The sequence below is a fragment of the Pituophis catenifer genome, unplaced genomic scaffold, assembly GCF_029215685.1.
Source record: "Pituophis catenifer annectens isolate HBS135680 unplaced genomic scaffold, rPitCat1.0.hap2 SCAF_1, whole genome shotgun sequence".
NCBI lineage: Eukaryota > Metazoa > Chordata > Lepidosauria > Squamata > Colubridae > Pituophis > Pituophis catenifer.
In genome coordinates this window covers 339,447,973-339,592,151 of record NW_027256881.1, presented here as the reverse complement: position 1 = coordinate 339,592,151, position 144,179 = coordinate 339,447,973, and the positions used below count along the sequence as shown (strand labels likewise).

Below are 144,179 nucleotides of genomic sequence, written 5' to 3'. Positions count from 1 at the left end.
CATTTGTTGGGGATGGGGGAAGAGCTGACCATGGGAAAATATGCTCCCCATTTATTATTATTATTATAGGAGAGAAAATTGAGTTCCTTCCTAGAGAACAAAGCTAGGGTGCCTCTCCGTTCCTAGAAAGCTGACTTCATTTCTCATAGGTGGAGATTTCTTGGAGAGTTGGGTAATGATACCGTAATAATAAAATTAAAATAAAAAAATAAGAAGAAAAGGTAGATAATTGATGTGGCAATAAAGGGGGGGGGGATAGCAATAGCATTTAGACTTATACTGATTGTCTTCGACTTACAAGTTTGTTTAATGACCATTCAAATTGACGTTGGCACTGAAAAAAAGTGACTTATGACCGTTTTTCACACATCCATCGCAGCATCCCCATGATCACGTGATCAAAATTCAGACACTTGGCAACCGATTCGTATTTATGACGGTTGCGGTGTCCCGGAGTCATACGATCACTTTTTCTGACCTTCGGACAAGCAACGCCAATGGGGAAACCATGTTCTAGTGGTGGAATTCAGACAGTTCTATCAGGTTCGGGCAAAACAGTAGCGGCAGCAGGAGGCTCCGCCCACCTGCCCAGACGTCATCACGTCCCATTTTTGATGCTTTGCACATGAGCGCGTGCTCACAATTGCGGTTCGGTAGCAAAGGTAAGTGAATACCACCCCTGCCATATTCACTTAACAACCATGTTTCTAACTTAAGAACTGCAGTCTTTCACTTAACAACTGTGGCAAGAAAGCAGGGGTGAAATCTAAAATTTGTTACTACCGGTTCTGTGGGCTTGGTGGGGGAGGGGTAATGTGACTGGGTGGGCGTGGCCATTTTTTTTTTTTTACTTTTAAAACCATTTTTTCTACAAAATGTAAAAAATGCTTTCAAAAGGCTCTGACGATCCCAGCTGAGTTGCCTGATCGATAGAGACTTTTTTTCTTTTAAATGCCTCTGAGGATCCCAGCTGAGTTGCCTGATTGTTAGAGGCATTTAAAAGAAAAAAAGTCTCTGCCGATCAGGCAACTCAGCTTGGATCATCAGAGGCATTTAAAAGAAAAAAAGAGTTTTTTTTCTTTTAAAAGCCTTTGATGATCCCGGCTGAGCCACGCGATCATCAGAGGCTTTTTTTTTTTACTTTTAAAAGCATTTTTTCGGCCAAAGAGGTTGTAGAAAAAATGCTTTTAAAAGTAAAAAAAAAGCCTCTGATGATTGTGCGGCTCAGCTGGGCATGGGGGGGGGGCAGGGATTTTTCCTACCGGTTCTCTGAACCACTCGCCTCCATCGCTACTGGATCGGGCGATCCGGTCCGAACCAGGAGCATTTCACCCCTGCAAGAAAGGTTGTAAATTGGGGCAAAATTCACTTAACAAAAGTCTTATTTAGCAGCAGGAATTTTGGGCTCAATTGTCGTCATAAGTCAAGGACTATTTGTGTACCACTCCATAGTGCTTCACAGCCCCTCTCTAAGCGGTTTACAGAGTCAGCCTCTTGCCCCCAACAATCTGGGTCCTCGTTTTATCGACCTCGGAAGGATGGAAGGCTGAGTCAGCCTTGAGCCGGTGAGAATCGAACTCCTGGCAGTGAGCAGTGGGTTAGCCTGCAATACTGCATTCTAACCCCTGTGCTCCTGGATGTTAGAATACAAATCAAAAGAATGGAGAAGATCACCAAGTTATCAAGATCTGAAAATTGAAACTGAAAGATTATGGTGTAAACCAGCCATGGTAGTCCCAGCGGTTATCGGAACTGAGTGCCTTACTAAAATACCTTGATGACTTTGGGTGCAATCCCAAAACATCTGGAGCGCCACTTGAGCTCCATCAGCATTGACAAAATCACCATCAGTCAATTGCAAAAGGCAGCTTGTCTTGGAACAGCTGACATCCTCCGACGATACCTTGAATACCATGAAATATCAACATCTGCCTACTCTACGTCCTCGGGAAGGACTCGCTAGGTGGATAAAAATGCCAACGCCAATCTAAACATCTGGCTGACTGTGCGACGAACCGTAATCATAATCTTGAAACGGCACTTAGAAAATCTGCTGGTCGACAAAATTCCCATCTGTCCATTGCAAAAGGCCAAACTGCTTAGATCTGCAGATATACTACCTGACACATGATGACATCTTAAATTCTTGGGAAGAACTTGACGCGTATGAAGGCCAACTTCAGCTAAAGAACCAGCAGCGGTGATTTCGCATTGGTGTGTATACAGGTAGTCCTCGTCTCACAAACGGTTCATTTAGCGACCAAAGTTGACAAATTGACTCATGTTTATGATGGTTACAGTGGTCCTGGGGTCATGTGGTCCCCTTCCGACAAGCAAAGTCAATGGGGAAACCAGATTCACTTAACATAACTGTGTTACTAATATAAAAACTGCAGCAGTTCAGTTAACGAATGTGACAGTCATAAAATGGGGCAAAACTCACTTCACAAATTTCTCACTTGGCAACATAAATTTTGGGCTCAATTGTAGTCGTTAAATCAAGGATTACCTGCATAAAAATTAGTGGTAGGCCATTATTGCTAATATCTATGGCTTTATGATGTCCAACCGAGCCCTGGTTATAAGCTTAAATTGGTTTAAGTTGCTTAAATCAGTTAAATCAGTAGGAACCTATATAATGCTATGTAGTTCTCCCAAAAGGCATTTTTTCAAAAGGCAACTGTTTTTCCCTGAAGATGTTTCACGTCTCATCCAAGAATCCCAAAGGTGCTTTTTTTCAAGAGGCAACTGGACTTTCTGGTTTTTCTTTGAAGACGTTTCGCTTCTCATCCAAGAAGCTTCTTCAGCTCTGATCTTCTCGGATGAGAAGCGAAACGTCTTCAAAGAAAAAGCATTACCTGGATATCTGAGAATCTCCATAGACTCTCATCCAAGAAGCTTCTTCGGTTCTGACTTAATGGTGGAGGATGGAAGGATTTATATTCCTTGCAGTCATCTGGTCGTTAGCTCTCTCTCTAAGAGTCATTGAAGCCACTTGGAGGTTCATCTGTGCTCTCAGGGCAGTGGTGTGTTCCTACCAGTTCGACCCGGTTCGCGCGAACTGGTAGCACCGGCAGTGGGAACCTCCACCTACCTGCCCAGACGTCATCAAATACAATCTGCGCATGTGCAGAAGTGGTGCGCGAGCGAGCAAACCGGTAGCAAAGGTAAGTGAAACCCAACCCCGCCTCAAGGTCACTTGAATAGTGCAAATGGGTGTGGAGCAGTGGTGAAATGCACTTATCTTCGCTACAGGTTCAGGAGTGTGAGCGCGCGCGCCTCTTCTGTGCATACACAGAGGGTCAAAAATGGGACATAATGCCGTCCTGGCAGGTGGGCGGTGGTGCTTGTGCGAACCGGCGGTGCTACCGGTTCGCACAAGCCGGATGGATCCAGCCGGATTTCACCGCTGGTGTGGAGCCTTCTTGGAACCGCTGAAAGGACTGTATTGTAAACAGGAGAGGGGTGGTGTTGAGAGAGGGCTGTTCAATCTTAACATAATCCTAACATTTTCCAAACCATAATCTCCATAGACATAATGCTATGTAGGTATCCATAAGCAAAGGAACGAAAGGGAGGGAGTGGGGAGTGTTTGCAAAATCTGGGATGCCCCCCCCAAAAAAAAATCCAAATTCTCTCTTTTCTATTCAGAAGACAGTCCTGGATGTGAGAACCATTGTGGGACATCTCCAGTTGTGTTCTTGGAAATTGAATCCATGCAGATCTAAATGTGTATTTACTCGATAGCTTTGGGGTGCCGTTTTTTTCTTCCTCCGTGCATTGCAGTTGTTTATTCAGTCTTGTATCCATGATTTCCCCCTTTATCTAATCTCTAACGCTATGAATCCACATCTCTTTTAAGCCAAATCCAACCTCATGCATGAAAATGGCCGGATTTTCCACACCCCCCCCCTTAAATGCACGACTTGTACGTTCCAGGTTAAATCTTCATCCGGTATTCTAGTTTAATAATAATAATAATAAAAAATCTCACTTGGCATCAAGTAAATGTCCAGCCATGCCAGCCTGCATTTTCAGCAGCTTTCTACCTCCTCAATCCTTCCCCTCCCCTCCCTGGCAAGTTTTAAATGTTTAATTAAAAGCTGGAATATCTGATAATAACCTTCTCGAGGTTTATTTAAAAATTACGTCTATTCTGAAGAGCTTTAGAAAGGGATGTAAAACCGACGGGCCACAATTGAGGGATTAGAAAACCAAAAAAAAATATGTTTTTTTTAAAAAACTTGCATGGGGAAAAGCGGAGAAAATCTCGTCTGGGTGGATAAAAGAGGCATTGAATCGGAGGGATAGAGCCCACGTCGGGACGGGCGAGAAAAGGTTTGGGAGAGGTTACCGAGATGAAAATTACCTTTAATAAAAAAGAGAGGGGGAAAACAGCTACCCAGAATGATTAAAAAAAAAATAGAGATGAAATAGGAGAACTGTGGAAAGCTGTTCAATTTTCGGTGGATTATTTTCTGGAGGGGTGAGGATGAACTGTCTTATTCAGAAATTTACTTTTAACTATAATCTTTTTCTCTATTTCCACTCTCTTCCAGACCAGGAGAGATTTACCCATGAAATAAAGGCTGATTAGACGCTAATGACAGTTGTGTTTGCGGAATCGATGGTGTGAGAAAATACATATCTTTTGTCCCTGAATGTTGGCTAACTTCACATCACTGATGATCTAAGATATCCATTGACTCTGATTTGCTGCAAGCTTTGTGGCAGTAGTACAGGTAGTCCTCAACTTACAACCATTCAAAGTAACAATGGCACTTTAAAAAAGGGATTTTAAAGTGGTCTTCGCATGAGTGCTGCAGCATCCCCGGGGCCCTGTGATAAAAATTCAGAGCCCTTTGCATGTATTTACGATCGTTGCAGCATCCCAAGGAGTAAGAAGAGATTTCCTGACAGAACAATTAATAAGTGGAACAACTTGCTTCCAGAATTTGTGGGTTCTGCTCCAACACTGAAGGTTTTTAAGAAGAGATTGGACAACCATTTTTCTGGAAGGGTATAGGACAGGGGTCTCCAACCTTGGCAACTTTAAGCTTGGAGGACTTCAACTCCCAGGATTCCCCAGCCAGCAAAGCTGGGAATTCTGGGAGTTGAAGCAGGGGTGGGTTCTAATTTTTTTTATTACTGGTTCTGTGGGCGTGGCTTATTTTGTGGGTGTGGCTTGGAGGTCATGTGACTAGGTGGGCGTGGCTAGCTGGTCAGAGACATTTCTGGAAGGTCCTCGCACTTACGACAAGTCCTTGCACTTACGACCAGTCCTCGCATTTACGACCCAACTCATTTGTTTGCCTTTAACACTGATGAGCTGTAGGACGGCCCTTTGAAGCCCCGCGGCAAGAGTTTAAACAGTTTTTTTCCCTCTAGTCATCAGCTGGGACTCAGGAGGCAGCAATAGATTGGGGGTGGGACCAAATAAAAGGTAAGAATAGGGTGGGGGGGTGGGAGGGCGGGGGTGGGAGAACCGGTTCGGTGACGTCATATCGTCACCACTACCGGATCGGCCGAACCGGACCTAACCGGGAGGAACCCACCACTGAGTTGAAGTCTGCCAGGCTTAAAGTTGTCAAAGTTGGAGACCCCTGGTATAGGGTTTCCTGCTTGAGCAGGGGGTTAGACTAGAAGACCTCCACGGTCCCTTCCAACTCACTTTTGGGGCTTTTGTTTGTTTTGTTTTGTTTTGTTTTTATTGAATTTATATACCGCCCTACTCCCGAAGGACTCAGGGCGGTGAACAGCCATAGAATAAAACATATAAACACAAAATTTAAAATAAAATAAAACGAATTAAATAATTTGGCTGAACAAATTTAAAACCCCAATAATTTAAAAACAAATTTAAAATTTCCATTTAAAAAGGGGAAAGACTCAGGTCAGGCCAGCTTGATGAGATAAGAAAGTCTTGAGCGCACGACGGAAGGTACGCAGATCCGGGATCCTCCGTATCTCCAAAGGTCCTCTTTTGGGACCTTTGGAAGAGCTGAAGGATCAGGTTGAGGACAGATCCCATGGAGCTAATCTAAGTGGTCACTAAGGATCAACAACGTCCACTTGATGGCTCCTTATCATCTTTAATCTAAAAAAAGATAATAGCCCAATTATGAAGCCTATATTTTTTTTTTCATGGTCCAAAAAGAGAGCTATTATATACTCGTGGGCCTATCTCTGGTTATGCAAAATAAGTTCCATTAACCTGTCCTGGTATCTGCTAATGGATATGGGCAAGAAGGGGAATTATATCCAGTATACCTTTTGGAATACCTGTGTCCCACTGCCTGCCCCGTATCTGTTCTAATTGCCTTCAGCAAAGCTTAAATTAACCTACTTCCTATTTTTTGAAAAAGTTTTGTCTCCCTTACCTTAATCTTATCTGCCACCAGGAAGGCATAAAGTGAGGGAAAGGGATAGGGGAAAAAAAAATAAAGGGGGGGGGAGGGAATTATTATATAACTTCAAACATTGATGCTATATTTAGGATTGCGGTTGAGAAATTTGGCACCTGAATTAACTCACTTCCTGGGTTTTTAATTCTCTGTTTTTAATCGGACCGAGAGAGAGGCAGGCAGGCAGACAATTATTTTAAATATGTTTTGTTCTAGAGTTCACGGGAGTCTATATTCCCCCTTAAAAAAAAAAATAGAGGTAAAGAAAGAGATAGAAGGAAAATTGCACAGTCTGCCAGAGAATTTACTATATTGTGGGATTTTTGGTGCTCTCTGAAATAGGATACTAGAATTTCTCAAGGAAGGGAAATAACTATGGAAAACACAACTCCTGTTTTTGTGTGTGTGTGTGTGTGTGTGTGTGTGTGTGTGTGTACGTACACCAACACCGGCCTTATGCACATCTAGAAATGCACCCCCATCCTTTGCTCCTATCTACCTGGGAACACGCATCCACTCCGGAGAATTTAGCATAAATGTCATTTTTTTGTTCAGGCCCCCTGTGTGTTTTTCACTTTATTTACTGCTTCCTGCTTGATACGTTTGCCCAGAAAACACCAGGTGAACCTGGCAGCTATTCAGGAAAGATAATTGTGCAAAGCCCAGAAAAGAGTTAACCGTTTCCATTCAGGGGAAATGGACTTTCTTAATTTTTAACTGACCAAGGAGGTCCATGCCATCAATAACAGTAACGGAGTTGGAATGGACTTCGGAGGTCATCTAGTCCAACCCCCTGCTCAGGCAGGAAACCTGTACTAGGGATTCGAACTGCTGAACTGCCCACCTTTCCGATCGACAAGCTCTGCGTCTTAGCCACTGAGCCACCTAGTCAGCATGAAACAGGTTTAAAAAAAAAACTGTGCAGGGTTGTGGGATTGTGAGACCGGAGGAAGGAAAAAGAAAATGGAGAACACATCTGGAGGTGTACGGGGAGTCCTCGACTTACGACCGCAACTGAGCCCCAAATTGCTAAGTGAAACATTTGCTAAGTGAGTTTGCCCCCTTGTATGACCTTTCCTGCCACAGTTGTTAAGTGGATCACTGTGGTTGTTAAATGAAATGGTTGTTAAGTGAATCTGGCTTCCCCGTTGACTCTGCTTGTCAGAAGGTCGCAAAAGAGGATCGCTTGAGCCACAGTGCACTGCAACAGTCGTAAATGCAAGTCCGTTGCCAAGCATTTGAATTTTGATCACACGACCACGGATGCTGCAACGGCTGTTAAGTGTGTAAAATGGTCAGAAGTCACTTTTTTCAGTGCTGTTAAAACTCTGAACGGTCACTAAATGACCTCTGTAAGTCAAGGACTACCTGTATTTCTATCCATGTTGGAGTAGAAGGATAGCCCTGCCTTCTCCAATCTGGCGCCAATCTGGTGGGTTCCGCCCGGTTCCGCCGAGCCGGTAGCGGTGACGATATGATGTCACCGAACCGCTTCTTCCCCCCCACCCCCTGCTCCCACCTCATTATTCTTACCGTTTATTTGGTCCCATCCCCAATCTATTGCTGCCTCCTGAGTCCCAGCTGATCAGCTAGAAGGAAAAAAACTGTTTAAACTCTTGCCGCGGGGCTTCAAAGGGCCGCCCTACAGCTGTTAAAAGGCAGTGTGGTGGTAGACCAATGCTTCCAAAAACAAATGTGTAGACCGGTGCCTGCAAAAATAAATGGGTAGACCAGTACAGCTCTGCAAGCAGTTAAAAGCCTGGCAGACCAGTACCTCTGCTAAATCCTAAAGAATTGTCACATGACCATCAAGCCACGCCCACAAAATAAGCCACACCCACAGAATCGGTAGTAAAAAAATTTAGAACCCACCCCTGTCTGGCGCCCTTCACCTGGGGAATTCTGGAAGCTGCACCTTGAATTAGTCTGGAGATTTAAAGGCTGGAGAATCTACAGAAAGTTCATCAGAAGGAATCATTAATGAAGGGATTGAATATAGGTAGTCCTCCACTTACAACCGTTCATTTAGTGTCCATTAGACGCTACAACGGCGCTGAAAGGAAGTGACTTGCGACCGATCCTCACACTTGGGACCACTGCAGCATCCTCAGAATCATGTGATTCAAAATTCAGGAACTTGGTAATTGGCATGTAATGTGATGACCCAGGGCACGGCACAGAGGTAACATAGGCAGCTGGCAGTTCAAACCAGCTCTAAATTTCCCCAAATGCTCCCATGTTTCTGGCAAGTCCCAGAGCAAAGTGATGACACACAAACACACACAACCTCAAGCAGCCTCTGGCTGGAAATAGTCCAGCCCAATGCTGTGAGCACCACGGCTGCAAAGCAAGAAATCCAGCACGGCAAGTTGAGGAGTCCAGGAAGCAAAAGAGCAAGCAAGTAATCCAGAAATCCAGAAAGAATGCAAGGAATCCAGGAAAGTTCAAACGTCGGCACTCAACACTCCATGAATTCAGTTTGTTCCTGACAAATGCCCCTCCCCACAGCGTCTCCTTAAGTCTCAGTCCCCAGGTGTGCCTTGTGAAGAGGGGCAGGGCGCTCTCCTCCTGAGTAGTCGGGTCAAGGGTGGGTTCTACTTAACTTTACTACCGGTTCGCAGCACAGAAGCATTTTGATGACGTTGGGGTCGATGGGCAGAGCCTCCCGCCGGTTTTACTACCGGTTCTATAGAACCGGTGCAAACCGGGGGCAATCCATCACTGAATCGGGTCAGTCTGTGCTGTTCTCACCTTCTCTCCACTCTCCGTGCTCGAGGATCAGGAGGGTGTGGTCCTTGCTCATCACCTGAGCTCTGTCTTTCATGTTCACTGCTTAGCTTCTCTTAGTCATCCTGTCCCCCTTCCTCCCTGCCTACAAGCCGTCCCAATCCTGAAAGGCCCTGGCCTGACTGGGCCTGCTCTTCCCCATTTTCCAACAAAGCCACCTTCTCAATCTCCATCAGCTCTACTTCCAGCTCATTTTCTTCTGCAGATTCAGGCTCCGACGGGGGCATGACATGTAGTTACTCCAGCTGCAGTATCCTGGGAACATCTGATAGTCATTTTTGGCCTTCCTAGTTATCTTCCGACAAGCAAAGTCCATGGGGGAAGCTGGATTCGTTTAATAATCAGGCGATACACTGCATCATTTTGCAGCAACTTTTGCAACATCATTTCGCAACAACAACTGCAATGATTCGCTTAACAACCGTGGCAAAAAAGGTCGCAAAATCAGGTGCGACTTAACAAGCATCTTTCTTAGCAATGGTTCCAATTGCAGCGATAAATGGAGGATTACCTCTAACCGAATGGATAATAATCGACACAGAAGGAGTTAGATAACCGTAAGGAGTTTTATATAATAAATAACTTCCATTGGAGACCCACGTAAATTCACTCCCTGACTGGAAATCCTCACTTTGCTTCAGGTGCAACCTAAAATTGTTACAAACATCTTTTTAAGTGTCTGGAGAAAAGGCTGCGGTAAATTTACAAAGAACAAAACTAATTGGCTCGGCTTGTCCGTGGTAAAATTTAAATACACACTAATCATGTCCGATTTTGCATGTGCGCATGTAAATTAGTATATTCGGGATTTTGTTTTCCAAGCATACTGCTCCCACCATGGTTTTGGTCCCTGAATCTTTTAAGCATCTAGTAATTCCACTGTCCAGCTCACTAAAAATTATATTGAATAACGGTTCCCCAGAGTCCCACATGATGTGTTTTATCCAGAGAACCCTGAAATAATGAGAAAACAGGAACACTTTTTCCATTTCTTTCTGCCATAACAGCAGCGTCAACTTTGTGCTGCACGTAAAAAGGGAGTGGATCGTTGATTACGTAGTCACAGCAACCATCTTGATTTTTTTTTTTTTTTTGACCCTCTGTGGTATTTTGGGGACATTTTTAACGATCAGCTTCTCCCGTTATTTGGCATCTTTGCAGGTGTTGTAAGCAGGGGTGGGCTTCAAAAATTTTAGCAAGGGGTTCTCTGCCCGGTTGCTGGGTGGGTGTGGCCATAGTGGGCATGGCCTAGTCGGGCTCCTGCACCAAGGAGGGGGGAGTACATTTTTGCCCTCCCTGGGCTCCGGAGGCTTTTCTCCAGCTTCCAGGAGGGTGAAAATGGCCTCCACAGACTCCGGAGGCCCTCTGGAGGCTGGAAACAGGCCCCATTTCCAGCCTTCCTGAACTTCCAGTAGGCCCGTTTTTCACCGTCCCCGAGCCTCCGCGTACGCCTTGCACTTACCTGCATCCAAAACAGGCCGCATGGGGACTCCTGAGAGGGGTGGGGCGGGGTGGGTGGGGCCAGCCAGGAGTGGGATTTGGGGGTTCTCCGAACTGCACAGAATCTTAGCTAGAGGTTCTCCCGAACCCCCGCGAACCCCCAGCAGCCTACCCCTGGTTGTAAGTAACATAATAGATACCCCAGGGAGAGGATGGGGAATATCACAAGAAGGCTTCAGATTATTACATCTTGAGAAATGGTCTGTCTGGGGTGCTAAAAAACACATACACGGCTAATGTGGAGCACTACATGAATATTTTGATTTGAAAAAGGGTTAGTGGATTGAGACAGGGTGCTTCAAACTCAGTGCCATAGAATCCGGGGGCTTTACAAGACAACGAGAATACAAGGTTGTCCTTGACTTACAACAATTCATTTACTGACCATTCGAAGTTACCACGGAGCTGAAAAAAGGGAGTTTAGGAACATTGTTCACACTTATGACCGTTGCAGCATCCTCCTGGTCATGACGATTGGCAACTGGCTTAAATTTATGAGAGTTGCAGTGTCTGGGATCATGTGATTCCCCTTTTTGCGACCTTCTGACAAGCAATGTGAATGGGGAAGCCAGATTCACTTTAGAACTGTGTTAAATGAATCAACTGCAGTGATTCATTTAACAACTGTGGCCAGAAAGGTGGTAAAATGGAGCAAAACTCACTTTGCTTAGCAACAGAAATTTTGGGCTCGGTTCTGGTTGTAAGTTGAGGACTAGCTGTAAAAAAGAAAATCCAAAATTTTAATATTAATCCCCTGCATACATCAACCACAAGAAGCATCTGGCCTATTTTTAACTGATGTTTGTCTTGTGCTTTTAATAGGCTGTACACCGCCCTGAGTCCTTCAGGAGAAGGGCGGTATAGAAATAAAATTATTCTTATTCTTATTCTCTTATTCTATTCTGGTGCCCGTATTTTCACTAGAGCGGCCTTGTTCAACCTTAGTAACTTTAAGGCATCTGGACTTCAACTCCCAGAATTCCCCAGTTAGCCAGCTGGCTGAGGAATTCTGGGAACTGAAGTCCAGTTATCTTATATTCACCAAGGCTAAACTGGCGGCCCACAGGCCAGATGCGTCATATGCAGGCCACGCCCACCCCAGCTCCACGAAGAGAAATAACATCGCGAAATGTCACGTGATGGCAACGTGACGCCGTGAGTTTGACACCCGTGTCCTAGAACTTTGCCTCTTGATCAGAGTTCTGAACAAATGTTTTAACTTGCTGTTTCCAGTCTGGGAATGTCTGAAAACCCACAGTTGAGGATAGGGTTAGGGTTATATGAAGGGTTAAAAAAAGCCACATTATGGTAGTTCCTTAATTGGGGTACTCAAGGAACTCTCAAGAACACTTCCTTCTGACACTGAAGATGTTACCTATGAAACGTCTGTAAGAAAAACAACCAAGCTCAGAGAGCACCAAGGGTCCTGCAATTGATCCCTGAGTTACAAATACAGGTGGTCATAAGTCCTCAACTTACGTCCACAGTTGAACCCAAAATTTCTGTTGCTAAGTGAGACATTTGTTAAGTGAATTTTGCCCCCTTTTATGACCTTTCTTGCCACAGTTGTTAAGTGAATCGCTGCAGGTGTTAAGTTAGTAACACGGTTGCTAAATGAATCTGGCATCCCCATTAGGTTTAGGTTTAGGTTTATTTGATTTGTGTACCGCCCAACTCCCGAAGGACTCAGGGCGGTGAACAGCCAACAATAAAATACATAGATACAAAAAATTTAAAAACCAGAAAAAATCAAATTAAATCATTTTGGCCCAGACAGATTAAAACACCCCAATAATTTAAAAAACAGATTAAAATTTAGATATTTAAAAAAGGGAAGAGATTAGGCCAAGCCCGCCTGATGGAATAAAAAGGTCTTCACAGCGCGGCGGAAGGTGCGCAGATCCGGGATCCTCTGTATCTCCGGGGGGAGCTCATTCCAGATAGTAGGTGCCCCCACAGAGAAGGCTCTCCCCCTAGGGGCCGCCAGTCGACACTGTTTGGCTGACGGCACCCGGAGGAGTCCCTCTCTATGAGAGCGTACTGGCCGGTGGGAGGCTATTGGTGGTAGTAGGCGGTCCCGTAGATAACCAGGTCCTAAGCCATGGAGCGCTTTAAAGGTGGTAACCAAAACCTTGAAGCGCACCCGGAAGACCACCGGGAGCCAGTGCAACTCGCGCAGGAGAGGTGTTACATGGGAGCGCCATGTCGCTCCCATTACCACCCGCGCGGCCGCACTCTGCGCCAGTTGGAGCCTCCGGGTGCTCCTCAAGGGGAGCCCCATGTAGAGAGCGTTGCAATAGTCCAGGCGGGAGGTGACGAGGGCATGAGTGACCGTGCGTAACGAGTCCCGATCCAGAAAGGGACGCAACTGGCGAATCAGGCGAACCTGATGAAAAATCCTCCCGGTCACGGCCGTCAAGTGCTCTTCTAAAGACAGCCGTGAATCCAGGAGGACACCCAAGTTGCGAGCCCTCTCCGTGGGGGCCAATGATTCGCCCCCAATAGTCAGTGATGGCGTCAACTGACTATATCGGGACGTCGGAAACCACAGCCACTCGGTCTTGGATGGGTTGAGCCTGAGCCTGTTCCTTCCCATCCAGATCCGTACGGCCTCCAGGCACCGGGACATCACTTCAAAGGCATCGTTGGGGTGATCCGGGGTGGAGATGTACAGCTGGGTGTCGTCAGCGTACTGATGGTACTCCACCCCGAAACCACGGATGATCTCGCCCAGCGGCTTCACATAAATGTTGAACAGGAGAGGCGAGAGGACCGACCCTTGCGGCACCCCACATATGACTTTGCTTATCAGGTTGCAGAAACTGATCATGTGACCCCAGGACACGGCAACCGTCATTAATATGAGTCAGTTGCTACGCATCTGAATTTTGATGACGTGACCCATGGGGATGCTGCAACGATTGTGAGTGTGAAAAACGGTCATAAGTCACTTTTTTCAGTGCCATTGTAACTTCGAACGGTCGTTAAATGAACTGTTGCAAGTTGAGGACTACTTGTATATTCTTCTATTGACTGTTAGTATCTTCATAGTTATCATCTCCATTTGGTGCCACACCGCTCTGCTGCCAAGATTGATGCCCCAAATGTTATTTCAGTATATCGTGCTGATTTTTACCGCTGTTCTTCTATCTTCTTCTGGTTTTTATCAAGAATCACCCAAACCCCCTCTGGAGATAGACGGGTGGATAGACACCTTCTAAATCCACCAATAAGCATATATCTTTTGTGGGAAAGGATGTCATTTACTGTGTGACTCCAAAATATCTCTGGTAAATTCTGTCACCAGTCCCAATCTGCTCTGTGTGATCCATCAGTCATCCGCAAACCTACAGACAGGTGTGAGGATGGAAGTTGTTTAGCTTGGATTGGAGTGTCATATTTTTTAACAGCGAGGCAAAACAAAACTCGATAATGCTCTCCGTTCAATCGTGTCCGACTTTTTGGCGGGATCTCTCCACATTTTCCCCTCTTGCAAAACGAAGTCAATTGCTTGAAATCAGCGCTTTCCTGAATTGTTCAAATCAGTATTCCAGTGGCAGGTGGGTTCTTTCAAGGTATTAAGAGACATTTATAAGAGAGGTCTAACCAGAAATGCACAGATTTAAGAGAACGACCGGCAAAATCCCTCCTACTTAGGAGAAAAGGTTGCCAAACAAAAATGTATATACTGTGGCAGACAGAGGTAACAATTTCAGGGGACATTTTTTGTCAATTCAATTTTAATTTAATTTAATTTAATTTATCGCATTTCTATGCCACCCAACTCCCAAGGGACTCTCCCAAGTTTGATAAAAATCAAGTTCATGAGGTTTACAGGGAGGAAGGGAGAGAGAGAGAGAGAGAGAGAGAATAGCAAAAAAGAAAAACCAAGGAAAACGGATCCATTTGCTTACCAAAATCTATGCATTTGGGTTTTTTTTGTTTGTGAGTGTGTGTGAGAGAGAGAAAGAGTACAATAAATTAATAAATAAAAGCCTAAATAGCAAGAGAGAAACCAAGGAAAATACCTGCTTGCCTAACTCTGCCCAATATTTACACATTTATTTGTGTGTCTGTATGTAAGATGACAGATGATAGATGTTGGTGGGAGTGCAGATAGATAGATAGATAGATAGATAGATAGATAGATAGATAGATAGATAGATAGATAGATAGATAGATAGATAGATAGATAGATATAGGCAGGCAGGTAGGTAGATATAGATGATAGATAGATAGATAGAGATAGACAGACTATAGATAGATAGATGATAGATATAAAGATAGACTATAGATAGATAATAGATAGATAGATAGATAGATAGATAGATAGATAGATAGATAGATAGATAGATAGAGATGTAGGTAGGTAGGTAGGTAGATATAGATGGATGGATAGGTATAGAGGATAGATAGATAGATGGATGGATGGATGGATGGTAAATAGGTAGATGATAGATAGATATAGGCAGGCAGGCAGGTAGGTAGGTAGATATAGATGATGGATGGATGGATGTATATAGAGGATGGATGGATGAATGGATAGATAGGTAGGTAGGTGGGTGGGTAGGTAGGTAGGTAGGTAGGTAGATATAGATCATAGATGGATGGATGGATGTTTATAGAGGATGGATGGATGGATCGATCGATCGATAGATAGATAGATCTCGCTTATTTGCAAAAAGCCCCCCTTCATAATGCGTGGCGGGCGGGCGACCGAGGGAGCGGATGCCTCGCCGGCTCCTATTTACAGCTTCTTCGTGGAGCTCTCGAGAGCCAGAGAGGCCTTCAGGAAAATCAATCGAGCGCCTGAGTACATTAGGAAGTTGCAAAGTACTCATAGCGCAAACGGCTCCCATCTATCGAGTGTGTGGGGGGAAAAAAACCCGGGAAGCGAGCGCTGAGGAAGACAATCACTCTTTCTTATGGGCTGAGCGTCTGGAAAAGCCTTCGCTTCTCGTTCCTCGGGGGGCCAGTCAGCATTTCCGGCGTCAGCAAAATAATCAGAATTATAGCGGTGAGCAGCCGCGATGTGTAATTCAGGCAAGGCATGAGGTGCCGGGCGTTGCAAACTACCTTTTTTTCCCCCCTCACTTCTCCACCAGATCAGGAATATCTGGGATTCCCCCACGGAGGAAAAGGCCCCGTGACTGAGGCCGGAGCGAACATCAAACGGTCACGCGCTAATCAATACCGACAAGTTTTCTTTTTGATGTGGAATAAGTAGATGCATTTCCAAGGTGGAAAACAAAGAGGGCAGAATCCCCCAGATGTCGGGAGAAAGAGACACTGTTGGCTCGCTCCAGTTCTCTTAAAAGGAGGAATGGCTTTTGAATTCTTCTGTCCCTCCCGCTTTAATGAAGGATCCCTGGATTTCCTTTCCTTAGATTATAACAGAATAAACAGAGATCGTCATCATCATCATCATCATTTTATTTCTATACCGCCCTTCTCCCGAAGGACTCAAGGCGGTGTACAGCCTATGAAAAGCACAAGACAAACATCAATTAAAATAATTTAAAATTATTAAATAATTCGGCTCAATTTAAAACCCCAGAAATTTAAAACACCCAATTTAAAATTATTATGTTGATAGCCCGGCCTGGCGGAACAACAGGGTCTTGAGTGCACAGCGAAATACCCGCAGGTCGGAGATACCCAGAGGTCATAATCATAATCATAAGTTTATTTGTCAAGCATATATAAAATAACAGGTAACAGAACATAATTTGAATACATGAAAAGAGCAAGTAAAAAGGAATATTTTTACTTGCTCTTTACTTACCAAGAGCCTTGGTGGCGCACCAGGCTAAAGTGCTGTTAAGTAGCACCAGCTGCCTGCAATTGCTGCAAGTTCAAATCTCACCAGGCTCAAGGTTGACTCAGCCTTCCATCCTTTCGAGGTAGGTAAAATGAGGACCCGGATTGTGGGGGCTGACTTTGTATAAAAAAGAACACCTGCTTAGTAGGGCCGAAAGCCCTACTAAGCAGGTATATACAAAAGTATGAAGGCTATTGCTTAACTCATTGTAAGCAGCCCTGAGTCTCCGGAGAAGGGGCGGCATATAAATCAAACCAATAAATAAATAAATAAAATATTAGGACAGGGAAGCTGGTGCACTTATGCATGCCCCTTACAGACCTCTTAGGAATGGGGTGAGGTCAACAGTAGACAATCTAAGGTTAAAGTTTTTGGGGTTTGGGGAAGAAATGACAGAGTCAGGTAGTGCATTCCAGGCATTGACCACTCTATTGCTGAAGTTGTATTTTCTGCATCGAGTTTGGAGCGGTTTGCCTTGAGTTTGTATCTATTATTATTTGCTGGTGTATTGTTGTGGTTTGTTTTTTTTTTAATTTGATTTATATGCCGCCCTTCTTCAGAGACTCAGGGCGGCTTACAATGTGTTAAGCAATAGCCTTCATACTTTGGTATATTTATACAAAGTCAGCTTATTGCCCCCACAAACTGGGTCCTCATTTAACCTACCTTAGAAAGGATGGAAGGCTGAGTCAACCTTGAGCCTGGGGAGATTCAAACTAGCAGTAATTGCAGGCAGCTGTGTTAATAACAGGGTGCTTTAGACCACTGTACTACCAAGGCTCTGGTTGAAGCTGAAGTAATCATTGACAGGAAGGACATTGTGGCAGATAATTTGATGTACTATGCTTAGGTCAGACTGAAATCGGCGTAGTTGTAAGTTGTCTAAGCCCAAAATTTGGAGTCTGGTGGCATAAGGTATTTTATTGCGGTTAGAGGAATGGAGGACTCTTCTCATAAAATATCTCTGGACTCTCTCGATGTGTATTTATGTCCGATATGCAGTGTGGGTTCCAGACAGGTGAGCTGTATTCAAGAATTGGTCTAGCAAATGTCTTGTATGCTCTAGTTAGTAGTACAACATTACCAGAGAAGAAGCTACGCAAGATTAGGTTAACTCCCTGATTCCATTACCACAGTAAGAGACTATCATGTTTACCAGTCTCATCGTGAAATCTGTAGAGGAGGTGATGTTACTATCTTCTACAAAAAATCCCTACATCTAAAAAATATTCAAGTTATGCAGGAGCTTGCTCTTCCTGAGACCATCATCTGCGATCTGTCCTTAAATACCATATTTCGGATTCTTACTATGTTACAGAGCCCCAGATTACGACATCGAACATGCGAATAAATTAACTTCACTACTAACGTGGGCAGCCTCCTGCCCACACCCTATAATCTTTCTTGGTGACCTTAACTTACCGCTTATTAATTGGATCCTAAATGAATGTACAACTGAACCTATACATGCAACCCTGTACAATACTGTAACTAATCTGGGACTTGATCAACTAATAACTAACTGCATTAGACTCAACAACTGCCTTGATCTCATCTTCTGCAACAGTTTAAACTCAATTTATGGATTACCAAATAAAAGAACCATTCTCCAACAGTGACCACAGCATGATTGACTTTTGTCTCAACTTACGCCTTCACAAAAATCATCATCATGTTGGGATTCCGAGTTATAACTTTAAAAAAGCCAACTACGAACTCATAGACAATGAACTCTCATCTCTTGATTGGCAAATTCTATTCACTGGCTGTAATATTGCTGACGACCATTACAACATTTTCTTGTGCGATGTCAAAAGAATCATTAAACTTTATGTACCACTAATATCCCCCAAAACCAGAAAAAATAAGCTACCAAGAATAATTCATTCCATTCCATTCCATTCCATTCCATTCCATTCCATTCCATTCTATTCTATTCTATTCTATTCTATTCTATTCTATTCTATTCTATTTATTTTCTATTCTATTTATTTTCTATTCTATTCTATTCTATTCTATCCTAATTCCATTCCTATTCCTATTCCTACTGCCCATTGCACTCATCAAAGGAAATGGCTAATAAGGGCCCAATCCTGCAACCAAACCTTCAGCTCTGAAGCCGTTCCTTACGCTGCACCGCTCCTTCTTCTTCACGACTTACGGATTCAAGCACAGTTGTCTCCTGCTCCTGCCTCTTGACACATCAACATCTCTCTCATCCCCTTACTTCCTGATTTTCCTTCTCCCCCCCCCCCGCCCCCCCACCCCACCATCCTTAATGCATCAGGACCGTTCATTCTGCTCCCGTAACTGTAAAATTGATTTTTTTTTTCCTTGCCACGAGGCCTTTGTCGTTTGCTACCAAACACGCTCCAAAGCTTCCGACGTAGGCCATTTTTAATTAGTTTCTCTTCTTCCTTTCCAGAGCAGGTCCCAAACAGAAGCCGGCGAAAGTGAGAAACTGCAAAACAAAAAAAAAACCCAACTCCGAAAAACAACAACAGGCATTGGCAAAGGAAATCTGCAAAGTGGGGGGGGGGGAGGGAGGGAGTGAAGTGTTAGATATGATTAGCTATAATAGAAGGATTTGTAGCCAAACAAGGCAAACAAGAGACATGAGAACTGGAGCAATTAATGACCTGAAAGCTTGAGCGCTTCTGTAGCAAATGAGGCATTGAGGGGGACGTTTGGATGGTGCCAAGAAAGGAGATCATTTCTTAAGGGAAATCTGTCGAGGGCGGACTGCCAATTCTGCAGAACAGCCGATGTCAAGGAGGCCGAGCCACCTTGCTTTCTCTCCGTCGCTCTCCGCTCGGTGAATTATTAGTACCGCTTTATAAAACCTTAGTAAGACGAACACCTGGAATGCAGCCCTTAGGGCTACAATTGAGCCCAACATTTCTGTTGCTGAGCGAGACATTTGTTAAACGAGTTTTGCCCCATTTTACGACCTTTCTTGCCTTAGTGGTTAAGTGGCTCACCGCAGCTGATAAGTTAGTAACTCGGTTGTTAAGTGAATCTAGCTTCTCCATTGACTTCATAAATACGAACCGGTTTCCAAGCATCTGAATTTTGATCCCATGATCATGGGGATGCTGCAAAGGTCGTAACTGTGAAAAACGGTCCAAAGTCACTTTTCTCAGTGCCGTTGTAACTTTGAACAGTCACTAAATGAACTGTTGTAAGTCGAGACCTATCTGTAATGCATCCACTTTTGGTCACCACAATACAAAAAAGATGTTGAGACTTTGGGAAAAGTGCACAGGAGAGCAACTAAGATGATTAAAAGGCCTGGAGACTAAAACACATGAAGAACGGATGCAGGAATTGGGTATGGCCAGTCTAGAGAAAAGAAGGACTAGGGGGGACATGTTAGCAGTATTCCAGTATTTGAGGGGCTGCCGCAAAGAAGAGGGGTTCAATTTATTTTCCAAAGCATCAGAGGACAGGACGACAGAGAAGCAACAGTTGGAAACTATTCAAGGAAAGAAGCAACCTGGAATTAAGGAGAAACTTCCTAACAGTGAGAAAAATTAACCAGTGGAACAGCTTGCCACCAGACGTGGTGGATGCTCCATCAACTGGAGGCTTTTATGAAAAGACTGGGCAGCCACCTGTCTGAAATGATATAGGGCAAGGGTGAAATCCAGCAGGTTCTAACAGGTTCTGGAGAACCGGTAGCGGAAATTTTGAGTAGTTCAGAAAAGCGGCAAATGCCACCTCAGGCTGGCCCCAGAGTGGGGTGGGAATGGAGATTTTGCAATATCCTTCCCCCAGGAGGGGAAGGAATGGAGATTTTGCAGTATCCTTTCCCTGGAGTGGGGTGGGAATGGAGATTTTGCAATATCCTTCCCCTGCCACGCCCACCAAGCCATGCCCACAGAACCGGTAGGGAAAAATTTTGGATTTCACCCGATACAGGGTCTCCTGCTTGAGCAAGAGGTTGGACTAGAAGACCTCCAAGGGCCCTTCCAGCTCTATTCTGAATTGAATTGAATTAGGATGAAACTGTCAGTTGTCTTGGAGGGGTCCCCTTCATCTTGGAAAACAATAGATGAAGCTGTCATCCACAGGTATTATTCTTCCAGGTGAGTGTTTCTCAACCTTGCAACTTTAAGACATGCGGACGTCAATTCTTTGCTTTGCTAGCTGGGGAATTCTGGGAATTGAAGTCCACAGGTCTTAAAAGTTGCCAAGCTTGAGAAATGCTGCTATAGATGACCTCATCTTATCCATTTTCCATCTCAGCAGTTTTCCGGCAATCAAATTCAGGGATCAATCGCGTACCGAGATCAAAATTTCCTGTCATTTTTTTCCCCTCTGCTGACCAGTTTTTTGTTCATTTTGATGAAAGCGTGTTGACTTCAGGAATGTATTTTTCAAGGAGGAGAAAAATTGAGAGAGATTCTCTTGGTAAAATATCGTGAGCAGCGGTTTGGTGAGCACTGATTTTTCAACCACTAAGTGACATTTTTAGGAAAAAACTGAGGAAAACATTTTTCCAGAAAATCCACTTTGAGAAGTTATTGGCACTTTCTTTTTTCCTGGAAAAATCCAAAGAAATCGCTGAAATGGGTAGAATATTTCCAAAATTTGTAACCATTTGTAATCTTCCAGCCGGCTACCGACAAGCAAGATCAGTGGGGGAAACTGGATTTGCTTAATGACGTGGTTCACTTAACAACTTCAGGGATTCGCCTAACTATGGCAAAACAGGTTGCAAAATGGGGCGCAACGCATTTAACAGCTGCCTTGCTTAGCAACAGGAATTTTGGGCTCGATTGTGGTTGTAAATCAAGAACCACCTGTAGAGTGGAAACAAACAATAAACAAAAAAACCCGCCATACAACATTTAGGAAGCTACCAAATATATCGAGTGACAACTGAACACAATAATTAAAAGAATTATACCAGATAATTGCCAATCTAGTATGAGAAAGGGGGGGGGATTTGCAAAAAAAACACCTCAGGAAAAAAAGCAAACTGCAAAGCAAACCAGAGGCACTTGGTGAAAAAGTTACAGTAGATAAAATAGTATCAAAATAAATAAAATAAAATAAAAACTTAGCCGCCCTGAGTGAGATAGGAGACATATAAATTTAATACATAAATCCAGGGATAAAATCCAGCAGGTTCTGATGGGTTCTGAGTAGTTCTTCAAACTACTCAAAATTTCCGCTACCAGTTCTCTGAACTGCTCAAAATTTCCGTTACCGGTTCTCCGAACTGCTCAAAATTTCCACTACCGGTTCTCTGAACTGCTCAAAATTTCTGCTACCACTTCTCCGAACTGCTCAAAATTTCCGTTACCGGTTCTCCAAACTGCTCAAAATTTCCACTACCGGTTCACTGAACTGCTCAAAATTTCCGCTACCAGTTCTCCGAACTGCTCAAAATTTCTGTTACCGGTTCTCCGAACTGCTCAAAATTTCCACTACCGGTTCTCTGAACTGCTCAAAATTTCCACTACCAGTTCTCCGAACTGCTCAAAATTTCCGCTACCAGTTTTCCGAACTGCTTAAAATTTCCGCTACCGGTTCTCTGAACTGCTCAAAATTTCCACTACTGGTTCTCCGAACTATTCAAAATTTCTGCTACTGGTTCTCCGAACTGCTCAAAATTTCCACTACCGGTTCTCCAAACTGCTCAAAATTTCCACTACCGGTTTTCCGAACTGCTCAAAATTTCCACTACCGGTTTTCCAAACTGCTTAAAATTTCCACTACCGGTTCTCTGAACTGTTCAAAATTTCCGCTACTGATTCTCGGAACTGTTCAAAATTTCCGCTACTGATTCTTGGAACTGTTCAAAATTTCCGCTACCGGTTCTCCAGAACTTGTCAGAACCTGCTGGATTTCACCCCTGTTTCAACTCCCATTGTTGGGTGGGGAATTCTGATTGAGAAACACTGATTTCATTCATTCTAAAACAGCTTTCCAGGAGGGTTTAATTCAATTTTAGTAGAAATAGCAAGGAAGCAAAAGCATCACCAAGGCTGTTGTCCAAAGAAATGACTCCTTCAAAACAGTATCCAAAGTGCTAGCGGTCCATTCCCACCCCCACCCCCCAAAATAATCTTTATACTCCCATCTCAATGCTGGTCTGTGACCGTAATAAAAATTGATTGAGCTTGAAAGGAGGGCAGGTTTTGAAATTGTACCTAAGGTAAAATATCTTGGAGTTCAGGTTGCAGAATCAAACATGAAATTGTTTCAAAATAATTATGAGGTGTTGTGGCGAGAGGTTCAGAAGGATATGGAGACTTGGAAAAAGCTGCAACTGTCTCTACTTGGAAGAATAGCAGCAGTTAAGATGAACATTTTGCCAAGATTTCTGTTTTTGTTTCAAATGATTCCGGTGCTTAAAAGTGATAAACAACTGAAAGTCTGGCAGTCTGGTGTGAATAAGTTTGTCTGGAACGAGAAGAAGCCGAGAGTGAAATTGAAAATTATGCAAGATGTTCCAGAAAGAGGAGGTCTTAAACTCCCAAACCTACAGTTATATTATGATGCAGCAGCTTTAACTTTAACAAGTGATTGGTTTGGAAGTAAAAAGACTGGAATATTGAAAGCAGAAAGTTTTGACCTTGAATTTGGATGGCATGCCTACTTATTCTACGATGACAAAGTTGATAAAGTATTTAAAAGTCATATACTTAGAGACTCTTTGATGAGAGTTTGGAAGAAGCACCGACTCAAATGGGATTACAAAATACCGCTATGGCTGGATCTTGGTCATACTTTGTGGAATACAAATATAATGTCACTCGGGGGGTTTTTATACAAAGAGGTTCTTTTTACAGATGCGGGCAGATGGCAGCTGAAGACATTACAGACACTGTTGGATGAAGGGCTTAATCTAACTTGGTTACAATATAATCAATTACAACTGAGATGGAAAGAGGACCAAAAAACTGGTATTATGTTGCATGAGGAAGAATTGGTTAGACATATAAGAGAGAAAGGTCCAATGCATATTAAAAGGCTTTATAATGTTTTGCTAGAAAGAGATTCAGAAACTGAATTAGTTAAAGACTGTATGATTAAGTGGGCACAGAATTTTGAAGAACCAGTGATGCTGGAAACATGGGAAAAAATTTGGGTTCAGAATGTTAAATTTACACAGTCGCAAAACCTGAGAGAAAATTTTTATAAAATGTTTTATAGATGGCATTTAGATCCCAAAAAGTTGTCATGTATGTACCCTAATGTTCAGCCAAAATGTTGGAGATGTGAATGTTTAGATGCCACGTATTATCATGTTTGGTGGACCTGTAGGAAAGTTAAGGCTTTTTGGATAAAAATTTGGTGGGTCATGCAGAATGTTTTGAGGAAAAAAATTCAATTTTCTCCACAGTTGTTTTTATTGGGTATAGTTAAGGGTTTTACACGGGGTGAGATAAAACTGATATTGTATATGATAACAGCAGCAAGATTGTTGATAGGTAAATATTGGAAGAATGAAGCTTTACCCACTATCGAGGAATGGACTTTGAAGATGGCCAGTTTTGCTGAGATGGCGAAGATTTCAGCATATTTAAAAGACTGTTCACAAGAGACTTATGAATGGGAATGGAAAAGGTGGATAGAATATGTTCAGAACAAATACCAAACTAGAAAGTATCAAATAGCTTTTATTTGAAAATAATGTATTAGAAATATTTTAATGTATTAGAAATATTTTAATGTAAAGAGATAAAGAGGAAAAATTATACAGGGGGAGGGATGGGTTTAAGCTTGTTTATTAGTGTTATTAGTTATGAGTATATAATAGGGAAGCCTGGGGGGGGAGGGTTAGGGAGGGTTAGGGAGGGTTTGGGGAGGGAGGTGGGGGGGTGAAAAAAAGGGGTGAAAATCTAATTGTAAAACTTTTGCAATAAAAAAAAAAATTGATTGATTTACTACTTCCATCCTGTATTTACCTACTTCTGAGTAAACGCCATTGAACTCAGGATTTACAACCGAGACAACTCGGCAACGAATTTGCGCTGCTAATCTAACAAATGAGTTTGCAGTAATTATTCCAATTATTTCACGTTGTAGACTTAATTTACAGATAGGGGAAAAAATCAAAGTTGACTGTTTGTTAAGATCCAACTGAACCTTTCTGCTCAGACAGGCACTTTTTAAAAAAAAAAAAAGTTGATTCTGTTTTTGTCATTAAAAAAAAAACATTGTATTTGATCACACCACGTCCACTCACCTCTGTTAAGGTCATTAATTTAAATTGCTCGCAATAATTTCTTAACCTCTGTTTAATTGCCTCGTAGAACAGGGATGTTAATTTTGCTACAAAAATAAGCGGCTTCCTTCTTTCTCAATGCATGGATATTCCTCCCCCTACAGGCGACAGCGGGTTAATGCACCTTTTAAAGCCAAATGCAGAATTTAACTGTTATCAAAAAAATATTAACAACGAAAAAGCTGGAATAAAAGGATTAAAATCTAGTCTTCTGCTCATTTCTTTAATAGCCCCCAGGAGGTTTTGAAACCTGCACAGGAGTTCAACAGTGGGTAAACTCTTCCCCCCAAAATTTGGCCTACAATCCCAAAACAGTGGGAATACCAATGTTTTTCAAATGCTGGGATCCTATATACAGGTGGTTCTCGACTTATGACTTATGACCACGACTCTTTCCGCCATGACCTGAAGACATGGTTTTTCCACCAAATTGCTTGATCTGTTGGGCGTTTTTATTTTACTTTTAATTATGGGAGATCTTAACTGGATCATTTTAGTATCTTTTTTCTCATATTACTGTTTTAATCTTTGTAAGCTGCCCCGAGTCCTTTGGGAGAAGGGCGGCATATAAGTATGAAAAATAAATAAATAAATAAATAAATAAATAAATAAATAAATAAATAAATAAATAAATAAATAAATAAATAATAAATAAAATTTCTATTGCTAAGTGAGACATTTGTTAAGTGAGTTTTGCCCCATTTTACAACCTTTCCTGCCACATTTGTTAAGTGAATCATTGGTTGTTAAGTGAATCTGACCTCCCCATTGACTTTGCTTGTCAGAAGGACGCAAAAGGGAATCACATGACTCCGGGACACTGAAACCATCATAAATATGAATCGGTTGCCAAGTATCTGAGTTTTGATCAGTTTGACCCACCTCAATACCAGAAGGACGATGAGGAAGTAGGAAAAAAGTGCAGAGATCAACAATGGAGATGCTCGGATGTTTGGAGGCTAAATCCTATGAAGACGGATGGAAGGAACTGGGTTTAGCACAGAGTTTCTCAGCCTTGGAAACTTGAAAATGCATGGACTTCAATTCCCAGAATTCCCCAGCCAGCAAGGGAGACATGGTAGTCTTCTAATCCTCGAAAGGTGTCCTAGGGCTGAAGATGTGGATTTATTCTCTATGGTACCCACAGATAGGACACACAAACCAACAGGTGGAAGCTTTAAAAAGAGACACGCAAAATCAAAATAAGAAGGAAATTTCCTGACCACCAGAGTATGATGTTTTGTCACTGGAAGCTTTTAATCAAATAGGTTCACCCTCTCTTCTTTGAAGCAGCTGCTCCTTAAATATTGCAACGCTCCTGTCATATCACACCTAGTCCTTCTCTTCGTTAAACTAGATATAACCAACTTCTGCAATATGAAGAATGATTGCAGGAGTTGGGTATGTCTAGTTTAATGAAAAGAAGGACTAGGGGTGATATGATAGCAGTGCTCCAATATAGCTTCCTAACAAACAGGAAGCAGCAGGTGAGGCTAAGCAGAATCACATCAGATACCTGTACAGGTAGCTGCACAGCCCCCCCCCCGGAAGGCTGTGTGCTCTCTCCGCTTCTCTCTATATACTAATGACTGCATCTCTAACGATCCATCTGTTAAACTATGAAGTTCACAGATGACACAACAGTCATTGGTCTCATTCGAGACAATGATGAATCCGCATACAGACGGGAGGTTGAACAACTAACCTCGTGGTGCGATTGGGACTATCTGGAACTGAACACACTGAAAACCGTAGAAATGGTGGTAGACTTTAGGAGAAACCCTTCCATACTTCCACCTCTCACAAAACTAGACAACACAGTATCAACAGTAGAGACCTTCAAATTTCTAGGTTCTACCATATTGCAAGATCTAAGATGGACACCTAGCATCAAAAACATCATCAAAAAAGCACAACAAAGAATATTCTTTCTGCGCCAACTCAGGAAGCTCAAACTGCCCAAGGAGCTGCTGATCCAGTTCTACAGAGGAATTATTGAGTCTGTCATCTGCATCTCTATAACTGTCTGGTTTGGTTCTGCAACCCAACAAGACAGACACAGACTTCAGAGGATAATTAGAACTGCAGAAAAAACAATGGCTACAAGCCTGCCTTCCATTGAGGACCTGTATACTGCACGAGTCAAAAAGAGGGCTGTGAAAATATTCTCACATCCTGGACATAAACTGTTTCAACTCCTACCCTCAAAACGATGCTTTAGAGCACTGCACACCAGAACAACTAGACACAAGAACATTTTTTCCCAAACGCCATCACTCTGCTAAACAAATAATTCCCTCAACCCTGTCAAACTATTTACTAAGTCTGCACTACTATTAATCTTCTCATCGTTCCTATCACCCATCTCCTCCCACTTATGACTGTATGACTGTAACTGTTGCTTGTATCCTTATGATTTATATTGATTGTTTCCTAGTATGACTTTTAAATGTTTTTAATTGGTTTGTCATTGTTTTTTAATTACGGGGCCAAATTTATATATATCTTTTTAATAGTATTTTAATGTTTGTAGTCTATGTTTTTATTTGGCTGTACACCGCCCTGAGTCCTCAGGGAGAAGGGCAGTATATAAATTTGATATAAAATAAATAAATAAATAAATTTGATTGTTTATTTGTACCCTATGACTATCATTAAGCGTTGTACCTTATGATTCTTGACGAACTTATCTTTTCTTTTATGCACACTGAGAGCATATGCACCAAGACAAATTCCTTGTGTGTCCAATCACACTTGGCCAATAAAATTTTATTCTATATCCAAAGGGCTCCCACAAAGAAGAGAGAGTCAAGCTATTCTCCAAAGCACCTGAAGGCAGGACAAGAAAAACCAGATGGAAACTTATCAAGGAGAAACCAACCTAGAACTAAGGAGAAGTTTCCTGACAGTGAGAACAATTAATCGGTGGAACGACTTCCCTCTAGAAGTTGTGGGTGCCCCATGACTGGAGGTTTTTAAGAAGAGCTTGGACAGTCCTTTGTCTGAACTGGAATAGGGTCTCCTGCCTGAGCAGGGGGTTGGACTAGAAGACTTCCAGAGTTCCTTCCAAGTCTGTTATTCTGTTAAATTGTCTGGGAATTCCAAAGGTGGTTTTTTTGGGTGGGGGAAGCACCTTTGGGACAATCATGACCTGGAACACTGAGAATCTCCATAGTCAATTGTCCTGGGAAGTAACAAGAACTCCACCCTGATCAAGTAGCTGGATTAGAAGACTTCCAATATCCTTTCCCATCTAATCGCAAAGGCAACTGGACTTCCTTGGTTTTTTTCCTTGAAAACATTTCACTTCTCATCCAAAGAAGCTTATTCAGTTCAGTTCGGTTTCCCCAAGAAAGTCCAGTTGCCTTTTGAGCAGCATCTTTGGGACAAACAGGACAACTGATGGATGATTGAGAATCTCCATAGCCATTTCCAACCTAATAATTCTATGTATTTTACTGCCACAGTTATAGAGTGACCATCTCTTTTCAAAGTGCAAGGAAATATTAAGAGGTAGCAAGCAAAATAACACAAGGCAGAAGATTTGGGGAGGGGGGAGGAATCTAATTTAATTTGCAAAGGGATACCAGAGACATCCTCGTTTTTGTCTTCGTGTCCTTTCTCCAGAAGACATTGCCTTAAAATTAAATATTGTCCGGCTTTTTGGTTTTGGACTGTTTTCACAACAGTAGTCATTTAAACTTTCGTGCACTGTGACTTTGTAAATTGTCTGGGGTTTTTTCTTCCCCTTGTCTGTCGACAGGCTGGACAGCCTAAAGTTATTCAATTTATTCCCTGATTCTAGCCATCAGCTTCAATCCACACCCTTCAGATCTAAGATCATTGTAGTCTGTAGATCGCACAACTTGATCTACCTTTCCATGATGAAATTTGAAAACCGTGTCGCTAGCATATGTTCCCAAAAATAAAGGTTTCTTGAAAAAATACGGCGGTAGAAAAACCTGCCTTTCTGATGCTGGAAAAAGATACTTTCCTATACAAGTAGGTTCGAGTATGTTTTTTTGCAATTCTTCGCTGTAATTGTTGTTGTGATGCCAAGAAAATTAAACAGTGTGTCTCCACTTCCTCCATTCGTTCTACTCTTCAATTGTCTGCGTCCTTGTTCAGATACAGGTAGTCCTCAGGTTAACAGTAGCAATTGCTAAGCAACATGGTCGTAAAGTAGAACACCACATAACCCACACCATTTACCAATGTTCTGGCAGTCTCCGTTGCCATCATTAAGCGAGGGCCTCACATCACCACAAGTTCTGACTTCCTGCTGGCTTCCCCATGAACTAGAAGCTAAAACAATTTCTGGAACTGGGTATGTCTACTTTAATGAAAAGAAGGACTAAGGCTGACATGATAGCAGTCTTCCAACATTTGATGAACTGTCACAAAGAAGGGCTCAACCCATTTTCAAAAGCAACTGAGGGCAGAACAAAGAAGCAATGGGTGGAAATTAACCAAGGAGAGAAGCAACCTGGAACTAAGGAGAAATTTCCTGACAGAAAAATTAATCAGTAGAACAGCTTGCCTCCACAAGTTGTGGATGTTCCAACAATGGGAAGTTTTAAAGAAGAGATTGGATGACCATTTGTCCGAAATGGTATAGGGTTTCCTGTCTGAGCAGAGGATTGGACTAGAAGACCTCCAAGGTCCCTTCCAGCTATGTTATTCCATTAATTGCAAGTTCAAACAGTTGCTGGACAAATGGAATAAGCTGAGGACTTCCTGTTATCTGATCATCCGAAGTTTACCACAACGCCATTCACAATATTTCTCAATTTTTTGCAAATCCTCCTCACTTCTACCCATCCATCCATCCATCCATCCATCCATTGTCTACAGATGTCTATATATTTCAAATGAGAATTCCCACGATGGAACCCTGCCAAAATATATCAGAAATTCTCAAGAGGTTTTGGCCTTGATGTGGAGAAATATGGCTGGAGCTTTGCAGGGTCTTTCTCTCCCTGCCAAAGAAAATTAAACCAAAAGTCTCTCGGGTTTCAATCTACACACCCATCTTCCCTCTCTATAAATAGAGTCGATCTTTTGGAAGTTTGCCATGTGTAAATAAAGCGACTTGTTGCATAGGATTGTTTCCAAATGCACTTACCAGAATATGTTCAAAGAATTGGCAGCTGGGTTTATTGAGACAACTCAACTCAAAGTTCACTTCCCCTTCGAGCGCCAACTTCTCTTTTTAAGATTTTTAAAAAAAATCAGTTAAAAATTGGTGGGGAGGGGGTCAGGGGGCCATCTGGAAAGAAAGGATCGCTTGTACATGAATGTTTCTACATGGGCTTTAAAATTATTTTTCCTCCCTGCCATATAAGCTAAACTATAAACCAAAAGTCCTGTATGAGATCAACAGTCTTGGCAAGGGTCTCCTTTTAATATGATTCATTATTTAAAGATCTTGGATTTCAGAGAAACGTCTTGGTTTGATAGAGAAAAATTTCCCCAGGGAATAAAATACCAAGTTATTGCCACTTGCAAATGGTTAGGGTATGGAAAATTTGAGAAAGCCGTTTTCCAGACTAAGGGGGAAAAAATTCATTTAATGGAAGGTGAATGTATCCAAAAAATACCCCTATCAAAAGCATCTCGGAATGGTTCGCTACATTTTGGAAAATAAACCAAAAAAGTAAATGGAGAAAAGATAACACAAAATGTGTATATTCATTCAGAATAATGTATAACAGTTAAGCAAGACTGGGGAAATTAGGTACAAAGCCACTGTAACTTTAGGCAAAATTACAAAGAAAGGTGTTTGTGTTTAGGAAAATTATCCCCCGAAAGGTATTCATGCTAATATTAATTTTGGGGTCTGTTCACAATATATTTTTCTCTTATTTTTTTTCATATTTTCAATTATGTGTTCCATGGTATGATTAATACTCCTGTAGGTGTGGGTATTTCTTCTTTTAATTAGTTTCATAAAATATATTAAGAAAGAACCTTTTTAAAGAAAAAAAACATCAAATTAACATGGAGTTGGTTGGCCTCACGTTTGAGTGGAAAAATGAGAAACCAAGTAAAACCCAGATTGACTAATTCACTCGTCTCTGCTGCTCCTTTTGTGGTACAGCAATGGACATGCTGACAGGTAAATCAAAGATGGATTTTTTGCAGGCAAAATTTGGTAGTGTTGTGGCCCGTCAGCGGCCTGTGCGGATTGTAGCTGACTCTGACAGCGAGGAGGCTGGTGTGGTGTTGCTCCAGCAGCCTGTGCAGCTGGCACTCGAGTCGGACAATGAGGAGGCTGGAGAAGATGTGGTGCCAGAGGCAGGGATTCAGCCAGGGCCTTCAGAACCTCCAGAAGCTCCTTTAAGTGAAGAGGATGAAGAGGAGGAGCCTCTTCTCGATGTATAGGCGTGCAGAGCGGCCAAAAGGCAAGAGTGGCTCCTCAGGAGGAGGTCTCCTTGAGAGTAAGGCTTGGGGCTAATTGGCCACTCCCTTAGCCTATTTAAGGAGGAATGCCAACTGAAGCAATTTGTAGGGAACAACTTTAGTTCATTCTACTTAGCATCTGGATTCTCTGCAAATTGCTTCTGGGCTTTCTGCCAACCTTAGTAAGATTGTGATTACTTTATTTTTGGTTTCTTGTAGGCTGTTAAGAAAGTTTATTAACAGCCTTTGTTTTGAAAAAGACTGAGTTATTTTAGTAAATTAAGTTTTGTACAAACTTTGTGTGTGCTGTATTCTTTGGGGTCCGTAGCTGGGGCAGAACAGGTAGTCATTCAAAAGAAGGAGTAATTGGAGGTTTAGTGGAACCTAAAATTTGCAGAAGTACAAAAAAAAATCTTTGAAATGGGAGGGGGGAAACTGGAAAGCATAAACTTTAACAAAATAATCTGAAAAGGAGTACAGAAGTCCTCGATTTACAACCAAAACTGAGCCCAAAACTTCTTTTGATAAGCGAGTCAGTTGTTAGGTGAATTTTTGACCCGTTTTACAACCTTTCTTGCCACAGTTGTTGAGTCAATCACTGCAGTTGTGGAGTTAGTAACACTGTTGTAAAGTGAATCTGCCTTCCCTATTGACTTTGCCTGTCGGAAGGTCGCAAAAGGGGATCTCGTGACTCTCAAGACACTGGAACCAGTGGTGGGATTCAGACAGTTCGCACCTATTCGGGAGAACCAGTTGTTAACTTTCCAAACAGTTCAGAGAACCGGTTGTTAGAAGAAATCTTATTTTGGTTTTTTTTCCCACTTTACAGGACTAATCCTGTAAGGAAGGCAAGAAGGAAACATTCTGGTGTTGTTTCTAGCCTAATCTTTATTGCCCTGCTTACAGAAACTGCCTCTCTGGTTAACCCTTATTACATTGTAACAGCTAAGGCGAAGTGCCCATCGATGTGAGTGACGTTGAGTTGGCAAAGCCCACATGGTCACATGACCACCAAGTCACACCTACCCAGCTGGTCATGAGGGCAGAGAACCGGTTGTTAAATTATTTGAATCCCACCACTGACTGGAACCGTTATAAATATAAAATTAGGTGCCAAGCATCCAAATTTTGAGCATGTGACCATGGGGATGCTGCAATGGTCATAAGTATGAAAAAGGGACATAACTTTTTTTCAGTGATGTAACTTTGAAAGGTCACTAAATGAACTGTTGTAAGTCGAGGACTAGCTGTACACGTAGTCTTAAGCGACAACCAATTGTTTATTGACTATTTAAAGTTACAGCAATGCTGCAAAAAATATTACTTATCACTGGTCCTCACACTTACAACCATTGAAGCATCACCATATTTACAAATTCAGAGGTCTGGCAACAGACAAGTATTTGCCAGGGTCCCAGGGTCACGTGATCGCTTTTTGTGACCTTCCCAGCTGGTTTCCCACAAGCAAAGTCGATGGGGGACTCTGCAGTCACTTAACAATGACAGTGATTCGCTTAACAATTGCAGCAAAAGAGGCAACCAGATTACTGCAAGGAATATAAATCCTTCCGTCCTCCACCATTCAATCAGAACTGAAGAAGCTTTTTGGATGAGAAGCGAAACGTCTTCAAGGAAAAAACAAAGTCCAGTTGCCTTTGGAAAAAGCACCTGTGGGACTCACTTAACAACTGCCTCGGTGAGCAGTGGAAATTCTGGTCTCAATTGTAGTCACAAGTCGAGGACTACCTGTAAAATTACAAGAGTTGCTGTCAAATCTAGAAACAAACTGAAACTTGACACAGAAGGGAATACAGGTTGTCCTCGACTTACAACACTTCATTTAGTGACTGTTCAAAGTTACAACGCCACTGAAAAAAAGTGACTTATGACCGTTTTTCACTCTTATGACCGTTGCAGCATCCCCGTGCTCATGCGCTTTACATTCGGATGCTTGACAGCTGACTCATATGTATGACGGCTGCAGTGTAATGGGATCGTGTGATCCCCTTTTGCGACCTTCTGACAAGCGAAGTCAATAGGAAAGCCAGATTCACTTAACGACGGTGTTACTAATTTAACAACTGCAGCGTTTCACTTAACCAATATGGCAAGAAACGTCGTTACACGGTGGCAAAAGTCATTTAACACATTTCTCATTGAGCAACATTTTGGACTCAGTTGTGGTCGTAAGTCGAGGACTACCTGTATGATCAAAACAGATATGGTTGACGGTCGGGGAAAATACAGATGGAGTAAAATATTTTTCTGGGGAAAAAAAAGAATCTTTAGTATTCAAATGAAGCCCTGGGTCCCAAAACTAGCATTGTAGGCAAAGGCAGAGTTAAGCAGAAAGTGATGCTGTCTCCTTGCTTGCTAATCACACAGCTTTCAGACCCTGCATTTGGAGGCTCTCGGTTGCTGAGATTTGCATATCCTACCTGGAGAGGTAGGAGTGGGGGCTACTGATTCCCAACCCCAGGACCAGTGCCTGAGGCTGCACCTAATTGGCCCAGTTTAATCTTCTATATTCAGAGGCACTGACAAGGTCTCGTCTGCCAGGATTTAAACCTCAAAGCAGCCATATTAAAGATACATGGGAGACGAGGCTTTGTCCTAAGCGAGATCAAGGCTGCAAAATTTATAAGAACGTCGGGAGAGGTATTTATGGGTGCTTATGAAGGGGTAAAGGTACTAGCAAGGGAGCAGGTCTGCCTTAAGTCAAAAGCGTAAGGCTCAGCGCCTCCTTTTCTAAACTGATGGCTGCCAAGCTGTTAAGATGCAGCGTCCTGCCTCCTAGTTGTGTGTTGGAGAGAGATGGGAGTTGTAGTCCTGTATGGGAAGCATCAGCTCGGGAGAGGAAGCAGAACTCCGCTGGCATGGCATCAGTGGTGGGTTTCAGGTATTCTTACTACCGATTCGTCGCCCGGTACTAAATAGGCTAAATAGGATGGCATTATGCCAGGGCGGGTAGGCGCAGTCTGAACTGGCTGAATACGATCTCTGCATGGAATGGTATACCAAGCGCTAAACCTGAAAACTATAGGTAATCCTTGCCTTACAACAGCTGATTTTATTTATTCAATTTATATCCCGCCCTTCTCCTAGTGGACTCAGGGCGGTGCACAGCCAGAACTAAAACACATACCAATACAAAATTTAAAAATTATTAAAAGAATTATATAACTGTGACCCAAAAATTTAAAACATTAAAAACTAAAACCCATTTGACAATTTAAAAAGCTGAAACAGACTAAAAAAAAGGGGGGGGGGATTTCACGCCAGCCCTGCTTGATGGAAAAGAAAAGTTTTTAGGGCATGGCGAAAAACCCGGAGATCCGATATCCTCCGGGGGCAAATCGTTCCAGAGGGCAGGAGCTGCCACAGATAAGGCCCTCCCCCTGGGGGTTGCCAGCCGACATTGCCTGGCCGACGGCACCATGAGGAGTCCCTCTCTGTGGGAGCGTACTGGTCGGTGGGAGGATATCGGCGGCAGAAGGCGGTCCCGCAAATACCCAGGTCCCATGCCATGGAGCGCTTTAAAGGTGGTAACCAACACCTTGAAGCGCACCCGGAAGACCACTGGAAGCCAATGCAGCTCACGCAGGAGAGGTGTCACATGGGAGCGCCCCCTCGCTCCCATAATCCCCTGCGTGGCCGCATTCTGCACCAGTTGGAGCCTCCAGGTGCTCCTCAAGGGGAGCCCCATGTAGAGAGCATTGCAGTAGTCCAAGCGGGAAGTGACGAGCGCCTGAGTGACTGTGTGTAAGGAGTCCCGATGATTTAATAACCATTCGAAGTTACAACAGCACTGAAAAAAGTGACTTATGACCGTTTTTCACATTTACGACCGTTGCAGCATCCCCATGGTCACGGGATCAAAATTCAGACCCTTGTCAACTGAATTTATGACGGTCGCAGTGTCCTGGGGTCACGGGGTCACCTTTGGCAAGCTTCTGACAAGCAAAGTCAATGGGGAAGCCAGGTCCACAGTAACTGTGTTACTGACTTAACAACTGCAGTGATTCACTTAACAACCGTGGCAAGAAAGATCACAAAACGAGGCAAAACTCACTTGACAAATATCTCACTTAGCAACATAAACGGTGGGCTCAATTGTAGTCGTAAGTCGAAGATTCCCTATATAGCAGCAAGATAGATTTTGCCTAAGTAGTCTTGGACTTACGACCGCAATTGGGACCAGAACTTTGATCTCTAAGCGATGCTGTTGTTAAGTGAACCGTGCCCGATTTGGTGACCATTTTTATCAGTTGAAGTAAATCCAACTTCCTCCATTGACTTTGTTGTAGGAAGCCCCTGGGGAAATGTGTTGAGTGTTGATCCGGTGACTGTAGGATGCAGCAACTCTCGTAAGTTACAGTACATGATGGTTACCAAGTGCCCGAATTCTCATTGGGTGACCATGTGGATGCTCCGATGGTTGTAAGTGCAAGGACCTTGCTGAGAGGGATCTTGGAGTCTTAGCTGGCGATTGCTTAAACGTGAGCTAGTAGTGTGCGGCGGCAGCCAAAAAAGCTAATACAATCCTTGGTTGTATAAACAGCGGCATAGAATCAAAACCACGTGAAGTATTAGTACCGCTTTATAAAGCCTTAATAAAGTGAAGCCTGGAATACTGCATTGGTCACCACATTAGTAAAAAACGATGTTGAGACTTTGGAAAAAGTGCAAAGAAGAGCAAGTAAGGTAGAATAGAATAGAATAGAACAGAATAGAATAGAATAGAATAGAATAGAATAGAATAGAATAGAATAGAATAGAATAGAATAGAATAGAATAGAATAGAATAACAGAGTTGGAAGGGACCTTGGAGGTCTTCTAGTCCAACCCCCTGCCCAGGCAGGAAACCCTACACCACTTCAGACAAATGGTTATCCAACATCTTCTTAAAAACTTCCAGTGTTGGAGCATTCACAACTTCTGGGGGCAAGTTGTTCTACTGATTAATTGTTCTAACCGTCAGGAAATTTCTCCTTAGTTCTAAGTTGCTTCTCTCCTTGATTAATTTCCACCCATTGCTTCTTGTCTTGCATTCAGGTGCTTTGGAGAACAGCTTGACTCCCTCTTCTTTGTGGCAGCCCCTGAGATATTGGAAGACTGCTATCATGTCTCCCCTAGTCCTTCTTTTCATTAAACTAGACATACCCAGTTCCTGCAACCGTTCTTCATATGTTTTAGCCTCAGTCCCCTAATCATCTTTGTTGCTCTTCTCTGCACTCTTTCTAGAGTCTCAACATCTTTTGAGACTCTAGAAAGAGTCGTGACGACCAAAACTGAATGCAGTATTCCAAGTGTGGCCTTACCAAGGCATTATAAAGTGGTATCAGCACTTCACATGATCTTGATTCTAACCCTCTGATGATTAAAGGCCTGGAGAATAAAACATATGAAAAACGGCTGCAGGAATTGGATATGGCCAGTCTGGAGAAAAGAAGGAGTAGTCACCAGAGGGACATGATAGTAGTATTCCAGTATTTGAGAGGCTCCAAAGCACCAGAAGGCAGGACAAGAAACAATGGATGGAAACTAATCAAGGAGAGAAGCAACCTGGAATTAAGGAGAAACTTCCTAACAGTGAGGACAATCAACCAGTGCCTTCAGAAATCATGGGTGCTGCATCACTGGAGGTTTTTAAGAAGACAGTCACTTGTCTGAAATGGTATAGGATCTCCTGCTTGAGTGGGGTGGGGGTGGACTATAAGACCTCCAAGGTCCCTTCCAGCTCTATTCTGATTCTGACCAGTTGTAAGTTACCTTTGCCGTCATAAATTCGAACGGTCGCTAAACCAATGGTCGTAAGTCGAGGACTCCTGCTAGACTCCTGCAAAAAGCTCCTCATTTAAAAAAAAAAGAAAAAAAAGAACAGGGAGTGACAGGCCAGGTATACTTAAGTCTTCGGGGAGAAAAAATGCTTTCGCCAGAGACTCAGTGCTGCGCATTTGGTTCTGCCCACGCACACCTGCCCCCCCCCCCACCTTTATATATGCGCCCTACATAAAATCTGCCCTGTGGTCAGAAAATGAAGTTGAAGAAATGCTGACAAAGGATCTGAGGTCTCAAAATGACAACACACTTATGCCTGGGAAATGTTAACAAGGTTTCCTTAAACAGCAAGCTTAGGCTGGGTAGAGAAAAAAAAATAATGCCCCCTCTTAAATAATAGCAGTTTGGGTGAATGTCAACTAGAAAAAGCCCAAGGCGCTGTTTATACCGCAGAATCTGTTTTTAAGATGAAAAGGTGGAGGGACAGCTTGTATTTGTCTGCAAGAGTTCAGTATCCCATCACCCTGGATATAAGAAGCAGGAAACATAATTTCAGGAATATGGGAAAGCTTCCCTTCGCCAGGTGGCATCAGGACCTACACCTGCCCTACCTGGAGATGCCAGTTTTGAACTTGGAAAGTTTTGCGTGGAAAGTTTCGACCTTGTGGCCTGTCACTATGCTATTGTTAAACTAAGATTCTAGTCCTCATGGTTTTGCTAGTACAAGCAAGTCCGATTTTGGGAAAAAACCACAAGATTCTTATCAGAACTCCAGATGGATTTGCAGTCGACCAACCAATCGCAATCAACTAGGAACAAGGGAGACAGTTTGGCCTAGTGGTTAAGGTACTGGCCTAGTAACTAGGAGATGGTGAGTTCTAGTCCTACCTTAGGTATGAAAACTGGTTGGGTGACTTTGGGCCAGTCAGTCTCTCTCTCAGACTAACCCAATCCAATACACAGGGTTGGTGTTCTAGGGAAAATAGGTGGAGGAAGGAGGATTTAGGTATATTTGCCTCCTTATTTATAAAATGTAATAAAGGCAGAATAAAGATGTGATAAATAAATAACAAATAAATAAATTACATCTGTGTAGAATAACAGAGTTGGAAGGGACCTTGGAGGTCTTCTAGTCCAACCCCCTTGCTCAAGCAGGAAACCCTATCCTCAATGCTCTGTCTCCGGCCCAGTGCTCTTCAACATCTTCATAAATGACCCAGATGAGGGGATTGAAGGGACATTCATCAAATTTGCAGATGACACAAGCTCAGGGAAATTGCAAAGACTTTGGAAGATAGACTTAAGGTTCAGAAGGATTTTGACAGACTTTAGCACTGGGCCCTTTTCAATTAAATGGGATGGGATGGGATGGGATGGGATGGGATGGGATGGGATGGGAAGAGAAGAGAAGAGAAGAGAAGAGAAGAGAAGAGAAGAGAAGAGAAGAGAAGAGAACTTTATTGTCATTTTTTTTTACTGTGAGTACACTGGCCCACTTTAAAAATGAAATTCTGTTGCCTGCTCTCAAGAGAAAGTCTACCCAAACACATACATAACGCACATTTACACATGCTATATACATACATAAGTACCTATCTGCACATACATATACATATATGCATACCTGCACCATACATACATACATACTAGTGGTGAAATCCAAACTACCGGTTCTGCGGGCATAGCTTGGTGGGAATGGTGTGGCTTGGTGGGCGTGGTTTGGTGGGCGGAGAAGGATACTGCAAAATCTCCATTTCCTCCCCACTCCAGGGGAAGGATACTGCAAAATCCCCATTCCCTCCCCACTCCTGGGGGGAAGGATACTGCAAAATCTCCCTTCCCACCCCACTCTGGGGCCAGCCAGAGGTGGTATTTGCCAGATCTCCGAACTGCTCAAAATTTCCGCTACCGGTTCTCCAGAACCTGTCAGAACCTGCTGGAATTCACCCCGATACATACCTGCAACAAACACACACACACACATACACATATATTGTAAATCACTGTCCATTTTGAATACGTAGTGGAAAGAGAAAACTTGAGAGTTCACAAGGTTGATGCTGTATGGCACAGACCAGATGTTCTGCTTCGGATACCCCGAAGCTTTCCTCCCAGAAGGTAACAAGGAGAGGAGAGTTGCAGTTCAGTCGTGAGAAAAGTTAAGGTCCTACATTTAGGTAGGAAAACCCAAATGCACAGTTATAGAATAGGTGGTACCTGGTTCAACAGCAGTAACCGTGAGAAGGAACTAAGTGTCCTAAAGAGCAACCACTTAAGTACCGTATGAGCCAACATTGTGCCGCAGCTGCCAAAAAAACCAGTGCAGTCCTAGGCTGTTACACATGAATCAAGAACATGTGATAGTACCACTCTATAGGTAGTCCTCAATTTACAGCCGTGATGGAGTCTCCCCATTAGGGCCATAAATCATGCTGACAAAAAGACTACATTTTGTCCTCCCTTGGCCCAGGTGTCAACACTCGAACTCAAAGCCTGCTTTCTGCCATTCTGCCATCTTCGTATCTCACTCCTGAGCTGGCCCTAATTTTGAAGTGTGTGTTTGTTAGAGGAAGGAATAAGGCTACTGAAGGATGTCATTGTCTCTACGTACGGCAAAACAGTGGGGTATGACCTCCCTCTCATTTCTCCAAGGTATCACACCATGTTGTCGTGCGGGGGGCCTTCTGACCTCTGCTCTCCCAGTTTCAGGAGAGGTGCATGTCCTTCCGGCCTGAACTGCGTGTTCCTCGCTCAAAAGATTGGCAGAAAACAAGGCCATTTCCCACAAGGGCGCACCCGGAAATGCATTCTTCGCTCCCGGTGGCAGGCGTAACATGTCAGTTCTCATTTGCACTTGTCAAACAACCGGTAAATCTGGGAAGAGTGTTTATGTATGTGTGTGTGTGTGTGTGTGTGTGTGTGCGTGCGTGTGTGTGTGTGTGTGTGTTTGGATGTGTGTGTAGGGGGGATTAGATGGGAGAGAATAAGGAGACCACAAAATAAATCACTTTGAAATTGGCTTCAATTCACTATGCTTATTGCCTTTGGATCCCAAATGTAGACACCCCGCCCAAAAATATGCCAGTTTTAGAGGGTGAAATTAGGAAGGAGAAGAAGGAGACAGGAAGGAAGGAAGGAAGGAAGGAAGGAAGGAAGGAAGGAAGGAAGGAAGGAAGGAAGGAAGCTAATCAAGGAGATATGCAACCTGGAATTAAGGAGAAACATCCTAACAATGAGAACAATTAACCAGTAGAACAGCTTTCCCTCCAGACATGATTCCATATTACAGACTAGACAGCTACCTGTCTGAAACAGTATAGGGTTTCCTGCTTGAGCAGGGAGTTGGACTAGGTCCCTTCCAGCATTATTCTGATTGAAGAAAGAAAAGAAAGAAAGAAAAGGAGAAAGGAGAGGGAAGGGGAGGAGAGAAGAGGAGGAAGGAAGAAAGGGAGGCAGGGAGGGAAGGAAGGAAGGAAGGAAGGAAGGAAGGAAGGAAGGAAGGAAGGAAGGAAGGAGGAAGGAAGGAAGGAAGGAAGAGGAAAGAGGAAGAATGAAAGAGGAAGGAGGGAAGGAAGGGGGGGTCAGGTGGATGGATGGATGGCTATGAGCTTCCCTTCTTTCTGCCTTGTCAGTATGGCGTCTGCTGTCACTCACACCCCTCCAAATTCTCCTTCAAGTTGTCATAGCAAGACTGGTGGGGATTATGCTAACTTAGTGTCCAGAATTGATTCAAGTGGAACGCATGTTTGACTAGCGGAACCGCTGGTGTGAGCGAGAAGCGTTGAGACCTACAATTTTCCCACCTTCTGGAAACAATTCGGCATTGTTTGGCGCAAGGCTTGGTGATCTCTGTCCTGCAGCTGTGAATGACAAGCACTCGGAGGCCGGGGCGCAGCTCTTTTGAATTTCTAAGACCCTTTCAGGAAGTCCCTACGGCCTCGTTCGCCCATTGTCTTCTCCTCTCCCTTTTGACTCCCTCTCACCCATTTTTTCGGCCCTCTTTATCCAAATTTCAAGCTTTTCAATACTTAATGTACTTTGCCTCGGCTTCTTTCACCAGCCAGAATTTCCACGCAAGGCTCCACTGTTGGCAGGCAGTTCCCCCCCCCCCCCGTCAACTTTCTTTCCAAACAAACAAAAAAAATAGAAACCGCCAGAAAAATTACTTTATTGGCACTCCATTGACAATGGACATTTCTACCGAGGATGTGTTTTTTTCAACGAGTGGCTGGAAAAAAACAACAACCCACATTTGAGATCTGGAGAGCTTGAGTTACCAATGAAAGGCCAAACCCGTTGGGGAGGAAGGCACCCCTGGAGGTGATGGGGCATCCCGCTTTCAGAAAGGCAGTGTTGTGTTGATCTAAAGCACAGTCTGTGTTGTAATCATTGGGGGAGAGGGAGAGAATAACTTTCCAAAGGATGATCTTTTTGGTACAATTTTTCCCAGGACAAGTTATTTTGAGCCTTGCAAAAAAAATAAAAAAATAAATCATTGTTATTAGAATTCCCTGATCCACACACTGTTAAGATTCCATTAAGCTACATTTAATTCCATAATTCTGAAACAATAATATAAAAATGGCTGGCCGCAGCCTGATTTGTGGATTTTTAAAAAATCTTTCCCAGCTAGCCTATAGACCTGGGATCCCCAGTTAGTCTCCCATCTTCCAGTCAAATTCCATTTCGCTCTTTGGAGATTTGCTCAGGTTAGCTTTGTATCGGATTTCTATTGAAATGATGACGAAAAACATTCCCTCGAGTTAAATTCAACTCACAGATACCTCCCTGTTATTTCACTGCAACAATGTGAAAACGGTTCACTGTTTGCTTTCTTGCAAATAGGATGCAGGTAGTCCCTGAGTTATGACCAGAATTGAGTCCAAAATTTCTGTTGTTAAGCAAGACAGTAGTTAAGAGGGTTTTGCCCCATTTTACGACCTTTCTTGTCACAGTTGTCAAGAGAATCGTTGCAGTTTTTAACTTAGTAACACGGTTGTTAAGTGAATCAGTCTTTCCCGTTAACTTTGCTTGTCAGAAAGTTGCAAAAAGGGATCCTGACATGACCCCGAGACATAGCAACCGTCACAAATATGAGCCAGTTGTTGAGCGTCTGAATTTTGATCATGTGACCATGGAGATGCCACAATGGTCATTAATGTGAAAAAATGATCTTAAGTCACTTTTCTCAGTGCTATTGTAGCTTTGAATTGGTCACTAAACAAGCTGTTGTAAGTCAAGGACTACCTGTATTGCTATCTTCTTTCCAGCTTAACCAACAACCCTAAGATTTCTTAATGGTGTCCCAGTCGTCTATTATCAAAATCTGACTCTGATTAACTTATGATCTATCAAATGCATTTTACAACAGGATGCCCTTATTGATGGACTATCAGGGGAAAGTCCCAGCCTGGAAACCCTCCAAATTCAGCAGCTCACCATCTTCAAAAATTAAAACAGATTCTCTCTTGCCCCCCCCACTTCATGACATCTCTTCTTTCCAGGCAATCTAGAGCAGTGTTTCTCAACCTGAGCAACATGAAAATATGTGGACTTCAACTCCCAGAATTCCCCAGCTAACATTCCTCAAATTCGTCCACCAGCAGAATTCTGGGAGTTGGAGTCCAGACACCTTCAGGTTCTTGAGGTTTAGAGACTGTAGAGATTCTCAGTCAACCAGGTCATGGTGCTCCCAAAGGTGCTTTTTCAGGAGGCCACTGGACTTTCTTGTTTTCTCTTTGAAGATGTTTCGCTTCTCATCCAAGAAGCTTCTTCAGCTCTGTCAGGATCCTTCCATTCCCCACTACCCTGTCAGAACTGAAGAAGCTTCTTGAATGAGAAGCGAAACATCTTCAAAGAGAAAACAAGACAGTCCAGTTGCCTCCTGAAAAAGCACCTTTGGGACAACTGGTTTAGAGAAGGAACATTTTTTTACTACAAATGTTTTCATAGCTAAAAGAAAGAAGATAAAGTGCTTTTCTGTACGGTACTTAGAAATGTGAGTACTGGGATCTTGTTTTAATATTTTGGGTGGGAGAAGATAGAGGTTTGCTTTGTATATATAAAGTCCCAGTGTAATCTAGAAGTTTACATTCAGCTTTTGGAGAGCTACGACCGTCAGTGTCATAAGGACTAAATGAGATCAATCCAAGATGTGATTTGGCACAAAGCAGATCCCTTCCTAGTTTAATGTTTAATTAAAGAAGGCAAATCCTCTCCTTCATTCTTTCCTTCCTACCCCATCTGATTAATTTCAGTGGCATTATTTCATATGCATACACCCATTCCTTTAAAAAAAAAAAAAATTAGGATCGTGCTACAGGTCACAGAAGGGATCTTTTAATCAGATTTCTCCATTTATGTATTTTTTTAAAATCATAGATTTTGCTATGGAAAGTTTTAAGTTTAGAAAGTACAGAAGAAAGGCACAGAAAGCATATGATGAAGGGGGCAACAACTGGAAAGCAGAGGTGTCTCCAAGGTGTGGCTAAAAAAAAAGTCAAGATGTCGGTTGTTGCGGTGCATTTGAAGTCCCATTTAGTTTTTATATCTGATACACACATACGACACATATAAAAATCAGTTGACATGATGATTTTTGTTCGCACTGCTATAGCCCTCAATGTTCGCACTGCTGTAGCCTTCATTTTTTGACCACCCGCTCAGGACACTCTGCTTAATTTTCACTTTTTGGGAGAAAATATCCCTAAAATAGTGTGTGTTATACCGGTTTCAGATGCTTTATTAATACAGGTAGTTTCAGATGTTGTGGGTGCTTCATCACTGGAGGTTTTTAAGAAGACACTGGACAGTCACTTGTCTGAAATGGTATAGGACAGTGATGGTTAACCTTTTTGCCGTTGCGTGCCAGAAGCGGGGGGAGTGCGGGGGGGGGACCGTGTGTGTGCCCACACCCATAATTCAATCCCCCTGCACCCTGCCCCCCCTGCGCATGCACGTGTGACACACACACACACACGTCCCTCATTTTGGGCCTAACAGGCCTCCCTGATGCCTCCGGAGGCCAGAAATGGCCCATTTCCTGACTTCCGATGGAACCAGAAGGCCCGTTTTTTGCCCTCCCCAGGCTCCAGAAGCTTTTTTGGAGCGTGGGGAAGGTAAAAATGGCCTCCCCTCCCCCCCCGGAGGCCCTCTGGAGACCAAAAACTCCCTCCCAGAGCCTCCATGTAAGCCCTGGCATCCAAAACAGGCCATGTGGAGACTCCTGGGAGGGGAGGGGCAGCCAAAAATCAGCTGGCCGGCACACACATGTACGCTGGAGCTGAACTAGAGCAACGGCTCGTGTGCCCGCAGATATGGCTCCTTGTGCCACCTGTGGCACACATGCCATAGGTTCGCCATCACGGGTATAGGATCTCCTCTTTGAGCAGAGAGTTGGACTAGAAGACCTCCAAGGTCCTTTCCAGCTCTATTCAGATTCTGATTCTGATTCTTAGTCCTCGACTTACAACAGTTCATTTAGTGACCATTCAAAATTACAGCGGCAGTGAAAAAAGTGACTTACAACCATTTTTCACCCTCAAAACCATTGCAGCATCCTCATGGTTATCAAAATTCAGATGCTTGGCAACTGACTCATATTTATGATGGTTGCAGTATCCCGTGGTCAAGGGATTCACTTTGATGACTTTCTGACAAGCAAAGTCAATGGGGAACACCAGATTCATTTAACCACCACGTAACTCACCTAACAGTTCATTGCAATTGTGGCAAGAAAGGTTGTAAAATTGAGGCAAAACTCACTTAACAAATGTCTCACTCAGCAACAGAAATTTTGGGCTCAATTGTAGTCATATGTTGAGGACTACCTGTAATATGGAATCAGTTTCTTCGGTTCCATAATAGAAAACTTGCTTTTCTGGAATTATATGGTGTCTTCTGCTCAAGCAGGGATTGGACTAAGAAACCTCCAAGGTGCCTTCCAACTTTGTTATTCTGTTATTCTATTCCACCGATGCACCCTGAACTGACATTTTGATAGAACCATCCACCCCAAATCCAAAATTTTTTCCCCAGAAAGGTGAGAGTGGCATAAATACCCAAGTGCCAAGGGGACCAATGTCCTCCTTTAATCTCCAAAAAAAAAAAGAGAGAGAGAAAAACAAGTCAGTCTCCAGTTTTCCAGCAGCCAGCTTTCCGCTCGCTATCATGTTTTCTGCAAATATAGAGCTTATAAATATATGAATTTATCAGCTGGGAAAATCCATTCTTTTACCTGGAGCAAAATGCTAACAAGGAGCCTTCTCAGCTGCAGCTGACAATTCAAAAGGGCCTTGAATCACACATGAGACAACTCACTTTCAGTTAGGAAGAGTGAGTGAGCGAGAGAGAAAGTCGAGCACCCAGAAGAGGGGATGTTGACAGAAAGAGGGGATCTTGGTAGATGGATCCACCGTCGGGATCTCTGCTCTCTGAGTAGCTCCGAGCAAGGCCAGCTTTCTTACAGGGCTGCCATTTGGAGAAGAATGATGCTTTGGGCAATTTAGACTGAATGAAACCCACCAGGAAATGAGAGACAATGTGAGAGCTGTGTTTAAGGCACATTATTTTACCGTAAACAAAACAAACTAAATTATTTATTATTTTATTATTTATTTTATTATTCATATTTCTATGCCGCCCACTCTCCGAGGACTCTGGGTGGCTTACATCAAAGACAGTATACTAAATAGCATATTGCCCCCAACAATATGGGTCCTCATTTTACCACCTCGGAAGGATGGAAGGCTGAGTTAACCTTGAGCCGGTGAGATTTGATCCGCTGATCTAGCAGTCAGCTGAAGTAGCTGCAGTACAGCACTCTAACCACTGCGCCACCTCAGCTCATTACGGGGAGGGGTCGCTATAATTCCAGAGGGGTCAAATGTTGTGGTCCAAAAACCACAAGGATGACCAGATTAGGATTCTGCCTGGCTTTTTTAGGGGCTTGATTTTTTTTTAACCACTGATTGCGGACACCCCTGCCCTGTTTGAGATATATAGAATAGAATAAAATAACAGAGTTGGAAGGGGCCTTGGAGGTCTTCTAGTCCAACCCCCTGCCCAGGCAGGAAACCCTACACCACTTCAGACAAATGGTTATCCAACATCTTCTTAAAAACTTCCCGTGTTGGAGCATTCACAACTTCTGGGGGCAAGTTGTTCCACGGATTAATTGTTCTAACTGTCAGGAAATTTCTCCTTACTTCTAAATTGCTTCTCTCCTTGATTAGTTTCCACCCATTGCTTCTGGTCCTGCCCTCAGGTGCTTTGGAGAGTAGTTTGACTCCCTCTTCTTTGTGGCAGCCCCTGAGATATTGGTAGACTGCTATCATGTCTGTTGTGGCTCCGTTATCTGAGCCTGTGTCATCGGCAGGAGAGGACTCCGAGAGTGAAGGAGAGGAGTTGGCAAGGCCTCCCCTCTCCCCAGGACCCTCCTCTCTGACAATGTCTTCGGTGTCCGCCAAAGGGCAAGAGATAGGGCCGGGGCCAAGCACGTCCATGCAGCCACAGATGGACAGTGATGAGGGTAATGAGTCTTGGCTGGATCCACGCCAGCGTCGCAGAGATAAGCGCGCGCAACAGAAGAAAAGGCGTGCCCGAGATTAGGCTGAGTCACTGGACCACACCACACAGGATATAAAAGGGAGCGTGGTGGCCAGTCAAACCTTGTGACGAACAAAGCTGAAAGCTTCCACGCCATTCTGCATTGCCGGACTTTTTGCTATAGACTTTGCTGGATTATCTCTGGACTTGATTGACTCTGTAATTATTGAGCTGCTTCTTTTGATGTACCAGGAGTGGGGAGAAGTTATCTCTCCTCTTCGTAAATAATAAACTTTTGGCAGGCAGCCACTAGGTTGTTGCCAAGTTCCGTTATCATAAGGAAAAGAATTTTGCCGGCTGGTTTGGTCTTTAACTCTTGAACATCTGTTGGTGTGTATGCATGTGGTTGGGGACAGAACAATGTCTCCCCTAGTCCTTCTCTTTATTAAACTAGACATACCCAGTTCCTACAACTGTTCTTCATATGTTTTAGCCTCCAGTCCTCTATCTGGAGTCCCCTCTATCTGGAGTCCCCTATATCATTGCAATCAAAACCTGGGATGGAGAGTATGCCTCCGAACTGACTATTATTTTAAAAACCTGGATTTTTAAAGCTACTAAAACTACACCAAATATCTCTTCCTTTTTTTTATAGGCAAACACACACATACACACACAGGTATATAGAGACACTGAGGAGGGCAATCATTTCTTCTCAGCCCTAGAAACGTTCATAACTAGAGGTAGTCCTCACTTAACAGCCAGTCATTTTATGACCATTTCAAGTTATGATGGGTCACAGAACAGGTGCTTCATGGCTTGTAAAGCACATTATAATTTGTTGTGCCACCCACACCAGTAATGTGACCAAATTTTGGTCAGATCAGTTTCATGATCTGTTGTGGCATTCTGGGGACATGTGATTTCAATTCACAATATTTTCTGGCACTTTTTTCCAGTTTACAGCAAAAAATGCCCCATTCAAATCAATGGGTTCGCTTAACAACCTGAGTTCACTTAATGACTGTGACATTTGCTTTAATGACTGCTGTGAAAAGGGCTAGAAATTTCTTTTCGGTCACAAGGATGCTTTATGTCCGAAATGACTTATGACCATAATTCAGGGCTTCGTAAGTCGAGAACTACACTGTAACATGCCAATGTTTGGAAAATCTCCAAGTAACACAAAGGTTATTTTGATAATATTTATGCGCCCAGCAAGACAAAACTGAATAGGACTCTCATGAGTATTTTGCTCCAGGTTAAAAAAAAATAGATTTTTTTTCAGCATATTTTAAGAAGCTCAGTACTGGCAGAAAACACAGTCCAACTTTTTTTTGCTTAAGAGGCAAGAGGAAGAAAAAGATTTTAAAATACAGGTAGTCCTCAACTTACAACCACAACTGAGCCCAACATTTCTGTTGCTAAGCAAAAGTTGTTAAGTGACATTTAATTATTGTTCTTGCCACAGTGGTTAAGTGAATTGCAATAGTTGTTCAGTGAGTTAACACGGTTGTTTGACTGTCATAAATATGAGCCAGTTGCCAAGTGTTCGAGATTTGATCCCGTGGCCATGAGGATGCTGCAGTGGCCGTATGTGAAAAACGGTCGTAAATTGCTTTTTTTCAGTGCTGTTGTAACTTTGAATGGTCACTAAAAGAAATGGTTGTAAATCGAGGACAACCTTTGCTCTTCTTTGGATTTTGCAGCAGATATGGCCGCATAGAAATTAAAAGCTTGTTAAAGTATTTAATTTAATAGCTGGAACTGGGCCAGAACACACTGATGATGGTTGATTGATTGGAGAGTGCGGGCTCCTGCATGAGGCAATCTATGTGATGATTGGTTGCTGGACGTAAAGGGGGAGTTTCCCTTTTTCCCCGCCTTTTTCTGTGATTTACCTGACGATTTACCTCACGATGTAGTGATGTGCCTGACTATCTTATTGGCTGCAAATATAGACGTAAAATATATTTATTTATATAAAATTACAAGTTCATTTCAGCGTCTCGGATAGGGTTGCCAGGTCTGCTTCCAAAAAATAGCGGACAAGCGGGGGGAGGGGGGTGTTAAGTAGTAAAAAAATAAAAAAAAATTACAATTAAATTATATATTTTCTTACAAACATTTTAACACGTATTAAAATAATCACTTCAAAACTTTACCTAAAATTCAAAATATCAAATATATTATAATAATATGTATGACGCTATTTTAGGTCAGTCGACACAAGCTACAATACGTTTTAAAAATGTGAGCTGTACATAATTTTATAATATATTTTTATTTTAATCTCATCATTAATTTTTTCGGAGAATCGAGTTCAATGGATATTCGATCTTTGTCTCATTCTAACTTATGAAAAAAAAGACAAAACGCGATTCTCCTATCCTTATTCTCTTAGACTGTACAGCTTTAGATTATGTACCATTTCATCATAAAGCTTTTGAATAAAAAAAAATGTCCACTATTTTGTGAAAAAAAATAGTGAACATAATGTGAAAAAAGCGGACTGTCCGCTCAAATAGTGGACACCTGGCAAGCCTAGGACTCTCGGACTTCATTTGGACACCGGCTGCGCAATTCCCTGACAAAGCTTTTATTCACTTAAAACAATGAATAAAAAGGAGAAGAAACAACCCACAGGATATAAAATGAACTCTGGAAAGAGATTCATCTTCAGAAGTTGTGGGAGCTTCATCACTGGAGGCTTTCAAGAAGAGACTGGACTGGCTTCTGTCAGAAATGGTGTAGGGCAGTTGTGGGATTCAGCCAGTTCGCACCACTTCAGGAGAACCGGTTGTTAACTTTCTGAACAGTTTGTCACACTGGTTGTTGGAAGAAATCATTAGGGCAGAGAACCGGTTGTTAAATTACTTGAATCCCACCACTGGTGTAGGGTCCCTTCCAACTCTGCTATTCTATTCTATTTCATAATTCCCACTAAAAATGGATTTGATTCCCATGCAAGGAGAACTAAATCCCTCTTCCTCAGACAAAAAGTGAATGCACACCACTTATTGGGTGACTTAATGAGGGAGGAGAATTCCAGGATTTGGGAGAACAGAATTTGTCAAATCTAGAGAGATATTCTTGGATACAGGTAGTCTTCGATTTACAACCGTAATGGAGCCTGTCCATCACAGTTATAAGTCGTAAAGTGGGTCATGATATGACCGGACCCGATTTTATTACCTTTTGTTATTAAGTGACCGCTGTGGCCATTTAGCCACAGTCGTTAAGCGAAATCCATTGTTTGCTACGGGCTGTTTTTGCCAAAACCAGAAGTAAATGCCAGTTTCCAAAAAGAAATATGATATAAATCATGTTCACATGACCTCCAGATGCCCATAAATACAGACTAGTTGCCAAGTGCCTGAAATGCAGTCATATGACTACAGTGTCCATCAGAGCTTTGGACCCAGGTCATAAGTAGCTCTGGGAAGGTCCCAGAAGTAGGTTTCAGTAGGTTCTGACCAGTTCTAGAGAACCGGCAGCGGAAATTTTGAGTAGTTTGGAGAACAGGCAAATATCACCTCTGGCTGGCCCCAGAGTGGGATAGGAATGGAGATTTTGCAATATCCTTCCCCAGGAATGGGGATGGAATGGGGATTTTGCAGTATCCTTCCCCTGGAGTGGGGTAGGAATGGAGATTTTACAGTATCCTTCCCCTGCCACGCACACCATGCCATGCCACGCCCACCAAGACACACCCACAGAACTGGTAGTAAACAATTTTGAAACCCACCACTGGAAGGTCCATTATAACTTTGGTCGCTCTAAGCAACTCATTGTAAGTTGAGGAACTGCCTACAAGATGGCAAAATGTTTCAAGGTTTCTCATCTTGGTGGACTTAAGGGAGGCCAGATGCTGAAGATCTATTGTAGTAGACTTCCCTTCAAATCCTAAAATTGGAAGGGCTCTTAGAGGTCATCTAGTCCAACCCACTGCCCAGTGTAAGAATCCTCATTCCAGGCAAATGGCTACTCAAGCATTTCTTGAAAACCTCCAGTGTTGGAGCATCTATGATTTCCTCTCACCTCACTTCTTTGTCCCCAACTCTCTAGTCCCAGGATCACCAATCCCCGGTCCAAGGACCAGCACCGGGCCGCAACATGCCAGCAACCAGGCTGCACAAACAAGTGAAACACCATCCGTGAGATGCAGGCAGCATGCAAAACCATGTTCCCTTCAGTCCACGGAAAAATCTTTCTCCATGGAACCGGTCCCTGGTGCCCAAAAGGTTGGAGGTCACTGCTCTAGCTTGTCTCTGGCAATGCAATTCCTGGCTAGATTATCCCTCCATGGGGTCCCTCACAAGGAATTATGGATAGTTATGTTTTCTGCATCTGTAGCACCACAGAGGCTGAGCCTTGGGGGGTGGGGGTGGGTCACTATGATGTCACAATACAGGACTTGGGGATGTCATAATGAAGGGCTTGGAGATATTGCAGGACTGGCAAAGTAAACTCTGTATTTCCTGCATTGCTAAATCTAAAATAGGAAAAGGAAGGTGTTTCAAAACAAAGCTTTGATGTCAAGAGCTGCGGGGAGAAAGGTACTGACCTCATTAGGGGATATGATGAATTGATATCACACAAGATAAGGATAAGATGATCCACCCTGAAGCTTCAGTTGGCCTTAACTGCAGCTCCAGGAAGTCCTAAAATTGTCTCCTGTTATTCTTTTTCAATGTGACAAAAAGGGACAAAATTATCCCGAGTGAGGAATGATCATATTCCCTTCATTTAATTATTTTGATTTAAATTCGATTCAAATTTAAGCTCAAGCATTTTCATTTTTTAAAGTGACTGATACTCCACTTTTTTTTATCCAGAGGGCATTCAGAGTCGCTGTCTTCGATTGTAGTTTACGAAATGACTAAAACCCAGCTTAAAAAGCCTAGCTTTTGTTAATCAGAAAGCCTGCCTGCATTGAGATTTTTGTCCTGGACTTGCCCAGATTTTTTCTCTCTGCTCCCATCCTACCTTTTGTGGACATGAACCACAATCCCAGCAACTGGACAAGGAGCCTTTGTAGAAATGATGCCAGCTCTTAAACCCACTCAAATATAATGTCTACTTTCTCCAAGGTAAAAAGTCAGAGTGGGCCATGTCACAAAAGAGGCCTTGGTGATGTCAAGAGGCCTTGGATCTGGTCAGGATGAAACAGTGATGGTGGAGATCGCATCCTTGATGGGATTCCAGGATTGTCATCTCCCAAACTTGAAAAACAAGACACGTGTCTGGGAGGGGACATTCATTTGCACCCAGTCATTGAAAGTGGTTAGAAGAAACACCAGGTCCATCCAATATCTAGAAGAAACACCAGGTCCACCCAAAATCCAGCAAGGATTTTGGCCATGTGCATTGATACTGGGACGGTTTCCTTGGACATAGAGAAGAGAGACATTAGCTGCCCCCAATGGCTGCTAAGATCTTTGAGAACATTGGCAAACTTAGTTTGGGCTTAGCATTTGCTGGTGGAGTGGTCAACTCTATTCTTTATAACGTGGATGCAGGTCACCGGGCAGTCATCTTTGATCGATATCTGGGTGTTCAGGATGAGGTGATAGGAGAAGGGACTCATTTTCTCATCCCCTGGCTGCAGAAGCCCATAATTTTCGACTGCCGTTCTCGCCCTCACAATGTCCCTGTAACCACGGGGAGCAAAGATCTCCAGAACGTGAATATTACACTCCGGATCTTGTTTCGGCCGGTGATAATGCAGCTCCCTCGGATTTACACGACGATCGGTGAAGACTATGACGACCGAGTGCTACCTTCCATCACGACAGAGGTGCTCAAATCGGTGGTGGCTCGCTTTGATGCAGAGGAACTGATCACACAGAGAGAGTTGGTCTCCAGACAGGTGAATGAAGACCTGTCGGAACGGGCAGCTAGCTTTGGCATCACTCTGGATGACGTTTCGTTGACTCATCTGACGTTCAGCAAGGACTTCTTGGATGCGGTAGAAATGAAGCAAGTGGCACAGCAGGAAGCAGAAAAGGCGAGGTTCTTTGTGGAAAAGGCTGAGTACCAGAAGAAGGCCGTTATCATCATGGCCGAAGGAGACTCCAAAGCTGCAGAGCTGATTGCCAACTCCCTGGCTTCCGCAGGGGAAGGTCTTGTGGAACTACGCAAACTTGAGGCAGCTGAGGACATAGCAAAACAGCTGGCCCAGTCCCGCAATGTTACCTACGTACCATCATCTCTCTTCCCACTACCTCGATGAGTCTGCCTTGGGCCTGTTCCTTTTCTGTTTCTTCCTATTCCCTTGACAGTAGCCAAATTAGTCAAAACCTATCATGAATATCAACTGTAGAGTGTCAAGATGATGGCCAAAATGTAATGTGGATTGGAAAATTCCTCATCTAGTAAATTTCTCTCTCAATGTCCATAAATATTATTTTTACTGCATCAGGACTTGGAAGGAAAGTACAAGTGGGGGTGCGGGGGGTGGGGGGTGGATTTCCTAAACCAGTGCTAGTTTACCCAACCTGGGTAAACTACAGGTAGTCCTCCGCTTATGATCACTCCTTTAGTGACAATTCAAAGTTACAACAGAACTGAAAAAAGTGACTTATGACTGTTTTTCACACTTACGACCGTTGCAGCATCCCCATAGTCACATGATCAAAATTTGGATGCTTGGCAACTGGTTCATATTTATGACAGTTGCAGTATCCCAGGATTTATAACAATTGGGAGCAAAGCCTCCATAATAAGTCAGGGTGCTAATAAGTCTTCACATGACCAGACCCAGGGTTACAATCGGTTTTATTATGGCCGTTAAATGAATTCAGCTTCTCAAAAGGTCACCAATCATGAACACGTGATCGTAGGATGCTGCAACTGGCCGAAAATGCAACTTGTTCATGAGGTCTGACTGGTGGAATGAAACAGAAAATGTATACAGGTAGTCCTCGACTTATTACCCCAAATGAGGCCAAAATTTACATTGCTAAGTAAGAAATTTGTTAATTGAGTTTTGCTCCATTTTATGACTTTTCTTGCCACATTTGTTAAGTGAATCACTGCAGTTATTAAGTTAGTAGTACGGTTGTCAAGTGAATCTGGCTTCCCAGTTGACTTTGCTTGTAAGAAAGTCACAAAAAAGAGGATCATATGATCACGGGACACTGCAACCATCATAAATAAGAACCAGTTGTCAAGCACCTGAATGTAAATCACATGACCATGGGGATGCTGCAATGGTCATAAGTGTGAAAAACAGGGGTGGGTTCTAAATTTTTTTACTACCGGTTCTGTGGGCGTGGCTTATTTTGTGGGTGTGGCTTGGAGGTCATGTGACTAGGTGGGCATGGCTAGGTGGTCAGAGTCATTTCTGGAAGGTCCTCGCACTTACAATCAGTCCTCACACTTACGACCCGACTCATTTGTTTGCTTTAACACTGATCAGCTGTAGGACGGCCCTTTGAAGCCCCGCAGCAAGAGTTTAAACAGTTTTTTTCCCTCTAGTCATCAGCTGGGACTCAGAAGGCAGCAATAGATTGGGGGTGGGACCAAATAAAAGGTAAGAATAACGTGGGGGGGTGAGGGGGTGGGAGGGCAGGGGGGGAGAACCGGTTCGGTGACGTCATATCGTCACCGCTACCGGCTCGGCCGAACCGGACCGAACCGGGAGGAACCCACCACTGGTGAAAAATGGTCATAAGTCATTTTTTTTAGTGCTGTTGTAACTTCAAATGGTTGCTAAACAAACTGTTGTAAATCAAGGATTACCTGTATTTCCATTTCAAAGAAAATCACTGTCCAAATTCTGTGGCTCATAGCCAAATTTTGGATCACATATAACACACACACACACACACACACAGAGAGAGAGAGAGAGAGAGAGAGAGAGAGAAACCCTCTCAACACCCAGGCGCCTTAGGAAATGCAGAATATTTTTCTCCTCTCTGTAACGATGCCAGCCTTTCTCAGTGTTTTCTCGCTGGCACTGACTCCTTTCAAACAGAGTGGCCCTCTTTTCTTTTTTCTTGTTTTCTTGTTAGGCAAGTAGAATACATTGACTTTATCTCATGTCCTTCTGCTGTCCTGTTATGTTCCAGAGAGGGAGAGAGAAAGAGAGAGATGGTCAAGGATAATGACTATTTTTCCGTTTCATCTCGGCCACCTCCAAGCTTGCTGTTTTATCCACAAAAAATAGATAAATATGTTTAAACAGAGGACACAGCTGGCTTGGTTTGCAAACAAGAAAGTGACTGTTTTTCTCCCCATTCTCCCTCCCTCCGTCTTTTGCCTCGATTTCTCTTTCTACTATTTTTTTTCTCCTCCATTAGGAGCAGGTATTTTATAGGTCATTCCTAAATATTCTTGACCTTCTCCGCTCCCATAATTTTGTATGCTCAGATATTCCAGCATAGTGGGACAAGAACAGCTGACCTGCAACTTTTCTCCTTTTTACATATTTAGGACAACTTTTCACAGAATTTGTCGTCCTCCAGATATTTTAGGCCTGTAATACACAGCAAGAACTGTTAGGAAGGCCTGGATTTCAAGCTGGTTAGAAATGCTGGAAGCATCAGTGTATCTACAGGTAGTCCCTTGGGAGTTGGGCGGCATAGAAATATGATTAATTAAATTAATTATATTAAATTAGTCCTCAGCTTAAAACCATTCATTTAGCGACCGTTCAAAGTTACGTCAATGAAAAAAGTGACTTACAACTGGTGCTCACACTAATGACCGTTGCAGCATCCCATTGGTTACATAATCAAAATTCAGGCGCTTGGCAACCTGCATGTACAATACACTCTAGTTGCAGTGTCCTGGGCAGTGGTGAAATCCAAATTTTATTTCTACCAGTTCTGTGGGTGTGGCTTGGTGGGTGTGGCTTGGTGGGCGTGGCAGGGGAAGGATACTGCAAAATCCCCATTCCCTCCCTACTCCTGGGGGAAGGATATTACAAAATCTCCATTCCCACCCCACTCTGGACCCAGCCAGAGGTGGTATTTGCCGGTTCTCTGAACTACTCAAAATTTCCGCTACCGGTTCTCCAGAACCTGACAGAACCTGTTGGATTTCACCCCTGGTCCTGGGGTCATGTGATTGCCATTTGTGATTGTCCCAACCAGCTTCCAGCAAACAAAGTCAATGGGGGAAACTGGATTTTCTTAATGGCATGATTCAGAATACAGAATCACAGAGTTTGAAGGGACCTCAGAGGTCTTCTAATCCAACCCCCTGATCAAGCAGAAGATCCTATGCCATTTCAGACAAATGGCTGTCTGGTGTCTTCTTGAAAACCTCCAGTGATGAAACACTAGAGGTGGTATTCAGCAGGTTCTGACCAGTTCTGGAGAACCGGTAGCAGAAATTTTGAGTAGTTCGGAGAACCGGTAAATGCCACCTCTGGCTGGTCCCGCTCCCCTCTATACTCTGCTTCCCGAGTCCCAGCTGATTGGGAGGAAATAGGGATTTTTCAGTAACCTTCCCCTGGAGTGGGGAAGGAATGGAGATTTTACAGTATCCTTCCCCTGCCACACCCACCAAGCCACGTCCACAGAACCAGTAGTAAAAAGTTTTGAATCCCACCCCTGTGAAACACCCACAACTTCTGGAAGCAAGTTGTTCCATTGATTAATTGTTCTCACTCTTAGGAAATTTCTCTTTCGTTCTAGATTGGATCTCTCCTTGATAATTTGGCTTATCATAAGTGACTCAGTCCTTTAGAGTCCTAGTTTGCTAAAATATTTGCCAGAATTATATTCTAGAAGTGAGACCTTCTAGAATATACAGGGCACATGAAACTCCTGGCTGTTGAAGCCCATAGAGACCAAAGATCCCATCGCCTCCCCAAAAAGGCGTTTGGATGAAAACAGGGACCTTGGATAGTCAGAATGATCTGAGCTACCAATAGGCATTACAAGGATACATCCAAAATCACTATAGTCCAGTGGGAAAGGGGGTGGACTGGAGGGGAAGACCCCCGGGTTCTGATCCCCATTCAGCAACTGAAGAGGAATGGCTCTAGTTCAATTCCTCCCTCTCAGTCCAAGTGATTAGCGGTGAAGAAACTATCAGAGAGAGATTGGCTCAGCCAGGGGGAAGGAGTCAAACACGCAATTAGTCTAGAATCCCTACATGGGCATAAGAGGCAAAGTCTAACATCCCCCTTCCCTTAAACGCAACCTTGTTTCAGCCAGGTACAAACCGCCAGCTTGAGACAATTCCTATGTTATATAGGCTTGAGCAATAAAATAGCTAGTTGAACTCTTCACATGTGGATCTGATTGTTCGTGCCTGACAGAAGCAGAGACACTCATGTCGAAGGCCATTGGATGGCAATCTCCACTTTCATGAGATGGGATAAGTAAGGAAATACGGGAGGAGAAAGAGCTGCGCACAATGCCCTGGGCTCCATTGGACACCAACCCAGGAGACAGGAGTCGTTTGGGCTCCATCAGATGCTGAAGATCTCAGCTTCATACTGATCTGAGGAGGGAAGCAGAGGATGTAAACAAGCAGCTGTCATTTACTGACACTCCAAAGGCTGGAGATAAGAGGATACAGAGGCGCCTTCTTCCACAAGGGGAATGTTGCAAGACAGCATGAAGAAGTCTGATCTGACTGGGTATAAATTCTGAACTAGCATTCCTGTTTGCTCAGAAACCGCCAAGCTTTGAGTCCCTCCTGAGGGTCACGCCAGATATTGGAGAGAAGGTGAGAAACACAGGGGAGACCAAAGACGGGAACAACTTCAGGAGAACCGAGGCCAAGATTGAAGAGCAATGGATCACAGACAGTTATGAAGGATGAAAACCAGGAGCCAGGGAAGAATGATAAGAGCTGGGACTGGGAGATATGACAGTGGCATGGCTCAGTGCTGAAAGACGTCAATCAGAGACAGTACAGGTAGTCCTCAACTTATAATCTCTCATTTAGTGACCATTCGAAGTTACAACAGCACTGAAAAAAGCAACTTATGACTTATTTTCACACTTATGACCATTGCAGCATCCCCACATGATCAAAATCCAGTCGTTTTGGCAACTGGCTTGTATTTATGACAGTTGCAGCATCCCAGGGTCATGCGAACCCCTTTTGCCACCTTCTGATAAGGAAGTCAATGGGAAAGCCAGATTCACTTTACAACCGTGTTACTAACTTAACCACTGCAGCGGTTCACTTAACGGAAGTGGTAAGAAAGGTTGTAAAATGGGGCAAAAACTCATTTAACAACAGTCTCGCTCAAAAGTTACAACTATCCAACCATGGTTCAAAGTTATGGCAGTCTTGAAAAAGGAACTTAGCACCTATACTTGCATTTACGACTGTCTATTTCTCTCTCCCCCCACCCTCTCTTTCAGGATCAAGTAATCTCAATTTGGCAACCAGCTCATGTTTATAATCAATTGCAATGTCCTATGATCATATGATCATGATTTGCAACCTCTTTGGCTGATTTCTGACCAAAAAACAAAACAAAACACGCCCATTGGGGAGGTTGGATTTGCTTAATGATCATGTAATTTGCTTAACAATAGCAGTGATTCGTTTAACAACCTCTGTAAAAATTATTGTTAGATTGGGGTTTTACAAGAGAAATTCTGGCCCCAGTTGTGTCATAAATTGAGGATTACTCAGTATGGTATTGAGCCAGAAATCAGTGCAAATAGTAACATTAGTAATAGAAATAGTAGTATTGCAGAATTAGGATGATCAGCCTAACTCTCTTCCTCAGTGGGAAGAGTTGTATAGCTAGAACCAAGCTAGAGATTCAGGAGATAGTTTTGTCCTTATTTGCAGAGTTTATAGGATGCTCTATTCAATCCATCTGAGAGATGTGTCGCTGACCAATTCCATTATTTGGATTTTAAAAATACCATAACCCAAATTAAAACTCAAATATTACCATATAGCCTACAAATCAGCTGCTCCAAAAGTATACTTAAATATATTTAAGACTAATTACTTATCCAGAAGGAACATTCTGGTAGCTCAACTACTGAGGCTTGGTGAGTTAGCCAAATCTTTGCAGATTTGAAGATCAGGCAGAGGCTATGTCAGGGAGCTCTACTCTAGAGGAGGCAGGCAGGGTGGAAATGGCATGTCAACCTCTGACTAAGCTAAGGAGACATTAAAAGTCCACCCTACTATCCAGTTGTGGGATTCAACTTTTTTTACTACTGGTTCTGTGGGCGTGGCTTGATGGGCATAGCTTGGCTTGGTGGGTGTGGCTAGGTGGGCGTGGCAGGGGAAGGATACTGTACATTTCCACACCACTCCAGGGGAAGGATACTGTAAAATCTCCATTCCCTCCCCACTACAGGGGAAGGTTACTGCAAAATCCCATTTCCTCCCGATCAGCTGGGACTCGGGAGGCAGAGAATAGATGGGGTCGGGGCCAGTCAGAGGTGGTATTTACCGGTTCTCTGAACTACTCAAAATTTCCGCTACCGGTTCTCCAGAACTGGTCAGAACCTGCTGAATGCCACCTCTGCTACTGGCTCTTACTGGGTGGTGTCAATCTCACCAGGTGTACCAGACCAGGAAATCCATTCCAGAGGAAGACTAAAACTATTGGTGTAGAGTAGAGTAGAGTAGAGTAGAGTAGAGTAGAGTAGAGTAGAGTAGGGAAGGGAAGGGAAGGGAAGGGAAGGGAAGAGAGAAGAGAAGAGAAGAGAAGAGAAGAGAAGAGAAGAGAAGAGAAGAGAAGAGAAGAGAAGAGAAGAGAAGAGAAGAGAAGAGAAGAGAAGAGAATTCTTTATTGGCCAAGTGTGATTGGACACACAAGGAATTTGTCTTATTTGAGATTGGGTCTAATAATAGTATCTTGCAAGTCTGATCATTCTGTATCTCCTCCACCATCTTACACTTCTGGGAAATAGTGTAATGGTATTTGGGAATGGTATCTTGGGAGGTAGGATGGGGAGAAAAGATGCTGCCTAGGGAGCAATCAGAGAACTCCACATAAAGGGCACAGAAGAAGACTTATAAAGGAAACACACACACACACACACACACACACACACACCTGACTTCTCCGGCTATAAACGACTTGTAAGACATTTTATTAATGTCACCGTACCACAAAGTAGAATTAGCTCATCTGGTCATGTCTCCTCTCTGGTCTGCTTGGGAAGGCTGACATCAATTTTGCAAGTCTCAAAAGTCTCAAATCTCTCTCCATCACTTTTAGACTGTGAGATGTTAGGAGAATTCTAACTTCCTTTCTCTGCCCATTATGCAGCTGTTGGCTATGTCCATTCTTATCCGATTGTGCCCTAGGCAGCATCTCTTCCCAGAGATCAATATTCTGAGTCAAAGATGTAGTGCCTCATAATACAAACACACAGTCCCTAGTCCTAGTTTTCTGTTCTAGTTTTCTGTTCTTGACACAACCCAGTTCCTGTACATGGACAACCATAGTTTCAACTGGGAAGCCAAGTCCAAAAATGCTGGAGAGTTCCTGGAAGTCTGGCACTCAGACAAGTCAACCATCAACTGGCACACAGAGATAAACAATAACTATACGCACACACACACACACACCAGTCAAAAGAGACAATCAAAAAGCCAAGAAGAAACAAAAAGACCAAAATATCACTTCATCAGCAATCAGCACCCAGATGAGCAGAGTTTAACACCAAGATTAGCACCAGACCAACAATCAAGAGGCAAACGATCAAGAAACCACCAACTCAGACAAAACAAGCTAACAGTAAACAACATCTCAAACTAGGAACACCAAATCCACTCCAGCCACCACCCACAGGGCACGCCGTTGGTATATACAACAAGAGCAAACCCTACCCCCTTACTAGCACTGATGATGTTACCTAGTTGGGTAATGAAATGTCTGGAAGGAAACAACCAAGCTCAGAGAGCATCAAGGGTTTCGTAGTTCAACCCCAAGCTACCAATATTCTCTTCTATCAGTCCAACCCAGTCACTTAACAGAAGAGCCTTCTTCTTGTTACAATTCCACCACATTTGTTTCCTTCTGCAGACATTCCCAAGACCAACTGCCGGTCTCAAAAGACGGTGCCTTTTGGGGGGGAATGAATTGTTCTCCATAGTCCTTCCAAGCCGAATTTTTTAGAAAAAGCTCTCTCTCTCTCCTTGCACACATCGCTTCGCACAGTTCAGTGAATGTTGGTGGCCCGTTGCCAAGTTGGTGTCATCTCCAGCCAGAGATCTTCCTTCCTTCTTGGGAGAACAACGTATCAAGAAAGCCGGATTCGAATTTCCAGCTCTGCAGAAGCCATGCATCAGCCAAGTCAGAGATGTAAACTTTAAGCCCGTTGGGGTGACATTTGACAGTTGGGATAATCCAGTGGGACTACTCGGACGGCCAGAATCTCTGATGTGGACCAGCTGGTTTTAAGTTTGGTCTGTGCAAAATTCAGAGGGAATTGCAACCCGGCGGAGTGGGGGGTGGGGGGGTGGAGGAAGGAGAGTGCAAATTTGTCCCTTGATTCCTCACTAACCAGGCAGAAGAAATGGAGCGTGTTATTAAAATCCCATTAATGCACATTTTGCATATTCAATATCCAGAATTCTATCAGAGAAAACCGTGGCAGGCCACGACTTCATGCGTTGCCCCTGCTGGATCAGTAATTCCCTGCCTTGTAGGTACAAGAGATCCAGCGTTATTAGAATTCTCTGCTAGTGCGATGACATTGTCTGCCTTTGGAAGCATCTGCCTTGGGTGGGCAGAGAATTCGAACAGCCTCTTGAAGATCTTGGAAGGAGACAGCTTTTAAAAGCCTGCCTTTGCCGACGGAGTCTTCCTGAACACGAGACGTGGCCCGATTAAGAGCCGTGCCAGAAACACAGAAAAGCTGAACAACGACAGGTTAAAACATGTGCAAGGTTTGGCGACCAGCTCTAGCAGATTCCACAATTAATTTGGTGCATCTAAGACACTAAACTTGGTGGCTTTAAGATAGAACATAGAATAATTGAGTTGGAAGGGACCTTGGAGGTCTTCCAGTCCAACTCCCTGCTCAAGCAGGAGACCCTATACCCGTGATGGCGAACCTATGGCACGCGTGCCACAGGTGGCACGCAGAGCCATATTGGTAGGCACGCAAGCGTTGCCCTAGCTCAGCTCCGGCACACATGTGTGTGCTGCTCAGCTGATTTTCGGGCCTTCCGGAAGGCTATTTCCGGCCTCCGGAGGGCCTCAAGGGGGATGGGGAAGGGCGTTTTCGTTCTCCCCAGGCTCCTAGAAAGGCTCTGGAGGCTGGGGAGAGCGAAGAATGGGCCTTGCAGTTCCACCGGAAGTTGGCAAACGGACCATTTCCGGCTTCCGGAGGGCCTCCGGGGAGATGGGGAAGGATGTTTTCGCCCTCCCCAGGCTCCAAGTAAGCCTCTGGAGCCTGGGGAGGGCAAAAACAGGCCTCCTGGGCCCACCGTGCCATCACATGCCAAAAACGGGGGGAAAGCAGGGGTGTCACGCGTGTATGCGTGGGGGGAGCGGGGTGCACTGAATTATGGGTGTGGGTGCGACCCCCCCCCCCCGCGCTTCCCCCACTTTTGGCACACAATGGCAAAAAGGTTAGCCATCACTGCCCTATACCATTTCGGATAAATGATTGTTCAGTCTCGTTTTGAAAGCCTCCAGTGATGGAGCACAATTTCGTTCCATTGATTGATTGATCTCACCGTTAGGAGATTTCTCCATAGTTCTAGGTTGCTTCTCTCCTTGGTTAGTTTCCATTGTTTCTTGTCTTGCCTTTTGGTGCTTTGGAAAATAGTTTGATCCCCTCATCTTTGTAGGAGCCCCTCAAATATTGGAAGACTGCCATCATGTCATCCCTAATCAGTGGTGGGATTCAAGTAATTTAACAACCGGTTCTCTGCCCTAATGATTTCTTCCAACAACCAGTTTGCCAAACTGCTCAGAAAGTTAACAACTGGTTCTCCCGAAGTGGTGCGAACTGGCTGAATCCCACCACTGCCCCTAATCCTTCTTTTTCATTAGACTAAACATACCCAATTCCTGCATCCGTTCTTCATATGTTTTAGCCTCTATCCCCCTAATCATTCTTGTTGCTCTTCTCTGCACTTTTTCCAGAGTCTCAACATCTTTTTTATATTGTGGTGACCAGAACTGGATGCAGTATTCCAAGCGTAATCTTACTTGCTGGCTGGGGAATTCTGGAAGTTGAAGTTCACCCATCTTAAAGCAGCCAAGTACGAAAAACACTTCTTGTACAAACTTCAGCCTTCAAACTCCAAAATGGGAGGGTCAAGTGAGGACCAAACCTTTTGGTCCTTCATAAGGCAATGAAAATTTGGATGCTTTCCCCAGGCATTTGGGCTGGGAATTTTAAGCAACCCTGTGGGTGGATTTATTGATTTGTTCTGGATTGTTTGAAATTGAGTAGAATTTTAGACCAAAGCATATGCTATTTTCTATCATTATGTTTTTACCTGATATATTAGATTTTGTTCGAATCTATTGTGTGACTCCCCCCTTACTTGATTCCCTGCTGCGGCTATCTAAGTAAATAAGTAAAGCACACGAAGGTCATGATGTCATCACACATCACTTGTGTGATGCATGTAATGTCTGTGGCATTTCTTCTATTTCCTTGAAAGAACAAGCCTGGAGAAACTCTAGAAAAGTCCCATAGACCTTTGAATGTTCCCCTTGGTCCTTTAAAGCAGTGTTACTCAACATTGGCAACTTTCAGATGTATGGACTTCAACTCCCAGAATTCCCCAGCCAGGAACAAATTCTGGAGTTGATCCACCACACCTGAAAGCTCCCAGCGTTGAAGGACACTGCTTCAGATTAAGTCTGTTTCATTAGCTGCCCAGCTAGCAGCACCTAAACAATGGTGGCTGGGTGGATCATGCTTGATTAATATTTGGAAGAGAGACCACTAAGAAATTTCAGGATCGTAGACTAGATTAGAAAGTCAATAAAAGATCCTGAAAGACACAGAGACAAATGATGTAGGGTTTCCTGCCTAGGCAGGGGGTTGGACTAGAAGACCTCTGTAGGAAGAAATCTCCTTCTGGGTTCTGCTCCAAGTGGGGAAAAAGACACTGGAAACATGGAGACTGCTTGGAAAGATGGTTTAATGGTGGACAGGATCACATGGTTTTGAGTTCCTGAACAGAAAAAGGGACAAGATACAGTGAGTCCCCTGGTTTTATGCTCTCTCTGGCTTTGAACTTCCTGGGGCCCCGAAAGAGTATCCTGATTGGTTGTCAGACTCCCAGGGGGTGGGGGTCTTAGATAGCCTTGCTGGCTGATGTAATCTTCCCAGGTGCCATGTGGTGAGTTTCTGTCCTAGATGGGTCCCATTGTGTTAGTTTCTATTGTTATTGTGTTGCAGATTATGGTCCATTAACAAAGGGGGGGAGAGAGAGAGGCAGGAAGCTGCTTGTTTTTTAAAACATGTTTCTCCCTTTCTCGTCCAGAGAAATATAATATTCTGTCTTTTTAATATTTCCTAAAATATTTCATTCTTCCAGGTGCTAACTTCCTATACCTCCATGGTCCCTTCCACATTCTGTTAAATCACTGCTATCACATTGCAAGGAAAATGACTGGAACCATAAAGTCAATAGGAATCAAATCAGTCTTCTGATAACTAGTCTTCCACTTCTCCTCCTCCTCCTCCTCCTTTTCCTTCTCCTCCTCCTCCTCCTCAGCACCATGTACAGATAGTCCTCAACTTACTGTTAGAACTGAGGCCAAAATTTCCATTGCTGAGACAGTGGTTAAGTGAGTCTTGCTCTATTTTATGACCTTTCTTGCCACAGTTGTTAAGTGAATCACTGCAGTTGTTAAGTTACTAACATGGTTGTTCAGTGAATCTGGCTTCCCCATTGACTTTGCTTGTTAGGAGGTCGCAAAAGGTGATCACATGACCCCAGAACACTGCAACCGTCATAAATACAGTATATGCCATTTACCAAATGTCCCAGTTATTTTCAAATAATTTAACAACCGGTTCTCTGCCCTAATGACCAGCTGGGTGGGCATGGCCAGGGGGTGTGACAGGCAGCATTCAGCCTCCTGCACCCCACTGGGAGCAAAAATGGGCCACGGGGGTGCTGCCCCCCCCATGCCCTGGTTTGGGTCTAGTAGGCCTCCTTCAGCCTCCTGGGAGCAAAAATGGGATGTGAGGGGCTGCGCCGCACCACCCCCTGCACACCATTTTGGGCCTAGTAGGCCTTCCTGCAGCCTCCTGGGAGCATGAGGACTCCTGGAAGGGGCGGGGCCAGGCAGCAATTTAACAACTGGTTCTCTCGAACCGGCCCGAACCAGCTGAATCCCACCACTGGTTGTAAGTCAAGACAGAGAAGCACCTTTTCTATCAGTGCACAATTTGTGAGCCACATAGTTCCTTCCAGCATCTTTGTGCCGGGGTTCCCGAGTGTTGAGTTGTGGCCAGCAGTTTCAGCCTGCAGTGGGGACCAATTGTTCATAGATCTTTGATTTTACTAGCTGGGGACTTCTGGGAATTGAAATCCACATATTGTATCTAAAAGATGCTAAGCTTGAGAAACACTATTTTAGATAATGCTGTTAAAGAGATCCCCTTGTGAGAAGTTTTATATCAAAATATATTTTACTCTCTATGCTATTTCCATCTTCCCTTAAAATATGAACAGAATCCACAATGGTCTGAGAATCAGCATCTCCACTAGATAATTGACGGTCAGGCTGAAATTAAATTAATCAAGTAAAAAATAGCAAACGGTGGAAATCCTTTTCTCAAATGTCCTCAAACCCCCAAATAAGTTACCCAGACCTAATCCACATATCAAAGGATAAGGTCTGCAAACAGAGTTAATTAAATTATGTCTCCCAGAGGAACTGCATGTTCAGAAAAATAAACATACCTACACATACATACACACAAGCCCCTCAAGTGTCACCCTAGAATCAGCACGTGACACCCCAGACAAGATCCCCCTATAAAAATCTTTGGCTGTACCCCATTTCTCTGCAGCCTGCCCCTAAATGCAAACTGTTTTGCTTTTAGGAATAAATATTTCTTCTTTCCTCACAGCTGTCTGGATCTCATTTTTATTTATTCTTACGCAGCCCTGGCTCGAGTACAAACCCCAAATTATTCTTCTGATGACCCTTTTTCTTCAAAATTGCTCATGTTTGGAATTTAGGCTGCAAACTTCTTGTACTGGTGTAGGAATAAATCCCCGGTGATTTGGATAGAGTTTATTTCATATCAGGCATTTATCACATTGCACGGTTAGCCTCTTTGCCTTTTTGACCGTTTAATTACCATTCGGTTTTCAAAATGCATTTTAATTAATGTTGTAAATGGGACTACAGAAAATGAACAGCATTTAGCATACAATTAGCAAAACAAAGTCATCAAATGATTCGTGTCATCTTCCTACAGTGAAATTTGTACTACAGTGATAATTACTGGTTTGTTCACGCTCGGTACGTGCAAATGAGCCTTGTCCGTTTCTCATTTTTACAACCTTAAGATGATTCTTCTTCCATTTCATAATATATTTTTTTTAAACCCAGAAAATTAATATGCACCGATTTTTACTTATGCAATTTTAGGAAGCATGATTTGTTGTTGTTGTTGTTGTTGTTGTTAATAATGTTGAACAGAGTAACGGAGATAATATTTTATATGTCTTTTGTTTTTTTTAAAAAAAAATGCCGAACTGTGGATCAAAATTACAAGTGCATAAAAGGAACATATTCTGGTTTGCATATCGTTTCAAAAACAATGAACTGAATAAGATTATAGCATCCTGAAAAAGCTGAATTAATACCTTGCCCACCTCAGAGAGATCTCTGAGCCTCTGGAGGTCAGACTGTTCATTTATTTATATAAAGTCAGGTTAGAAGACACTATTTCAATACTGATTTGCTTTGCTCTTTTTCTAACAAGGGCAGCTTTGAAAGGTTAATGGTGTCTCCTGTGTTTTCGATTTCTACAGTTTTATTTTTTAAAAGATGCATGTTTTTATTATGCTGCTTCTTCACCATTTGCTGCTGATAAAGCCAGCTATAAATCATATATTAACCCAACTAAATTCTATACTGGTCTACCAAAAGCTGCAGAGTTGCTTAAAAGGAAAGCAACAGCCCCAGTTTGTGGTTAGAACCTGCAATAGCAAGCAGGCTATTAAATGGTTGAGGAATGCTGGGAGTTGTAGTTTAGTAACCACCAGAAGTCTATAGAGCAGGGGTGAAATCCAGCAGGTTCTGACAGGTTCTGGAGAACCAGTAGTGTAAATTTTGAGTAGTTCGGAGAACCAGCAAATACCACCTCTGGCTGGCCCCAGAGTGGGATGGGAATGGGGATTTTGCAGTATCCTTTCCCCTTGAGTGGGGAGGGAATGGAGATTTTGCAGTATCCTTCCCCTGGAGTGGGGAGGGAATGGGGATTTTGTAGTATCCTTCCCCTGGAGTGGGTGGGAATGGATATTTTGCAGTATCCTTCCCCTGGAGTGGGGTGGGAATGGATATTTTGCAGTATCCTTCCCCAGGTGTGGGGAGGGAATGGGGATTGTGCAGTATTCTTCCCCTGGAGTGAGGTGGGAATGGGGATTTTGCAGTATTCTTCCCCTGGAGTGGGGTGGGAATGGGGATTTTGTAGTATCCTTCCCCAGGAGTGAGGTGGGAATGGAGATTTTGCAGTATCCTTCCCCTGCCACGCCCACCAGGCCACGCTCACCAAGCCACATCATGCCCACCAAGCCATGCCCACAGAACCGGTAGTAAAAAAAAATTGGATTTCACCACTGCTGTAGAGTCCTCAGTCCTGAAAGGCCTCTTGTGCTCCACCATAGAGAAGCTGCTGAATTTATAATACAATTAAGTAATTTAGATCTGTGTTTCTCGATTTTGGCAACTTTCAGATGTATAGACTTCAACTCCCAGAATTCTTTAGCCTGGAGAATTCTGGGAGTTGAAATCCACATATCTGAAAGTGGCCAAAAATGGGCTTTCAGGAAACCTTCTTTAGATGCTAAATCCTATTTAGTCCTTCGGCCTGCTATCATGAGGGAGCCCTTCCTTTTATGTTTTGATACAATTTCCTTGCTATTGTATAAACATAACTTTGACTTTACTTCTTAGTCACCTTAAAGTAATGGTAGGCCTTTTTTTGAATCAGAGACACCTTTGAATTCTGAGAGAATGAGATGGACACGCTCACAAAATGGCTGTCACAAGATACTCATCTGTTCACAAAATGGCTTGAGGGGCTGCCACAGAGAGGAGGGGGTCAAGCTGTTTTCCAAAGCACCTGAAGGCCAGACAAGGAATAATGGATGGAAACTGACCAAGGAGAGAAATTCAACCTAGAAATGAGGAAGAACTTTCTGACACGGAGAGCAATCAACCCATGGAACAGAAGTTGCCTTCAAAAGTGGTGGGAGCTTCATCGCTTGAGACTTTCAAGAAAAAACTAGACTGTCATTTGTCAGAAATGGTATATTCTCACCCTAGTGAATATAGAGTCTGGGGGAAGCTAACCTAACTCTTTTCCTTTGACTTCTTGACAGTTGAAGGCTGTGCCGCCTCTTGTCTTGACTCCTTTCTGAATTGTGCTCCCTCCTTCCTAGGAATTTACTGCTTCACTGTAGTCCGTTACACCAGATATCCCTTTATAGGCAGCAATTCTCCCTCCCTCCCTCCCTCCTCTATCTCTCCCTCCCTCTCTCCCTCCCTTCCTCCCTCTCTCTCTCCACCTGTCTGTCCAAACATCCCTTCATCAATATGCCCATCCTCTCCATCCATCCATCCATCATCTACCTTATTCTCTCACCTCTCCATCCATTAATTAATCCATCCATCTGTCATCCATCTATGTATCTATGTATCCATGTATCTATCATCTATCTATCTATCTATCTATCTATCTATCTATCTATCTATCTATCTATTCACCCATCTTTTCACTCATGTCCATCCATTCATCAATCTGCCTATCCTCTTTCTATTTCTATCCCTCTATCCAGCCATCCATTCTATACTAGCCATCTTCTCACATCATCAATCCACCAATTCTCTCTCCATCTGTCTGTCTATCTCTCTTATCTAGTCACCCATCTCTTCATTCATCTGTCTATCCATCCATCCATCCTTTCCTCTTCTTCCCTCTCATGCCCCCTCACCCAGCTACCTGAGAGCCATACTGGATGAGGCTGAGATTTTCAAAGTTTTCATTGAAGCCGAGATTCCATGTTTAGACCAAAGCCCTTTTGACTTTGCTTGCTGTCTTTGTTTTTCCAGACCTGAAATCAGATTCATACTGTTTGTACGTCAGCTTGAGAATGCTTAAAAACTTCATAGAAAAATGAGTATTGCATTTTTCTTAATAGCAGAGATGAGAAAAATGAGGCAATTGGACAATGGAACAGTCTGATTCCATTCCGTCTTCATATTGTGCCAATCCAAGGGTTTCTGGAGGGGTGGGGGTCATTCCTGCAGTTCCCAGAAGTTTATTCACCAGAATAGGAAATGGTTCAGGATCCTATTTCTTAGTCCCATTTCTGTGGCTGGATCATCCTGTTTTGCATAGCCTTATTTCAGAGATGCAGTATTGTTCACAACTTCCCCCAGTAAAATACATTTTTGTGCAAGTATATATTCCACCTTTGTTTTCTAAATAACTCTCAAGGCAGTGAACATAACTAATACTCTTTCTCCTCCTATTTTCCCCACAACAACAGCCCTGTGAGGTGGGTAGGGTTGAAAGGGAGGGATTGGCTCAAAGTCACCCAGCCATCTTTCATGCCTAAAGCGGGACTAGAACTCACAGAATCCTGGTGATTGGATTGAAGTGGGACTAGAACTCATAGTCTCCTTTTCAGGCACCTATTTTTTTGAACCCACTCCCCATAATGGAAATGTCCTCTGATGCGTTTTGTCTACGTATAAAAAACTGGCAGAAATTTTTTTAAAGGGAGCCTCCTTTTTTAGCCATGTCTCCATGATGTTGCTTTTGTGTCATTCCCAGCCCAGGAGTAGAAACAGACTGATATTATAGGTGTAGGTTTCCTGCCTAAGCAGGGGGTTGGACTAGAAGACCTCCAAGGTCCCTTCCAACGATTATTCTATTCTATTCTTATCCTAGATACCTTGGCATCAATGTTATATTTTCCTCCTTATGCTAACACTTTGAAAGGGCAGCCTCAAAGGATTTTATAAACTTTAGAGTTTATAGTAAGCAGGGCCATCTCAGGGAAGGGGCAATGCAAGAAGTCAAGATGGTGGCCACCATTGCCATCTTGACTTTTCTGACCTTCGTTGAGGGTGCCTTTTTGTTCGACAGGAACCAGTGATCTGGGACTGACTCTGAACAGGGTCGAATAAGCAGGACAGGAGTGGGGCTGTTTAATGCCAAATTGGAGCAGAAAAGTTTGCAATGCCAGCACCTGCAAAATTGCCAATCTCCAGGTCTTTCTTGCAGCCTCAAACAGTCAGAAGAGAAGAAGAGAATAACAGAGTTGGAAAGGACCTTAGAGGTCTGCTAGTCCAACCCCCTGCTCAAGCAGGAGGCTCTATAGCATTTCAGTTAAATAGCTGCCAATCTCTTCTTAAAAACTTCCAGTGATGGAGCACCCATAACTTCTGGAGGCAAGCCTTTCCACTAATTAATTGTTCTAACTCTCAGGAAATTTCTCCTTAATTCTAGGTTGGTTCACTCCTTGATTAGTTTTCATCCATTACTTCTTTATTCTATTCTATTCTATTCTATTCTATTCTATTCTATTCTATTCTATTCTATTCTATTCTATTCTATTCTATTCTATTCTATTCCATTCCATTCCATTCTATTCTATTCCATTCCACTCCACCCCACCCCACCCCACCCCACCCCACCCCACCCCACCCATCTCATCCCATCCCATTTTCTCTATTCTATTCTATTCTATTCTATTCTATTCTATTCTATTCTATTCTATTCTATCCTATTCTGTAATTCTATTTTATTCTATTCCATCCCATCACATCCCATCTCATTTTCTCTACTCTACTCTACTCTACTCTACTCTACTCTACTCTACTCTACTCTACTCTACTCTACTCTACTCTACTCTACTCTACTCTACTCTACTCTACTCCACTCCACTCCACTCCACTCCACTCCATCCCATTCTATTCTGTCTTCCGGCGCTTTGGACAATAAGTTTTTTTTTTTTAATTTTGATTTATATGCCGCCCTTCTCCGGAGACTCAGGGCAGCTTACAATGCGTTAAGCAATAGCCTTCATACTTTTGTATATTTATACAAAGTCAGCTTATTGCCCCCACAAACTGGGTCCTCATTTAACCTACCTTAGAAAGGATGGAAGGCTGAGTCAACCTTGAGCCTGGTAAGATTCAAACCTGCAGAAATTGCAGGCAGCTGTGTTAATAACAGGGTGCATTAAACCACTGTGCTACCAAGGCTCCTGTTGACCCCCTCCCACCCCCGCGTCTTCTGTGTGGCAGCCCCTCAAATATTGTAACACTGCTATCATGTCTCACACACACACACACACACACCAGTCCTTCTTTTCGTTAAACTAACCAGACTAGACACATACAGTCCTCTACACTCAAATTCCTGCCACCGGTCCATCGTCCTTGAAATTAAAAGCAGGATCCGTTAGGGGGCAGGAGAGAGCTGGATTTGCAAGGCGGAGCAGAAAAGCCACCCTTTTCCTCAATAGAGGTCATGGGATCTTATCTCGGTCGGGCGTGGTGCTGCCTGCACCGCCAGAGCATCGCCCAACAGAATGGAGGAACCTCCCGGGGGGGGGAAAAGATTCTGAGCTGTGACCGGGGAAACTTCTTTTGACGGCTCAACAACCTTCCTTGCATCTGGGGGGCCCCGATGCATCTGCTAGTCCTCCTGATCCAGAGATCTACGATTGTCACTTTAAAGGATTACTCTGGGGCTGCAGCCGAGCGAACAGAATCCTCCGAGTGGAGCTGACGATTCCCAACTTCTCACCGAAGCTCTCCACTTGCAGCATCTTCCTGCAAGGACTGAAAGAGGGAAGGAAGGAAAGGAAGGAAGGAAAGATTTTTCTATTCGGGAGCGAGCCTCCCTTGAAATCCTCCCATCCGCCTGTGCTGGAAAGGCAGTGGATTATGGCTCTACAGAAGCAGGTGGAAAGTTGACCTACTCTGCAGGGTTGGTTTCCCAAGGCAGCCACCAAGTACCAAAAGGAGGCAGGAGGAAACTATTTGCTGAGAAATAATAATAATAATAATAAAAAAGGATAGGTGAACATCTGGAGAGGGAGCGGTGCCATTTTCACCTGCAAGGGCTAATCCTTACCCTCTGAGGGTTTTAAAATCCCCCTTTTTAAGGAGGCTGAGAGGGGACATTGAGGCTATGAAGATGGCAGCATCTCCAGCGTGAAGCTGCCGATTAATCTGCACCCACCTTATATTCTAGCCGGAAGAAAATTTGGACAATGCTATTGTGAATCCTCCTGGATAATCCTCGAAATTGCTTCTCCAAAAATCCCTCCCCACTCCGCCCTCTCTCTCTCTCTCTCTCTCTCTCTCTCTCTCTTTTATTTCTCCATCTGCAATGTGATCAGAGGAGGAGGAGGAAGAAGAAGAGGTGGGGGAGGAAAGAAAGAAAGCACAAGAAAGCACAAGGAGAGCTTTCTTCCCTGTTCCAGGATGCTCACTTCTAAACCTCTGGAGGAGGAATATTGGATTGAAGGATCCCGAAGACAATCGGCTTTGCAGGATTTCTATCTTATGGGACCGGAGCTGGGCAGGTGAGGCTGGGCGTTTAAATCTCTTCGGTGCCTTGTGATGCTGTAGGAGGCTTTGCAAAGTGGAAAAGAAAAGGAGGGTCACAGAAGCCCCAAATAAATGATCTTCTAAAAACAACGGTGATTTTTTTTTTCCTGCTCAAGAAAAGAAAGACTTTTATAGGAAATAAAAGAAATATAGGATTTTTCCCTCTCTCTGCCTTCCACCTGCAGAGTTCGACTCTAAATTATATTTCCTGGAAAGATACACAAGTAGTCCTTAACTTACAATCACCGTTGAGCCTCAAATGTCTGTCGTTAAGCGAGACGATTAAGCGAGTTTGCTCATTTTACAACCTTACAGGCACTGCTGTTGAGTGAATCACTGCAGTTCAGTTAGTAACAGGGTTGTTAAGTGAATCCGGCTTCCCCAGTGACTTTGCTTGTCAGAAGGTTACAAATGTTGATCACATGACCCCCCCCACTACAACCGTCATAAATATGAGCCAGTTGCCAGGTGTCCAAATTTTGATCTCGTGACCGCAAGGGATGCTGCAACAGTTGTAAATGTGAAAAGGGGTCATAAGTCACTTTTTTTCAGTTGCTGTGGCTAAGTTTGAATGGTAACTGAATGGTTGTAAGTAAAGAACTACCTGTGTCAGGTGGAGTTCTGCTGAAGCAGCCCCCATGCCAAAGAAATACAATTTTAAATATTTTTGAAATACATGCAGCTTCTTGGGTTTGTGTTTCTTTGTTTATTTTTTATTCTGGTAGTTCCAAAATTTCCAGCTTCAGTTCAGCCTTTTGAACAGTCCTTGATAAACTCATCCACTTCAGGCAGGGGAAACTAATCTGAAATTTAAGGGAAGCAGAGTTCTACAAATGTTGGGGATGAATTAATCCTCATTAACCTTGCAAAAATCATGACTCGATTATCATCTTCAAGGAGGTAGGTCTTCAAACTTGGCAGTTTTAAGACTTGTGGACTTTAAGACTTTAAGACTTGTGGACTTCAGCTCCCAGAATTCTCCAGCCAGCTATGCTACGCTATGCTGGCTGGAGAATTCTGGGAGGTGAAGTCCACAAGTCTTAAAGCTGCCAAGTTTGAAGACCTCTGAGGTAGAAGAATGGGAGGTGGATGGGGGGGGGGGCAAAAAGTCAACGTAGCAGCTACAACCTGAAGCCCCACCTCTTCTTCTACGCACATCAATTTAGTTTCATTTAATTTCAATTAAAATTAAGCTCAATTACCAGGACAATGATTACCCTCAGTGGACTTCAAATTTTTCCTTTTGGGCATCCCCTTAAAAATCACAATTGTGGGGAAAGCTTTGGGGGTTCATCCCCGTAGTTGGGGAAGAGAACGTTGAAATCTCGCATTAAATCCCCAATCTCAACCCCGCCAGGCAGGTAGATAAAACACTTAAGGGAATGACCCTCTTTGCCATGTTCAAATAAGCGGAAGGGTCAGATATAAAAGTGGCCGGAGCTTCAGTTGCAGCCACCATCTTGACTTTTTTGACCATTCTTTGCAGACACAAGTCCTGGCCAAATATGCACGCAGTAAATATCGGTCTGGTCATCCCACCAAGAGACTCTACCAGTGTTTCTCAACCTTAGCCAATTTAAGATCTGTGGACTTCAACTCCCAGAATACCTCAAGACAGTAAAGCTGGCTGGGGTATTCTGGGAGCTGAAGTCCACAGATCTTAAACTGGCTAAAGTTGAGAAACGTTGATACTCTTTGATTGCTGACTGGGGTATTCTGGGAGTTGAAGTCCACAGATCTTAAACTGTCTGAATCTGAGAAATGCTGATACTCTTGATTGCTGACTGGGGTATTCTGGGCATTGAAGTCCACAGATCTTAAACTGGCTAAAGTTGAGAAACGTTGATACTCTTTTTTTTTTTTTTTAATTTGATTTATATGCCGCCCTTCTCCGGAGACTCAGGGCGGCTTACAATGCTTTAAGCAATAGCCTTCATTCTTTTGTATATTTTATACAAAGTCAGCTTATTGCCCCCACAAACTGGGTCCTCATTTCACCTACCTTAGAAAGGATGGAAGGCTGAGTCAACCTTGAGCCTTGGAGAGATTCGAACCAGCAGAAATTGCAGGCAGCTGTGTTAATAACAGGGTGCACTAAACCCTTGTACTATCAAGGCTCTTCAGATTTTAAACTGTCTGAATCTGAGAAATGCTGATACTCTTGATTGCTGACTGGGGTATTCTGGGAGTTGAAGTCCACAGTTCTTAAACTGGCTAAAGTTGAGAAACGTTGATACTCTTTGATTGCTGGCTGAGGTATTCTGGGAGTTGAAGTCCACAGATCTTAAACTGGCTAAAGTTGAGAAACGTTGATACTCTTTGATTGCTGGCTGAGGTATTCTGGGCGTTGAAGTCCACAGATTTTAAACTGTCTGAATCTGAGAAATGCTGATACTCTTGATTGCTGACTGGGGTATTCTGGGAGTTGAAGTCCACAGATCTTAAACTGTCTGAATCTGAGAAATGCTGATACTCTTGATTGCTGACTGGGGTATTCTGGGAGTTGAAGTCCACAGATCTTAAACTGGCTAAAGTTGAGAAACGTTGATACTCTTGATTGCTGGCTGAGGTATTCTGGGAGTTGAAGTCCACACATCTCAAAATGGCTCTACAGTGTTCCCATATGTAAGGTGCTTCTTTTGTTTATTTTACAAAGGGATAATTGAACTAATTATCCCAAATCCTGCATGCAAGGAGGATGTTCCTTCAATGCAGAGGAGTGGGCAATTAATTTTCCCTAGGGGCCATGTGAAAAACTGGAATTGTAATCGAGGGCCAACCCAAGACGGCTGTGAAGGTGTGCAGACATGCATGCAAGCATATACGTACATTGGAAATAAATAGATGTTGCTTTCAAAATAAAAACCTGGGCTGGACAGGAACAGCCAAAGGAGCGGATGTAGCCCAGGGGCTATAAAATGCCCACTTCTGCTTCAGTGTATGACTTGATATTTGAAATAATCAAATCTTTACTTCTTCATGCCTGGGTTTTTACATTCTAACATCCTAACCAAGCCATTTGCAGCCTGAGAAAATCCCGGGACTTCAAGGCCATGCAATGGGGACCTTCCGAAGGTGCAGATTGTTTTCCCAAAACAGAAAAGAATGTGCTGGGTTGCTGAACAAAGGGTGGCCCAAATGGGAAAAAGGGGAAGTTGAATGATGCTGTTTTAGGCACGAAAACTTCAGAGCTAGCTTCGCTTCTTCTGTATGGATCGATCAGTAAAGTTATACTCTTGGTAAAATAGTCTTTTGCTGCATGTGCCAATGGGACGGTTGACACAAGGCAGCCCATCCCGTGAAAATATAATATTTGGAGCTCTTTGGCTGTTTTGAGCTGGCCCACTTGCTCCTACAGCTGGGCATGGACTTCAGTGAAGAAAAGGGGGAGTGGATGCAACATACAATTGCTGTAAGATGGTGTGCAAAGAAAGAAGCTGATTTCCCAGGGCCATTCGGTGTGGAAAAGACCCTGAGACTGTATCGGTCTGCATGCTGAGTGCTCTTTGTGATATATTAGGAATTCTGCAAACTTGGGAGAAGATAGAATAGCTACTTCTCTTCTTCTTGTGCCATATCCGTCATTGGACGTTGGCGATCATGTTGGCGATTCTATTTTTATCAACAGCCGCACGAAAAAGTGCTGCTGAGTTTTATCCAAACCAGTCCCTTAGATTTTGAAGCCATGATGTGCTTCTTCTGCCTGGACCTCATTTGCCTTCAGTCTTTCCCTGGAGGATTAAATGAAGTATGCCGTATTTTTTCGGGTGTCGCCTCACATGTCCAAAATATTCTAACTTTTGCTTTTTTATGGTTTTGATGATTTCCCTTGGCTTATCACCTGTATGCAGTGGGGTAACCCAATGCTCTGTCTTAGGCCCAGTACTCTTCAATATCTTCATCAATCATTTAGATGAGAGGATAGATGGAGAACTCATCAAATTTGCAGACGACATCAAGCTGGCAGGAATAGTCAACGTTCCATAAGATAGGCTTAAGATACAGAAGGATCTTGACAGTCTTGAACATTGGGCCCCATCTAACAAAATTAAATTCAGTGGTGAAAAAAGTGAGGTTTTGTGGGAAATCCAGTTCTCATCACTACAATACTGTATAAAAAGGATGTTGAGACTCTAGAAAGAGTGCAGAGAAGAGCAACAAAGATGATTAGGAGACTGGAGGATAAAATATATAAGGAACGGTTGCTGGAATTGGGTATGTCTAGTTTAATGAAAAGAAGGACTAGGGGAGACATGATAGCAGTCTTCCAATATCTCAGGGACTGCCACAAAGAAGAGGGAGTCAAGCTATTCTCCAAAGCACCTGAAGGCAAGACAAGAAGCAGTGGATGGAAACTAATCACGGAGAGAAGCAACCTAGGATTAAGGAGAAAATTCCTGACAGAGAGAAAAATTAATCAGTGGAACGACTCACCTCCGGAGGTTGTGGGTGCTTCATCTTTGGAAGTTTTTAAGAAGAGACTGGACAGCCACTTGTCTGAAATGATATAGGGTCTCCTGCTCGAGCAGCGGGTTGGACTGGAAGACCTCCAAGGTCCCTTCCAACTCTTTTACTATTCTATGTTCTATGGCAGAGGTGTCAAACTCAATTTCATTGAGGGCCACATCAGGGTTGTGTTTGTCCTTGGGGTACCAGGGTGGGCGTGGCCAGCTCAACATCACTTGTGTCGGTGCCTATGGTGGCCCAAGCGTTCTACCAGCAAAAACAGGCTCCCAAGCTCTGTTTTCGGCTGTGACAGCCTCCTGCAAAACTCTGCCAGCGAAAACAGAGCTTGCGAGGGCCACCCATGGCCCTCCCAAGCTCCGTTTTTGCTGACAGAGGCACCACGGGCTGGTCCTTCACTGTTTCCAGAGCGACCTCGCAGGCCAAATCTAATCACCTAGAGCCGTGATGGCGAACCTATGGCACATGTGCCAGAGGTGGCATGCAGTGCCCTCTGTAATGGCACACGAGCTGTCATTCCAGTTCAGCTCCGCTGTGCATGCACATGTGCCTCCTGCCGGCCAGCTGGTCTCTGGGTCTCTGCCGCGCATGCGGGGGGGCACTCATACATGCACGGGGGGATGGAGTGCATGCACGGGGTGGGGCGCGCATTGTGTTTTGGGGGTTCAGGCGCGTGCATGCCCATTAGCACGTGCTTTGGGCACTCGGTCCAGAAAAGGTTAGCCATCCCTGACCTAGAGGGCCAGATCCGGCCCCCAGGCCTTGAGTTTGACACCCCTGTTCTATGGTGTTTCTTTCCATCACAGGGTTATCGCCTTGTGAGTTAAACCTCAGGCCAATTTGTAGACTGGGCTTGTCCCTCAGATTAACAAAATACCCTTGGCGGTAGCATCTATCTTTTTGTTTCTGTCCAACTCTCTCTCAGCCTCATTCCTGCCCCTTGCTAAGCCATGAAAATCAGTGTATTTTTCTTATTTAGCACCCTTCCCACAGCTTCATCTATCTAATCCAATGAAAGATATCCATGATCTTTGTCCTCAGCGGAGCCTTCTGGATTTTGCAGAAGTCTTCTAGCCGTCTTACGTCAAAAGGAAAATGAAATCAAATCTAGGACATGGTTTCCATAAATGGATCCCCCCCCCACAAATATTTTATATCAACAAAACAACTGGCAAGATGGAGGGGCAGTGAATTTCACAAGGGGGGTATATATCTAATTTTGCATTCCCCTCTGATCCAGATAGGTCTTCCTTTAATGAAGTTTGGAGGATGCAAAGGTAAAAAAGCACAACTATTCTTAGCAAGGAAAAAGAGAACATATGTAGCGTGGACGCTGCTGTTCCATAATGCTGCTATTTTAGTCTTCCTGTGGGGGTTTCTTTGAAGGTGCTGCCAAAAAACTGTTCTTAGATTAAAGTGGCTAATTTTCCTCCAATCCTCTGATTTGGTCTTCAGTGCTTTTAACACACTGGAAATCAAAAAGAATAAACCAAGTTCCCCAGAATCTGCAGATAGAGTGGAAGATGAAGTGAAAAAAACAGGGATTAGAATTCCCAGAATTCCCCAGCTAGGGTGGGCATCAGCTAGGAATTCTGGGAGATGTAGTCTCAACACACTGTAGAACGGGGTCACTAATCTTTCGGACCTCAGGGACCACTAAACTCATAATTTTAAATCCCGCGGACCACTAATATGATCTGCCTAATGACTGGCTGGGTGGGTGTGGCTAGGTGGTCATGTGACTGGGTGGGCATGGTCAACTCAATGTCACTCACATCGAGGGGCACCTCGCCGGCCTCTACTTGCCCCTCCCCTCCCAGCCACTCCTTGCCTGCCCGCCCGAGATCCTTAGGGCCCCAACAGGAAGCAGTTGTAGGAGCTAAGCAGCCACCACGAGAAAGAGTTGGCAAAACAGCTCAGTTCAAATTGGATCTGACCGAGAAGGAATCTCAGTAGAAGCACCTCACTGAGGACTACAAGCATAGGCTTTCCAAGCAGAGGGAAAACCTGCGGGAGTGCAAGGCCAGGTATCGGTGCCTGGAGGCTCAGCGGGCTAAGATGGTCAGCCAGTTCCAGGCTATGATGCAGTCCCAGTGGAATGAGGCCCTCTGGCACTTTGCCACCAATGGCGCTTCCCTCCAGTCTTCGCCCAAAGCCCCGCACCAGGAGGCTGAAGCAGACCCCAAGTCAGAATTTCTGCCCCCCTCCGACCTGCACAAAAAGACCCCAAAGGGAGAGACTCTCTGCAGCAACACAAACGTTCATTGCATCTATCTGGCCCAGGGGCCGTAATTTGAGGACCCCTGATTTAGTGCAATATTAAAAAACTGCAAATAATTTTTCTGCAGACCACCAATATTTTTTCACGGACCACCAGTGGTCCACGGACCACCAGTTGGTGACTGCTGCTGTAGAAGAAGGAAGTTGGGAAGTCCTTGGTTAAGAAATTTGCTGAGGTTTAAAATTTTTGACTTGGGGGCTGGGACTGGGATTTCTCCCCACCAAACACTTCGTGGTTTAGTGCAGGTCTTAAAACCTAGTCTATGTAGGCTTAATAACATCAAAAGCAGAATCAAAAATGATTGGATGGAAGACCACTAAGTAATCGTGGAATTGTTGGCTAGACTGGGAAATTTAAAAACAAAATCAAAAACAAAATCTCGGAATCCACTTCTATACCACAGCCAAGAAAATGGCATAATCTAAGGCAGTGTATCTCAATCTTGGCAAGTCTGTAGAGATTTCTCAGTCATCCAGGTCATGGTTGTCCCAAAGGAGCTTTTTCAGGAAGCAGATGGACTTTCTTGTCATCCAAGAAGCTTCTTCAGCTCTGATCTCCCCATTATCCTATCAGAGCTGAAGAAGCTTCTTGGATGAGAAGCGAAACGTCTTCAATAGAAAAAAAAACCAAAAAAGTCCAATAGCCTCCTGAAAAAGCACCTTTGGGTCAATCTTGGCAACTTTAAGAAGTGTGAACTTCAACTCCCAGAATTCCCCAGTCACCAAGGCTGGCTGAGGAATTCTGGAAGATGACCCACAGATCTTAAATTTGCTAAGGTGGAGAAACTACTGGTCTAGGAAGTCACCAGGAATTAAATGCACCTTTAAGGTGGTGAGATTGGTCCCAACCTTATTGTCACCCATCCCAGTGGGATGAAGGGTTTCAAGCGGGGAATCACCCTGGATTAAACATAAAAGAGCTAGATCTGAGCAGGGGTGGGCTTCAAAAATTTTAGCAAGGGGTTCTCTGCCTGTTTGCTGGGTGGGTGTGGCCATGGTGGGCGTGGCCTAGTCAGCCTCCTGCACCGGGGGGGGCATTTTTGCCCTCCCCAGGCTCCGGAGGGTTTCTTTGAGCCTCCAGGAGGGCAAAAACGGCCTCCCCAGGCTCCGGAGGCCCTCTGGAGGCCAGAAACAGGTCCATTTCCAGACTTTTTGAACTTTCGTTAGGCCCATTTTTCGCCCTCCCCGAGCCTCCATGTGCGCTCTGCACTTATCTGCATCCAAAACAGGCCACATGGGGACTCCAGGGAGGGGGGGGAGCCAGGAATGGGATTTGGGGGTTCTCTAAACTGTACAGAATCTTAGCTAGAGGTTCTTCGTGAACCCCCAGCAGCCCACCCCTGGCTCAGAGCCCCTTTTAATACCTTAGAACAGGGGTCCCCAACCCCTAGTTTGCAGCCCAGTGCTGGGCCGCAGCCCTTTTAGAACTGGTCTGTGGAAGTGGTACATGTGCATGGACACGCGTGCAAAGCTGCATTTGTGAAAGCAGCATTCACAAGCATAAAGCCATCCTCTTTCCATTCCCCACCCCCCACCCCATCCCGCTGCCACCACCGAGTCGGAAAATTGGAGATTGCTGCCTTAGAGCCTTATCTGGTTGTTTCCAGGCAAAGTTGCCGGTCTGTGGAGATTCTTGTGTAACAGGCGGAGAACAATAAAGTTGCTAATTTCGTCTGGTTGTTTGCACCTGATGTCTATTGATTTTCTGGAAGAGCTTGAAAACTGGGTTTTTCATTGGCCCCGGGGTTCCCATGGAAATACAGGTAGTCCTCGACTTACATCCGCAATTCAGCCCAAAATTTCTGTTCTTAAGTGAGACATTTGTTAAGTGAGTTTTGGTCCCATTTTGCGACCTTTCTTGCCCCAGTTGTTAAGTGAATCACTGCAGTGGATAAGTTAGTAACCCGGTTGTTAAGTGAATCTGGCTTCCCCCCCTGACTTTGCTTGTCAGAAGGTCGCAAAAAGTGATCACATGACCCTGGGACACTGCAACCGTCAAAAATATGGCAAATGTCTGAATTTTGATCACATGATCATGGGGATGTTGCAAAGGTCATAACTGTGAAAAATGGTCATAAGTCACTTTTCAACGCCATTGCAACTTTTTTTTTTCTTTAGATTAAAGGCTTTTATTGAAATGATGAAACTACCATCATGCTGGCGTGATGCAAGTTCTGTTCCTTTTAGCCATGCATGTGATCATCTATGTTGGAAAGGACAGAATTATTGCAATGACATAATTCAGGGTTAGGGTTATGTCAGTTCCGTTGTAACTTTGAACTGTCACTAAACAAACTGTTGTAAATGGAGGGCTACCTTTGTAGATAGTCCCCGACTTATGACCATAATGGAGCCTGCCCATCAGGGTTGTAAGCCGCAACTTTTTTGCAGTGGTCATTAAGCAAATACCACCGTCATTCAGCGAATTAATGGTTCGCTATGAGCCAGTTTTGCCAAACAAGGTAAATGTCTGTTTTCAGCAAAATCGTTGTAAAACGTGGTTATAGGACTACCGGGGGGGATGGGGGAGCAGCTGTCGTAACTTAGGAATTGGGTTGTAAGTACTCCCAGAGAACTCGGTTATAACTCTGTAGAGTTGCTAAGCCTTGTCATAAGTCGAGGACCAACTGTATGGACCCTGTGAGAAGGCTGCATTGATGGTGAGATTCTGAGTGAATGCACTCTCCTGTTCTTTGTTTACTTCTTGGTTTTCTATTTATAGTTTTTAATTGTTTTAATGGCTTTGATTGTTTTTGGTTTGTGTTATTTTAAATGTGTGTGCTGCCCAGAGGCACACCGGTGAAATAGGCAGCTATATAAATCCATAATGAAGATTTGGGGTTTCTTTACAGATTTGATTTACACCGTGCTTTCAATCCCAATCAATGAAAGCACCCAGCTAGCCCGTCCTAGCTAATCTCAAAAAAACAGAGCTGAGTCAGATCTAATCAGTTGGTGGGCAAAACAGCAGAATAAAGCGGTAAAATTCACGTTGAGCAAAAATCCCCCGTGCATGCAAGAGCCAAGCGGCTTTTACCTGTTGCCAAGAAAATTCAAGTTTATCTCTGCTAAATTACCAAGACCCAGCCGCCTTTGAATTGAGCGACTCTTTCAAACAATGAAAAAATACACGTATAGGTATATTCATGCAAGAGACATCTGGCACGGTGTGAGAAGTGTGGGGAACAGATGCTTCTGAAATTTGGAATTCTAATTTATCTGATCCTATTTCTGAAGCAGAAGAGATGGGTTGTAATTTCAACAACTGTAGCAATAGCACTTAAAGCTTATATTTCTGGTTCTAGAACTGTCTGGTTTGGTCCAGCAACCGAACAGGACAAGTGCAGACTTCAACGGATAGCTAAGACTGCAGAAAAAACAATTGCAACCAGCCTGCCTTCCACTGAGAAAGTGTATGTTGCATGGGTCAGAAGGAGAGCTGAGTAAATATTTACAAAGTACAAACCTCTCACATTCTGGACATCAACTGTTTCAACTCCTCCGCTTGGGACGCTGCTATAGGACATTGCTTGCCAAAAAAACTAGACCCAGGGACAGTTTTTTCCCTTGTGTCATCAATCTGCTGAACACCTAATTCCCACAGGGGTGGGCTGCTGGGGGTTCACGGCAGTGGTGGGTTCCTCCCGGTTCGGTCCGAGCCGGTAGCGGTGACGATATGACAGCACCGAACCGGGTCTCCCCCCCGCCCTCCCACCCCCCCACCCACCCATGTTATTCTTACCTTTTATTTGGTCCCACCCCCAATCTATTGCTGCCTCCTGAGTCCCAGTTGATGACTAGAGGGAAAAAAAACTGTTTAAACTCTTGCCGCGGGGCTTCAAAGGGCCGTCCTACAGCTGATCAGTGTTAAAAGCAAACAAATGAGTCGGGTCATAAGTGCGAGGACTGGTCGTAAGTGCGAGGACCTTCCAGAAATGACTCTGACCAGCTAGCCACACCCACCTAGTCACATGACCTCCAAGCCACACCCACAAAATAAGCCACGCCCACAGAACCGGTAGTAAAAAAAATTTAGAACCCACCCCTGGTTCACAGGCGTTCGGGAGAACCTCTAGCTAAGATTCTGTGCAGTTCAGAGAACCCCCAAATCCCACTCCTGGCTGGCCCCACCCACCCCACCCCTCCCAGGAGACCCCCCGCGGCCCATTTTGGATGCAGATAAGTGCAGGGTGTGCGTGGAGGCTCAGGGACGGCGAAAAACGGGCCTACTGGAAGTTTGGGAAGGGCCTCCGGAGCCTGGGGAGGCTGTTTTCGCCCTCCCAGAGGCACGAGAAAAGCCTCCGGGGCCTGGGGAGGGCAAAAACACTGCCTCCCCTTGCCATGGTGCAGGTGGCCGATTAGGCCACGCCCACCATGGCCACACCCACCCAGAAACCAGGCAGAGAACCTCTTGCTAAAATTTTTGAAGCCCACCCCTGCGCAGTACTCTCCTAAGTCTAAGTATATTTACCCATGTGGTATGGCTGTAATTTTATTATTGTCCTTCTCATCTTCTCTCCTACCTCCTTTTATTGGTATCATTATTATGATTATTATTACTCTATTGTTTTGCATGTACCCGGAGAGCTTCCATACCGGAAACAAATAGCTTGTGTGTCTTACCACACTAGGCCAAATAAAGTACAGGTAGCCACAACCACAACTGAACCCAAAATTTCTGTTGCTAAGTGAAACATTTGTTAAGTGAATTTTGCCCCATTTTACGACCTTTCTTACCACAGTTGTTAAGTAAATCACTGCAGTTGTTAAGTTAGTAGCAACAACAATAGCACTTAGACTTATATACCGCTTCATAGTGCTTTACAGCCCTCTCTAAGCAGTTTACAGAGTCAGCATATTGCCATTTACTAACCAGTACTAACCATTTCTGACTCTGCTTTTGATGTTATTAAGTGAAGCCTAGATAGACTAGGTTTTAATATGGTTTTAACCTTGAAGTGTCTGGTGGAGAGAAATCCCAGTCCCGGCCCCCAGTTAATAGTTTTAGGGTTCGTGACCCTAAACCTGTTCCTCAGCAACAATCTGGGTCCTCATTTTACGGACCTCAGAAGGAAGGCTGAGTCAACCTTGAGCCGGTCAGGATCGAACTGCTGGCAGTGAGCAGAGCTTGCCTGCAATACTTCATTCTCACCACTGTGCCACTACGATCCGTCCTCCCTCCCTCCCTTGCACTTAAACTTATATACCACTTCACAATGCTTTACAGCCCCTCTCTAAGCAGTTTTCAGAGTCAGCCTATTGCCCCCAACAATCTGGGTCCTCATTTTACGGACCTCAGAAGGATGGAAGGCCGAGTCAACCTTGAGCCGGTCAGGATCGAACTGCTGGCATTGAGCAGAGCTTGCTTGCAATACTGCATTCTCACCACTGCGCCACCACACCGTTTTGCAACCTTCTGACAAGCAAAATCGGCGGGGAAGCCAGATTCGCTTAACAACCGTGTTGCTAACTTAACAACTGCAGTGATTCCCTGAACAACTGTGGCAAGAAAGGTCGTAAAATGGGGCAAAACTCACCTAACAACTGTCTTGCTTAGCAACCGAAATTTGGGGCTCGGTTGTGGTCGTAAATCGAGGACTACCAATGTGGAAATTTTTTCAAACGAATCCAATTGCACCATTTTCTATTGAAGTGGAATACAGGGGGGAGAAAAAACCCCACTAACACGAGGCAGAAATGACTTCTGACTGCTTCATGTACGGTATTCTACTGGGACATGCATTAAAGGAAACTCTGCTCCACAAATATAAAAGATATTTGGGGGCCTCTGAGAGTTTTTTCCATCAGGTCATCCTGAATATCCCATCTGGGATATGTCATGTCTATGTAGATATAAATTTACCAGGTTTATTTCTCTGGGAACTGCTGTACTTGACAGAGGTTAGAGCCCTATAGTAGTACTGCCTTTGGTCTTGAAAGCCGCCTAACCGTTTAAAGCTCTTGAGCGTTTCAATTTTAATTAGAAGAGTTTTACCAAAGGAAGCCAGAGGGGGAAAAAATCCTTCAGTGGGGAAAGAGGAGGGGGATTTCATCCTTCTGTACTGCAGGATGCTTGGATCTAGCAAACACCACTTAGGTACACAATTAATATGGCTTTCTGTGCCCCGAAGCTGTGCAGCGGCTTGGATTTAATCTCCAAAAAGTGCTTTAAAATTGCCCAAATCTGACTCGGCCTCTGCATATAAAACCCAAAGTAATTGGTTTTCCAGGCGAAACCTCAGAGTCCCCTTAGCAAGATTTATTAAAAAGAAATTGGATTCTAAGAATTCCAGATCAACAAGTAATATACACAAAGTCCTTGACATACCACTGTTCTCTTAGTGACGGTTTGAAGCTACGCCACTGAAAAAAGTGACTTATAACTGCTTTTCACACTTACAGCCGTTGCAGCATCCCTGGGGTGACAGCTGCAGTGATTCACTTAACAACGGCGGCAAGAAAGGTCATGATAATGGGGGCAAAACTCGCTTAACTGCCTTGCTTAGCAATGGAAATTTTGGGCTCTATTGGAGTTGTAAGTCGAGGATTACCTGTATCAAAAAGTACATTGGGGCGAGTAAAAAAATAAAACAGGCAGTATTCTGATTTCACTGTGATGGCTGCTGCCATCTTGCTTTTTTTGACTGTATCGTGTCAACAGCTCCTGTACCAGGAGATTAGAAAGGGATTAGTGATCATTTCTTTTACCTATCCTTTTGCTTTGGGGCGGGAAGGGACTGGTGAGGCGATTAGCTAGGCCGCGTGGCAAGCGTCGAGCGGCCGGAAGTGGCAAGTGAGCAGCGACCAGGCAGGGGGCGTGGCCAGCCAGAAGTCGCTACCAGTCTGGCGACCAAGACCAAATTGCCACTACCGGTTCGCCTGATGGACAAGTGGCTGTCCAGTCTCTGCTTAAAAACTTCCAGTGTTGGAGTATTCACAACTTCTGGAGGCAAGTTGTTCCACTGATTAATTGTTCTGTCAGGAAATTTCTCCTTAGTTCTAGGTTGCTTCTCCTCTTGATTAGTTTCGATTCATTGCTTCTTGTCCTACCCTCAGGTGCTTTGGAGAAAATCTTGACTCCCTCTTTGTGGCAGCTCCTGAGATATTGGAGCACTGCTATCATGTCACCCCTAGTCCTTCTTTTCATTAAACTAGACATACCCAGTTCCTGCAACCGTTCTTCATATGTTTTAGCCTCCAGTCCCCTAAGCATCTTTGTTGCTCTTCTCTGCACTCTTTCCAGAATCTTTGAAGTGTCCCCTTTCCTTAGTGCCTTCCGCTCATGCCGATTTTGCTTAAGGGTTGATCCAGGCTGAGGGAGACACCTTTTCTTCTGATTGAAGGATGGTTAGAAGCAGTGGTGAAATTCAAAAATTTTCCCTACTGGTTCTGTGGGTGTGGCTTGGTGGGCGTGGCTGGATGGGTGGGGTCATGTGACTGGGTGGGCATGGCCAACTTTTTTTTTTTTTTACTTTTTTTAGCATTTTTTAACTACTGGTTTGGGTGAATAGGTAGTAAAAATCCTTTAAAAAGTAAAAAAAAAAAGGCTCCGACTATCAGCTGTGACAATCAGCTGTGCTGCGTGATCCTCGGAACCTTTTTTAAAAACTTTTTAAAAGCATTTTTAAATTACCGGTTTGGGTGAACCGGCCCGAACCGGTAGCATTTCACCCCTGGTTAGAAAGTCCAACACAGGACCAGGAAGGACTCAAAAAAGCCAAGCCAAAAACAATCTGAGATTGTGTGCACCAAAAACCAGATACTAAAAATGTACAATTATGCACAATCTATGATTTCCTTTATTTTAGGTTATTATTAATCAGTCATAATATTTTGTGTGTGTACTTGTGTGTGATTCCAGTCTCAGTTTTGGGAACAATATTATTGATCCTTGTCTGTTTTAGGGGGGCCACCTCTGTGGTTTACAGCTGTGAAGAGAAAGGATCTCAGGTCCAGTATGCTGCCAAAATATTGAAGAAAACGGTAAGTGTAAATCTCTTTACTTTCATCACGCACATTTTAGCTAGCTTTCTATCCTGCCTTAATTTGTACTAAGGCAGTGTAAAGGGTGCTCCCTTTTCCTATTTTCCCCATAATCTCTATCATATGAGATGGATTGACTCAACATCCCCCAGCCGCTTTCATGCCAGTGGCGGGACTTGAACTCACCGTTTCCTGATAATTGGCCAAAGTCATCTACCAGACTTTCATTCCCAAGGCGGGACTAGAACTCACTGTTTCATGATGATTTTTTTTTTAATTTGATTTATATGCCGCCCTTCTCCGGAGACTCAGGGCAGCTTACAATGTGTTAAGCAATAGCCTTCATACTTTTGTATATTTATACAAAGTCAGTTTATTGCCCCCATAATCTCATTTTACCTCCCCTCATTTTACCTACCTTAGAAAGGATGGAAGGCTGAGTCAACCTTGAGCCTGGTGAGATTTGAACTTGCAGTAATTGTAGGCAGCAGATGTAAGTGGATGTTAATTAGTCTGCTGAGCCACCAGAGCTCCTTTAGTAGGTGGCTAAAGTCACCTACCCGGCTTTCATGCCTAAAGCGGGACTAGAACTCACTGTTTCCTGGTGATTGGTCCAGAGCCAGCCAGCTGGCTTTCATGCCTAAAGTGGGACTAGAACTCCCAGTCTCCTGACTTCTAGCTTGTGCCTTAACAACTAGACCAAACTGCCCCCTAGTGCTTTTCTGTGTTCCTTACAAAATAGCCTAAGGGAGAATATGAAAACAGAGGAACATAGATGATTTTCTGCAGTGAGGGACAACCGATCTCTCAAGAAATTAGCATAGCATTGTAAAAATAGTGGAAACCACTCCAGATTAATTTAGAATACTTTACTCTGCATGGCAATACATGTAGTCCTCAACTTATGACCACAACTGGGATCAGAAATCCAGTTGTAAGGCATTGCAGTCATAAGTTGAGGCAATTATGTGACCAGATCCGTGGGTTTTTTGCCTTTTTTCACAGTGGTCGTTAAATGAACCAATATTTACTGATAAAGGAGAATATTTGTAGCTCGGGATTGAAATGAGGGGTCCTTGGTTCGTTTTTTGCCAGAAACCAGCGAAAATGTCACAAATTGTTGTCAAGCGGCTGAGGGATATTGCAACCGGTTGCCAAGCGGCCAAAATGTAGCCTCATTATTTCAGAGCGTTTGTGTGTGTGACATTTTACAATGGCCAGAAGTGCTTTGCAGGCCATAAAGCTCCCATTCCAAGACCATCCTAATTCATTCCGAATGGTTGTAAAATAACCAGTCACAAGTTAAGGACTGCCTCAGTAACATCTGCAGGTAAAAAGGATCAAAGCGCCACCCCTTTTGTGTAGCCCAGAACAGGCAAAACAGTGGATGTGATGTCATAATCCAAGCCCCGCCCCTTTTATGGGATAGGTTTGGATTGCAATGGAGTATCCACCATTTTGTCTATCATGATTCCCCACCCATGGGACCCTGATTCCTCCCCCAGTATTTTCCAATAAAAGGTTCTCCTCTGGCTGCCTGAATCGTTTTTAAAGCAGAGATACTAGTTCAGGGTTTCTCAGCCTTGACAATTTTCAAATGTGTGGACTTCAACTCCCAGAATTCCCCAGGCAGCTAGCTGGAGAATTCTGGGAGTTGAAGTCTTCACGTCTGTCAAAGTTAAGAAACACTGTACTAAAGATTGGATTTCTATTACGTATTCTCATGGATAAGCCCATCAGCAGATAAACTGAACTACAAAATCATTACCAAAATCACCACCGAATTTAATTTTCACTTACCTTAGATTCTCTGGCAGCAACAGAATTGTTCACCTTCTCCGCTCTGGTAATAACTTTTTGCTTGAAAATTGCATCATACGCAAACGCAATTTCCAGGCAATTACCTATCTCCCAGAAATGCGTTCAGCGAGAGCTGGAAAACTGTAAACATTTACATCATCCTTAAAGCCTATGATTTTTTTTAAAAAAAAGCCCTAAGCCCTAGTGTGTTGATACGTCAAAATCAATTTTTAAAGTACATATATAAATACAGTAGTGGCCAAAATTGTGCAAACCTTTTGGGAAAAGTGTATTTTTGAGGTCTGATGGCTAACACAACCACTTTTTTTTGGAGTAGTACCATAAAATTATATCAATGGAAAGATAATTTAATCAAGAATGTAATGCAATGACTTTTATGAAGGATTTGCTATTAGAATAGCAGTTACAGTATAAAGAAGAAAAGTGAAACACGTAGAAAAAAATGAGATATACAAAAATGATCACCATGTTAGTTAATAGTTGGGTAACTTTTAGCATGAATTACGGCCTTACAACGTCTTCCCATGGAGTGAACCAAGTCTTTTAGTTCTGCAGCTGTTATAATGTGAAACCAAGATTGAATGATTGCTTCTATTAACTGGGTTTTATTGCTGGGTCGCTAACAAATTTCTTTAGTTGGCTCCATCGATTTTCAATTGGGTTATGGTCTGGGCTATTCCCAGGTCATTCCAGCAGTAGAATATGATTATCTTGAAACTCCCCCCCAAAAAAGTGGTGTTATTAGCCATCAAACCTCAAAAATACACTTTTCCCAAAAGGTTTCCACAATTTTGGCTATTACCGTACATACATATATTTTATACATATATATATTACACTCCAGTTGCAACATTCTGGGTGCTTTACAGAATATAATGATGGAAATGCACAACAAAATAAATAAAATAAGTTGAACCACCCAAACAGTAGCACAGATAGTCCTCAACTTACAACAATTCATTTAGTGGCCAAAATTACAACAGCACCCAAAAAAGTGACTGATCACCGTTTTTCATATTTATGACAGTTGCAATGTCCTGGGGTCATGTGATCATCTTTTGTAACCTTCTGACAAGCAAAGTCAATGGGGAATCTGATTCACTTAACAACTGTGGCAAGAAAGTCATAAAATGGGGCAAAATTCGCTTAACAAACATCTCCCTTAGCAACAGAAATTTTGGGGTCAATTGTGGTTGTAAATTGGGGACTATCTGTAGTGCTCTTCAGAAGTTTATCTCAATGAAATGGTTTTGACAATCTTGTAGTAATCTTCAATGGCAGCCCCGCAAAGGGTGCATTGTAGTAGTCAAGAAACATCTAGAGCAAAGCAAGAGTCATTATTGCTAGATCTTCTAGATCCAGGAAGCACTAGCCATGGTGCACCAATGCTCTCTACCTAATGATCAAGCAAAAGCTATGAACCTAGGAGACGCCCGCCTAGGACACAGAACTGCTCCTTTTAGGAGACTGCAGGTGGTCCCTGACATATGACCACTATTAGGATGATAATTTCCATTACTTAACAAGGTGATTGTTAAGTGAGTCGCGCCTGATTTTATGACCTTTTTGCCACTGCCCTTAAGCACATCACTGCAGTTAAGTGAATGACATGGTCATTAAGCAAATCTGCCTTCCCTCATTGACTCTGCTTGTTGGAAGCAGCTGGGAAGATTTCAAATGGCGATCATGTGATCCCAGAATACTGCAACCATCGTAAATACGTGCTGATTGTCAAGCACCTGGATTTTAATCACATTATCATGGGAATGTCATAAGTGTGAGGCCTGTTCATTTTTTCAATGCCGTTATAGCTTCAAACGATCATTAAACGAATGTTGTAAGTCAGGGGTGTCAAACTCGATTTCATTGAGGGTTGTATCAGGGTTGTGTTTGACCCCAGAGGGCTGCGAGTATGTGGCCACAGGTGGGCATGGTATGACATCACTTGTGTCAGGGGTACCACTTTCCTGAGACCCTCCCTCACATTATAACCTTCCTTCCTTCCTTCCTTCCTTCCTTCCTTCCTTCCTTCCTTCCTTCCTTCCTTCCTTCCTTCCTTCCTTCCCCTTCTCTCTTCATTCTCCTTTCTTCTTCCTTTCCCTCTTTCCTTATTTTTCCTTCCTTGCTCTCTTCCCATCTTTCCTTCTTTTCCTTGGTCTTTCCTCTTTCCCTTTCCCTTTCTCTTTTCCTGTCCCTTCTTGCATGCCCAAATGCAAAAAGGGAAACATTTCTCCTTTTGTTTTGTTTTTAGTTTGTTTTGCTCGCCCTCTGCCAGCAAAAATGGAACCCTCCCGAGCTCTGTTTTCGCTGGCAGAGGCACCACGGGCTGGTCCTTTGCTGTTTCCAGGCTGGCCAGATCTAAGCTTTGAGTTTGACATCCCTGTTGTAAGTCAAGAACTGACTGTATGACCTTGGATGATGATGATAACAACAACAATTACAACAACAAAGTAATAACAATTTTAATAGTTTATTAAATATATATGCCCAATTCTCAATGACTCGAAGCAGTTTACAATTGTTAAAACATTTAAAAACAAAGAACAATACAAAAGACACAAAACCAGCATCGTACAAAAGTACAGGGGGTTCTCTTACTTACAACCATTAGTTTAGTGACCATTTGAAATTACAACATCACTGAAAAAGAAAAGTCCTCACACTTATGACCATCACAGCATCCCCGCAATAGCGTGATGAAAATTTGGGCATTTGGTAACTGGCGGTGATTTACGATGGTTGCAGTGCATGTGATTGCCGTTTGCAACCTTCCCAGCCAGCCTCCAATGAGTAAATTCAATGAGCGAAGCCAGGCTCACTTAATGACCGCCTGGTTCATTAAACAATTGTAGTGATTCATTTTAACAACCTTTGCAAGAAAGTTCATAAAAATCAGGCATGATTCACTGATTGCCTTGTTTAGCAATGGAAATTCTGATCTTAATTTTAATTGTAAACTAGCTGATAACCTGGCGTTGCCCGGGTATTTATTTATCCCCCGTCAACTTGCCTTCTTTGCTTGAAGCTGAGTGCCTTTTTTTTTTTAAAGAACCATTGCCCCTTAAAAGAGAGAGTCCCCTTGTGGAGTACTGTGAAGCTGTTACCATGGCAACTCCACTGCGCAGTACAGTAGAAGCCATTTTAAGGCACAACAGGCTGTATCTTAACAGAACTTGAATCCAAAATGCACACTATCACTGTCGAAAGTACTGTGATTTGACACTATAGATATAATTCATTCCTTTTCAGTTCAGCGGCCCAGGCATTCCAAAGTTATGCTGGAACACACACACACACACAGACACACCCCGAGGGGTGTTAAGTGTGTCTTACCTCCACATAATTTTTTTCCAGAGGGTAAGTCATCTGTGTATCAAGTTTGGTTGAAATTGCTCAAGGTGTTCCAGAGTTATGCTGGAACATACACAAACATACACATAGCCATTTATATATAGAGAGAGAAGATTGAGGACTACTTTTATTCTGTAATTGTATATCATCAGCATCCTAATGGTAATTCAATGCAAGTTCTACAGGTGAGTTTGGGAACATGGTGGCTGCAGAAGCATACATAGAGAGGCGGGGGGTGGGATTCATAACCACACAATCACAACCATCATTTTGACTCACACCCACCCATTACAGATGCTCCGAGGCTCGGTGTAAGTTCCCCAGGATACTCTGGTTTCAAATGTCATTTTAAAACAAACAAATCTTATTACACTAAATTAATTAGCACAAGAGAAGTACACATGCTTACAACAGAAATAACAGAATTATATTCCGTTAATGGGATAACTTCAAATTTAATACTTTTAAAAAAAAGGTTAAAAGGGCCTGGCAGATTATATTCGGAACAGAATAACTGCCAGAATGTTGTTTATATTGCTCAAAAATCTTCTTTCTTGCCCTCTTACTGGAAAGAGAAGCTTAATTCACATGTTGATAAGCCAGCAATCCGTTCTGTAAATGATTTTTAGATATATATTTTTTCTTCCAATGTTTCCAGGTGACTCAGCCAACCTTTTGGCTTCCAAAATCTGGATTTCTCAGTATCTTATTAAATTACAAATAATGGAAATATAGTACTATAGAGAATCACAGATGTGACCTTGGAAAATGTACATGATAGCGGTACATGATTTAATCCCAGGACAGAAATAGAACATTAGAAACAAATTTAAAGTGACTCTGCCTTAACCTTGTAGAAGGAGGGAAGGAAGGGGAAATCCTGCCAGGCTTCCAAGATTCTGTTATGACCAACAGTCCTCATTTAACAACCGATTGACTGATGACTTTGAAATTACGGTGGCCTTGGGAAGGAGTGTTTTATGGCCACTAAAGCACTTCCAACTTTTGCAGAATGTTGCACACACACACACACACACACACACACACACACACACACACCCTTCTGCAGTCACATGATCGCAATCAGGGTGTCACGCAACCTGGTTCACACTTACAACCAATTGGCAAGCGCCCCGTAATCACGTGATCACTATTTGCACTCTTCTCTGCTGGCTTCCCCAAAACATCAATGGGGAAGCCAGCGGGGAAGGTTGTAAACTGATAGTGTCTGTCAAGAGGACTCCCTCTCATCTTTTGGGGCTGGCTGAAAGTGGTCCCTGGCCTATCCATGCCTGCTGGGATCTCAGCAGCCGAAATCCAAGCAGGCAGGAAGCTCCAAATCCCTCCTGAAAGCTGAATGGAAGAATGTAAAGAAATTTCTTATCAGGTACTTAGTAGCTGAGGATTTGGCAGAACAAGAAAACAAGAGCCAAGGACTTAATAGCTGACCATCAACACCCCAATCCACAAATAAAAAGCCACACACAACCAGGCACCACATAAACAGGCGAAGGTAAAGGTTCCCCTCGCACATATGTGCTAGTCGTTCCCGACTCTAGAGGGCTGTGCTCATCTCCGTTTCAAAGCCGAAGAGCCAGCGGTGTCCGAAGACGTCTCCGTGGTCATGTGGCCGGCATGACTAAATGCCGAAGGTGCACGGAATGCTATTACCTTCCCACCAAAGGTGGTCCCTATTTTTCTACTTGCATTTTTTACGTGCTTTCAAACTGCTAGGTTGGCAGAAGCTGGGACAAGTAACGGGAGCTCACCTTGTTACGCGGCACTAGGTATTCGAACCGCTGAACTGCCAATCTTTCGATCGACAAGCTCAGCATCTTAGCCACTGAGCCACCGCGTCCCACTTACCACATAAATTCTATGCATAAAATAGCCCACATTCCGGTAGAGAGAAGTTCCCTGAAGATGGGCTCCAGCACGAGTCTGAAAGCTAGAAGACTAAACCCAAAGGTGCTTTTTTTTCAGGAGGCAACTGAATCCCTCTCTCCCCACTTCTGTGGAGCGCCACCCAGAGGCAGGGAGAGAAGGATTTTAAGCGTCATTCCTTTCCTCCCTGCAACTGCATAAGCATAGAGAGTCAGACAGTGGTGGGATTCAAATAATTTAACATTAGGTTAAATGGGTTAAACCTAATTTAACATTAGGTTCTCTGTCCTAATGACCGGCTGGGTGGGCATGGCCATGGTGGGTGTGGCCAGGTGGTGTGACAGACAGCACTCGGCCTCCTGCACCCCCCTGGGAGCAAAAGCAGACCGCAGGGGGGACATGCCCCCCTCCCGCGCCCCATTGTGGGCCTAGGGAACTTCTCTGAAGCCTCCTGGGAGCGAAAATGGGCTGCAGAGGGGCACCTCCCCGTGCCCCGTTTTGGGCCTAGCCTCCCCGCATTTACCTGGGAGCCAAAATGGGGTGCAGAGAGACACCTGGAAGGGGTGGGGAGGGGAGGGGCAGAGCCAGCCAGCAATTTAGCTACCGGTTCACCAGAACCGGCTAAATCCCACCACTGGTGTCAGGATTCCAAGTAAATAGACCCATACTAAGCAAAACTCCAAGGCAAATGAATAAATTTCTCAAAGAATAGCTTTATTGGATATATCATATTGGCACAAATCTGCGGGACCCTTCAGAGGTTTTTTTGTTTTTTGTTTTGCTTTAATTTATATGCCGCCCTTCTCCGGAGACTCAGGGCGGCTTACAATGCGTTAAGCAATAGCCTTCATACTTTTGTATATTTATACAAAGTCAGCTTATTGCCCCCACAATCTGGGTCCTCATTTTACCTACCTTTGAAAGGATGGAAGGCTGAGTCAACCTTGAGCCTGGTGGGATTTGAACTTGCAGTAATTGCAAGCAGCAGATGTTAATAACAGTGCTTCAGTCCACTGTGCTACCAAGGCTCTTGGGTTTCACCTAATTAAAAATAAAAGTTTTTCCCTCAACCCCAAACAATCAGTCACATGGTCCAATCAAGGCACCCTTTGGTGGCCTGGTGACATCACTCCTCCTTCCTCCGGCCAGGTGTGAGAACATCCTTGGTTCCCAAGAGAAAGTATTTTATTTTGACTACACAACCCCAACTATCTCTAATCCCCTCTCCCTATCCCTCAGCTCCAGTGTGGCAGCACTGAAGCTCCAAGATGGCTTCAACCAGGCCAGCTTCAGGGTTCACACAGAGAAGGATTCTGTTTACTTAATGACCCATGGGATCCCTTAACGAGTGCAACAGGGAATGCTGGGATTGTGGTCATTGAGCTAAGCAGTCACGTGGGCATCTTACTTAATGACCTCTTTGCTCAGCAACCTAAACTCACACGTTTTTCTTAGCTATTGTTAGCACTTAAGGTAAGGCCAGATCAGGAAACAATAGCATGTAAAAACTCTACTGATTTAGTCTGTACAGATAATCCTCGCTTAATGACCAAAATTGGGATAATGAACTAATTCTTCCAAATGGATGTTTTTGGCCAGAAACCAGCAAAATTGTCACAAATTGTGGAACTCTACTAATTTAGGCTATATAGATACCCTCGCTTCATGACCACGATTGTCCCAATTGTGGTCTTTAAGTGAGGACTATCTGTATATTCTAAGTCAGCAGAGTTCTAACATGCTATCTGTTTCCTGACTTGGCCTACCTCAAAGGGCTGATATTAGCCAAGAATGATGGTTAAAAGAAGCATCTTCAGGGAGGTATCGAAAAAGTCAAGATGGCAGCCGAAAACAGGGGTGGGCTGCTGGGGATTCTCAGGGGTTTGGGAGAACCTCTAGCTAAGATTCTATACAGTTTAGAGAATCCCCAAATCCCACTCCTGGCTGGCCCCGCTGACCTTGCCCCTCCCCTCCCAGGAGTCCCCACGCGGCCCGTTTTGGATGCAGGTAAATGCAGGGCGCATGCGGAGGCTTGGGGAGGGCGAAAAACTGGCCTACCGGAAGTTCGGGAAGGCCGGAAACAGGCCTCTGGAGCCTGGGGAGACCATTTCACCCTCTCGGAGGCTCGAAGAAAACCTCCAGAGCCCGGGAAGGGCAAAAATGCACCCACCCCCACCGTGGTGCAGAGGCTGACTAGGCCACGCCCACCATGGCCACGCCCACCCAGCAACCGGACAGAGAACCCCTTGCTAAAAATTTTTGAAGCCCACCCTTGGCCAAAACTGATGGAAACCCATCCTTCTTTTGATAGTGGTTCAGCCTACCCACTTGACCTTTTCAACCCCTCCTTTAACACAAAAGGAATGATCTCAAAGTCATATTACAAGTAGTCCTCGACTTACAACAGTCCGTTTAGTGACTATTCAAAGTTACAACAGCACTGAAAAAAGTGACTTATGACCATTCTTCACACTTACGACCGCTGCAGTAATCCCAATGTCACACGACCATAATTCAGATGCTTGACGACTGACTGATATTTATGACGGTCGCAATGTCCTGGAGTCATTGGTCATGTGATCGCCTTTTGCGGCCTTCTGACAAGCAAAGTTAGTGGGGCAGCTAGATTCACTGTACAAGTGTGTTACTAATTTGAAAACTGTCGTGATTCCCTTAACAACTGTGGCAAGAATGGTCGTAAAATGAGGCAAAATTCACTTGATAACTGTTTCGTTTAGCAACAGAAATGTTGGGCTCAGTTGTGGTTGTAAATCCAGGACTACCTGTATTTACTATTAAGTAGTGCTTAACATAACTTGAGAGCCAATGGTGAAGACAAAGGTCAGAATCTGGGAAGCTATGAGTTCTAGTCTGGCCTTAAACACAAAGCCATCTAGGCCAGTCATTTTCTCTCAGCCCTAAGAAGGAGGCAATGGCAAAATCATTTGTCCATATAGTCTTGCTTTTCCTCAATCCTAGCATCACCCAGTACAGGTAGTCCTCGACTTACAACAGTCCATTTAGTGACCGTTCGCAGTTACAACATCACTGGAAAAAGTGACTTATGACCAATAGTCACACTTATGACCATTGTCACATGATCAAGATTTGGACACTTGGCAACTGACTCACATTTATGATGGTTGCAGTGTCACCAGATCACGTAAATGCTTTTCGCGACCTTCTGACAAGCAAAGTCAATGGGGAAGCCGGATTCACTGAACAAACGGGGTTATTAACTTAACAACTGCAATGCTTTACTTAACAACTGTGGCCCAGAAAAGTCGTAAAACGGAGGCAAAACTCCCTTAACAAAGGTCTCATTTGGCAACACAAATTTTGGGGTCAATTATGGTTGAAAATTGAGGACCACCTGGATAGCAACATTATTGTAAATGTTATTCTTTGCAGATTGACAAGAAAATTGTCAGAACTGAAATTGGAGTTTTGCTGAGGCTCTCCCATCCAAATATTGTAAGTAACTGATCTCTGTAATATTTAAAATGGTTAGCTTACATTGGTAATCACATTTGGTTTGTTTTCGTGACATGCAGAGGTGTTTTTTTTTTCCATCTTCTGATTTCCTGTTGCCGAGCGTCCAAAATACAGTCACGTGACTGTTGGAAAGTCCAGCTGTGAGAACTTCGAATCTGGGTCGTAAGTAACCCTGGGGAGGTCCGTCACAACTCTGAATGGTCACTAAGCTGTAGCCCCGCAATTGTTTTATTCTTTCCTCACAGGGAGCTGCTTCAGCCAATGTCTCTTTTTGGATTCCTTTTAGATAGCCTTTATTGTCATGTTTTACTGTGGGTACACTGGCACACATTAAAAATGAAATGCTGTTGCCTGCTTTTAAAAGTGTATACATTCTTTTGTATACATACTTTTGTGTATACATACCATGTGTATACATGGGTCTGTAGGTATATATGTATGTATGTATATAGTATGTGCCTATGTGTACAATAGGCACATACTATATACATACATACATATATACCTACAGACCCATATACTTAAATACATACACACACACACACACACACACATATATATATATATATATATATATATATTTCTTCTAGCCAGGTTTTCCCTACGTAACCAAGGTTTTTTGTAGCTCCAGCTCAGTAGAATCACATCTACTCGGTTCTGGGCTTTTTTCTTTTCTAACAGCTAGCAAGCTCTAACTGCTAGGTGGGAGACCTAAATAGATACGTAGGGTTATGTAGGTCTCCCACCTAGCAGTTAGAGCTTGCTAGCTGTTAGAAAAGAAAAAAGCCCAGAACCGAGTAGATGTGATTCTACTGAGCTGGTTCAAAAAACCTTGGTTACGTAGGGAAAACCTGGCTAGAAGAAAAACACACATAAATCCTACGAAGAAGTAAGAATATATATATATATATATATATGTAGGTCTTTGGTTATTCGGGTCTTCTCCCACGTAAAATTGGAAGTGTCTTGGCGACGTTTCGACGAAGTCTCATTCGTCATCTTCAGGCTGGTGTTCTCGGCTTCGTGCTTCCAGGAGCAAGTTGCTCCTGGAAGCACGAAGCCGAGAACACCAGCCTGAAGATGACGAATGAGACTTCGTCGAAACGTCGCCAAGACACTTCCAATTTTACGTGGGAGAAGACCCGAATAACCAAAGACCTACATACAAACACCCGCGAAAACCTGAGAAAACAAATATATATATATATATATATATATATATATATATATATATATATACATACATACATACATACATACATACATACATACATACATACATACATACATATTAATATTAATCACTGTCCATCTTTTACATCTCTTCCAGCTCCAAAATATTCCTCTTCAGTCCAAGGGACCATAACCGTCCTATATTTATGGCTTAATTAAATTGGCATTTCTATTATCAATTCCCTCCTTAATGATTCCGAGCATGGAATCCTTTTTAATAGATTGTAAGCCGCCCAGAGTCACATGACAGCGAGATGGGCAGCAAATAAATTTAATCAATAAATAAATGATAGCTGTTGCACTCTGGATTTTCATTGAGATGTCCACTATGAAACCAAGATCATGATCTGTCTGCCTGCCTGCCTGCCTAACTGCTGTCTGTCTGTCTGTCTGTCTTTACCTGTCTGTCTGTCTGTCTGTCTGTCTGTCTATCTATCTATCTATCTATCTATCTATCTATCTATCTATCGTCTAGTTAGCTATCATCGATTCTATCTATCCATCGATTCTATGTGTCTGTCTGTCTGTCTGTCTTTATCTGTCTGTCTGTCTGTCTGTCTGTCTGTCTGTCTATCTATCTATCTATCTATCTATCTATCTATCGTCTAGTTAGCTATCATCGATTCTATCTATCCATCGATTCTATGTGTCTGTCTGTCTGTCTGTCTATCTATCTATCTTCTATCCACATATTAATGTATCATCAGATAGATCCGTCATCCATCTCTCTAACAATCATTTATCTTCTATCATCTTTTTATCCATCTATCTCTCTATCCCTTTCTATCCCTCCCTCTTCCTTGGCAAAATGATTGATTCTATGCAGGGCCCCTGAGAATATATCAAACACTATGAATTTCTTTCTCCTACATAGTTACCGATCTACCGTAGTTTCTTGCACGGACAATAAAATCTCAGCTTTTCTTTGTTTCGGTTTTTTTTTTTTAAATCAAGCTTGTTTTTTCTTCTCTGTACAAATTTCTTTGTTTGTTCAAAGTTCCATTTAAAAAAAAAAAAGAGAGGAGATGAGAAATTTCATTTCATTGTTTACCCTTGCGACGTGTAACTTTCCCTGCTGCTGCCAGCGTTCAGCTGATAGGAAGTGATAATAGGATTGCAAACTTTTGAAGTTAATAAGAAAAAGATTGCAGAGCCATGTATTAGAAGGAAGCATTAAGCCTCTTCCTGGTGTGACTGGTATGTATTGTAGGATGACTGAATGAAGCACCCTGAGCTGGGGAAGTAATGATTAAAGTGGTATGAAATTCACAGTGTCACTAACATCTTAAGAAACTATTATGGAACAATTTTCTGGGAGGAAGGGAGGGTGAGCTAGAAAGAGAAAATTCGAAGGGCGGTTGCAAATATTTCCCTCTCCCCTAATAGGCTCTGGGTTTTAGCTTCATTGTATTGTCATAAAGAATACAAAAAGCTGTGATTTCAGGTTGCCTTGACAGCTGGGAATCTTTCAATAATCTTGTGATTTACTTCCTTTGTTGCTAAGCCTAAGCCTCAAAAAATTAAACCTTTTGACGTCTGTTTATTATATTTAGATCAAATATAATATTCGTGTATATTTATAATAAATATAAAAATGTATGATATATTTGCTGGCTAAAAACTCATCAAAATTACTTCCAGGCAACATTTTTTAAAAAATAGTTCATGCCTTCCATTGATTTTTGAGTTGCAGTTATGCAGTGTGTATAATGCTTCCTATTAGATGTGAGTATGGCTGTTGGTTTCAGTTGTACTATGGTTTTTTTTTCCTCATTATACAATATGTTGCTCTTTCTCACCAACACCTTGCAATGATCCACACAGAGGTGGAGTTCAGCCGGTGGGTGGGCCCAGGGGTGGGTTCTACTTACCTTTACTACCGGTTCACAATGGGATCGCTTCTGCACATGCGCAGATCGCCAATGACGATATCCGGGGCAGTGGGCGGGGCCTCCCGCCAGTCTTGCGAACCAGTCGGAATCAGGAGCAACCCCCACCCACCCCGTCGTAATGCCATCCTATTTAGCCATGTTTTCGAGGCTGGACACACGCGTGGAAGGCGTGTGTGTGAACAAAGAGCATGCACAGAAGGCCAAGAACATGCACAGAAGGCATGCGCGGAAGGCAAGCACGCAAAGCAAGCGTGCACGTGTACAGCAAACCGGTGGTAAGAATATTGGAAAGCCACCGCTAGATCCACAGCTGATGCTTTGATTGATGGATTACAGGTAGACCTTGACTTAACCACCATAATTGAACCCAAAATTGCTGTTGCTAAGCCAGGCAGTGAGTTCTGCCCCATTTTACGGCTGTTTTTGCCACAGTTGTTAAGTGAATCACTGCAGTTCTTCAGTGAACCGTGCGGTCATTAAACGCATCCGGCTTCCCCCATTGACTTTGCTTGTCGGAAGCCAGCTGGGAAGGTTACAGATCAGTGGTGGGTTTCAAAATTTTTTACTACCGGTTCTGTGGGTGTAGCTTGGTGGGCGTGGCTTGGTGAGCGTGGCAGGGAAAGGATACTGTAAAATCTCCATTCCCTCCCCACTCCAGGGGAAGGATATTGCAAAATCCTCATTTCCTCCTGATCAGCTGGGACTCGGGAGGCAGAGAATACATGGGGGCAGGGCCAGTCAGAATTTTTACTACCGGTTCTCCGACCTGCTCAAAATTTCCACTACCGGTTCTCCAGAACTGGTCAGAACCTGCTGAAACCCACCTCTGTTACGGATGGTGACCACATAACCCCGGGATGAAACAGTGCAACTGTCATAAATACAGGCCAGTTGCCAAATGCGTGAATTTTGGTCACATGACCATGGGGATGCTGCAGCTGTCATTATTTTCAGTGCTCTTGTCATTTTGAACGGTCACTAAGCAAATGGTTGTAAGTCGAGGACTAGCCCTCAAGTTGGTAGCGACTCTTAGCAACCACAGAGATAAATTTGTCTTTCCTCAACCTGGTCCATCACGGCGCCCATCATCGCTGTAACAGAGTCCTTACATTTTGCTGCTTGTCTTCTTTCTCTTCTCTTTCCTTCCATCTTTTCCTGGCATTAAAGCTTCCGCTAGGGAGCCGAGCCGAGTCTTTGCTTAATGCATCCATAGTACGATAATCTGGGCATCTGTGCCATGAGTGAGACCTCTAAATTGATTTGTTTGATGATCCATTTATTTTTAGCCTGTCCATAATAGCTCTCTAAAGGCAAAATTCAAAAACATCAACACTCTTCCTATTTCGCTTCTTCAAAATCCAATTTTGGCTTCCATAGTGAGGGACAGTGAATACTATTGCTTGCTTTAGGTGGTTACAGGTAGTCCTCGACTTACAACCGTTATGGAGCACAGGTTTTCTGTCATATGTCATGACAGTCATAAATCAGCCATGTAACCAACCTGATCATATGATTATTATTTTTTTGCAGTGGTCATTAAGTGAATGCAGTGGTCATGAAGCAAACACTATGGCCATTAAGCAAATACTGTGGTCCCCCATGCGATCACTCACCTAAACAGATAATTCCCATAGCACTGTCTTATGCCTAAGGATATCTAACCATGCAGTAGGACTGCATTACTATTACCCTTCTCATCTTTCCTATTACCTACTCCTATTGGTATCTTATGATTTATCACTTTGTTGCTTGTATGCACACTGAGAGTTTATGCACCAGAGACAAATTCCTTGTGTGTCCAATCCCACTTGGCCAATAAATGTTCTGTTCTGTTCTGTTCTGTTCTATTCTATTCTATTCTATTCTATTCTATTCTATTCTATTCTATTCTATTCTATTCTATTCTATTCTATTCTATTCCACCCCACCCCACCCCACCCCACCCCACCCCACTCCACTCCACTCCACTCCACTCCAGAGGTGGGTTTCAGCAGGTTCTGACCAGTTCTGGAGAACCGGTAGCGGAAATTTTGAGTAGTTTGGAGAATCGGTAGTAAAAATTCTGACTGGCCCCGCCCCCATCTATTCTCTGCCTCCCAAGTCCCAGCTGATCGGGAGGAAATGGGGATTTTGCAGTAACCTTCCCCTGGAGTGGGGAGGGAATGGAGATTTTTCAGTATCTTTCCCCTGCCACGCCCACCAAGCCACACCCACAGAACCGGTAGTAAAAAAAATTGAAACCTACCACTGCTCCACTCCATTCCATTGTCAGCAATGGGCAATATTTGAAGGAAACCAGAAGTAAACGTTGATTTCTGGCAAGAAATGCTGTAAATCGTGGTCACATGACCACGGGATACTGCAAACAGCCACCAATGCTGCTTGATTGCCAAAAACCCAAAGTGAGATCACATGATTGCAGGGGAGCAACCATCGCACTTTGAATCTGGGTCATAAGTTCATTTTGGGGAGTATGTTGTAACCTAAAATGATCACTAAGTAAATTGCCGTATGTGGAGGACTATCTGTATAAAACCTTCCTGGGATGGATTATAGACCTTCACTTAGTTTTCCACAATGCCCTTAACTTTATTTTTAGCAGTGTCTCTGACATACCATTGTTCTGGGTCAGAGCAGAGATTCCACCGAAGGACCCAGCTGGCAACTCAGTTTGGACTTTTTAATATAAATTAGCACTTTCTTTTAAAAAAATCAAATCAGAACAGTTTATGTGTCTGAATCATTATTGGTGAGAAAATTATGCAATTTGCATCAGAATGAAAACTGATCTAATATCAGTTTTTTGCAGCAAAATTACCAAAATAAAACTGAATCATCATTTTAAATTCCCAGTTCTCCAAATGTGCCAGGTTACAAAGAACATTTGAGAAAAAAGGAAAAAGACCTGTTAGAGAAAATAGTTTACAAAAGAGAAAAAAGGCAAACAAAATGTATATAAAGCTAATAGAATGGAATGGAATGGAACAAAAAAGAACAGAACAGAACAGAACAGAACAGAAGTGTTAATACCACTTTATAATGCCTTGGTAAGGCCACACTTGGAATATTGCATTCAGTTTTGGTCGCCACAATGTAAAAAAGATGTGGAGACTTTAGAAAGAGTGCAGAGAAGAGCAACAAAGATGATTAGGGGACTGGAGGCTAAAACATATGAAAAACAGTTGCAGGAACTGGGTATGTCTAGTTTGATGAAGAGAAGGACTAGGGGAGACATGATAGCAGTGTTCCAATATCTCAGGGGCTGGCACAAAGAAGAGGGAGTCAAACTATTCTTCAAAGCACCTGAGGGTAGAACAAGAAGCAATGGGTGGAAACTAATCAAGGAGAGAAGCAATTTAGAACTAAAGAGAACTAAGGAACAATTAATAAGTGGATCAACTTGCCTGCAGAAGTTGTGAATGCCCCAACACTGGAAATTTTTAACAAGATGTTGGATAACCATTTGTCTGAAGTGGTGTAGGGTTTCCTGCCTGGGCAGGGAGTTGGACTAGAAGACCTCCAAGGTCCCTTCCAACTCTATTATTCTATTCTATTCTATTCTATTCTATTCTATTCTATTCTATTCTATTCTATTCTATTCTATTCTATTCTATTCTATTCTATCCTATCCTATCCTATCCTATCCTATCCTATCCTATCCTATCCTATCCTATCCTATTCTTTATTGGCCAAGCATGATTGGACAAACAAGGAATTTGTCTCTGGTGCATAAGCTCTCAGTGTACATACAAGCAAGTGATTAATCATGATTATAATCATAAAATACATCTTATGTATCTTATATTTTAGAGAAAGTGTACTACATATAGCCCTTTACCAACAACCATTTATAGTGACTGTTTGAAGTTCCATGGCACTGAAAAAAGTGGCTTAACGACCAGTCCTCGTACTTATGACTGTTGCAGCATCTTCACAGTCACATGATCAAAATTTGGGTGCTTGGCAACTGGCATGCATTTATTCCTGAGATCATGAAATCTCAATTTACAATCTTCCCAGCAGGCTTCCAACAAGCAAAGCCAACGGGGAGAGCTGCATTTGCTTGACAATTGCATGTTTCACTTAACAACTGCAGTGATTTTCTTAACACCAAAAAGGTTGTAAAAGCAGGTGCAACTCACTTAACAACCAACTTGCTAAACAATGGAAAATGTGGTCCCCATTGTGATTATTAAGTCGAGGCTGACCTGTAATCTGGATAAGAGGTTTTAGTACCATTTTGAAAATATTTTTAATTTCAACCCAAAGGGCACCATAAACTTGTGAAATTGATAACCCTCCGTTAAAAGATTTGCCAACCTCTAATGTTGACGCATATAAAGTCATAAAAATCAAGCAGATTGAAGTTACTTTCTGCATGATAACTTCGAATGGACAGTTTTCAGTGGGGTCTGAGCATGCAAACGTGTAAATATTCGGAATTTCCATTGCTTTTTCCTAATTTCTGCAAGGCTTTTACATCAAAGTTATTCATCCTCCTCTATTTCTTCCCGCTTGCTTTTAGATCAAACTCAAAGACATCTTCGAAACCCCCACAGAGATCACGCTCATCCTTGAGTTGGTGACAGGTGGTGAGCTGTTTGACAGGTAACACAGGAGAAACCTTGGCTTAATTGGCAGGTTCTTAATTAAGGATGACTAATTGAACAAAGGAAAGGAGAGTAAATTTGTTACCATGGGGAAAAAGATGCGTTTGGGATGCAGGAAAAGTGCTTGGTTTAATTCACAACCAATCTCTAAGCTCTAATTTCCTTAGCTTGCCTTCTACCCTGTTCCTTTCTGGCTTCAGCTCTTGCTGAAAATGGAGATAGTTAATTTTTATATATATATATAGAATTGGTGGGCATAAATGTGCCTGCACCAGCCAGGTTTCTTTGATTGACCTCACTTTAATTTGTTTAAGATTTTTTTAAAAGTTTTTTTACCTACAGAGCTAAAGGGGAAATGACCAGTTGCAAAGAGAAATGAGAGATTCCAGCATTGTCTGTGTTTTCAAATAGCTTGTAGCTTCACCTACAACCTAAAGTCCTTCTTGGAAAATAAATACGATGGGTGGCCGTGACCCACTGGGACGGGGAATTAATCATGATGTTTGAGAATGGCCATTGCAAGCCAGGCATGAAATGAAAATATGAAATGGAAGGCAGCAAGAAGAATAGAATTAGCCAGTGACCTGGAGGGGAAAAAAGCCAAGTCACAGAGTAATTCTATAAGAAGCCAGATAAATTTCCATGAATATCTAGTCATTAGTAGAGATTAAGAGTAACTGCTGATAACAATTGCTAGGATATATGTAAAGAAAGTTTCCCCCCCTTCATTCCTGATTTTGAAAAGCTAATCGGGATCAAGCCTGGTTAGTTATGGATAGGAGACCACCAGGAAATCAGGGCTCTTGAATAAACTGGGAATTTGAAAAAAATATCCTGCAAAGCAAATGTTTCCCCTCTCTTCCAAATAAGTTTCCCTCCCCTTTTTTCTGTGAATATTTAAAGGGGAGGGTAAAAAAATCAAGACACAACCAGAGCCCCCACTCCCTTTTTAAATGTGTGGCACTGTTAGCCCTTTGAAATAGTCCAGACAAGAAGCGCAACAATGAATATCAACTCTACCTTTATTGTAAGGTTATGTTAATAGAAACTTGCAAATCTAAACATATTTCTCCCTTCCTTTCCTTTTACTTTCCCCCCAAAAAACTAGGGAGAGTCCCTTCTGAGAAATTTTCCAAGCCCTCCCTCTATCTATGGACTGAGATACCTTTGCTTATGTTGATTGTCTAGGCTGCAGGTCTTTCTTCTATCTCCCAATGCCTTTTCCTTCTGTCCCCCAAAGCCTTTTGCCCCCAAGACTTTCCCTTCTGACTCCCAAGATTTTCATTCTGTCTCCCAAGGCCTTTTCCTTCTGTCCCTAGTACCTTCCCTTCTGTCTCCCAAGGCCTTTTCCTTCTGCCCCTAATACCTTCCCTTCTTCCTTCCATCTCCCAAGGCCTTACAACTAAAAAAAGTGACATACAACTGGTCAGAATCAGAATCAGTTGGAAGGGACCTTGGAGGTCTTCTAGTCCAACCCCCTGCTCAGGCAAGAAACCCTATACAATTTCAGACAAATGGTTGTCTAATCTCTTCTTAAAAACTTCCAGTGTTGGAGAATTCACAACTTCTGGAGGCAAGTTGTTCCACTGGTTAATTGTTCTAACTTTCAGGAAATTTCTCCTTAGTTCTTGGTTGCTTCTCTCCTTTATTAGTTTCCACCCACTGCTTCTTGTCCTGCCTTCAGCTGCTTTGGAGAATAACTTGACTCCCTCTTCTTTGTGGCAACCCCTGAGATATTGGAAGACTGCTATCATGTCACCCCTGGTCCTTCTTTTCATGGACATACGCAATTCCACCAACCGTTCTTTATAAGTTTTAGCTTCCAGTATCCTTTGTTGCTCTTCTCTGCACTCTTTCTAGAGTCCCAACATCTTTTTTACATCATGGTGACCAAAACTGGATCCCCCCAAGACTTTCCCTTCTGTCTCCTGTCTCCTAAGATCCTCCTAAGGATCCCTTCCATCTCCCAAGCCCTATGGAGGTTCTCCCTCATGCAGGAAGAATTAGGAAATAAAGAGGATCACTTCTTTCAAAATGATGTTCATCGGCATATTTTTTTTTTAAAAAAAGACATTTGAATTGAACAGATTGCTCTGTTAAACTATGCAGTCCTGGGACAGAGAACCAAGGAGGAGGCAATGTGTGAATGGTTGCCTAGCAACCCCTGCAGCGTTCTCCCTTTTGCATCCACCAGGAAGAGGAATGTGCTGGTTGCCTAGCAACCTGCCATTCCTGCCCTCTCTGCTTGCAAAGCTTCCCAGCCTCCTCCTTCTTGTATCACACATTAAAGCAGCAGAAAAGAAACTAGTACACCCACAGACTTATTTATTTTTAAGTATCCCCCCCCCCCAAAGCAGATTTACAAACTGGCAATCTATTTCTTCTCTGCAGGATTGTGGAGAGGGGATTTTACAGCGAAAGGGATGCAGCCCACGTGGTGAAACAGATCCTGGAAGCTGTCTCCGTAAGCCATTTGAATGTTTCCTTCCTTTTCCTGGATTCCGTGTCCTTGCATCTGTTTTGGAGGGTAGAATTTTGGTTGCCAAGGAAACAGAAATATAAATTTTGCCACCTTTCAAAGGCACCTTTTCTGTTAACTGGAATTTGGTAGGCAGGCACACAATCGAGGTCTCTGCTTTTCATGGATCTGTGCAAGAGTGCCTCTCTGATAGTGGGAGGTGTAGTTCCTTTTTTGAAGTTATGACTTTATTTTTTTTTTCAATGTTCCAATTAATATTATCTTTGAAAGCTCCTCTTCAGAAAGCTCTGAAAGCAGCAATTTATGGGCATCAGCAGCTTCCCTATGTTGGTGGTAGTAATAATAATAAATAGCGGACATTGCACTAAACTTCAAAGCTCAAAGTTCAAAGCCTTTATTGTCATTGTATATCATGTATACAACGAAATTGGTTTAGCTTCTACTGGTGCAGTCCATACAAGAATACAAGACAACATGAATAATATAAAGAATAATCCTTATACAGGTAGTTAAGGGAAAAAATAACTAGTCATACGTTTCCATATGTACGTCATATTCTGTGCAACATGTCTATTGCTCAAAAAAATAAAGGGAACACAAGCAGAAGACATCCGAGATCTGAATGAATGAAATAGCCTTATTAAATACTTTGTTCTTTACATACAGTATTTTATACACTGCTCAAACAACTAAAGGGAACACAAAACTACAACAACTAAAGGGAACACAAAACTACTGTATGTAACGAACAAAGTATTTAATAAGGCTATTTCATTCATTCAGATCTCGGATGTCTTCTGCTTGTGTTCCCTTTATTTTTTTGAGCAGTGTATATTACACTAGTTGGGCTATACTAGCTGGAGATAGTAGAATAGAGGAGAAAAAACTGGAGAAAATCACAAAATATAAAGACTTGCAAGGAAAAGTAGAAAAACTGGGGCAAAAGAAAAACAAAGATAGCCCCAATAATAATTGGTGCTGAAAGAAAGGGAGAGATGCAGAGAAAAAGGAAGTAAAGATGAAAAAGACAGCTGGGAGTCCTCTACATCAGTGTTTCTCAGCCTCAGAAACTTTAAGATGTGTGGACTTCAACTCCCAGAATTCCCCTGGTGGGGAATTCTGGGAGTTGAAGTCCACACATCTTAAAATTGCTGAGGTTAAGAAATACTCTTCTACATGAGATAGAATACAGTTTCTGTAAATCCCAGTTTGCAGCGGTTAGGGATCGTGAAAATCATCTGTTTATCCAACTGTCCTCTACTCAAAATATCTTAAAATCTTATCAACATTCTATTCATACAGTATGTACTAATGTGCACAATATTTTTATTGTAGTTGCACAGGGCTGATTGAGAGAGTAGGATCACAGTATGCAGGGTGAATATTTTCTCCCCTCAGTCCCTGACAACCAGCTGTCTCTTCAATAGCTAGAAATGAAGAATAAATTTCCCACCAAATCCAGCCCCTCTTCTGTCAGATCCTGGAATTTACTCTGACCCCATTACAAGTGGTCCTCGTTTTACAACCACTCATTGGTGACCGTTCAAAGTTACAGTGGCTCTGAAAAAAGTTATTTATGAGCTTGTCTCATAAAGTAACAGCGCTCTGTGATGGACGCATGACCACAGAAATGTCTTCGGACAACGATGGCTCAATGGCCTTGAAAAGGAGATGAGCACTGCCCCTTAAAGTCCACAACGATTAGCGGAGCAAAATACGTAGGGCCTCTTCCTCACACTTATGACCGTCGCAGCATCCTCACGGTCACGTGATCAAAATTTGGCAACCAGCACACATTTACGATGGTTGCAGCATCCCAGGGTTGTCATGTGGTTGCCATTTGTGACCTTCCCAGCCAGCTTCTGAAAGGTAAAATCTATGGGAAAAGCTGGATTCGCTTAATGACCTCATGATTCACTTAACAACTGCAGGAATGTGCTTAACAACTGTGGCAAAAAAAAAGGTCATAACAATTGGACACAATTCACTTAATGACCACTCTGCTTTACTGATTAGTTTGATAGATCTTTATAGAAATAGCTAGTTTATATTATCACGAAAAAACAAAAAGTTGTGGTTTGAGGTTAATGCTTTACTTTACTGCAACAGAGGGAGTCGGAAGTCAACGCTTCTTCTTTTTTTTTCTCAACCCTTCCTCACTTCTCATCCCCCTCCCCTTTCTCCCCACCCCCCACTGTTTTCCTATTAACTTTTGTATTTTTGTATCTTATCAAAACATTAAATGGAATAACCGCTCGGCTCAGTAAAGGAAATTCTGATCTCAATTGTGGTCATAAGTCAAGGGCTATCTGTGAATAGTTTTGCTCCGAGTTAAAGCTAGTGCACCCAATCTAGGAGAATACTTGGCTGCATAATTTCCCCTGGGATTTGGTTGCGACTGAGTGCTGTCTTGGAAAATTACTACGGGTGATTTCCAATTTAGTTTGCCCCCAGCACACACCCAGTCGATCTGTATGTTCAGATCACAGCAAGCGCACGCGCGCTCAGTTCAGCGAGCCAAAATAGAGCTTGAGGGTTATTTATAAAACATCAGCAAAGATTTTTTTTTTTTAAATTAACCCGCAAAAGATAAAATGCAGGCAAATCAGTGAGCTTGAGAGAGAGATGAAGAAGAACTGACCTCAAAATAAATTGAAATTTCCTGAGCCAGTGGTAATAGTCCTGGGGGTAATTAACGTGGAGAGAGTGGCCTACGGCTATTTCAGCCCTAACTCTTTTACGTACATCACTGCAGTAGAATCAAGATGGAAAGTAGGACATCAGGTGATCCTTTCTCTATTTTGCACCATCAAAGAAACTATTTAATGGACGGCAGTGACAGATCCAACCTGCCACAGGCAAACTCTTTCTAGGCTAAAGAACAGATGAGGGAGAAATTGGAACAGAAAAGAAGTATTAGAACAGATTCAAAATCACACTACGCCGCTTATTTGGATTAACGTGATTTGAAATATCATGATTTACAAGTGGAGGAAGTCCTCGACTTACAAGAGTTCATTTAATTGGCCGTTCAAAGTTATCACGGCACTGAAAAAGTGAGTTATAAAAGTGAGCTTTTCACACTTAATGACCATTTCAGCATTCCCCTGGTCACATGATCAAATTTCAGATGCTTGGCAAAGGGGTTCATATTTATGAGGGTTGCAGTGTCCCAGGTGATCGTGTGATCCCCTTTTGTGAACTTCTGACAAGCAAAGTCAATGAGGAATCCAAATTCACTTAACAACCATGTTACTAATTTAACAAATGCAGTGATTCACTTAACAACTGTGGCAAGAAAAATCTTAAAAGGGGGCAAATTTAGTTAACAAAAGTTTTACTTAGGGCTCAATTGTGGTTATAACTTGACCACAATTGTAGTCCTCCAGTTATAACCAGCTGCTTAGTGACCGCTTGATATTATCACAGATCATTACAACTTATAGTTCTGATGGCCAGGACCCCACCTCCACAGTCTCATGATCATATTTCAGAACCATTACTCACCAACCGTTCTGCATTTAAAGCCCACAATCAAATGACCACAATTTGCAATGTATTTGCCAGACACAGCCTTTTGCTTCTGCTTTTTGACAAAACACCGGTGAACAATGGGCTTGCTTAATGACTGTGGCGTTTGCTTTACAGGTACTGCAAACAAAGTTGTAAAATCATATTGCTGATATGGGTGACCCATTTTTCAACTGTCATGATTTATCTCCCTAATGGGCAGCCTCCATTACAGTCATAAATTAAGCGTTACCCAGGGGTGGGTTTCAAATTTTTTTACTACCGGTTCTGTGGGCGTGGCTTGGTGAGCGTGGCATGGTTTGCTGGGCGTGGCAGGGGAAAGATACTGTAAAATCTCCATTCCTTCCCCACTCCAGGGGAAGGATACTGTAAAATCTCCATTCCTCCCCACTCCAGAGGAAGGTTACTGCAAAATCCCCATTTCCTCCCGATCAGCTGGGACTCGGGAGGCAGAGAATAGATGGGGGCGGGGCCAGTCAGAATTTTTACTACCGGTTCTCCGAACAACTCAAAATTTCCGCTACCGGTTCTCCAGAACTGGTCAGAACCTGCTGAAACCCACCTCTGGCGTTACCTGTACAGTGCTGTTTATGTCTAATTACAACAAGTAGTCCTCGACTTACGACCGCAGTTTAGCCCAAAATTTCTGTTGCTCATCGAGACAGTTGTTGAGCGAGTTTTGCTCCATTTTACGACTTTTCTTGCCACAGTTGTTAAGCGAATCACTCGGGAGTTAAGTTAGTAACATGGTTGTTAAGTGAATTTGGCTTCCCTGGTGACTCTGCTTGTCAGAAGGTCGCAAAAGGTTATCACTTCAACACACACACCGAACCGAGGCGAACCAGTAGCAACCCACTACTGCTGCCAAGCGTCCAAATTTTGATCATGCAACCATGATGGGGATGGGGATGCTGCAACAGTTTTGTGTGTGAAAAACAGTTGTCAGTCACTTTTTTCAATGCCATTGTAACTTTGAATGGTCACTAAATGAATGGTTGTAAATCAAGGACTATCTATAAATTGTTTAATTTGACAAACAGATTAACCAACCAACTTTACAGCTCGTTGTGAAAGTATTTGAGCTTTGTGAATGTGGAAGCTGCCAGCAACGGAGGGAATGGAGAGAATAATTCACAAGCGGAGAGAAGGTGGCTGGTTTCACCTTGCAAATCATACATTAATCTTGGTTTGCAGTGACACCCCCTTAAGGGACTGTTCTTACTCGCTCTTAACGTGTAATTCTATTCAGCACGAGTTTCATAAATAACATTCCCGAATCCTTTGAAATGCAGAAAATTCCATATTTGGTATTCAGCCCCCTCCCACCCGGCCTCTGAGGAATTGCTCCCTGAAGAGAAGCCAGCTTAAAAAACAGGACAAGCAGGGGGGGAAAATGGCAGCGTGTATTTGGCATTAAGCTCCTTCCTGCGGTCTAAATTTCAGCATGGCATAAAAGAACAAGAAGAAATCTATAACTCTTAAGAGGGAATATTAGTAGGCCGCTGTTTCTCGGTACTAAAGGTCAGGGAAGATGGTTTCCAAGGCAACCAGGGGTTTTAAAATATGAGAGAAATTCATATACAAAAGTGGTCCCATCATTAGCTTTGTGCAAAATTTGGCTCCATCATTCGGGGGGTATGAAAGAAATGCTATTGAACGGATAGAGTTCTTAACAGCTGAGTGAATGAAAAGAACAATTGGGGTTTTTTTCAATGCAGGACAAGGGTGTCCGACTTTTGCCACTTTAAGACCTGTGGACTCCAATTCCCAGAATCCCCCAGCCATCCGAACAACAATACAGAGCAATGTGCTTTTGCTGTGCTTAAACTCCTGATATAATTATTTAGAATTATTCAGAAATAATCCAACAAAGGCTTCCCACCGTTTTTAAGCAGAAGCAGCTCCTTTGCACTTTCTGCCTATCATTTCAATAGGAGAGAATATCATTTGTTCCTATAATTTGTTCTCGTGCCTGTAATTGTGCCTCTACTTTAATTTATTCACAGCACGAGTGTAGAATTGCCCATCATTTGGTCAGTTTGTGGTTGCTGTGTAATCTGTGAATATACTGTATGTGCCTTTATTAATGATTTGGGAGAAAACAATAAAATAAAAAGAAATTAGCAATTGAAGTCACTATTGTGCTCGGGAACTTAGACTTTTATTTGAATATCTTAATAATTCAGAAACAAGGCTATAACTACCCTGCACAGAATGCAAATAGAGTTGGTGCAAGCTAATAAATTTAGAACAGAACAAAACAGAACATCGTCAAAGTTGAAAGGGACCTTGGAGGTCTTCTAGTCCAACCCCCTTCTCAGGCAGGAGACCTTATATAATAAGATACCAAATAATGGTACACTAGGCTTGAAAAGTCTACAGATAGTCCTTGAGTTACAACAGTTCATTTAGTGAACTGTTAGAGCCTGGTAGTACAGTGGTCTAAAGCACCCTGTTATTAAGACCAGCTGCCTGCAATTACTGCAGGTTCGAATCTCGCCAGGCTCAAGGTTGACTCAGCCTTCCATCCTTTCTAAGGTAGGTAAATTGAGGACCCAGTTGTGGGGGCAATAAGCTGACTTTGTATAAATATACAAAAGGATGAAGGCTATTGCTTAGCACATTGTAAGCCGCCCTGAGTCTCCGGAGAAGGGTGGCATATAAATCAAATTTAAAAAAAAAAAAAAGTGACTGTTCAAAGTTACAACGGCATTGAAAAAAATGACTTATGACCATTTTTCAAAGTTACAACCTTTGTAGCATCCCCATGTTCACCAGATCAAAATTCAGATGCTTGGCAACTGGTTCATACTTATGACCATTGCTGTGTCCCGGGGTCATGTGATCCCCTTTTGCGACCACCTGACAAGCAAAGTCAATGGGAAAACCCAATTCACTTAACGACCGAGTTACTAACTTATCAACTGCAGTGATTCACTTAACAACTGTGGCAAGAAAGTTCGTGTAACGGGACAGAACTCACTTAACAAATGTCTCAGATAACAACAGAAAATGTGGGCTCAATTGTGGTCGTACGTCGAGGGCTACCTGTTTCTGTAATACCTTGTCGGTTTACATTGGAATGCTACTACAAATAGCCCTTGACTTACGATGATTCATTTAACAACCATTAAAAGTTATGATGGTGCTGAAAAAACTCTTGTGACCGATTCTCACACTTTACGACCGTTGCAGCACTCACATGATCAAAATTTGGGCACATGGCAACTGACATCCATTTATGATGGCTGCTGTGGCCTAGGGACACATGATGGCCATTTGCGACCTTCCCAGCGACTCCTGATAAGATTAGTCAATGGGGGAAGCTGGATTCCTTTAATGACCGTGACAAAAAAAGATAGTAAAATTGGGCAACAGCCACATTGATTAGCGACAGAAGTTCTGACCCCAATTGTGGTCATAAGTTGAGGCCTACCTGTATTACTATAGGTAGTCCTTGATTTACATCCACAATTGAGCCCAACATTTCTGTTGTTAAGTGAGACATTTGTTAAGTGAATTTTGCCCCATTTTACAACCATTTTTACCTCAGTTTTTAAGTGAACTACTGCAGTTGATAAGTTAGTAACCCAGTTGTCAAGTGAATTTGTCTTCCCCATTGACTTTGCTTGTCAGCAGGTCGCAAAATGGGGATCACATGACCCTGGGATGCTGCCACCGTCATAAATAGGAACCAGTTGCCAAGCATCTGAATTATGATCACATGCTCATGGGGATGCTGCAAAGGTGAAAAAAGGCCATAAGTCACTTTTTTCAGTGTTGTTGTAACTTTGCACATTCACTATTGTAAGTTGAGGACTACCTATACATGATGTTTTAAGTGGTGGTACAAAAATGCCACAAGTTGGAAAAATTTGAAACTGCATCAAAATGCTACCTAAAGTTACTTTGTCATTTGAGGTGGCTAATAACTTGATTAAATACATTAAAGAAATAAGAAATAATTCATTGGCTTGTGTCAAAAGGAATCCTTTTTGACAGCATATAGAGGTAAAGGACTTTTTATTACAGAAATGTTGTGTGATTTTCTGTCTTTGTCGCTTTTAGTATCTGCATTCAAATGGAGTTGTCCACCGTGATCTCAAACCAGAAAACCTTCTCTACGCAGATCTCTCCCCCGATGCTCCTCTCAAAATTGGTATGTGTGGGATGAAATAAACAGAAAATATTATATAATGAAATTCTTTTAACAGACTAATGGTGGGAGAGTGGTATCCATTGTTCACAAATATCCCCTACGTGGAAAAATGCACCATTATGGCAATTAACATCAATTGTGTGATGATGTCGTTTTGCAGGCGTTGCAAATTATGTCCTTTGCGTCAATTCACGTCTTTTGACGCAAACTGATATAAAGGTTATAAATCATCAATAGAAATATGATCCAAAGTGAGGGGGGGGGGGAAAGAATTTATGATACATTATGTAAGATGTTATCTAATGTGATATTTGTATATATTTACATGGTTTGCATTATGCAGTTTACACAAATGACAGGATTTTGAATTTAACAGACTTTTGAGAGAAATGGGTGTTCTTTCTATTAGATTATACCTTAAAATATGGGTTGACTAATTTAACAGCACACACACAGAACCACAATGACTTATAAAAATTCGTTTATTGGCCGTTCGAAGTTACATCAGTGAAAAGGTGATTTTTGTTCGTTTTTCACATTTACAATCATTACAGCATGTGATCAAAATTCAGACGCTTGGCAACAGGCTGATATTTATGACGGTTGCAGTGTCCCAGGGTCATGTGATCACATTTGTAACCTTCTGGCAAGCAAAGTTAGTGGAGAAGCCAGATTCACTTAACAACCATGTTACTAATTTAACAAGTGCAGTGATTTACTTAACAACTGTGGCAAGAAAAATCATAAAATGGAATAAAACTCACTGAACAAATGTCTCACTCAGCAACAGAAATTTGGGGTTCAATGGCGGTCGTAAATCAAGGACTACCTGTATTAGAATTACTGTTTTAACAATATTTTCTGCTCTAAGCAGAATGATGTGGGACGTAGTGGCTCAGTGGCTAAGACGGTGAGTTTGTTGATCAGAAAGGTTGGCGGTTCGAATCCCTAGTGCTGCGTAATGGAGTGAGATCCCGTTACTTGTCCAAGCTTCTGCCAACCTAGCAGTCCGAAAGCAGGTAAAAAATGCAAGTAGAAAAATAGGGACCACCTTTGGGGGGAAGGTAACAGCATTCCGTGCGCCTTTGGCGTTTAGTCATGCTGGCCACATGACCACGGAGACGTCTTCGGACAGCGCTGGCTCTTCGGCTTTGAAACGGAGATGAGCACCGCCTCCTAGAGTCAGGAATGACTAGCACATATGTGCGAGGGGAACCTTTACCTTTATCTTTAAGCAGAATGACACAACATTCTTTCCTTACAAATACTTTTGTCTATTACTATAGCCCATAATGGAATATCAGTAACATTCTGCATGATTCTGTTAATTACTATGATTTTAATATACAGGAATAATTACTCTAGTGAGGACCAGAGGGCCAAATCCTAACTGAGTCTCAAGGGTGGGAGATGGCTTAAGAATCAATTGATCTAAAATTCATCCCACAAAGAGTGCATATCCATGGGGTCTTTGGTGCCCTCTCAGCTTGGTGATTTTCTTGCAGATGGTTCATTACTCAACTAGATAACACCATCAGCATTGCTGATGTTACCTAGGTGGGTAGTGAAACGTTTGCAGGTAAACAATTAAGCTCAGAGAGCATGAAAGAGAGAGCACCAAGGACTCCATAACTGAATCCTGAACTACGAATATTCTCTTCTCTTGGAGTTTCAGATTCTTATTTGGTTGGCTTTCTTATGCTGATAACGTTACCTAGTCATTCACTGGGTAATGAACTACGAAAAACATCAACCAAGCTAAGAGAGCACCAAGGAGTCCACAGTTCAACCCTGAGCTACTGATAAGGTAGACCTTGACTTGTGACCACAATTGGGATCAGAATCTCCGTTCCTCAGCAAGCAGATTTAGTTAGTTGCATTTGATTTTTTATTACTTTTTTCCCACGGTGGTTAAGCGAACCACTGAAGTTGTTAAATGAATCACATGTTCATTAAGCGAATCTGGCTTCGCACATTGGCTTCCCTTGTTGGAAGCCCCCTGGGAAGTCTGCAAATGGTGACCACATGATTTCAGGATGCTGCAGCCAGAGTAAATATACAACCAAAGGACCTCCAGCACCACTCCCACCAACCCTGACTGGGCGAGCCACTAGATTATAAAATGAGAGCAAACCCCACTCCCTACAACCACTGATGATGTTCCCTGGCTTGGTAATGAAACGTCTGCAACAAAACAACCAAACTCAGACAGTACCAAGGATCACACCGTTTTAACCCTGAGCTACAAATATTCTCTTTCACGCACAACACAACAATCTCTGTTTTCTCCCAGGTGATTTCGGTTTATCTAAAATTGTGGATGAGCAAGATACGATGAAAACCGTATGCGGCACACCAGGATACTGTGGTGAGTATGTGATGGAGAGCAATGGGGAAGTCTATCCAGGTTAAGGAGGTAACAGATGCAAGAGAAAGGGAAGCTCATTCATTACTCTGGACCCTATTTCTAAGAAGAAAGTGCCCAGCTTTATAAACAACTGTGCTCTTTTAAGAAAAGATATTTTGCAGGAGTACTATATGTGGGGTGTGAAAATCCAGATGTCGACTAGGTGCCAGCAAAATGTTAGACTTTCTTTCTCTCTACTGCTTCCTAGTGGTCATGTGAAGATTTGCAACTCAGATCTGGTGGTTTCTTTCAGTTTACCAGCCAGTCTTATTCCACCTAAAACCTGTTTCTTGCTACTGTTCCCAAATCAGTGTGTAAACTGCACATGATAGAAAGTGTCATCTGATTCAGGCATTATTTTATTCTATAAAGCAGTGTTTCTCAACCTCAGCAATTTTAAGAACGGGTGGATTTCAACTCCCAGAACTCCCCAGCTAACATGTTGAATTCTGGGCGTTGAAGTCCATCCGTCTTAAAATTGCTGAGGTTGAGAAACACTGCTATAAAGTATTCCATTTTATCTCTTGTTGCCTTTTTAACCCTGGGCCATACTTAATAATTGTTCTGTCAAATTTTCCCTAGAGGAAAGCCTCTTTATCCTTTTAAAAACCAAAGCAAACCTTTGTAACCTTTAATAAGGTAGCATTCCTGAATTGGGTTATTACCCGGTCTCTTTTTACACACAGAAAGATACAGATATTCCGCTTCCAAGCGCCCATTACAGAACGATGGTGATAATATCATGTTTCTTACGGAATTTTTCATTTAGCTTTACCCACTGATCTTCTGAATATCAGCTAGCTCTCCATAGGAACTTAGTTTCATAGAAGAAACCTTTCCTTTATTTATTTATTTATTTATTTATTTATTTATTTATTTATTTATTTATTTATTTATTTATTTATTTATTTATTTATTTATTTATTTATTTATTTATTCGATTTATATGCCGCCCTTCTCCGGAGACTCAGGGTGGCTTACAATGCGTTAAGCAATAGCCTTCATACTTTTGTACATACCTGTTTAGTAGGGCTTTTGGCCCCACTAAGCGGTGTTCTTTTTTTATACAAAATCAGCTTATTTCCCCCACAATCCGGGTCCTCATTTTACCTACCTCGAAAGGATGGAAGGCTGAGTCAACCTTGAGCCTGGTGAGATTTGAACTTGTAGTAATTGCAGGCAGCTGGTGCTACTTAACAGCACTTTAGTCTGCTGTGCCACCAAGGCTCTTCTTAATTCTTTGTTTGTGCGTGCGCATGTGCGTATGTGTCTTTGACTCACTGTTGACTCCAACCAACCAGTAGAACTAATCCCTTAGATTTCTTGGCAGCATTTTCAAAAGTGGTTTCCCGTTCTTTTTCCTGCTAGGGAGATGGACTGGCCCAAAGTCACCCAGCTGTCTTCCTGCCTAAGGCAGAACTAGAACTCATGGTCTCCTAGTTTATGGCCTGATGCCTTAACCCCATGATGGCGAACCTATGGCACGCGTGCCACAGGTAGCGTGCGGAGCCATCTCTGTGGGGACGCAAGCCGATCCCCAGGTCAGCTCCACCGTACATGCCCGTGCGCCTCCTGCTGATTTTCCAGTCTCTGTCGGGAGACATGCGCGCATGCGCAGGGGGGGTGGAGTGCGGCCCCCCCCACGCACCTCATTTTTGGTCCCAGGAGGCTTCAGGGAGGCCTGCTAGCACCAAAATGGGGGTCGCACATGCATGCGTGGGGGGTGGGGGGAGTGCAGGAGGGTTGTGTGTGCGGGAACGGGGCCTGTGGGAGGGCATTGCATTATGGGTGTCGGCACACGGGTGTGCACTATCGCGCAGCACCCGAGGAAAAAAAGGTTCACCATCATTGCCTTAACCACGACATTGAGTTCTCAAGAGCCAGGATTTAGTGGTGAAGCTACTGGACCAGAAGTGGGGAAATCCAGGTTCAGGGGGGACTTTGAGCCAAGCCCACCCTCTCAGCCCAAGAGCTAAGGTGGGCCCATTAATGATGAAAGAGGTGGACTAAGAATGGGGAGACCCAGGTTCTAGTGCCTCCTCAGCATGGCAACCAAGAATTTTCATCATCTCAGATCAGCCATCCTTCTGTCCATTCTCTAAGGAGCAGAAAACCTGAAGGAAACTTTCCTGGAATAAATACATCTAGAATCATAGAATTATAGGAGTGGAAAGGTCCTTGGAGGTCTTCTAGTCCAAGCCCGTCTCCAAGAAAGGAGATCTTACTGCATCCTGAACAAATGGATGTCCAACCTTTTTTTTAAAACCTCCAGCTATGGAGCACCCACAACTCTGGGAGGCAAGCTGTTCTACTGATTATTTTCTGTGTCAGGAAATTCCTCCTTAGTTCCAGGTTGGATTTCTCTTTAAGGAGCTTTCACCCATTGCTTCTTGTCCCGCCCTCAGATACTTTGGAAAATAAGTCGATCCCCTCCATCCTGTGTCAGTCCCTCAAGTACGGGAAAATAGCTCTCGTGTCAGCTAATCCTTCTCTTCCATAGGTTAGACATACCCAATTCCCTCAACCGTTCGTCATATGGTTTATGCTACCCGCTATACTAGGTTTCCTTAAAGAGAGGTTCTTTGAAATTCCCAGAATTCTCAGCAATGGCCACGTTGAAGTATTCCCCTCTGGAAAGACCATTGGAGAAGTGTTACAAAGCTGGTGGAAAGATGCCTTAGTTCAGGGGTGTCAAACAGAGCCTTGGTAGTACAGTGGTTTAATGCACCCTGTAATTAACAAAGCTGCCTGCAATTTCTGCAGGTTCGAATCTTACCAGGCTCAAGGTTGACTCAGCCTTCCATCCTTTCTAAGGTAGGTTAAATGAGGACCCAGTTTGTGGGGGCAATAAGCTGACTTTGTATAAATATACAAAAGTATGAAGGCTATTGCTTAACGCATTGTAAGTCGCCCTGAGTCTCCGGAGAAGGGCGGCATATAAATCAAATTAAAAAAAAACAAAAACACCTCAAGCCCGCGGGCCGGATGTGGCCCACGAGGTGCTTAAATCTGGCCCGCAAGGCTGCCCTGGAAACAGCAAAAGAGCAGCCTGCGGTGCCTCTGCCAGCGAAAAGGGAGCTCGGGCAGAGGGTTGCAAGAAGCCATCACAACCAAAAATGGAGCTTGGGAACCCGTTGTCACTGGCAGAGTGCTCAGCCTCAATAGGCGCCCCGACATGAGTGACATGAAGCTGGCCATACCCACCCCTGCTCCCCCGAGGTCAAACACAACCCTGATGCAATCCTTAATGAAATAGAGTTTGACACCCCTGCCTTAGTTAAATGAGATAATGGCTGCCTGGCCTAAAGGATCTGAATTGCAGACATTCAGACAGCCACCAGATGGCAACAGAGAAAGTTTTATGGAGCTTTTCTACCATCTAGTGGTCATCTGGTTTTAGCATCCTCATTTTACCACTTATCCTGTCTCAAATGAGAAGGCTTTTGGGCAGATCATTTGGGCTACAGGTATCTTTAGGCTTTATCCGTTCTGTTTCCAAGGGCCACCAGGGAAGAATGGGCAAACAATAACATGCCACTCTCTTCTCCTTCCCCATGAGTTTGCAAAAGTGGAAGTGATAGTAAGTGTCAGGTTGGAAAACATCCAAGAAAATTGCCCATCATCCGTGAAGGAGTGTGAGTTTTCACCATTTATGCTTAGGGGAATGAGCAGGGAAGAGAGTCATAGCGGGAGAGGGGTGGGTGGGAAATGGAAGCCAAGGTATGTCTGCCAACTCTTCTCTCTCTTTCTCGATTCTGTCTTTTGTTTATTTTCCAAATACCTTCAGCACCCGAAATTCTCCATGGCTCACCATATGGCCCTGAAGTGGATATGTGGTCTGTAGGCGTCATAACATACATTTTGTGAGTAATGCTAAAATACTTTGACACAAAACTCCTGTCGTGGTGATTTGCTCAATCGCACTGTTCCTTTCAAGCACGGCCCAGCAAACAAACATGATGTGAAATATGCCTCGTCTTATTCTGGGGTTGTTTTTGGGTTTTTTTGGAGGAGGAGGTGATTCTCATCCACTCATAATTTCTGCTGTTCTCTGCTTTCAGCTTAAAAATAAATTAGATCCTTTCAGCCCCATCTCTTTACCTCCCACTCTCTCTCTCTCTTGTTTATTTCTCTCTCCAAATAAATTCACGAAATTTTTCTGACTTCCCCCCCACACACACATACACACACATAAATGCACACTGGCAGGCATGCTGTTTTCTTTTTTATGTGCTTTCAGTGTATTATTTAAAAAAAAAAGGAATAGGCAAAAGTATAAGAATGTCAAGAGGGGTCTTGTTTCAGGTTGTTCTGGTAAAAAACATCTTTTCCTATTCTTGTCCACAAAGCTTCAGAAAGAGTACAAGTAATCCTTAGCTTACAGCCAGGGGTGGGATTCAGCCGGTTTGGACCAGTTCAGGAGAACCGGATGCTAATTTTATATCTGGTTCGCCAAACTGGTAGTTGCAGGGACTGGCTGGCCCCGCCCACCCTGCCCCTCCCCTCCCAGGAGCCTCCACGCCAGTGGTGGGTTGCCCCTGGTTCGGACCGGTTCGCAAGAACCAGTAGTAAAATCGGTGGGAGGCTCCACCCACTGACCCGGATGTCATCAAAGTTGATCTGCACATGCGCAGAAGCTTCTGCGCATGTGCAGAAGAGCGCATGAGCACGATGCGAACTGGTAGTAAAGGTAAGTAGAACCCACTCCTGCTCCACGCGGCCCATTTTGGATGCCAGCTAAGTGCAGTGCCTGTGCGGAGGCTCTGGGAGGATGAAAAATGGGCCTCCCGGAAGTTCTGGAAGTCCAGAAATAGGTCCATTTCTGGCCTCTGGAGGGTCTTCGGAGCCTGGGGGAGGTGGTTTCACCCTCCTAGAGGCTCAAGGAAAGCCTCCAGAGTTTGGGGAGGGTGAAAATGCCCCCCCCCACTGTGATGTAGGAGGCTGAGTAGGCCACGCCCACCATGGCCACGGCCACCCAGCAACCGGACAGAGAACCGGTTGCTAAAATATTTGAATCCCACCCCTGCTTACAACCATTTGTTTAGTGACCATTTAAAGTTACAACAGCACTGGGAAAAAAAGTGATTTATGACACGTTGCAGCATCCCCACGGTCATGTGATCAAAATTCAGGCACTTGGCAACTGACATGTACTTCTGACGGTTGCAGTGTCCCCAAGTCGTGTGATTCCCATTTGTAACCTTTCCAAGCTGGCTTCTGACCAGCAAAATCAATAGGGGGAAGTCAGATTCGCTGAGCCACTGTATGATTCACTTAACAATTGGAGTGACTCACTTAACAACTGTGGCCAAAAAAAAAAAAAAAAAAGTTGTAAAATGGAATGAACTGCCCCCGGAAATATGTAAAATCTCCGACCTCCGGGTGTTTCGCTGCGCACTGAAGACCCTGTTGTTCCGCCAGGCCGGGCTATCAACATAACGATTTTAAATTGGGGTATTTTAAATTTTTGGGATTTTAATTGGAGCCTAATTATTTAATGATTTTAAATTTTAATCGTTGTTTTGTTTTGTGTTTTTAAATAGGCTGTACACCGCCCTGAGTCCTTCAGGAGAAGGGCGGTATAGAAATAAAATAATTATTATTATTATTATTATTATTATTATTATTATTATTATTATTATTATTATTATTATTATTATTATTATTATTAAAATGGAGCCCGACTCACTTAAGCACTGCCTTGCTGAGCAACAGAAACGTTGGGCTCCATTGTGGTCATATATCAAGGACTAACTATGCAACACTCTCTTTCCTTAAGCTGCCCTGCACACAGCAAATATGGGCACCACCACCTGCTGGCAGGTTGGCAATACGATTTTATGCCAAACTTTTTTTGCCAGCAGAAAGACTGATGAACAGCCCAGAGCCGTGGAGAACATCCTCACATCATAACTGCTGCATGAGGCTAATAAATCTGTTGCTAACAGGTTTCTAGTTTAAGTAGTGTTGTTTTTTAACCTATAAAACTGTAGTTGGCTCGGTACTGAGATGCCTTAAGGGTCACCTCCTTCAGCTAAGAATCGATAGCCCAATAAGAATATTTCCGGAAAAATGCTTTGTAGTTCTCCAATACCATGAAGTTAGGAGCACTGAGGCCAGCAGGAAATGTTTCTCACTAATGAGAAGCTAGATTAACCTCAACCTCATTTCAGAAGCATATATTAAATCAGAGCTCTTCCAGAAGTCTTTAAAAACGTAGCTGATGGAAGGAATACCCTATCTGTGTTTTATGTTATTGGGAGTTATGATTTTTAACTTCTATAATTGCATTATAAATAAATAAATAAATAAATGGGACGCGGTGGCTCAGTGGCTAAGACGCTGAGCTTGTCGATCGAAAGGTCAGCAGTTCGGCAGTTCAAATCCCTAGCGCCGCGTAACAGAGTGGGCTCCCGTTACCTGTCCCAGCTTCTGCCAATTTAGCAGTTCGAAAACACGTAAAAAATGCAAGTAGAAAAATAGGGACCATGTTTGGTGGGAAGGTAACAGCATTCCATGTGCCTTTGGCGTTTAGTCATGCCAGCCACATGACCACAGAGACGTCTTCGGACAACGCTGGCTTTTCGGCTTTGAAACGGAGATTAGCACTGCCCCCTAGAGTCGGGAACGACTAGCACTTTTGTGCAAGGGGAACCTTTACCTTTACCTTAATTCGATTATCGTGGATAACTCATGTGCCTCATTTGACTCATTTGACTTCTACTTTGCTGAGATTTGTTTAATCATAGTGGCATATGCCAAAACACAAACAAATCCTTAACATTGTAATGTAGTCCTCATTCAGTGACCGTTCAAAGTTACAATGGCACTGAAAAAAGTGACTTATGATAATTTTTCACAGTTACAACCTTTGTGGCATCCCCACGGTTGCATGATCGAAATTCAGATGCTTGGCAACTGTTTCCCACTTATGACCGTTACTGTGTCCCAAGGTCATGTGACTCCCTTTTGCAACCTTCTGGCCAGCAAAGTCAATGGGGAAGACAGGTTCACTTAACAACCGGATTACTAATTTATCAACCGCTGTGATTCACTAAACAACCGAGGCAAGAAAATGGGGCAAAACTCACTTAACAAATATCTCACTTAACAACAGAAATTTTGGGCTCAATGGTGGTCGTAAGTTGAGGACTACCGGTATATTTAGGGCAGGAGTCTTAGTTTTACTTTGCAATGTAAGTGAAGGGCCTACAGTGCCTCAGAGATGAGGTGGGAGAAGGAAGCAGTGAACAGGAAAGCTACAGAGGCGGAAAAGAAAACCCAGCTACAGTAGTGGCCAAAATTGTGGAAACCTTTTGGGAAAAGTGTATTTTTGAGGTTTGATGACTAATAACATCACACTTTTTTTTTGAGTTTCAAGGTAATCATATTCCACTGCTGGAATGTCCTGGGAATAGCCCAGATCTTAACCCAATTGAAAATCTATGGAACCAGCTAAAGAAACTTGCTAGTCAGAAGCGACCCAGCAATAAAACCCAGTTAATAGAAGAAATCATTCAATCTTGGTTTCACATTATAATAGCTGCAGAACTAAAAGACTTGGTTCACTCCATGGAAAGATGTTGTAAGGCCGTAATTTATGCTAAAGGTTAACCAACTATTAACTGACATGGTGATAATTTTTGTATATCTCGTTTTTTCTACGTGTTTCACTTTTCTTCTTTATACTGTAACTGCTATTCTAATAGCAAATCCTTCATAAAACTTATTGCATTACAGTCTTGATTAAATTATCTTTCCATTGATATATAATTTTATGGTACTACTCAAAAAAAAAAAGTGGTGTTATTAGCTAGTTTTAGAAAATACACTTTTCCCAAAAAGTTTTTGGCCACTACTGTAATTACACCCCTCCCACATTAATTGATTGATTGATTCAGTTTCAAGCATGACTCAGTAACAACTCAGTGTGACTAACAAATAAAAAGCAAAAGAAAATGAAATACATCAAGAAAGGGGGAAAAAAGGAAGAGAGCTAAACCCCCAGGTAACCAACTTCAGGTAATCCTCGGTTTATGACCATAAATGGAGGCCAGCGGTCACCAGGAGCCTTTGAGTTCTAGTCCTATTCTAGGCATGAAAGCCAGCTGGATGTCTCTGGGCCAATCACTTTCTCTCAACCTAACCCACCTCACAGGGTTGTTGTAGTGGAGAAAATAGGAGGAGGAAGGCGGGTTGGATATGTTCGCCACCTTAAGTTATTTGTAAAAATAATAAAGGCGGGATATACATTGCATTCGGAGGCTCCAGCTGGTCCAGAATGCGGCTGCGCGGGTTGTTACCGGAGCTTCTCGTTACTCCCGTGTAATACCTCTCCTGCGCGAGCTGCACTGGCTGCCGGTGGCCTTTCGGATCCGCTTCAAGGTGCTGGCTCTCACCTATAAAGCCCTACATGGCAGGGGCCCAGGGTACTTGCGGGACCACCTCCTACCGGCCTCCCACCGCCCAGTGCGGTCACATAGGGCTGCCCTCCTCCAGGTGCCATCGGCCAGACAATGTCGGCTGGTGGCCCCCAGATTGAGGGCGTTCTCGGTGGCCACGCCGACCCTCGAATGAATTACCCACCGAGCTCCGGACAGCCCCTGATCTCCGTTCCTTCCGCAAAGAATTTAAGATCTGGCTTTTTACTCAAATCATCTGATCTGGTTGGGTTTTTTAGTTAACTCTAGGATTTTAAATTGGACTTTTAATGCTATTTAGTGATATTGGTTTTTTTGTCATTTTATACTTGTGAGCCGCCCCGAGTCCTTCGGGAGAAGGGCAGCATATAAATTTTAATAAAATAAAATAAAAATAAATATACATAAATAAATCAAATCCCCAAATTATAGGGATCTGTTTCTTCCTTTTTTTTCCCCTAGGCTGTGTGGCTTTGAGCCCTTCTTTGACCCAAGAGGAGATCAGTACATGTACAGCCGAATCCTAAATTGTGACTATGAGTTTGTCTCCCCTTGGTGGGATGAAGTGTCCCTCAATGCCAAGGACCTGGTGAGTTCCTGTATTTTGAGCACTGCCCTGGCAGATGATCGGCCCCTGTCTGCATCTGCTTGTTCTGGCATACATTAAGGAACCCTGGTGGCACAGTGGTTAAAGTGCAGTATTGCAGGCTAACTCTGCCCACAACTGGGAGTTCGATCCTGATGGGGCTCAAGGTTGACTCAGCCTTCCATCTTTCCAAAGCCACTAAAATGAGGATCCTGATTGTTGAAGGCAATATGTAAATAATGCTCTACATCAGGCGTGGGGAACTCTGGCCCTTTTATGACTTGTGGATTTCAAATCCCAGAATTCCTGAGCCAGCCATGCTGTTGAAGTCCATAAGTCATAAAGGAGCCATAGTTCCCCACCTCTGCTCTATACAGTAAACCGCCCAGTGATATAATATACCGGGTGGTATAGAAGCCTAAATGCTATTGCTTTGAAAGGTTGAACTCATGTTCTTCAGGCACCACATCAGGGGTGGGATTCAAAAATTTTAGCAACCGGTTCTCTACCCTTGCTGGGTGGGCGTGGCCATGGTGGCCATGACCTACTCGGCCTCCTGCACCACAGTGGGGGGGTGTTTTCGCCCTTCTCAGGCTCCAGAGGCTTTCCTCGAGCCTCCAGGAGAGCAAAAACAGCCTTCCCCAGGCACCGGAGGCTCTCTGGAGGCCAGAAACAGGCCCGTTTCTGGACTTCCGGTACTTCAGGTCAGCCTGTTTTTCACCCTCCCCAGGCTCCGGAGGCTTTTCTTGAGCCTCTGGGAGGGTGAAAAAGGCCTCCCCCAGGCCGGAAACTGGCCCATTTCCAGACTTCTGGGAGGCCTGTTTTTCACCCTCCCAGAGCCCTCCGGGAGCCTCCAGTTTGCCTGAACCGGTCCGAACAACTGAATCCCACCCCTGCACTACATCCCCTCAAGCATCATCCTGCAAATGAAAGTACCAGACTCGCCTTCCATTCTTCTATAGAGATATGCTTGGATCTCTCTGGGGTGGGAGAGAGCAGTGAGACGCCAGTTCCATGTGGGGTCCTTGGTGTTTTCTGAGCTTGGTTGTTTTGTTGCAGACATTTCATTACCCAACTAATCAACCTCTTCAGGGCTAGACTAGAAGGGAGTGGAGTTTGCCCTTCTAGCCCTGATGATGTTACCTAGTTTGATAATGAGATGTCCGCAAGAAAACAACCAAGCTCAGAGAGCACGAAAGACCCCACAATTCAACTCGTGAGCTATACATATTCTCTTCTATTGGTACAAGTGCCTTGACTGGCCGAGTCCACACCATGTGAAAAAGACACTTTCCTAGTCGATCCATTCTGCTAGGGCAAGATCAAATGGTCTCCAAATATCAAATGTATTCCTAGCTCCCAAGACCGGATCATTGAAAGAGCCTGGTGGCGCAGCAGACTAAAAGCCTGTTATTAACATTCAGCTGCCTGCAATTATTGCAAGTTCGAATCTCCCCAGGCTCAAGGTTGACTCAGCCTTCCATCCTTTCTAAGGTAGATAAATTGAGGACCCAGTTTGTGGGGGCAATAAGCTGACTTTGTATAAAATATACAAAAGTATGAAGGCTATTGCTTAACGCATTGTAAGCCGCCCTGAGTCTCCGGAGAAGGGCGGCATATAAATCAAATAAAAAATAAAAATTAAAAAAAAAAATGTTGCTCCAATATTCTAAGAGATAAGGCATGGACTGGACAGCAAGGCTGCCATTTTGACTTTTTCAACATCCCTCTCCCCTCCCCGGCCAGACACCCTCAGTTAGCCCAATTTTATTTATTTATTAAATTTCTATGCGATCCCTTTCACTGTTGAAGTGGGAAGCTCACAAAGTGATAAAAAAGATCAGTCTCAAAACAATTTAAATTAAAAAGCCGTGGTGGCTCAGTGGTTAGAATGCAGTATTGCAGGCAAACTCTGCCCACGGCCAGGAGTTCGATCCTGACCCATTCAAAGCTGAGTCAGCCTTCCATCTTTCTGAGGTTGGTAAAATGAGGACCCAGATTGTTGGGGACATTAAGCTGACTCTGTAAACTGCTTAGAACAGGAGGTCTCCAACCTTGGGAACTTGAAGACTTGTGCACTTCAACTCCCAGAATCCCTCAGCCAGCTTTGGCATGGGAGTGGGGTCCCCTGCATACCCCATCAGCTTCCCCCAGTGCAGGGCACCCCCACTGGGGCCACAGACTAACCAGGCTAGGATTAAAGTCCTTCTGGAAGGCCAAGAGGGTGTGGAGGGGTGGATCTCATCTCGAGAGGCAGAATATTCCAAAGAGCAGGGGCCACAGCAGAAAAGGCTCTGCTCCTGGACCCTGCCCAATGGAATTCCTTGACAGAGGAGCTCTGTAGCAAGTCTGCTGGACTGCTGGAGCAAATGGGACAGGACAGTCCTATGGGGTGAGATGGTTCCTGGACCCATGCCATAAAGCCTGGCGCCATGCCAGTGGTGAAATCCGAACCAGTTTGCTACCAGTTCGCTGGCTGCGCATATGCACTGCGCGCCAAATGCATGCTCTGTGTGCATGTGCAGTACACGCCAAAAGGAGGCTTGGGAAGGTAAGTAGAAGTGGGGGAGGGGATCAGCTGTGGCATGCGATTTAGCTTCGCTAGAAAGCAGGATTTCTTGCTTTCGTGCGCCACAGCTGATCTCTCCCCCCCCCCCGCTATTCTACTTACCTTCCCAAGCCTCCTTTTGGCGCATGCTTTATCACTTATTGAACCAGAGTGAACCGGTAGCATTTCACCCCTGGCCCATGCCATAAAGGCTATTTACATCCATTATTATTTGTTAAATTTATTTGCCGCCTATCTCACAGCGGGGCTACTCTAGGTAGATCCCACATGATATGACACTGGAGATGTCGCAGTAAATCTCTCTCTGGCTCTTGTAGGTACAAAAGCTGATTGTCCTGGATCCCCAGAAGAGGCTAACAGTCCATCAAGCCCTAGAGCACCCTTGGGTGACTGGCAAAGCTGCTAAGTTTGCTCACATGGACAGCACCCAGAAGAAACTGCAGGAGTTTAATGCAAGGAGGAAATTAAAGGTAAGATTCTGGGGATCCTGTGCTCCTGTCTGGGGTCCCACATGGGGGCTGGGAACTAGGAGTCCAAGCTCAGTGGCAGAGGCTCAGAATCAGGGTGCAAGGCAAGCCACCCAAAAGCATAGGACAGGTGCCTGCGGGGGCAGGTCAAAATCCAGTACAGGTAGACCTTGACTTATAACCAAAAGTTATGATGGACCTACTTTGGGCTACTTACTCTATAACCCAAATTCAAAGTTCTGAGATTCACACACACACACACACACACACACACACGGTCACATGACAATTTCAGACCCTTGGCAACATGACCACCTTGTCAGAGTTTGTTGCACAAATCAAATCCAGAAAGCACACACAGGCAGACTGATGCAGCAGGATTCATTAACTTCTTTATATACATAATAATACATGAAGATAAATGTACAACACCAATATAGATTCTTCTTCAACATAGTAGCAGTTACAAGCAAAACACCAGGCAGGCGAGAACAGTTAGTTTCATTTCAGCAGAGCAGACAAGCCCAGGCTCGTTTCATTGCAGAGCTGAGCACAGAGCTGAATACAAAGAGAGCCTCCTCTATATAGGGCAGTTAAGCTTCTGCACAGACTCAGTTGCCTTAAGCCATGCCCAGACTTCAGATTTAAGTTTCTGTTTCCAAATAAGCCTCATTGGCTGACCTTGTTACCATGTCTCCATTCAGTCCCCATTGGCTGATCTATTCCAGTCCATGAATATTCATACTCTGACACATATTTACTGCGATTTGCAGCGTCCTGTTCTGCCTCAGCTACGGACCCCAAAGAACACAGCACACCCAAAGTTTGTACAAAACTTAATTTACTAAAATAACTCAGTCTATTTCAAAACAAAGGCTGTTAATAAACTTTCTTAACAGCCTACAAGAAACCAAAGATAAAGTAATCACAATCTTACTAAGGTTGGCAGAAAGCCCAGAAGCAATTTGCAGAGAATCCAGACACGAAGTAGAATGAACTAAAGTTGTTCCCTACAAATTGCTTCAGTTGGCATTCCTCCTTAAATAGGCTAAGGGAGTGGCCAATTAGCCCCAAGCCTTACTCTCGAGGAGACCTCCTCCTGAGGAGCCACTCCTGCCTTTTGGCAGCTCTGGGCGCCCGTGCATCGAGAAGAGGCTCCTCCTCTTTGTCTCTTCACTTAAAGGAGCTTCTGGAGGTTCTGAAGGCCCTGGCTGAATCCCTGCCTCTGGCACCACATCTTCTCCAGCCTCCTCATTGTCTGACTCGAATGCCAGCTGCACAGGCTGCTGGCGCAGCACCACACCAGCCTCCTCGCTGTCAGAATCAGCTACAATCCGCACAGGCTGCTGATGGGCCACAACACGTCGTATGGTCATGTGACTGCTTTTCATGCCATAAACCAGCACCTGCTTTCAACAAAACCATGCGCACAGCCAATCATTGGTTCGCTTAACAACCACTGCAAAAAAGATCATAAAATCAGGTCAGACACGTGACTGACCCATTTTACAACTGTCCCAACTTACAATCGAACAGGAACAGAGTGGTGGTTCTTGTTCCTTAATCTTCCCTTTCGAAATATTGGGCAAGAATTCGTATGTGGTTGGAGAAGATGACGCAGCAGCATTTTGATTTAAAACCTGAGATATTCCTGCTGAGGATTTTATCAGAAAATTATAGTAAAGAAAATGATATTTGATTATTCATGAAATAATGGCGGCTAAAATTGTATTTGCACAGAATTGGAAAGGTGAAGAGATTCCTAGAGATGAAAATGTGATTAAGAAAATATTGGAATGTGCAGAAATGAATAGATTAAAAATTGCAATTGAAGGAAAGGAAGAATCTGATTATTATCGTATATGGGATTTATTTTATCAATGGTTAGAGAATAAATATGAATGTATAATAAAGTGAAGTAAGTTAAGAAGAAAATGTATTAGTATTAGTATTAAAATAAGAGTAGATATAGACAATGAATACAGTGGTAAGCTTTTGTACCCAGATGACACACTGTTTAATGAATGATGGAATGTTTGTATTAAAGAATTTTTTTAAAAAAAAATTTTTTTAAATCTTCCCTTTTGCAGGGAGGGTGATTTTTAAACCCAGGGATGGCTCTGTCTGGGGTAAATAGAGTGCCTGATATTTTCCTCTTGTGCAGAAGATGTTAAGTGTGTGATTCTTCTAAGACTGTAAAAGGGAATTCTAGGATAACAGGAACACCTGTAGCCAATGGCTGGCTTTGGTGGATTGGCTCTCTACCCCCCTGAAGCCTGGCAGATGTTTGTAACAGTGATCCAATTGCAGCTATTACTTCCCTTTTTCACATTTTTGTTCCATTGGCACTCAGCCACCTGGGTTTAGTATTAGAAAACATGGTGCCGATGAGAATTAATTAATGTAATTAATTAAAATAAATGTATACAAGCAGTCCTCGGTGACCAACAGTAATTGGAACCAGGAACTCCATTGCTAAACAATGCAATCATAAAGCATGGTATCATGTTACCATGCCAATTTACAGTGGCAGTTCTGGCAGTACCCAGTGCTGTTGTTAGGGTAAATCCCATACAGGCCAACGTCCCATATATATGACCTTGAGGGAGGAGGGGAAGAGATGCTGTCTGGGAAACAATCAGATAAAAGAGGTGGGAGCCCTCGGTTGCATAATGAGAAAGAAACTTAGGCAGGACTCACCCTAATTGAGCAGGTTATTAAAAGTGATGGCGGGAGGTTTGCAATTTCAGATTTGCAAGATTAATACAGCAATGTAACCTTACAATTAAATAGAATTAGCTCACCTTTCCTGGTCTGGTTTACCTGGAAGGGCTGACATCCATTTTGCAAGTCTGAAAATACACATTTCCCACCGTCACTTTTAAGTGTTTGGTTCATTAGGATGGGTCCTTCCTAACTTTTTCCCCCCCTGACCATCAAGCCCCTTCTTCTCTGACCATTCGCTAAACAGCATCCCTTCCCCTCATCCCTCAAGATCATTCCCATGACCAGGGCATTATATTATCATGGTGGCCTCAATTGCAGATGCAATCTAGATATGACAAAGACATGAACAAGTATGACCTTTATAAAGGACGAATAGTCTTTGATCAGATAGTGTTGAACTTTGGTGAAAAATTAATTTACGAAAAGGAACTATAAATTGACAATGGCAACTTATTTTTAAAAATTATACAAAATGTTCTATAGGTGGTACTTACCACTTGCTAGGTTAGCTAAAGTGTTTAAAAATTTGTCTAGCAAATATTGGAAGTGTAACCCAAAAACGGGCACATATCAGGGGTGAAATCCAGCAGGTTCTGACAGGTTCTGGAGAACCGGTAGCAGAAATTTTGAGTAGTTAGGAGAACCGGCAAATGCCACCTCTGACTGGTCCCAGAGTGGGGTGGGAATGGAGATTTTGCAATATCCTTCCCCTGGAGTGGGGTGGGAATAGAGATTTTGCAATATCCTTCCCCTGGAGTGGGGTGGGAATGGAGATTTTGCAGTATCCTTCCCCTGGAGTGGAGTGGGAATGGAGATTTTGCAATATCCTTCCCCCAGGAGTGGGGTGGGAATGGAGATTTTGCAGTATCCTTCCCCTGGAGTGGGGTGGGAATGGAGATTTTGCAGTATCCTTCCCCTGCCACGCCCACCAAGCCACACCACACCCACCAAGCCACGCCCACAGAACCGGTAGTAAAAAAAATGAATTTTACCACTGGCGTATATTACTTACTATATGTGGTGGACTTGGGTTAAAGTAAAAAAATTTTGGAAAATGCATAAGTAGTTAGAAAGGATGATAGGAAAATATGTAGATCTTAAACCTGAACTGTTTTTATTAGGTATAACATCAGAAAAACCAAAAGGGGGAGATTAAGAATGTAATCTGTATTGTTAAACAAATTTAATAACCCAGACAACACAATGATTATTAAGCACTAATAAAATGTAAACAACAGAAAATCAATAAAATCTATTACCAAAAAAAAAAAAAAAAAAAGTTCATTCCCATGAACCCTTACCCCAGTCACACAACTTCCTGTTGGATTCTCCATTGACTTCGTTTGTCAGAAGCTGGCAGGGAAGGCTCCAAAGGCTGATCCCATGACTGCGGGATGCTATGATGTCATAATTGTGAGCCAGTTGCCTAGCATCCAAATAGTGAATATGTAACAGGTAACAGTAACAGAGTTGGAAGGGACCTTGGAGGTCATCTAGTCCAACCCCCTGCTCACGCAGGAGACCTATACTAGGGATTCGAACCGCTGAACTGCTGACCTTTCTGATCGACAAGCTCAGTGTCTTAGCCACTGAGCCACAACTAGGGTGGGCCTTATCCCTCATTCAGCACCATCATAACTTTAAATAGTCGCGGAATGAATGGACATTAAATCAGGACTGCCTGTGCGGTCCCTCATCTCACAGGGCCAATTCTGGGTGGCTAACATAGAATTTAAACTCAGTAAAAACAAGCAATATTGTTTATTTATTTAACTTATATGCTGCTTTTGTTATTTTTACAAACAACTTAAATATCTAATACTTCTTCTTCCTCTTATTTTCCCCACAACAACCCTGTGAGGTAGGTTGGGGTGAGAGAGAGTGGCTGGCCCAAAGTCCCCCAGCCAGTTTTCATGGTTAAGGCGTGACTAGAACTCACAGTCTCCCGGTTTCTAGCCTGGCGTCTTAACCACTAGACCAAACTATAAATAATAATAAACAGGGCCAGCCAAAGAGACTTTTAACAGTCACTGCCAACAACATCCCTTTTACAGCTCCTTTAAAATAATAAGCATGTACACTCAAACCAAAGTCACTCTTTGCAAGGGTGAAATGTAAAATTTGTTACTACCGGTTCTGTGGGCGTGGCTTGGTGGGGAGGGGTTAATGTGACTGGGTGGGCGTGGCCAACTTTTTTTTTTTTAACTTTTGAAAGCATTTTTTCTAATGCTTTGAAAAGCCTCTGCCGATCAGGCAACTCAGCTGGGATCGTCAGAGAGGCTTTTTAAAAAATGCTTTGAAAAGCCTCTCTGACGATCAGGCAACTCAGCTGGGATCGTCAGAGACTTTTCAAAGCATTTTTTTTACCACCTCTTTCAGCCAAGAGGTTGCAGAAAAAACTACTTTGAAAAGCCTCTGACTTGTCCAGCTGAGCTGCACAATCATCAAAGGCTTTTTTTTTTTTACTTTTAAAAGCATTTTTTCCATTGGAAGAGGTTGTAGAAAAAATGCTTTTAAAAGTTAAAAAAAAAAAAAGCCTCATGATTGTGTGGCTCAGCTGGGCATAGTGGGGGGGGGGGCTCAGGGATTTTTGCTACCGGTACTCAGAACAACCCGCCGCCATCGCTACCGGATTGGGCGATCCGGTCCAAACTGGGAGCATTTCACCCCTGACTCTTTGTCTTCTCATGTCTAATACAAACAGGCTGCCGTGAAAGCAGTGGTGGCATCCAGCCGTCTCGGCAACCACAGCCACCACGAGGGATGCAGAAATGAGCGCCATCAGGATGCTACCAAAGAAGAAAGTGCAGCTCCCTCAGCAGAGAGTGGCCTCTTTCTCCAAGAAGGGAACCTTTACAAGGAGGTTGAGAAGATGGAGACTGACACAGAAGAAGCCATGACCATAAACACCCCTTTAGCCAAGGTCGAGAAGCTCGAAGGTTTCCAGAACGAGAGTCCCGTAACCCCTGTGATGATACTTAATGGTTCCGGCTGCAACACTTAACCCTATGGCCCATCACCGCATTGCTCTTGTCACCACCTCAAGGGGTATAGTGTCTGTCACCACCGCCCGATAGACCAAATTCTAACAATGACCATCAAAGACTACCAGCCGGATTTGAGAGAGCAATTCAGATGGAGGCGGACCGAAAGCTAGTTGAAATTATGAGAAAGTGCTACGGGGACATCTTCTACAACCTGGCATCTTCTGGTTATATGGGATTCCTGCTCCTATCATCTTCATCCAGGAATGATGGGAACTATGATCCAATTTTTTTTGGAGAGCACCAGACTAGGGACGGCACTAAGGATAGGCTGCTCTGGGCTGTCATATTTTGCAGAGACATCCATGTTCTTTAATATCTTTTCTGTGTGTGTGTGTGTGTGTGTGTGTGTGTGTGTGTGTGTGTGTGTGTGTGTGTCTTTGTGTGTTTCTTTGTACACACAAGCATACAGCAAAAGGATAAGAATACGTGCATTTGTTTGGACCCAGGTAGCTTAGAAATCATATATATATGATGATATATGTATATATCAGTCGTGGTATTCAGCCAGTTCTATCCGGTTCAGGCGAATTGGTAGGGGCGACTGCGGGATGTCATGATGTCCCATTTTTTCATGTTTTCGAGGCTCTGTGCATGTGCAGAAGGCCTTGTGCATGCGTGGAAGCGCGGAAATGTGCGTGTACGAACCGGTAGGGAAGGTAAGTGAATACCACCCCTAGTATATATATATGATACACACACACACACACACACACACACACACACACACACACACTACAAACTATTCTAAAAATACAAGCTCCAGGTATATTTGTAAAAAAAGAAGCAGACATCCTGCGAGTTCCGGAACTTAAAATTTTAAAATAATTAAAATTTTATTTTATTAAGCTTTCATCAATCATCTGCTGACATCATCAGAGTATTAAACTACCATTACAGAGATCTCTGCCTTTATATGCCATTAATGGCATATAAATATATATTATATTTATTATATTATATATATATTAATGGCATATAAAGGCAGAGATCTCTGTAATGTAATTTAATTGATGATATGCCATTAATGGCATATAAATATATATTATATTTATTATATTTATATTAATGGCATATAAAGGCAGAGATCTCTATAATGGTAGTTTAATACTCTGATGATATGCCATTAATGGCATATAAATATATATTATATTTATGATATTATATTTATATTAATGGCATATAAAGGCAGAGATCACTGTAATGGTAGTTTAATACTCTGATGATGTCAGCAGATGGCTGACGAAAGCTTAGTAAAATAAAATTTTAATTATTTTAAAATTTTAAGTTCTGGAGCTCGCAGGATGTCTGCTTCTTTCTTTGTATATACACATATATACATACACTACATACACACACATACATACATACACACAATAAAAATTGGATGAAATACATACATATATACAAACATAACGTGTGTGTGTAATATATCCCAATTTTTATTGGGTAAATATTCTTGGTGGCTCCCTAAAAGGCAAAACTACCAGAAGTTTATTTCTTTTCTATTTGAAATCCCATAGTAATAATTCAGGGAGAAGCGGGAGAAAAGAACTTTTCTTCTATTGCTGCATAAGATTCTTTTAACTGCAGGCACCATCTTTGAATCTGAGGTGTTCCACTCTCAGAGTATCTGCTCTAAAGCCACTGCCGTCTTTCTATTCAGCAAATACCTTTGAACCATGTATACCCAGAAGGATAAGGTGCTTTTCTACCTAGTCAGTGATTTTTTCCAACTGTTTGTGAGCCAGATGGAATACATTAAGGAACAGCTGCCTCCAGATGCACCCTCCAACCAATAAATAGGTGCCGCCATTGTTGCTTCTCTGAATTATTTTCTTGCCGGTAGGCCCAAATTTTGTCTCCTTCCAAGAGCAAAGGACTGGAGCAAAATTATCCACCCAGAGAAAAGTGATTTCTCCATACAAAATAGCTCTGGACTTGTCTCCACTCTGCAAAGTGCATTTGACCTATATGATCTCCACAGGATCAAAAAATTGGTCCCACCATCTCCGGCCACCTTGAAGCAGGGATCTCACCAAATATAACGGGGGAAAAACGCTTCCCCAAAAATAAGAATATTTTGATTCTGCCAGGGTGTGATCCGGTGTCATCCACTTCGCATCGTTATTCCAGACAGAATGGCCCCTACTCATCTGAACATTATGTGTATATTATGCCCCCCCCAGCTCTTAAAAAAGAAAATGTCTAGTATTTTAGCGTGACTCAGCTAGTTTCTTGCCTAAAGCAGAACTAGAACTCCCAGTCTGCTAGTTCCAACCTGATGCATTCAACTACTATTCCACACAGGCTCTGCACTGTAACTTTAACTCCTTAAATTAAGTCTTGCCTTCCAGACTTAATTTGTAGAGTGAGTATTTGCCTTCTTTAGGGATTTGAAGCAGTGGTGGGTTTCAAAATTTTTTACTACCATTTCTGTGGGTGTGGCTTGATGGGCGTGGCATGGCTTGGTGGGCGTGGCAGGGGAAGGATACTGTAAAATCTCCATTCCCATCTCGCTCCAGGGGAAGGTTACTGCAAAATCCCCATTTCCTCCCGGTCAGCTGGGACTTGGGAGGCAGAGAATAGATGGAGGCGGGGCCAGTCAGAATTTTTACTACCGGTTCTCCGAACTACTCAAAATTTCCGCTATCGGTTCTCCAGAATTGGTCAGAACCTGCTGAAACCCACCTCTGATTTGAAGAATGCTTTCCAATCTGTTTCTGCCCGCCCCATCTTCTTCGCCAAGCTCAAGATGCACATTTCTTTCGACTGTTCCTTACCCGGATCTATTTCTATACTTCGTCCCGACTCTTTTGCCCTCCACTTGATCTGGGGCTGCCACAAAGAAGTGGGGGGGGGGTGTCAACCTATTCTCTTGTCCTGAAGGCAGGACAAGAAGCAACGGATAGAAACGAATCAAAGAGAGAACCAACCTAGAACTGAGGAGAAATTTCACCTCCGTGAGAACAATTAATCAGTGGAACGTCCTGCCACCAGAAGTTGAGGGTGCTCCAACACTGGAGGTTTTTAAGAAGAGATTGGACAATCATTTATCTGGAATGGTGTAAGGTTTCCTGCCTGAGCAGGGGGTTGGACTAGAAGACCTCCAAAGTCCCTTCCAACTCTGTTATTCTGTTCCCAATTTGCTACATCCTTCTTAAAATATCTCACCGCAAAATGGACTCAAATTTTGGAAGTGGTTTTTCTGACTTTATACACACTGTGAGAAGAAGGTCATCAGAAAGAGTGTTCATCACCTCAAAGAACTTAAAATACAAGGATCAATGATGCTGGTTTGATAGAAGCAAAGGGACAAAGTGATAAATAATATTTTTGTTAGCTTGATATGGGGCCAAGAGCAATCTGAAACTGGAAGAATTAAATGGAGCTTGTGGACAAAATAGCTTTCTTCTTCACTGCTCTGCAGAAAACATTTATTTATTCTCCTTGCCGTTGCTTTACAGTTTTGTATTTGAGCAACAAACAAAACAGGACAAGGTTTGTTGAGAGTCTCTGCAGTAACTACTGTAGTAATTTCCAAACAAGGTTCAGTTCTGTTTCTGCAAAAGTCAGAAATGGCAGGACAAGTGATTAGGTTATTGTCTCGCTAGGCACCACAATTTTGCGAAAAGCATTTAAAAATTGGGATGTACGTGGCAAAACAACGGGACATCCAACCTTCACTGGGGCTAATGGGATGTGGCCTTCTCACTTGCTAAGAGGCACCTTGTTATACATTTGGAAGTCCGTGCATCATGCGGTCACAAATAGCCGCATCAGCCCTCACAAGGCAACAAAAAAATCCCAAAAGAACAGGTAGCTGGGGATGTCAAGGTTCCGACGGATGCCCTAATTAAATCATCAGCCTCGAGCCAAGAGATCACTCCACTCTGGGCACTGTGGGTAACCCTGGGAGACAGCCTTGACAGAGATATGTCTGGAATGTACTTCTGTTTTTGGCTGCCGTGCTGCTTCGTCGGTTTCCCATCCCCCTTGCCTATGGCAACTCGAGAGCAGGCCAGGGATGCTTTGCGAGTTAACGGGATATATAGCCCAAGCGTTGAAAGGGGCTCTGGCGACAGACGAATGGCTCCAACTACATAAAGAAGAACTTTCACAAAGAGGCGACCTGGCATGGATGGGGAATAGATTGTACGTGGCGGCGAGCTGGCAAAACCTGGTGCTGCAACACAACCACAACACTAAGACCACGGGTCATTTTGGATTTGTTAAAACTCCCCACCTTGTGAAACGCCAGTTGTGGGGGGCCCTCACGAAAAGAGACATGGAGAGTTACGTGCCAGTTGCCCGGTTGACACAGTGACCTCTGAGAAACAGGCTGGTGTTCCTTTCACCCACCTACCCTCAGAAATAAGTGTGTTGGAAGTATTCTGGTTAAATCGCAACTCTTTTAGAATTAATTTGCTGGTATGAAAAACATCTATTATTAACAGATCAGTGATGCTCCAATTTGGATGGCGATTGCCTTCGGTGCAACAATATGAACTAGCAGGGGGCATGTTTTGTTTTGGACGTTGCCTCGGTTTCTAATAATAAGCACTAACAACACAATATTTTCGATCGAAATATTGCCAGAAATTCAAGGGCTAGGCTCCCGTTCGAGTCCGTCGCTTAACGTTGGACTTAATTTCAAACACGGACATGAAACAGCTATCCAGAACTTAGAGGGTGGAAAAACAGTTTTTCTTCTCCCCCCTCACCCCATCCCACCCCCCCCAAAAAAAAACAGCTGAAGAGAAACTGTGATGCTGCCATCGATCTTGAAATATTTATCCATGTCGTATTGCTGGGATAAACTGGAGAATCCTGGAAAGCAACCTACAGTACATTTTATGATACTCGGTTATACTGTAAGCAAATAGATGTATGAACGGGAAATTGAAAAGAAGCTGACAATGGAAGGTGGGTCGGGGGAGGGCGGGACGGAACCCAATAAGTGTATTGATCGAACTTTATTTATGTCCAGATTTATGTCTGGATGCTATAAGAAATGTGATAGATTGAACAAGGTAAAATATTAGATTGGATCTAGGGAACTCTATCCAGGTAGACCTCAACTTATGACTACAGTTGGGATCAAGCTGTCAGTTGCTAAGTAATGTCATTGTTAAGTGAGCCATCCCCAATTTATAACCTTTTTTTTTTGCCATGGTCATTAAGTAAGTCACACGGCCGTTAAGCAAATCCAGCTTCCGCCATTGACTTGGCTTGTTGGAAGATCACCGAGAGGATTGCAAATGGCAATGTAAAATAACAAAATTCAACGTCTGAATCTTGATCACGTGATGACAGGTTTATTTATTTATTTATTGGTTCGATTTATATGCCGCCCTTTTCCGGAGACTCAGGGCGGCTTACAATGCGTTAAGCAATAGCCTTCATACTTTTCTATATACCTGCTTAGTAGGGCTTTCGCCCTCCCCCCTCCCCCAAGCAGTGTTCTTTTTTTATACAAAGTCAGCTTATTGCCCCCACAAACCGGGTCCTCATTTTACCTACCTTCAAAAGGATGGAAGGCTGAGTCAACCTTGAGCCTGGTGAGATTTGAACTTGCAATAATTGCAGGCAGCTGGTGTTATCTTAACAGTGCTTTAGTCTGCTGCGCCACCAAGGCTCTTTTATTTTATTTTATTTATTTATTTTATTACTTTATTATTTATTTCTTTATTTTATTACCAAGGTATGCAGCAATGGTCATATGTGGGTCGTAAATAACCTTTTTCATTGCCATCATAATTTTGAATGGTTCTTAAAGGAATGGTCATAACTTGAGGACTGCCTGTACTTTCCCTCCAGCTCAAGGCTCACTTAGTGAGATTAGGCTAGGCATTCTCACCAGTACTATTGCACAAGCTTTTGTTTAAACTTGGGTTATGACTGGAAGACAAGTGTGGCACAAATGTCATAAGTGAAAGATTTTAGATGTTATTTACATGGGTTAATAAAAGGTTGGGGAAATACATCACTGAAAAATTGTATGCTTCCTACGATGACCATAATCCTAAAGGGCTTGTGAATACAATTATGTTTTCAATTAACCAAGATACTGTTTCGTGTTACGTGTTAAAAATAAATACATTAATCCAAGAAACCCGATGGGATTAAAATTGTGGAAATGATTTAAAAGGACACCCGGTGGGTTTGTGTTGTGCTTTTTATTAGATTGTTTTTGTTGTTGTTAAGTTGCTTCTTTTGGAGTAGGCATAGCTGGGAGTGTCGGGTTAACCTGGATAAAAAGTGCTTCTGATCCAGCTTAGGCACCCTTCACATGCAAGAAGGAGCTTCAGATCCAACTACTGCACATCAGTTCACACCTGAGTGTTTTTGTTCTGTTTAATGACTGGAGAATGCATCAAACCGTTTCTTTTAAACTTTGCTTAGTCTCTACAGCAGGGATGTCAAACTCGATTTCATTGAGGGCTGCATCAGAGTTGTGTTTGATCTTGGGGGGGCAGGTGTGTGTGGCTGGGGTGGGCGTGGCTAGCTAGACATCATTCGTATTGGGGGCGCCTGTGGTGGCCTGAGCACTCTGCCAGCGAAAATGGGCTCCCGAGCTCCGTGTTTGGCTGCGACGGCCTCCTGCCACTCTCTGCCAGCGAAAACAGGCTCCCCCCGAGCTCTGTTTTTGCTGGCAGAGGGTGGCAGGAGGCTGTCGCAGCCAAACACGGAGCTCAGGAGTTTGTTTTCGCTGGCAGAGGCACCACAGGCTGGTTAGTTAGTTAATTAGTTTATTATATTTGTATACTGCCTTTCTCCTGAGGGACTCAGGGCGGTGAACAGCCATGGTAAAAAATGTACAACAAAAATTAAAAGCTTATTAAAATAATTCAATCATTCGGCCAAATTTAAAACATCCAACTAAGATCATTTTAAAACCCCTATCAAAACCCAATTTAAAAAACCTTTATCCTGTCAGTCCAGCTTGCTGGAATAATAGGGTCTTCAGAGCGCGACGGAAGGCACGGAGGTCGGGGATCCTTCGTATGTCCGGGGACAGTTCATTCATAGGGGCGGGGCCCCCACAGAGAAGGCTCTCCCCCTGGGGGTCGCCAGCCTACACTGTTTGGCTGACGGCACCTTGAGGAGGCCCTCTCTGTGGGAGCGTATTGGTCAGTGGGAGGCAATCGGTGGCAGAATGGGGTCCTATAGATAACCAGGTCCTAAGCCTGATCTTTCACTATTTTCAGGGCAGCCCTGCGGGCCCGATCCAAACACCCTGAGGGCCAGCTCCGGCTCCCGGGCCATGAGTTTGACACCCCTGCTCTAAAAGTAGTCCCAGAATTACAACAGTTCGTTTAGTGACCGTTCAAAGTTACCACGGAACTGAAAAAAACTGACTAATCAATGTAGTCATGTAATCAAAATTCAGATGCTTGGCAACTACCTCATATTTATGACGGTTGCAGTGTCCCAGGGACATGTGATTCCCTTTTGTGACCTGGCAAGCAAAGTCAATGGGAAAGCCACATTCACTCAACAACTGGGTTACTAAATTTAACTTTTGCAGTGATTCACTTAACAACCGTGGCAAGAAAGGTTGTAAAAGGGGACAAAACTCGCTTAACCAATGTTTCACTTAGCAACAGAAATTTTGGGCTCAGTTGTGGTCATACGTTGAGGACTACTTGTACTTCAAGTACGAAGGATTGGATGTAACAGACAGTTTCTGTCCTTCCGGAGCTGTCGGTCCTCACTTCCTTTTCACAGGTTATATACAATATGTGCAACATTTACAGTTACGACAATAGTTGAGGCAAAAATTTATGTTGCTAAGCAAGACAGTTGAGTTTTCCCCCCATTTTACGACCTTTCTTGCCACAGATGTTAAGTGAATCACTGCAGTTCTTAAGTTAGTAGCAGAGTTGTTAAGTGAATCTGGCTTCCCCATTGACTTTGCTTATCAGAAGGTCGCAAAAGGGGATGCTATGACCCCAGGTCACTGCAACCGTCATAAATATGAACCAGTTGCCCAGCGTCTCAATTTTGATCACATGACAAAGATCGTAATTGGCCAAAAAAGTCATAAATCACTTCTTTCAGTGCCATTGTAACTTTGAACGATAATTAAATGAACTGTTGTAAGTCGAGGACTACCTGTAGTAAGGATTGTTACCATTCATTTAGTGTTCAAAGTTAACAACAGCATTTAAAGTAGCGACAGTTTTAGCATCCCTAGAGTCGCATGACCAAAATTCAAAAATTCAAACGCTTGGCAACTGGCTCATATTTATGACATGCAGGTGCAACCTTCTGACAAGCAGAATCAACAGGGAAGCCAGTTTCATTTAACAACTAATTTAACAACTGCGGTGACTCACTTAACAGAACTGTGGTGGTACACTGGTTAGAATGCAGTATTGCAGGCTAATTCTGACGACTGCCAGGAGTTCGATTGTCACTGGCACAAGGTTGACTCAGCCTTGCATCCTTCCAAGATCGGTAAAATGAGGACCCAGATTGTTGGGGGTAACATGCTGACTCTGTAACCCGTTATAGAGAGGGCCGTGAAGCATTATAAGGCAGTAT

The 144,179-nt window shown here is 43.3% G+C and overlaps 2 protein-coding genes across 2 annotated transcripts; both read left to right on the top strand.

Moving 5' to 3' along the window:
- The first annotated feature begins 51,908 nt into the window (after window positions 1-51,908).
- On the top strand, window positions 51,909-52,718 carry PHB1 (prohibitin 1). The gene has a single exon (XM_070931855.1). The coding sequence runs from the start codon at window positions 51,909-51,911 to the stop codon at window positions 52,716-52,718; it is 810 nt and encodes a 269-aa protein (XP_070787956.1).
- Window positions 52,719-72,094: 19,376 nt separating this feature from the next.
- On the top strand, window positions 72,095-135,907 carry LOC139308342 (calcium/calmodulin-dependent protein kinase type IV-like). Its single transcript, XM_070931854.1, has 11 exons — window positions 72,095-72,202; window positions 86,876-86,954; window positions 97,422-97,484; window positions 105,156-105,238; window positions 107,632-107,704; window positions 115,319-115,409; window positions 117,703-117,777; window positions 121,604-121,679; window positions 126,699-126,825; window positions 129,709-129,861; window positions 135,290-135,907. The coding sequence occupies exons 1-11, from the start codon at window positions 72,102-72,104 to the stop codon at window positions 135,587-135,589; spliced, it is 1,221 nt and encodes a 406-aa protein (XP_070787955.1). The 5' UTR covers window positions 72,095-72,101; the 3' UTR covers window positions 135,590-135,907.
- Window positions 135,908-144,179: the final 8,272 nt, after the last annotated feature.

Bases quoted from the DNA above. Each gene is read 5' to 3' on its own strand.
- PHB1 (XM_070931855.1), top strand. From the start codon at position 51,909: ATGGCTGCTAAGATCTTTGAGAACATTGGCAAACTTAGTTTGGGCTTA.
- LOC139308342 (XM_070931854.1), top strand. From the start codon at position 72,102: ATGCTCACTTCTAAACCTCTGGAGGAGGAATATTGGATTGAAGGATCC. The intron at 86,955-97,421 runs GTAAGTGTAAAT...TATTCTTTGCAG, and splicing joins CCAAAATATTGAAGAAAACG to ATTGACAAGAAAATTGTCAG. The intron at 126,826-129,708 runs GTGAGTTCCTGT...TGGCTCTTGTAG, and splicing joins CCCTCAATGCCAAGGACCTG to GTACAAAAGCTGATTGTCCT.